This window comes from Thermobia domestica, chromosome 7 (genome assembly GCF_964235325.1).
Source record: "Thermobia domestica chromosome 7, izTheDome1.hap1.1, whole genome shotgun sequence".
Lineage (NCBI taxonomy): Eukaryota > Metazoa > Arthropoda > Insecta > Zygentoma > Lepismatidae > Thermobia > Thermobia domestica.
This window is the reverse complement of record NC_137460.1, coordinates 204884455-205028633: the sequence shown is the minus strand read 5'-3', so window position 1 is coordinate 205028633 and position 144179 is coordinate 204884455. Positions and strand designations below refer to the sequence as shown.

General features: G+C 36.7%; 1 protein-coding gene and 1 long non-coding RNA gene across 2 annotated transcripts; both read left to right on the top strand.

Annotated features, from left to right (window-relative positions):
* The first annotated feature begins 32959 nt into the window (after positions 1-32959).
* Positions 32960-38946, top strand: LOC145688993 (uncharacterized). The gene is made up of 2 exons (XR_014132051.1): positions 32960-33015; positions 38435-38946. It is a non-coding gene; the product is annotated as an uncharacterized LOC145688993 (long non-coding RNA).
* Positions 38947-64583: 25637 nt separating this feature from the next.
* On the top strand, positions 64584-133912 carry LOC145688991 (proteasome subunit beta type-5-like). Its single transcript, XM_081763142.1, has 5 exons — positions 64584-64792; positions 76518-76665; positions 83420-83673; positions 112321-112525; positions 133451-133912. Exons 1-5 carry the CDS (start codon positions 64667-64669, stop codon positions 133558-133560), a joined length of 843 nt encoding a protein of 280 aa, XP_081619268.1. The 5' UTR covers positions 64584-64666; the 3' UTR covers positions 133561-133912.
* The last annotated feature ends 10267 nt before the right edge of the window (positions 133913-144179 follow it).

Below are 144179 nucleotides of genomic sequence, written 5' to 3'. Positions count from 1 at the left end.
CGGAAATCGAACCAGGGACCCCTGGAACGACAACCGACCACTCTACCACTGACCTTATTTTCAACTGAAGTATTGTGCATTCAAAAACGATACACACGGTAGATCATCTTGCTTCTCTAGAAACGATCTAAACATTCATTGCCTTTCGGTTTGGAAAAGGGCTATAAATAAACATGAAGATCAACAAAATGCCGATGCAAGCTTACAAAAATGGAGTCATATCCTATCAAAGACAATGGACCGCTCAGTAAACAGCGCAAGGAATGCAGCAACGTCGTGGAAATCTGAAAGGGCAGGGAAGAGGATCGCTAATGACTTTTCTACCAAAAACGTTTATAAATAAACTAATCCGTATTATTGGACAGTTAATGCAGATGAAAATAGTGGAAGACGTCAAGAAAGCGGATATTTTCAACATAATAGTTGATTCTTGATTCTACGCAAGATATTTTAGTGCTCAATCAACTGGCTATAGTAATTTGCTACGATATAAACGGTCAAGTACTTGAGCGGCTGTTAGCAGTTGTCGTAAAGAGTGGCACTACAGGACAAGGTACTTATAATGAAATCAAAAGATTACTTTCTGCCAACATTGTTTTGATATCTGATATTGTGGGCTGCTCTTTTGATGGAGCTGCTAACTTGAATGGATGCTATAGATCTAAAGGAGTTAAAGCATTACTGTAGAAGGATAATCCTGAAATCATTTACACCCACTGCATGGCACATGCTTTTAATTTGGTAATGGCAAATTCGACTGAGCAGATCCCTGAAGCTGCAAACGTATTTGGTGTGGTTCAAACCAGTGCTGTATTCCTGTGTAAATCCTACAAAAGAACGGACGCTTGGAAGAAAATGATTGATGCAAGCCACGAGTCACATGACAGACTACAAAACTTCAAAAAGTTGCTGCAACACGATAGTGGAGCAAAAACAAGGCTCTGAATGCGATAATCGACACAGACGAGCTTTGCTACGAAACAGGAAGCCAAGACGAGAACAAATGTCCATCACCAATAAGATTTCTGACATTTATAGTTTCTCAATGATGATGTTCAGGACAGGCGCTTTGATGCGAAACCAAAATTTCAAGCTGAGATTTAGCTCAGAATTGAACATTGTAATGATGCACTCTGTGTATCAGGGCTTGTTTACAGAAACGGAGCCTGTTTCAAAATATTTGCAGTCTCATGGATTGGACTATCTTACGGCCTGAACACCTGTAGACAGTTTACAGCGGCAACTTCAGAAGAAAATATATATGCTTCGGCAAAAGAAGATATATATGCTTAATGCTTTACGACAATATAAAATTATTTTGTGAGGAGATAAACCAAGAGCTTGCGCAATCTGGTGTAGAGATAGAAATGGAAGAAGACCTTCCGCCCAGAAGAATCTCAAAGAAGAAGAAAATGCCAGGAGAACTTGCCGCAAATGAACTGGTAAAGATCTTAAATGTAAGTGAATATGATTTATACGGAATAAAAAACTTCAATGAAATTTTGAATACAGCTGCTACATGTGTCAGTGACAGATTTCAGCAGCCAAAAGACTTAATGTCTGAACTTCAAATGCTGGACCCCAAGCACTTTCCGGAAATCAAGAAAAATGGTGTGCCTGCAGGAGCTTTCAGAGTTCTTGCAAAAAAACTAAATATAAAACAGGAGAAAATACGCAATGAGCTCCAACAGTTCTATGTCGTGTATGACATCTGTCACAAAACGTTTCGCTTTCTGATGATCCTGAAGAGAATGATGCCCCTGAATCCATAGAAGAAGAAGATGATGATTATGCATCTGAGCCTGCTGTGAGAGATGGAATATCTTTGGACGGGATTCACGGCAAGAGTGATAATGATGCTGCAAACACGTTGTGTAAAAATTGTTTGTTATGTGCAGGGAATATTTTGTACCAATGTCAGTCTAGTTGTTTTAATAATTTATACATTGTATACAAACATCCGCGGATCCGGTATATGATCAAGGGAGGGACTAGAGCATAGTTTGCCGGTTCATCCACTGTAAAGAAAGTAGGATTGAAGCCCATTTTATCCAGTGTATACCTGAGCGTCAAGGGGGCTATAGCCCCTATAGCCCACTCTTGGATCCGCGCCTGTATACAAAATATGCGTTGTTTTTACCGTGCACAAAAGTGATATGTGAGGGGTGCTTCTCAAAGTTAAAGTGGTGAAAAAATCTCAGAGCTAGTTTGTCTCAAGAGATTTTGGACACATTTTTACTAAAGAGTATGGAAAGAGACATGTTAAATTTAGTATCCATGGACGAAGTTATTCAGGAGCTCTGCAATTCATCATCTGAACTGAAAAGAATCTAAACTTTTTAAAATTATAAGTTGTTTAGTGTTTCAACAGTGCTTTCCATTTTCAGTAAAACTGTCGTGTTCATTTAAAAAGTTATTATTAGTTGTTAAGTGTTTCAGTTTTCAGTAAGCAGCCCTTTTTTCCGCAGTAAAAAGTTATTGGTTATTACTTGTTTAGTGTTTCAGTTACTATATGGCAATACAATAATAATTATAAAATATTGTCTCTAGAGTTTATGTTTCTGGAAATCCTGTGCTTTGCTGTTTGATTAAAATTTGCTGTGACATCAAATTTTCAATGACCAATCATAAATCATAGCTTGCAAAAACTGTCAAGTAACGACGAATTTACAACTGTACGGTATAACGCGATGGCTCATCGCAGATGTTCATTGTACGCTATTTTAGAAATTGGTGTTATAGTCTGAAGGCCCTCCTTGGTAACCGCGGCTTAAGTTCTAATATACCCAGTCCGACCCCGTATTTAATTGTGGGTTCTTGCACAACCAAATAAAACGTGAAATTATTATAAATCACCAACGATTGCAGATAAGAGGATGAAACAAAAAGTGAGATAACAAAATATCAGAAAGCGAATAGAACTTAGTGCTCTGCCTATAGGGTACCGGGAGACATCCAAAAATTTTAAATTGCAAAGTATGTAATTTGATATTTCATTTAAGGGGTAATGGAAAGCAAACCACTTTTACACGATTAAGCATTTCGTGTACAGTATCGTTTATGAAATGACCACTACTTAAGGCCAGCTATACATTATGAGATAAATCCTAAGAAATGTGTTACGATTTATCTTACAACAAATGTTTTACGACATATCTCGTAGGAAATCCAAACTTATTGTGCCATACACGTAAAGATTTTTCTTGTCTGATCGAATGACGTTGCGAATGTTGATCCATAGTACATTGCGATAAAAATGATGCCACCAGTTGAACAAGCAATTGGTAATATAGGAATAGTATTAATATACTCATGATTCCCTCTTAAATATCGTGCACAGACCACTTCATATTGTGGACAAATTGGCGGTTGGCGGCGAGGAAAATAAATTTGGTTTCACTTTCTCTTACATGATGTCGCTTAAATCGAAATCTTAATGTTCTTTTAGAAATAGAGCGTGCTCTAAACAAGAGAAATCTCATAGGATCGTCCAGATCACAGGAAATAACATGCGATCTGATGCCATACACGTTGAGATTTTGACTCTAGGAAAAATCGTAAGAGATTTCCTAAAATCTATTCTATAGTGTAAAGATGGCCTAACTGTTAACTTCATCTGCTCATATGAAAGAATTCAAAATCCAATAGTAGCGACTTCATAGTGTTCCACTCGAAAAACTAATCCCCAATAACTTGTTTACTATTTATTTATTTATTTGTATCCATGATACGTGACCCTGGGGTAGAGATATTCTATGAGATGCATTGTCTTACATTTTCCTATCTCACGTTTTGTATTGACAGGATTGTAGAGGAAGACCACAATTTCTAACTTTATTTATTATAAGACATTTATATTAGATTTTTTCAGTGCATTGTAATTAAACGATCAGAAATTTACAATTTTGGAGATAATACATTTTAAAAACATGCTTTTATTAGCTGTTAAAACAGATAAATTAACTTTAGCTGTTATTGCTGACCCTCAAGTCTGTCTAGGGGTCTTTTCTTCCTGTATCGTTGACCTACTTTTTCCGTCTATTTGAGATCATTACAGAAGATGTATTTCTCCAATACGGCCATGTTTGTTTTATTAGTTAAAAATAAGGTCTTATGTATGAGAAATTGATGTATGTTTGAATTTCTTTGTTAGTAGAGGCTTGTGTAATTAAGTTGTGATTCCGGGAAACGACAGCGATTTATTATAAAATATAAACTTAAAAAAATACACCTACAATTTAGTTTAAATACAAAAATGAATAAATATTAACCAAGGCTGATTTTTAACATGTTAAAATAATATGGTATTAAGTGTAAGCTTATTTGTGTTCTCATAAGAAGTAAGAAAAAAATTGGGAACGAGATAGTTGTGTTCACAAATGTGCTCACTTTCTCAGCATTGCATTAGTACATTCTATATAAAACTGTAGTAGGAAATCATGAGTTCATAATTAGAATAGATTTTGAAGTGGTTATTTAGTAGCAACGTGAGATGGCCATAATTATATTTTAGCAAATTTCTAATGCAATAAATTTTTACTGATCTATTTTACATGACAGTGTGTTGGAAAATTGAAAGAAGAGATAAGAATGGAAATAAAAGAATAAACGGGACCAATCTAGAAAGAATCCTACAGTATGTGTAAGGCTGCAAAAGTAAAGGTAACAGAGAAAACTGAAGAACTTAAAGAAATGAGAATCAGAGTGCGTGAAAGGGGCTGAATAGGTAATACAAAAAGACAAACATTATTATAAAATGATCTTCTAAGAGGTTCTTTTAATTTGAGAATAAGTCCCATTATTTCACCCCCACCCCCACCCAAACTAAAATATCATGGGCTTAGTTACGCCAATGGTGACGAATCGGACGAATTCCAATGACGTGCTTTCTTGCTGTGAAAGAGCTGTTTCCTCTTCTTAAGCCTTTAAACTAATGAATAGCATTTAGTATCTCTCCCAACTCGTTTCATGGCTCCAGAACCGAATACTTTGTTTTTGTCTAAATTTGTGTAATTAAGGTAGAAAAAAAGAGGGTCCCTGTGTAGCTTCTAATAACCTTCGCTCACTGTCGCTCGCTCAGCTATATTTTGTGAAGTAATTAACACTGGTAGGGTTACCACCCGTCCGGGTTTGATCCGGACATTCCGGGAATTAAACAATCCGTCCGCAGTTCGGAGCAACATCTACTCCGGACGCCGAATGTCTGGGAATACGAAAATTTATAATCTACATTGCGTACCCACAAGCAGTGACTAAATTCAATTTAACCAAACAGATAAATGTGGGTGCGCTGTACTCTGAATTTGTTTCGGTTAAAAAAAAAAAAAAAAAGGTCTCGCTGATATCGTCTACAGGAAAAAAGTTAGTCCATGTGAAACGAAGTGAAATATGTTGTTTCAGAAGCGTGGAAATGAAAATCTGCCAAAATTGTCCAAGTTGGTTCAATTTGTATTATGTACTCTCCTAAGTAATGCTTTTTCAGTACCGTAGCTAGATTTTTTTCAGGGGGAGGGGACAAAGAAGGGCCCAAAAATTTTGAGGGGGGCCATCGCCAATCAATGAAATTTTATTCAAAACACACACACACACACACACACACACACACACACACATATATATATATATATATATATATATATATATATATATATATATATATATATATGGGGTAAAAATGAGGGGGACGCCGTCCCTCACCTCCAAAAAAAATTTATGGCATCCCACCAGTTAATAAAATTTTACAATAGGCAAAGATAGGCAAGGGGACGGCGTGACGCCGCCATGCCGCTACCTACCGTACCCCTACCTTTTCATACCCACTTTTACCCCTGCGGATATATATATATATATATATATATATATATATATATATATATATATATATATATATATATATATATATATATATATATATATATAAATACAGGGTGTTAATGTACAATACCGACAAACTTTAAGGGGTGATTCCTCACATCGAAATAAGAGAAAAAGTTTTTTTTATGGACTTATGGTGAAAAGTGCATAGTTTCGAAGCTAGGGCTGTATAAAATTGTGAAAAAACCAAATTTCAAGAGGCCCTATTTCGAATTCGAGAGACTGTAGATGGTGGTCCTTATCAGCGTAAAGGAAGCCACGCATACGCAATCCAGAAACGAATATTTCATTAATGTTCAATAGGCGTAGAGAGTATTCCCTGCAGGGTGAAATTCCCAGACATACCATGAACCGAATTTTGAGATATGCTCTGACTTTATGATTGGTCCAAAGTAGGCAAAAGATAAGTCTTGATGGCAATGAACACGGAATCCTTTGGCACGATGTCAGAAATGTTAAGGGTCGTCAGCAGCACGATCTCTCGCACTCGAGAAAACGAATCCTGCGATGATTTCATTCTAGCTTATACACTCTGTAAAGAAAAAATAGCGACACTTGCTCGGATATGGTTTTTACAACATACATTAACCAATATGAGTTTTTACATGAATTGCTGATAGTATTACAATGCATATTCTTAACGACCAGTTCAATCTTAATACTTGCGCCGCAGTTTCAGGTTTTTTATATGCATATAATGGATTTGTATGCAGGGTGCGAATTACCGGGGGGGATGAGGGGGATTTTCCCCCTCAATCACATTTTGTTCCCCCCCAAAGAAGTCAGCTGAAGTATCCCCACCGGGGATGCTCGCTTTCCCCCTCAAACTATGCTTAGTATAACTCCAAATTTCACTGATTTTTGTTATTTCTTGTAAATTTAATCTTCTAGCTGTATTTCGAAATGATCGATGTAAACTGTTCAGTTTTGGTCATTTCTACTTACTACCTAATTACCCACTATTTTCAACGTTGTTTAGTAGAACTATATTATTATGACTACGGTTGTTACTTGCAACTGTACCTTCGTACCCTTCAGTTCGTCATCGTTTGTGAATTTGAATGTACTAATTGCGTATAACAAAGCCACATATAGATTTATAAATGTTCTTAGCGGTTGGCCAAGAAGAAGTAAATAAATAGCTTCTTCTACCATACTTGGCGAAGTTCGGATATGTCATATTCATCCTCTATATTTGTATCGATTATCATCTTATTTTAATTTTTGTTATAACATGTTATTTCATTTTCCAGTGTACTCTTTGTTAGCACATGGTCTTCATTCCCTAGTAGGTTCTGTGTATGCAATTCAAAAGTTGCATTTAATTTGTGATAATTAGCATAGTAATCACTGCTTTTACAGTTTGCGGAAATGAACTTTTGAAACTATACTCAAAATCTGAGATATAGGTATTCTCTCGTAAATATATGTTAACGTACACGCTGGGGATACGCTCCTAGTGAGCAGACATGTTAATGAAGGTGATTTTTAGGTGAATAAGCGAATAATTCAAGATTTGTTTCAGCATTTGTTAATACGACTGGTTCTCCGTGTCATTGTCCGTGTCTGTATAAGCATTTCAACTGGAGCGGGGTTTTTTAAAGTTAACCCTTCATTTTTCCATCTTTTCGCTGTACAGTTTGCTGTCCACGCAATTAATGTTGTCTGAAAAACTTCAGTGTAATGTTTTACTTTATTTGAATAACGTAGCCCATAGTGAATCAACTCATCTTCAACCTAACAGTAAAGTAATTTTTAAGTGTTGACTTTCCGTACCTATCACGGAGTCAAGTCATGATGAGCACAGCTTTAGCGGGAAGTAGGAGCACAAGATCGAAATTTGAATTGAGAGATTTTAAATATTTGGCCTTCGATTTGACCTTGATGTGAGAAATCGGGACCAGCAACAATCCATTTCTTATTTGATAGGCTAATATCTAGATTTTCTTTAAAAAAAAAAATGTCCGGTTTAACTGATAATTTTAGTGGTTTTCACAAGACTGAAGTAGGTTTCTTTTCGCAACCTGTATGTATTAATGCAAAGTGGAAGCTTTCAATATGAGTGGAAAAATTAACATATGCTTGTGGTCATGGCTATCGCTCGAGCCAAATTATTAACTAAATAAACCTTAGAGAGCTACGGGGACAAGAGTGAGTACAACATTAAAACACGTTCAGAAAGGTTTAGTGGGGTGTGTGTATGTCAGACAACATATATGTGCATAGTTATTGTTGGTAGATTTATTAAATTAATAACTCTCTTATTTATTACAGATGTCACACACACACACACACACACATATATATATATATATATATATATATATATATACATGGTGGGTAAGGCATTTATTGTCTCATTTTGAAATTTGAACCTTCAGACTATGTCCTTTGGCCTAATTTTATCCCCCCCAATATAGATTATCTAATTCGCACACTGTTTGTATGCATATATTCGTAGCTATGTGTGTTTTCAGCAAAAACGCCTGTGGGAAGAACTATACATAAACGTATGAAAGATCAACAATAACAGCACAAAACAAAAAATGTAATTTCTTGTGAGTAAGATATATTGTGAACGAACATTGAGAGGTACAATACATAAAACTAGATTTCGTATGTGGACCATGGGCTTTAGGAAGTGCAGGGAATCGTCGACATCTTTTGGTGACAAGGCTATTGCAAAATGCAACTTTGATTTCATGGAATCACTCCCAAATTGTCTGTTCCGCGAGTTCCATACTATCCGAGATAGTTGTCTATTGCGTATTCTGCTCATATTGACCCAAACTTTACAACTGGATTCATGTGAGGGGAGTTTGGAGACCACATGAGTCTTTGAATAGTCATATTCTTGCACCCGTATTAACGATTTTCGCTCGGGAACATTAAGCATTAACGTCCTGGAAAACGAAGTAGTCCATATTTTCTTCAGGAATGTTATCTTTATCTGTTGTAAGAATTTTAGGTACCAGAATTAGAAGATGATTTTGTGCATCAAATGACTCTTTACATATATCCATTGTTTTGACAGCTTTGCCGGTGAAGCAAGCCCATACCATCACTCACTAACTGAATATTTGCATCTCTTAAACAAAATCCGTATCATGTTACTAATTCATTCGTATCCACAACTTCACACCATTATCATTTCTCACTATTCTAAACTTCATTCAACGGAGAAAACAACATGCTTCCAGTTGTCATAAGTCCAAGTAGCATATCGCCTCACAAACCTACGTGTTGAAGTCCTCTGTGTTTTTGTCAGTTTCGACTTTCTGGACAGCTTTGTCTTCGTAATATCTTCTTCGTACAGTTAAGATAATACAGTCGTACCAGTAACTGCAGTTCAAAGATCATCTCAAATTATAGAAACGATTTTTGGGGAAGTAATTCCTTAATTATGAAATGCTTTTGATTTTATTTGGCTATTTGCTCTGGGTGATGCTTTCTTTTTTTCTATCACACTGTTGACGAAGGGATGATTTCTTATACTATTTTTGCTTGTGAATTACTCTTTCTGCCGTCGAATGGTGGATTTTGAGTATTTCAGCCATCTCCCTTAGAAATGTAACTTAGCTGTGCAAAGCAAGAATTATGTCTTGTTCACGTGGCGACAAGTCACATTTCTTACCCATCATACTTGTTTACAGTCCACATGTATCGACAATTTCATACAAAAGCAGCGCTGCACAACAAAAATATTGCTACTTGACACGGTTCAAACAATGACGAAGCAGAGAACAATCATAAAATGTTAATTGCCTTGGTCTACACATCACAAATGCAATGCAGAATTCTCACTCCAATAACTTACGAAACGTTCTCAGGTGCCATCTAGTGAGAATATTACTGATACAAAAATAATTAGTCAATGTTGAAGTACATCATAGGTGTCACAGATAATGCAAATGAACTATCACACTCATAATTTCCTTCTATTTCTCTTCTAGTCGGTTGGAACTATGGTTTTCTGTGTAAGTTACCTTGAGAATTGAGGTGTCGCTATTTTTTCTTTACAGAGTGTAAGTGAAGAAAACGTGAAATATACCGTGACGAAATACATATCTTCACACGTTATTCCGAACACAAAGAAACATGGAGCTGCCGGTTCCTAACACTCCCGTCTTCCCTCCAAAGCATTGGATGTCCATTGTTGTCTAGGTTTACCTCCTGCTTATTTTGGACCTTTTTGAAATCAGGGTATATCTGAAAACTCTATTGAAAACATAGGTGAGAATTACACCCTGTAGGGAATACCCTCTACACGTATATTGACAATTGATTAAATATGCAGTTTTGGATTGTGTATGCGTTGCTTCCTTTACGCTGATAAGAACCGTTGAATTCCACAGTTTCTGGAATTCGAAATAGGGCCTATTGAAATTAAGCTTTTTCGCAAGTTTGGACAGCCCTAGCTCTGAAACTACGCACTTTTCGCCATAGGTCCATACAGTGGCGTATTTACGATTTTGTTTCGGGAGGGGCTTTGCTAATTTTCGGGGGGGCCTTTGCCTGGAAGTGTGAAACTTCTGCAAGATATTTTATTTACTTTACTATACTAAGTAAGATTTCGGGGGGGGCTTAAGCCCGGAAGCCACCCCCTAAATACGCCGCTGGGTCCATATGAATTTTTCTCTTATTTTGATGTGAGGAAACACCTCTTACAGTTTGTCGGTATAGTTCATTAACACCCTATATATATTGTTGTTGTTCATCATTTTACTTTTTGTTGTTCTTTGTTGTTCATCATTTTACTTTTTTACAGTGAATATGTAAGAATTTACTACCTCAAAGCAACTAGGGACATTAATACAATTGATTTCTATGATTTCTAATGTAAGTAAGTAGTTATTTAATAACTTCGTTTAAAATATATATGGCTGGTTGATTTAAGTAGAAGGAGAGAAATACAGTTTTACAGGTAAAGAAAATAACTTATAGGTTCATGCCCCTACCTAAAAGAGGATTTTTCTATTCTTGTGAGCAGCAGCAAACTTATCAACAACTTCAAGATTTAACGATTTAGCAATTTTCTTCAATATAAAGTAATCCTAAAATTTTCAACCTATCATCAGTCATTGAATTACGCATATGTTTTTAATCTTTTCAAATACGAGAAAGGCCTTTCACATGTAGCAGTAGAAACTGGTATAGTCACAAAGATGATACCTAGCTTGTAAGTTTCTAGGAATGCATTTTTGTAGACGCAAACATCAATGAAATTCATCAAGGAATCAACTTTAGTTTTCTCGCGTCTTCATACAAGTTAATTGTGTTTGGGAGGATTTTGAGCTCACATTTGAATATTTCCAGATCACTTCGTTGAGAGTCATATTCTCCAGACCTCATCTTTTACAGCGTTTGAACTAATGAATCTACAAGAACTAAACCTTCCGACATGTTTGCATCTACTTGAGATAAGGCGAAGCTCAAAGTTATAGCATGGCAACAGTCATTCAAATTTTACCAGCCCGAAAACATTCCCTCTCGTACAGATCACGTTAATTTGCTGGATGGAATGATGGAAGTAAATAAATATCATAAGTTCCAGATTTGGTTTAATACCACATAATAATATAAATAGTTGTTTGGTAGATAAACTGTATTATTATTATTATTATTATTATTATTATTATTATTATTATTATTAATAATAATAATAATAATAATAATAATAATAACAATAATAATAATAATAGTAATAAAGTAAAAAGTGATGTACAAGGACAAGTGTTCTTAGGGGTCAAACGTCGCACAGAAACAAGAACTGAACTATAACAGGACACAGATTTGCCGTTCCAGCCTACTTTAAATTTTAAGCCTTGCTCTTGAAGTTTAAGCTTCATTTTAAAGTAAACTGCCAATAATTATCGTGTATTCTTAATATTTCAGAAAAATGTCCCTATTTCGCGGTCTAAAAATATGGTAGCCTAATCAGTGATGAAACTAGACATTTAGTGCCCAGGTCAAATTTTGCGATTAGCATCCCCTTCATCTACATCTACACCAAGATTAGTTTGCTGGCGCTCGGGCAAATTCCCCGGTTGCAGCATCTTGTTTTGATCTGGCCGTAGTTCAATTATTTTTGGTTACTTTTACCCTTGATCTATAAAACTGAATAATGAATGTAACTTTACTTTATTAAAATGATGAAGTGAACATTCTTTGAAACAAAAAGAGGAAACGTGTTTTTCTTTCCCTAACATCAAACAGTGTTAGAACAGACATTTCAATCGGGACTCCTTACAGCAAAATAAGTATACGTGGTCTTTTTCTTTCTTTCGTTTGCTTACTTTCACTAGTGTTTAGAATTTGACGTAAATTCAAATACACAAACAGTTAACACCCTCACTGAATGGACAAAGCTCAACGGTAGAACATTAGCTTAACATTTGGAAGATTGTGTGATCGATCTCTCGTTGATAAATATTTCGACTGAGGAGATTACCAAGATTCTTCCTCGGTGTCACTAGGGAAATTTTTATAACTCTATTGACTCATTTCCTTCATTTCTATTCTCTGAGTCTCGGATGTTTCAAAGCCTTAAAATAAATTCAAATGTAGTTGAAATAATTTAACGCTACTATCCTGTAGTCGGTGCTAAATTAACATTATTAGCTTTGAAGGAGAGGCATTAATTAGTATATCTAGTTGAAAATTTCAATCACCACTGATTTACTGTTCTGCATAATTCCTAAAATGAAATTTTCTCAGAAATGCTTAATGCTTAATTTTCTCAGAAATGTATATTTTAACGAAGAACAAATATAAATCTGTGAAAAAAAAATGGGTATTCACTGACTGAATTTACTGAATGAAATATCTGTGGACCAGTCCCACAAACTCCTGATATACCTCTGGTTACTAAGCATCAGATAACGGGATGATACAATCTGGTCACGGGGGTAACTACCACTTTGACACAAAATAGCATTACTGCCGCGACCACGTTGTATCATCTCGGTATCTTACCTGATGGTTAGTAATCTGGCTCTGTGATAAACTTCGGAATATATCTAGTAGTAGCAGTTTTGGGATTAAGCTACAGTTAAAATCGTTTAAAAGAAAATTCTTCTGAATGATTTATTTAAAACAGAATGAATTATTTAATGACCAGAACAAAATGAATTATTTAATAACTATACTTTTTTTGTTACAGTTTCAAGGACCTAACATCCTCTTCATCAGACATTGAGAAAAGACAGATCACAGCAAATCTTATATCTTCCTCAGCCGTTAGTTAGCATATTCATTTATATCTATATGCTAACTAACGGCTGAGGAAGATATGTATCGTGTAAAACCAGAGTGAACCAAACACCAGAGTGTTCATCATGGAGAAAATTAAGGTTAAAGTTGCAGTTATATTGAAAAATCCTGGACATTGATATTATTAGTTTCTTTTTTGAACTTGCTTTACAAAAGAACCAAAAATGTGTACATAAAGAATTTGAATGGAAAAAAAAAGTTTTGTGACATGATAAATATATCGGAAAACAGTGCTTTGTAGTTAGTTCAGTTTGGCATTATACTTACATACGATTTTGTACATAGTGCACTCAACTACGTACGAGGGTCACTACGAAAGTTTTGGGATGTGAAATAACTTACATACTTAAAATCAATTTAACACTTACATTTTCTCAAAGTTTCACCATTATACTGTACACACTTTTTCATCCTTGAAAACCACTTTTGGAAGCAGTGTTGCCAGTCTTTTTCTTCAAGTGTTGAAAGTTCATTCTCGTAAGCCACTACAGTTTCTTCAGGGCTGCAAAATCTCTCCTCACACATGCGATCTTTGATCCTGGGGAACAGAAAAAAATCATACGGGGCCAGGTCAGGGCTATACGGCGGATGAGTCATAAGTTTGACCTCCGTAGATTTTAAAAACTGAATTGTGATGTTGGCCGTGTGTGCGGACGCGTTGTCATGATGAAGCAGGATCCCACGCAATCCAGTTCTTGGACGCCGTTCCCGAAGCTTCTGGAGCACTTTTGTTAGACAAACAGTGGTATACCACTGAGCAGTAACAGTCCTTTTAACTTCAAGTGGAACAGTTGCAACATGGCCAGATTTGGAGAAGAAAGTTGCGACCATCTTCTTCCCCACACCTCGCGGTCGCTTCACTTTCGTGGGTGGATTTTCGTCTGGAAAGATCCAAACTGTAGACTGGCGTTTATTTTCAGGGTCAAATTGATAGATCCAAGTCTCATCACCAGTAACAATGTCAGAGACCCGTCGAGAATTGCCTCCATCAAATCTTGCAAGCATTTCTTCACACCATTCCACACGCATGCGCTTCTGCTGTTCAGTCAAAGTGTGAGGCACCCAACGAGATGAAACCTTCCTGAGCCGAAAATGATCATGAAGAATTTTTGTTACTGTTGGCGATCCAATGTTCACTGTAGATTCAATGTCTTTGAAAGTTGTTCGAGGATTTTCTCGAATCATTTGTTTCAGAATGGCAATGTTTTCATCTGACACAGCTGTTGCTGGACGTCCAGCTCTCTCTTCATCTTTAAGCGATGTCCGGCCTCTTCTGAATTCACCAAACCACCAAAAATTGTAGCACGGGAAGGAGCAAGGTCCCCAAATGCCCCCTTCAAACGGTCAAGGCTTTGTGTTTCGTTCAAACCACTTTTTGAAATGGTAAAGTATGATTGCCCGAAAATGTTCCCTTTCGAGCTCCATTCTAGACAGCCGAATACTGCTCACATCAACAAACAAGTGAGGACGATACGGCCACGCCGATAAGCGAGGCAAGTTGAAACTTGCTTCGCTTCTTTGCTCTGGATACCACTACCGAACGCAATTGTTGAAATTCAAAAACTGTGCCACAACAATGTGTATCTCAAAACTTTCGTAGTGACCCTCGTATTATAACACAGGAAAATAGTTTTAGAAAATGTTTCAAACCGTAGCAATGCAACAACGGAAACTCTTTATACGATATGAAATTCATGATCATTGTCGAAACCATGATTATGGTAATATTCAAGTTCATGATCTTCAGCACGACAATCTTCTACTGATTGCAGATTCTGGTAAAATGGGTGGTGAACTGGTGGAACAAACTGTAGGAGATAAAGAAGATCTGTCTTCTTTGCTGCACTTATGGAATGTCCAGAAGGATACAAAGAGGATAAATGTACTGAACCCAGATCTTTTGGTCGTCCTTTCACATTTCTGTTAAAGTTGACGGAATCATATTCGTCCATATTGAAAGATGTCTTGTAATACGTTATTCCAGGATTATACTTTTCAACTTTTATTTCCTTTATCTTCAATCATGGAACTTTGCACTTATTCGAATTCACTTTTCTGTAGAGTGTCTGCCTGCCAAGCAGCACTAGGTGCCGTGCGTGCAAAGGAATCCTGCTACGAGAGGCCATCCTGACCGAAGTGTTCCCTGAGTTTCCTCAGTCCCGCCAGGCGAATGTTGGAATGGTACCTTCTGTAAGGCCAAAACTGCTGCCTTTCACATCCTTCCCCTTCCCTCTCTTGGCCTGAGCATTAGTTGCCTACTGGCCATAAATAACAATTGAAATCAAAATACAATGAATTCCTCTTTTACCAATAAGACAAAAATGAAGTAAAATATTGAAAACAAATTGTTAATAATATAAACTGACATAAATGTCTGTTTGGGAACCGCATTTCTGATTAAAAACACCAGAGGATCTGATCAGGGGGGACCAGAGAGAACCTCATATTTGATTCATTACAAATGTTTAATTTATTTGCTTCTACAAAAATAATAAGAAAATACTTGGTCGTTTTGTTTCGTGGTAAGAACAAGCACTTTGCGAAGCAATCGGCTGTTTAGGCAACTTGGCAACGCTGGAATCATAGCCCAGCGAAATGTGAGAACCGAAAGCAGAACGGCCCAATAGATACATTATCGTTTCATAGTGAACTATCTCCAAACTAATATAGAGAACATTATCATGTCATAGTGAACTATTTCCAAAATTAATGCATAGAGTCATTGCGTGCATGTGTTCACCAAAAGTACTTTCACTGTCATGTAGCTACTCTTCATCTCTAGCATTTGGCGAATTTTTATGCATCAAATTCTTCATTTATAGATTATTTGGACAATTTTCCTTTAGTTCACTATGGCACAATTCTGCTCTTAGCATATAGCGACTGGAAAGCAACAATGTAGTAATATTACATATTACTTTTAAGAAAGTAGTAAGTAACAGTTTTCTTTACGTTCGTCAGTGCTAGGAGCATATTCCGATCCACTAACACTAATATCACTCGTGTCTTCTTGAAATTCCATGTTATTACAGCTAGGTTTCTTGGCCCTTAGTTCACGATTGCTTCTGCTGACAGCCATGTTCTACGTCTCTTAGTCCAGTGTGGCACAAACAAATACAGGTTGTTTTCGAATGATGATATTTTCGTCGCTATCTTACACACTCTTCCGGTGGTTCTCTCTGCCTCTACAAAATTGAGCCATACCTACACTACCCAAATAATACTAAATCCGCAAATCGGCGGAAAGTGGAGTTGGTTCACACTGGCTTCACACGATACATATAAGATTTGCTGTCATCTGTCTTTTCTCATTGTCTGATGAAGAGAACGTTAGATCCTTGAAACTGTATCAAAAAAAAAAAAAAAAAAAAAACGTATAGTTATTAAATAATTCATTTTGTTCTGGTCAGAACTGTGTTATTGTGATTATCCAGAACCATGGAGTTTATTTATAATGGTTTATTTATAAAAAACACTGATTTTTTAAAGTCTCATTTCCCCAGATTTAGTTAGTAGTAAAAGTCCACTAAAAGCTGACTCCGTTTTCCTTGGAGACCGCTATAGTCCACGTTACCCGAAATTGGCATATGGTGTCAGCCAATAAGCACGCAGTGTGTTGTTATGAAAACTTCAGTGACGAATCTAATCATTCATACTTGCCCACAAATACGAACAAAATCAATTATAAATGATTAGATTCCTTTCTGAAGGTTTAGTAACAGCGCAATGCGAGCTTATTGACTGATGCCACACGCCAATTCGGGTGACGCGGACTGTTGTATCGCTTGTTAACATCGCAGCAGAAGGTTTCTACTGAGTTGCCAACGGCCAAATGCGTTAGGAAACTAGACGTACTAGAGACAAGACCAGAAGGTAATCGAGAAGAAGAACCAGTATCGGTGGCAAATAGTAAATGTTGTTATTATTCAGTATCTTAATTTTCTCGAACGATTGGGAAACGAACAACAGATGAAAACGAAACGAACAACAGATGATGACAAAACGAATGACAGAAATAATAAAAACTTTCGTTCTCTTCTTTTACTGTATATTAAACAAGGCGACTCGATATTAAGATACTCTGAAAATATTAATAATAATACCAAATTATTTAATGGATGCTACGCATTTGTTCTCTGTCGCCATAATCAATGGAAATTAATTACTTAGAGCACGAAGACTTCTATCATCCAACACAAGTGTAATGTTTCACTGCAGTGCATGCTATTTGTAAGTAAGCATCTCTTATTTTCGTATCACTTTCAAGACCGAAGCGAATGAGAATGCCGACTGATTTTGCTTTTTTTTTTTTTGGTTCTTTGTTGAAAACAAAGAAAATAACCAGATGAGGGACAGAGGTTAAAAGGAACGTTCAGATGGTGAGGTCAATGCATGCACCTTACAGATTTCGATGAATTAGATCTTGCTGTACTACAAACAAAAACGAGCCTGAAGCTTTTTACTCGGAACGCAGACTTGCAATATACGGTATTCTGCAGTTGGTAACTCTGTTGTCGAGAAATGTTTCGGTAGTAGTTTCACTTATGGCCACTATCAACTCACCGTTTGTCGACCTATAGCAGTTTCACTCTGTGCGTGTGTGTGTGTGGGGGGGGGGAGAATTTGAGCAACGGGGCCTGGCCCCCAGGCCCTCTCTTGGCTTCGCCATTGTGCTTTCTCCGAACTGTCTTTTCTATTATTTGAAATATTTGGTGTGGACTTTGTGGTGGACAAACACCGTGCTCGGTTTCCTCCCATTTTCTTCATTGCACCATTTCACTCATCTCTCATCATCACCGTCTCCTTTAGTCTAACCTTCATAATCATGGGACGTAAAACTTAAAAGATTTCATTTCATTTCATTTGAAATATTTGGTCCGATAGTCGTAATCGCCTAGATGTTAGTGTTGTGAAAGCAAAGATACAGTCTAAAGTTAATTTTTCTCAGCACTGCTCAAAATTTTATGACTATTTAATGACAAAAACCTTGCTTCTTGAAGCAGCGAAAAGTAACAGAAAGGATTCATTCATGTATAATCAAACTTAAATGGCACTTACTTTGTAAGCATTTTAGTAATGTTTCATACAATGTGTATATCTAACGTAAATGAATTCCATCCTATGTGCATGTTTAATTTCGATCAACTGGAGTCACAAAGTAAAAGAGAATACGTAAAAATGATACTTTTAAAGAGAACAAATTTGAAGTCTCATGCTGAAAGGGAATAAGTTAAAATAAATCTTCTTGTCAAGAAAGTAATAATAGTTGCTCTCTTGAAAATAAGCATTTTTTTTTTTTTTAATTTTACTTTTACCCTTTTGCAATGCAACTCCAGGATTACTGTCTTTAAAAGTGCAAATTCTCACTTATTCTGTTTTACCTTGTTACACTAATAACAAATAAAAACATGTTTTTAGTATTGAGAGTCTACATTTGCATATCTTTTAACTTGACTTCAATTCTCGATATATCCGAGAAATAGGTAACCTTAAAGACTGGAGATCTTATATCTGGAAGAGTGGAGGAGATACTAAATATCAGCCAAATTAATTGCCTAGCTGCCAAGCTAAGTTCAAACTAGAGGATTTAAACATTGTCGAACTTTGCTCAAACATTACCGATTCTTTATAACAAGTATTAAAAAATATTGGGCTAGGCATTTAATAAGTAATATATGGTACATAGATGGCAGCACTGTGTGAAATCTAATTTCATTTTAATGTTTTCATGTTATGCAGCAGTATAATGATTATCTTTAGAAAATAAAATGAAGAAAAATTGTTATATTTCTGTGTAAAATTAACTTTTATTATATTTTCCTTCAGTGAAATAAGTATTCTAATTTGCTTTCACTCATACTGGATATTGGTTTATAGGGATTCGATTTTATAAGTGAAATTCGTGGGCTCAGAAAATGAAGAGAAATAAAGAAAACATTACTTACAGTTGTTAATTTTTGGAAATGGAGTAGTTTACTCCGTATAAACTAATTGATCTTATATGAGCATATGTGTGGTAACGTAGAGAGTGGTTTTGCCTAGGCCAATCCCAATCGAGCCTGAAATGGGAAAGAATACTTTGTTAAAACTAACGTTATTCCTATGTAATTTGAGTATAATTCCTTTCAGCCATAGTTACTGTGGAACCAGCTTTCCAAGACAAATACGTCTATGAAAGAATGAAATGAGAAAATAGAGAGAACAGTGCCTATGTTCAATAGCGTAGACGGAATTATATTCATTCAAGCGGGGAAGCATCAAAGAATATGTTTCATGGACATTTTGCAGTAACGCGTGCGATGCCTGAGGACAGTGACGTCACAAACATGGACGAAAGAGAAAAGAAAATGATAAATTTTAGAGCCATTTTAAAATAAATCCTGACACATCAATCCTAGGATCATGGTCAGTATCTCCTTGTTCATAATGAAGGAATGCAGGGGCGGACTGGCAACCATAGGACCCACCCTGCTAAACTGAAATGAGGGCCCACTGTATAAAAATGTAAAAAATGAACTTGGCATTCTTCATATGTATTACATATAAAAGTCCATCTTCGAACCCATAAATAGTATCCCATATATTCATACGAAAGCAAAACATTAATTACAAAAAATCTGAAGTAGGAATATTTTAATAGTAACTCATACAGTGTGTAATTGGCATTATCATTTTTTATTGTAAACACACACAATATCGGAATTGGTGCTTTCAGTTATTTATATAGTGCTATTGTTTTTTTATGTAATGAATTTAAACCATTTATTTAAACAAATGAGGGTCATGTTTTAGAAAACCCAAAATATATACATGCGCAATAAGTAAAAACTAATCTCAAGTCAACTTTGAAACACTAAATAATTAAAGCACTGACAGAAATAATGTAAGTTTCTTTCCTCATAAATCAGTTCTAATATCAAATTGGTTGAAATTTTCTACTGAATTGCATACTGTAACCTTATATAATATAATATTAATATGAACGCCAGAAATGTATCACTTACTTAATATCTTCATTATGCCCCAGTTACACTCACAATTTCAAATATCTACCTAATTCTTTGGAGCCAGATACAAGATCGTCAATCACTTTGTCGTAATCAAACGTATATGATCTTTCTATGTATAAAAGAATAAAATCTCCCAACAAATCTTGTCCAAGCGATGAACGCAACCGATTTTTGATCACTTTCATAATCGAGAAAATTTATGTTCAGGAATGCGATGATTCATCGTTGCACAGCCCCATTTACACATGACGGAAAAAGTTTTTCAATGGAATAAGGGCATGAAGCCTATTCAGGGCCGGCGGAGAATGAACAACAGATTTTTTAAAAATATAAACTAGTTAATTTTGACATGATTTTACCCATGTCTGCTGGAAATCCCAAAATAAAGACTGGTGTTTCAGAAAATGCCATTAGATTAAAAAAAAAAAAAAAAAAAGCAGTAGAAGAGATATAGACATTTGGGAAACGTTAATTAATTTTGAGGCAATTTTTATTGTGTTTTCATGTAAAATAACATATCTGAAACTTTTTTTTTTTTTTAAGTAACCAAACCTGCAACCACCCTACTTAACGAAGATCCGTATTTTGTCATGGCTGATCTGCCCCCCCCCCTTGATGCGTAAAAAGTATCACTTACTTCAGTCGGGAGTCTGCTCGCGAATGTGCCGCAATCTCTCTCTGTACCTGTCTTTCTGACGAGAAGAAAATGTTATAACCCACATACACAAACTCGTCTAAATATTGCTGTATAATCTCGAGGAAGTACGCCCCGCTCTTAGCAGACAACTCCCCCTTCCCAAGCGTGTCAGGTGAGACAACAGACATGGTGTCAGTGTTGGAAACTTGAAAAAGCTGTAACTTTGTGGTCTCAATGCAACACAAAGAATGTGATTGGGGGTAAATTTGCGATAATTTCGAAACGCAAGATTTTCCTTGACATAAGTAAGTCATAATATCATATCTTCATGTCGCAGAAAGATTAGATACCATCTATCGTCTAGTATAGTCCGCCCATTCTTCAGCTGGCCCCAACTTCTCTTTTCATATGAATACCTACTTTGCACATCACAAATAATTTTTACATTTTACTACACTTTTATTTTAAATTAACTTTAAATAACTAAAGGGAAGTTAACATTTACACGATATACACACTGATTTGACTGACAGCATAAGTGTTCAGCATTTTAAAAGTTACACCAACGCTTACTGAGCCCAGTGCCGGCAGCTACTGCTCTCAAACGGGTCAGGTCAGGCTTCATCGGGTCAGGGCTCGAGTCAAACCTCCTTGAGTCAGGTCGGGTCAGGGCTGCTCTAGCCACGGGTCGGCTCGGATCAACCTTCTTATGCGTCGTTTCGACTAAAACCTATTCGGGTCGGGTCGACGTTCAACTCGACCCGACCCTCTCGACCCGAGAAGGATTTAGCCGAAACGGCGGATAAGAAAGTTGACCCGAGCCGACCCGTGGCTAGAGCAGCCCTAACCCTAGCATAGGTGACCTGACCCGACTCGTGTCTCAAGCAGGCTTGACTCGACCTCTGGCCCATGAAAGCCTGATCTGATCCGTTTGAAAGCACCACGCGGCAGCAAACAGATCAGTTAATTTCGTGTTCGCCTGTTAAAGTTGTGTAATTTCAAGTAAAAATAGCCATAAAAGATAAGCTACAATTGACTGAAATCATCCAAAGACGTGGTGTATACATTATAATTTATAAACACCTTAGACAGAAAAAAAAAAAAACCCTGGCAACTGTCCTGCAGTACTCGAATGAGTCACATCACGCTCATTTGTTTCTTGGGGCTTCACAGATTCAAATAGTCTACGTTGTTTTGGGTCAGATGCATCTTTTTGTAAGTCACATCTTCATTTGTGTTCTCGCTTTTTAGCACCACTTTTATACTTTTTCTTTACAGTAATCTTACAATCACTCCTACCATCCATACTGACACAACCACATCTGTCTTTCACGACAAACGACACGTCACTGGTGTTCCAATAATTGAATTGCTGCTATCGGATTTGCTCTTCGATTTAATATACAAATAAAACACGAGCCGAGGGAAGCAACTTCATAGTATATTGTTTGAGGTTTGTATAAAACAATCGTTGATGGTGGCGACTAATTTCTTTTCGCTTTACCGCACTGAAAGAAAGAAAGAAAGAAAGAAAAAAAAAACGAAGCCTGATCCGATTTCTTTCTTCGAAGCTTGGTCTGAGGACAATGCAGTTCAAAAGCGTTCCGGCTCCACCTCCACTTTCCACAATAACAATATCTACGAAACTATTGTTTCTTTAAAACATTGCCACTCGCCGGTTTGTAAAAGGACCGGAGTAGGCAATGGTATCCAAATCCAATAACAGCCTGAAATCTACTGTGTTTCTTATACTGTATTTAAAAAAAAAGTAGTAGTTAACGTGCTCGTTTTTAAGAGCTGCTGTATCACAAACCCCGCAATGTTTTAGGGCCTGATTGTCTCATAGACGGAACCTTTTCAAGTCGATAAACGTGAAGAAGAATAAGGTCTGTTCATGAAAGTTTAACTTTACGTCATTTTTATGCAAAACACAAGTTTGCGGGAGTTATCCTGCCATATTTTTGATGCTGGTAGGTTTAATTGAGCACATCTTTTTAAAATTGGTGGAGGGGGCCCACAGTGCATTTGCAGGGTAGCAGGGTGGGCCAGTCCGCCCCTGAAGGAATGTTTTCAACTGTACCACCTAAATTTCCCTATTATGAACCAGAAGCGGGAATATCCCGCCCAAAGTGGAAAAAGGAGATTTTCAGGAGATTTTTTCCTTTTCAGGAATTCCTCCCCTCAGATACATGATAGGGACATGTGAGTGGTACCGTTTAAAAAACCTAGCATCATTCCGAACAAAATGAGGTACGAACCATGATCCTAGGGTAAATAGAGATTTTTAAAAAAATCTGAATTTTTCCCCTATTACACATTTTTAGTCAATGTGTTTAGTAAAGTAGTTTCATAGTGTCATCCCTATTTGTCGTAGAATCATGGTTCGTACCTCATTTTGTTTGTAATGATGCAACGTTTCCAACGGCACTACTACTGTTTCGCTGTCATGTACCTGAGGAGATAAATTTTCGAAAAAGGATATTTTTGAAAATTTAATTTTCTGCTATTTCTGTATGCATTTTGGGCGGGAATTCCTCCCCTCAGGTACATGGTAGGGTCATGCAAGTGGCACGATTGGAAACGCTGCTTCATTATGAAAAAAAAAAAATAGGTACAAAGCATAATCCTATAATAAATAGTCTTGGTGCTAGAGCTGATTTACTAAATTTTCCTCCCCATTTTTGGGTAATAATTACTAATGTATTCTTATTGAATAAGCTCTAGAGTCAAGAGTGTTCATTGTAGATCATGGTTCCTATCTCATTTTGTTTGTAATGAAGCAAAGTTTCAAACTGTAACATTTTTCCTGAAAGAACGACTTTAGACGAGGATTACAGTAAGGTCTGTATTCGTCTGTTAAAAGAATCGCAGTTTCAATTAACCAAACTACTGCATGCCGTTTCATAGGAGAATACTATTAAAGATCAGGGAAGAATAGAATAATAGATGTAAAAGCGAACGCTGAACATCGGCAAATTATTCCGAGAAAGACACATAACCGCTGCCACACAGGCCGAGTGTCCACACAAGAAGTATAGCGATGCTCGAGTGTATCTTTGTGCGAACACAAGTCACAAAGTTCTGATGTACTGTGGCCTATTTTAGCAAGTCGTACCTTGGTAACTACTAGATTATTCACAATGCCATACCAAATGTCCGTGGCTCTCCCCATGTAAACGAATAAATATGGACCAAAAAAGGGGGTAACCCAGAAGTAATTGTAATAAAAAGTATTTTTATTGTTTCTAGTCCTATTGACTGTCTTGAATAACATATCAAAAGTCTACCAAAATCTGACTACGGGAAAGCCGCCATCTTGGATAGTTTCATAAACCGTTTTGATAAACTTTTCTTCTATCTTCGCTAGGCTTGATTGTTGTCCCATTCTTCTATCTTCGCTAGACTTGATTGTTGCCCCAAATAGAAGGTAATAAATAATACAATCACCGAAATGTACAATTTGTATAATTGTATGTAGTATTATTTAAATATAATTATTGGTAGGCTGAAAGCGTTGTTGAGTTCGTCTTATTTTGTCAATTTCATGACTAACTATGAAATCCTTAGAGATACTGGAAAACACTCCAAAATAAAATTAATAGATCTTAGTCTTACCTTTCCATCAACACCAAAACTGTTTATTTATGTCTGAAAGTAAGGGAGCTACGTGTTTTTTTTTTTTTTTTTGTTTGTTTGTTTGTTATGTAGGGTGTAGTATTTTGATCCACTCACATACTCAATTCAGGTGCTGTGGTTAGATATCAAAACAAGAAAGAAGTTGGCAGAAACAACAAATGACAGTTTGAATCGCTGGTAAAAAGTAACTATAACTCCGCTTCCATAAGGCCGATTTTCATCAAGTTCTTCATCATTTTCATTTTCATGATTTCCATCACACATAATCGCTCACAGGCCAGTGGACTCAGTTTATAAAATATAAACTAATCAGAGATGTGGTATACCATGATTCAACAACAGAAAAAAAAATATTCGATGTACTGTGGAACATTTTACGTCTTGTAAAGTCAAATGGACATTATTGGCAGGGCTTGAGTCAACTGGTTCACAAGGGTGAATATCAAACTGTTTCACCTGTGGCTTTCCTCCCTATTATCGACATGGATCCAATCAATAATCCTTGCATTCTGTCCACATTGTTATTTATATAGCAAAGCATGCAGCACGCTACAACCAAGTCCCCATAGTAACCTTGGTCATCTGTTGTACTTCAAAGCAGTTAGAATTGTAGGAAACGAATCACAAAGTTGTCCATTAAAGAAATCTATCTTCAGACTAGGAGGTCTGCCACGATTATGAGTTTCCTTGGGTGCATTAGTTTTGTCATGGCAGGATCCGATTTAGCTGAAATCTTGGAGTTTGTGTATGCAGGAAACATGGTGAAATACAGGGTGCGGCACGTAAAACCGGCCCGTCGTAATATTCTGGTATATTGTGTTTTTGGCAACACTTAAATAATCTACCTTCCTACCAAGAGATTGCGTGTCGAGGTCGGGTCGACTTACGTGACCTGCAGCAGTCACGTGCAGCCGCAGCCAGTGAAACTTGTCGAAACCAGTTGAGAAAAAGGCCTCGTTGTGTTAAGCCGGGTGAGTGTCAGTGTGTGATAATGCCGTATTCGATACCCGAGCGTGTTGCCATTGTTGAAGGGTTCATTCTCACTGGATCTTTTGTGAAAACAAAGAATTTGTTTCGGGAGAAATTTCCAGGACGTTCTGTGCCAGCAAAAAGCAACAGTCAGGAATTGATTGAAAAATGGCGGCGTACAGGATCGGTTCAAAATGCTCCCAGGAACAGACGACCATCTGTCTGCACACCTGAATTAAAGATGCAGGTGGAGGAGATAATGACAAGAAGTCCTCGAAAGTCAACCAGGAGATTGAGTCAACAGGTTCATGCGAGTGAGAGAAGTTGCAGACGTGTTTTAAGGGTACTGAAGTTAAAACCGTACCGGATAAGTGTTGTGCAAGAACTGAAGGAGCCTGACCTGCAGAAGAGGGTGCATTTCTGTTCATGGCTGTTGAGTAATGTTGCCAGTGGTTTCTTGGATCCACTAATGCTCATCATGAGTGACGAGGCGTGATTCCACCTGTCTAGGTACGTAAATTCCCAAAACAACCGGTATTGGTCGACAGAAAATCCACACGCAATCCACCAGGTACCCTTGCATGATGAGAAGATTGGTGTTTGGTGTGCCATTTCCGCCACACGCGTTATTGGGCCCATATTCTTTGAGACGACAGTGAACAGTGACGTGTATATGGGAATCCTGGAGGAGTTTTATACACACTTGACCGAAGAGGAGCGTCAGTTATGTTACTTTCAGCAGGACGGTGCAACATGCCACACATCAGCTGCATCATTGTCCCTTGTGCATGAGATGTTTACACCAGAGCGGACAATCAGCAAAGGCTTGTGGCCTCCTCGGTCTCCAGACTTGTTCACGTGTGACTTTTACTTATGGGGACTGTTAAAGGGAAGAGTATACGAAACAAATCCACACACAATTGAAGAACTCAAGACCAGAATCCAGGATGTCACCAATAGCATTACAACACAAGAACTGACAAGGGTATATATGAATCTCCTCAATCGTGCTCACATGTGTGTTGAAGTGGGCGGAGGACACTTTCAGCACCTGCTGTGAAGGCTGCTGTGAAGGTGAGTAGTCATATTCAAAACATTACATTTCATTTATGTGTTGTAGTTAATCATATTCAATACATTACATTTCATTTTATGTGTTCACTTTACGAGCCGGTTTTACGTGCCGCACCCTGTATATGCGGTCGGGCAAAGCAATTGCCAGAGATATCCGTGGCCACATACTGGTGTCATCAGTCCTTAATATTATTCTGGCTAAGGAAGCAGTAAGTAAAGAACCTGAAAGCAATGATATAACCATAACACGATTAACATCTGAACGACTTCTGAAAGAAATGTTGGCTTCGGAAACAGGCCGGTAGCCAGCCCAAAAATAGGGAGGGGGGCCGGATCCAACCATATTATAGTTCAATTGCAAGCCTACCGTGAAAATTTTAGAGGGCCAGCAAAATTTTAGGGGGGCGGTCCCCCTAGACCCCTCTGGATACGGGCCTGTTCCGAAATTCCTAATCAGCAGGCTTTACAAAAAAGTACAGAATAAAAAAATGAATTGAAAACCAACAGAACTGCCACACCATGGATGATGTACATTGAAATGGTAGATATTTTGAAATAATTTATTATAGCTGAAAAATCAGGCAATTGGGAAAGATATTTGCATACGGTAAATGAAATGCTTCCTTATTTCGCAGCATGTATGCATGTCCAGCACGAGCATGTTATACTTACAAAGCATGTTAGAACTTGAAGATGTTGCTCCAAACGTGCACACAGCTTTCGTGAGTGGACTACATGTTGTAAGGTGGAGTAATAGGTTTTGGACCGAACTTTCCACGGATTTGATAATTAAACAGGTACTAATGAGGAACATAAAAGGCATTAGCAATGGGTTAACACATGGTAAAGGGATGACAAGAGCAGCAGGTCGTATGGTAATGTCGTGACCTATTTGTGCACTCCTCGACCAGGGGATATAAGAATTTGCTGAAAATCTACAAGCGATGACTGAGCAACATATAACTCTGACAAAATCCCGCATGAAGAGAAATAACGCCGACAAAAATTATGGAATTTGTGGAATAACTCAGTGTTTTCCATCCTGACCAAAATCTAACTAACTAACTAACTAACTCTATGGCCTATGGAACCCGGAGGTTCAATGCCGCGTTCACAAAAGCTCTCCACTGACTTCTATCCTTAGCCAATTGGATCCAGTTTCTACTTTGTATTCCAATCTCTGAGAGATCCATCTTAATATTGTCCTCCCATCTGCGCCTAGGTCTTCCTAATGGTCGTCTTCCGATTGGTCTTCCAGTCAAGACTTTGAAAGCGTTTCTACTTTCTTCCATTCTAGCTACATGGCCCGCCCACCTAAGCCTTCTAGACTTGACGACCCTAACAATGTTGGGTAAACCATATAACTTATGTAGTTCCTCATTATGAAGTTTCCGCCATTCCCCATTCCCGTTCCTCTTAGGTCCGAATATTCGTCTCAGGATCTTGTTCTCAAATACTTTCAGTCTATGTTCTTCCCTCAAAGTAAGTGACCATGTTTCGCAGCCATACAGAACAACAGGCATAATTATCGTTTTGTATATTTTAAGCTTCAAATTCCTCGACAGAATTCGCGACGACAAGAGATTTTGAACCGAATAGTAACACGAATTCCCTGCTTTTAGTCGACATTTAATTTCTTCGTGGATATGATTTTCCTCTGTTAATATTGATCCTAGATATTTGAAACTATGCACTTTATCAAAAGTATTATTTAATATTTTAATGCATCCATAATTTGCTGTATTCTGGTCCCGACGCACTTCCATGTATTTAGTTTTCTCTGCATTTACTTCTAAACCCATGTCCCTGCAAGCGTTTAATAAAATCTCTGCATTTCTTTCTATTGTTCTCCTATCATCCTCTATTAAATTTACATCATCAGCATATGCCATAACCTGTTGAGTACCGTTCAACGCTAGGCCCTGGTCGTTATCTTTGATTTTCCTTATAGCGTATTCCAGAACGAAGTTAAATAATAATGGCGACAACGCATCTCCTTGTTTCAGGCCATTTTCGACGTGAAAGCTCGTGGACAAAAATTTTCCTATCCGGACTTTACTTTGGGATTCATTTAAACATATCTTAATTAATCTAATGAGCTTTCTAAGAAACGTAATTACAGGCATCACATATTCTGCAGAAACAAATTCCGACATGGTTGGTAAAGTAAGGAGCAGAATTCTTTTTCATATGAACGATAAATTGGTTACACAATTTCCATACAAGAGAAACAAAATAGTGAAACCAACGAGGACAATACAGGTTGTTAAGGCGAAGGATGAAACGTTTTATGTAGACCCTCAACTGCTTTTTCAGCGTCTTCTCATTTGCCCAAAAAGCAGTGAATTAAATTTGAAACATATTTTCCATTACGAGCTATGTCTATACCCAGCTTCGATATTTGACACAGATGGACTTATGCGAGATTCTGGACAGGCCCAGCTTACAATACTTGTGCGGCCAATACCTGGGAACTCTTACAACACCAGAAAATCTGTACTATGTCATTGATGGAGGGTCGATGCTTTACTGTTTGCCTTGGAGTAAGCAACAAACATTTGAAGCACTCTTCCTTTCATATGTACAGTATGTTAAGGCAAAGTTCAAAGAAGTAACTACTATATATGATGCCTACCAAGAATACTCATCAAGAAAGTCTGAGGCTCACTGCAAACGCAACAGAGGTCTGGAGGGACCAGAGGTGCACGTAACTCAGTCAGCGGTTCTCGCCATCACCAAGGACATGTTCTTGAGCAACAAAGAGAACAAGCAGACTTTTGTAACACTGTTGGCTGAGAAGTTTATGGAAGCTGGGTATAATATCAAACATGGCTCTGGTTACACGGATGTCCTAATTGTAAAACAACCCACACAGCAAGGAATATTTCCTCAATCAAAAGAAAATATTTTACTTGGTTTCCAAAAGGTTTTCCTTCTCTGAAGATTTCCATGCTGGTTTCCCCAATGTATTCCGAATATTTCCCGAAAATATTTTCCCAAAAATGTTTGTAAAACATTTTAGAAATTACCTGGAGTACATTTTGAGAATGCTTGCCGGAAAGTAAAACCAGGAAAATATTCACAAAATATATTAGAAATATTGTTTTGGATCTAATTTAATATGTTTTCACTGTTGAGAAGGGAAATATTTTCGAAATGATACTAAAAATGTTTTCCATATATGATACGGAAAGCAATCAAACGAAATATATTCCACATATTTAAAAAATGTTTTCTAATACGTTATTTGTAATATTTTCTATTTTTACGAGAAAACGTATTAAATATATATTTTTAAAAACATTTAGAATATTTTAAAAATAAATTATTTCGTAATATAAGAAATATTTTTCAGAAATGTTTTAAAAAGGTTTACTTAATTTTTACAAAAGTATTTTGGTAATCTTCTCCTATAACTTAAATCAAATATTTTCGTATGATATTTTAGTATTATTTCCAGAATATTTTATGGAATTTTGAATATAAAACTTTAAAACAGGTAAAAGAAAACATTTAAAATGAATAGAAAGTGTTTTCCATTGTGTTTTGGAAGATATTTTGTGTCTTTAGTGAACAACAGTTTCTGATATAGGTCTATTATAGAAACATTTTTACATGTTTTCAGAATATACTCTTCCGTTACTGGAGAAAACATATTCCTTGTTATATCTGAGAAGTATCCCAAATATATGCCGGAACTGTTTTTTAAAATGTGTTTGGAGAACATTTAATTAACTACGGGAAGCAATGGCGTTAAATAAGCTTTCCGGGCTTAAGCCTCCCCCGAAATTGTTTTACTATATTAAAGTAAATGAAATATCCTGCACAATTTTCACATTTTCAGGAATAAAGTTAGCAAAGATTCCCTCCACGAAACAAAATCGTAAATATGCCACTGAACTGGATGTTCATTTTTAGAACGTTAGTAGGAATATAATGTATGGAAAATTTCCACAAATGGTAATAGAAATATTGTGTTGAATGTAATGTAATATGTTTTCAATGTTGAGAGCAGGGGTAAAAGTGGATCTGAAAAGGTTGGGGGACGGTAGGTAGCGGATGACGTCACGCCGTTCACCCTGCCTATCTTTGCCCATTGTAATTTTTTTAAGGAACTGGGTAGACGCCGTATATGTTTTCTCGAGGTGGGGGCGGTGTCCCCCCGTACTTTTACCCCTAGTTGAGAGAGAAAATGTTTTCTAAGTAACACAAAAAATGTTTTACATACATGATAAAGGAAACAGAATAGGCCTATAAACAGAATAAAATGTTTTCCAACATGTCATTTACATTCTTTTCTATTGTTACAAGAAAACATATGAAATATAATTTTTAAAATATTTCGAATATTTTAAAAATAAATTCGTTCGTAATATAAGAAATATTGGCCTATGTTTAGCAGAAAGGGTCCAGATCTTTTCTCTAAATAAATGTTACTATTTTGGTAATTTCTGTTCACATTCGGTTAGTTTAGGGTAGGGTTGGTTAGTTTAAGTTAGGTTAGGCTAGTTTAGGTTACGTTAGGTTAGTTTAGTTTATGTTATATTAGTGTAGGAGTCCCACATAATTTTCCAAAAAATGATAGAATTTCGCTTATTTCTACTAATATTAGGTTAGTTTAGGTTAGTTCAGGTTAGCTTATGTTAATTTATATTAGGTTAGGTTAGATTTGGTTAGGTTATGTTACGTCTAAGTAGGGAAGAGGGGGGTACATTTGAACATCTGTTTTCGAATATTCGTTTTTGCTTCCAAACACCCAGTAAATTTACTTATAGAACTGTAACAAAAGCTAAATATAATATACATTATATTTGCCATAAAATAGAGTACTTTGTTTGATCTTGTCATTCTGTGCAAGGGCGCAGGGGGTGTCGTTCAAATGTACCCCCTTGGGGGGTAGATTTAAACAAGCATGGGGTAGATTTGAACATACGTGGGGCAGTTTTGAACAAACCATTATTTTACTACAATAATCGTTATTTTCAGGATGAATTCGTTTACGAACAACAAGGCTAATGTAACAAAGCAGCATTAACAGTTTAAGGCACAAGAATTAACCAATCGCGTATGGCAAGGAAATAATAATAATAGTAATAATTGCTGAAACATATATGCAGGCCCGTATTTGTATATTGTGCGCCTCTGTGCTCTAAATAATTTGCCTTCCCTTCGGAAACACATCTGAATTGAGTTGAATTCATAGTTTTTGGGGTCACTGAGATGAATAGTGACAGTTATAATCCAATTCAACTTCAAGGTTATACTCAACTCCCAAGTGAGGCGGACGAGAGTTTAAAAGTAATCGAAAACGACAGACAAGAATTAGAAAGTCCACACACAATATCAGCAGTTGGTACTGAACATTTGTCTTCATTGTCTGGGAACACAAACAAGTTGCTGGTACTTATAACTTTCAGAAAAGCATAGGTAGAACAATGTTCAAATGTGCCCCCTAATTTTTGTTCAAAGCTGCCCCAACCGGCATGATCAAGCAGAATTTGATAATACCCAGATAGTACAAGCTATTGTGAAATACAAAGGGCAACATTGGATAAGTAAATTAATGTACTTGCTACTGCAATGAATGGCAGATAATATCAAAACACAGGCTTCTGTCAAAAATCTTACAAAACTTCACAAAAATTCCAACTTTTCACCCCACAAATATAACAAAGTACTGCTGTTCATCAACATTTACATTAAAATTGCAGATAACAGTTGACCGTCATGCAACGCAGTTTTGCCAAACTAAAAATTTTGAAACCACCAGATATGCTATTATTTCTAGCCTGTTATCTTAAATGTTCAAAGGTACCCCCTGTTCAAATGTACCCCCCTCTCCCCTACTTGCATCACTCATTTCTCCTGTAATTTTTTTTACGTGCTTCTGGACCCCTTGTACTAAACATACTCCGAAATATTTTTAAAACTCCTATTAATTTTGTATGGAAATGTGTTTGTTATCTTGTCCTGTAACTTAAATGAAATATTTTCATGCAATATTTTAAGAATTATTTCCAGAATATTTTATCGAATGTTGAATAAATTCTCTCACGAGAGTATCGTAGTAGCATTATTACCAATCATTATACTAATTATAGCAGCACCAAAGAAATATATTTGTTAAAAATTTGAAATTTATGATATCCAGTGTGTGAGATTGCTAATTAGCATCGCTACATCAACCGTCATTTGTTTATCAAAGGTACCAGCATTCCTTGCGCGCTATGTTGAATTCACAAGTCAAGACAAGAAGGAATATTTAAAAAATAAATAAATAAAATAAAATAAATCTCAGTATATTCAATCATGTTGAAGAAGATATCTTTATATAGAAAAAGTAATATTGAAGACGATGATTATGTATATTGCTCGTAATATTCCTTTAACTGAAGAAGATATATGGGAACTTACGGAAATAATCAGCTGAGTGTAACTACCAAACACAACACTTATAGCCTAAAACAAGACTTTTCCGAAGTCGGTGGCACACCTCAACACTGTTAATAGTGAAGAAGAAAGAAAGATAGACAAGAAAAGTCGGTAAGTATAACGATTACATAAAATAATTTAGTTTTATTGTCTGTATAAGTGATTGAGTGTCTGTATAGTATACATGAAGCTGCATCAGTTCCCGAATAAGCAGGACGCTCATACTTTTAGGGATTATTCATTGAGTATGTACGAACTTACAAAGGGGGTAACAAAGCGACTTTTATTTACTTATCGACTGATACAAAAATAAAAAAAGAACGTACCTGTACTTTATATCTGCATGTGTAGTGCCCTTGTACTTTATCTATGACTGTGTGTGTGGAGGGGGTATTTAACGCATATCGCATGTCTTGTGCACATGGGTACTTCTTATATTGCACTACGTAGAAAATTTATGGTATTTCATGTAGAAATGGTAATAGAACACAGAAGAAACGCAGATCAGGGGGTTCTCATGTATACTATGTATTATCGAGAAATTTATGTTTACAAATTAATAAAGGTATGGGATGCTAGATTTCTATTTTTCATCTCTATACATAAAATACCGTGAAGGTTTACTTTTGGCTCACCAGTCGAAATAATTGCTGAAAAATAGATTCTTTTAATAATTTTCTTTTTATTGTCGGATTGAGTATAGCCCGCTCCCCCCAGTGATTTTTAACGAATCATAGTGATTCTAACGATTCATACTAGTTCATAATGAATCGGAATCGCATGTTATAAAGATTTAACATGTAAATCTTGCGGTAAGGAAGCTTTAGTATAAATAGTAGTAGTAGCTTTAGTAGCGGTAGTAGTCAGGGGTGCCCACAAGGGGGGGCTATGACGCAAACTGCGTCATTGAAATATTTGGGGGGGGGTTAAAAATCTATATAAATATGTTTGATGGGGGGGGTAAAATTAATCGAAAAGAAGATTTTTTCATGGAAGAACACATACGGATAGACAGTTGGGGGGGGTGCGTCATGGACATAAGGGGGGGTGGGCACCACTGTAGTAGTAATAGTAGCAATAGTAGTAGGAACGGGTTAGAAGCCCCGCAGGGGTTGGTTGGGTTCTGTTCTCGATATAAGTAGTAGTAGTACTGACTCTTCCAGTTCCGGTGACAATGAACTGGGGGGAGCGGGCTATACACAAACCTTATTGTCTCCTAAAGATTTGCGCTAGGCGATTTGAAATACGTCACATGGAATAGATAAAATTCAAAAAGAGCGTCATATGTAATTGTCGAAAAAGTATAGTTATTCTTTTATGATTTGCGTGTATATATACGTTGCCGGATGTATGACGTAAAAACTACAGTGCAAAAAATATAAATCAGCCTGTACTACGTGGCCACTAAAAAGCACCAATAGGCAGGGTTGTAGAACACAGGTTCCTCTTCCCATTTATCTGTAATAAAGACAGAATTCAACGTGCCCAGCGGGGCTCTAACCCGCCTTCACTTGCTAACGCTCGCTCGGCAATACTATGTGAATTAAATATTTGGTACAGAAAAGAAACATCTATTAACCTATATGGGGGACCTGTGTTCTAGAAGCTTCCCGCACCAATACTGTCTGAGTCAGAGCATTGCGAAGTTGGAGGTCAGCAGGAGCGAGGGGATGCTTCCAAAGGGAAAATATGCGAGCAAGTCTTTACTTTAGGCAAGGCAGTGACAATGACCAATTGATCTGAACCGGTTTCTGCAGTTACAGTTCCCAAGAAGGAAAGAGAAAACAACGTGCCCTGCGGGGCTCTAACCCGCCTTCACTCGCTAATGCTCATTCGGCAATACTATGTACTGACATAATATCACTGCCTTGCTCAAAGTAAAGAGTTTAAAAAGATTCGTACATTACCATTTTTATGACAGGTTATAATAATTCTGCGTGCAGTTTTACTTCTGGTGTGCCACTCGAAAGCAGTGTTTCTTTCAAAAGTAATGTTCCGGGGGCATTGCTCGTGCTATTCTAGTTAAGACAAGTCTGGAAGAAGCACTGCTCGAAATACTTAGTGAAATATGATTCTTTCGCTACTTTCCTTCTTGTTGTCTATTTAATGATTTTCGCCAAGCGACGTATAAATTTTTCACTTATAAATTCAAGGGGACCGTCAGAATTAATTGTCGAAAAATTACAATTCTTTTACGATTTGCGTATTTATACTGATTCCTGATGTGTGGATAAAGCACGAATGCCATCTAACCGAATCAGGGAGGGTGAAGGCGGGGGGCCGAGGGGATGCTTCCGAAGGGAGTAGGCGCGTACATTTCTATTTTGGTGACGGGATAATTGCGCTTATATTACCATTTTAATGACGTATTTACAATTTTTTTCAGGGGAGAAGAGCTTGGCTAATTTTGTTCTCCAAGATAATTCATTTACTTTAATATAGTAAGTACAATTTCAAGGGACTTAAGCCCGGAAGCCCCCCTTAAATACACCACTGGGTTATAATAATTCTTGGGTTCTCTCGAGCAGACGTTTACGCCGAGAACAAAATTTATAGATAAAATATGATGTGAAATATTTTTCGTGAAGGAATGAGAGTGCTAATGTAAGTTATTTCTATCATTGCACAGCTTATTGAAATGGATTGTGAATGCAAATAGGGTAGAAGTAAGCGGCGGGAATTTCCGGTTCATACGTCAGTTGTGAACATCTGCGATGGCCGTAATGTAAACTTTTTTTTTTTAAGAATTGTGTAATAAAGAGAGAAGGATTATAAAGTTTCTACAGAGTCATGGTATGGTGAAGCGCGTAAAATCAACTGCGCAAAGTGTGGAAAAGATTTATTAAAGAAGAAAAATTCAGAACAGAGGCAATAGCCCTACATACACTATTTTCTGTCGTAAAGGTAAGAAAGAAAGGCGGTGTAACACTCGTGTATTAGCTGTGAAAGGTATTTTTTTAAGGATCGAAATTAAGTGTTTTTGAAGATAAGAATAATTACAAATATTGTAAATGTTTTTGTACCATCCTCGTTTATGCGTACCCCCCTGCCTTGTCGCTGACGTGCCTGTTCGCTACGCTGTCGCTCGAGCCCCCTGCTGTGCTTCTGCTCTGACTCAGATAGCATGCGTGCTTTTTTACTGGCCACCTAACAGAAGTTGTTTCGCTTTTTCTTTTAGAGCTCCTCATTTAGTACATAGGGGGGCGCGGTTGCTCAGTGATAGAGCGTTCACCTTCGGTGCTTGGGGTCCCTGGTTCGATCCCAGCTCGCGCCGTGTGGACTTTCTCGTGGGTTTTCTCGGGGTTCTCCCGTTTCCTCCCACTTTCTTTATTTCTCATTATCACCGTCTCCTTTAGCCTAACCGGCATGACCGTGGGATATTAAACTTAAGGATTTCTTTTCGTTTAGTGCATGCTCTGCAAAAAGAAACCGGAAGATGCAAGAAATGGGTCAAAATTTGGTAAAACAGTCTGCTTGAGTATTACCTAATTCTGCCTGCAGGTTTACTATTGGCGTGCTGCTCGAAATAATTGTTGAAAAATTATAATTCTTTCGCTAATTTTCTTATTGTCTCTTAAATGGTTTGTGGCAAGCGACATGTAAATATTTCACCTGGCATATATAAAATTAAAGGGGGCCATCAGACTAGATTTGCCGAAAGATTACAATTATTCTTTTGCGATTTGCGTATATATATATATATATATATATATATATATATATATATATATATATATATATATATATATATATATATATATATATATGTGTGTGTGTGTGTGTGTGTGTGTATTGTATTGTGATCAGGGTTTGCCCAATTGGGCCCAGCCCGGAAAACCCACCTGGGTTTTTGAGCTTTTCGTTGGTATATTATTGGTGCAATTAAGGTGATCAAGTGATTGGAAGTGGTTCTTATTAGATTTTGGACTTTCCTTGGGCGAATTAGTTGCTTTCGCGCTAAGATATACAACATTCAACGTAAGACCTGGGGGCGCGGTGGCTCAGTAGTAGAGCGTTCACCTCCAGTGCTTGGGGTCCCTGGTTCGATCCCAGCTCGCGCCGTGTGGACTTTGTGGTGGCAAATACCGTGCTCGTGGGTTTTCTCGGGGTTCTCCCATTTCCTCCCACTTTCTTCATTCCACCATTTCACTCATTTCTCATTATCACCATCTCCTTTAGCCTAACCGCATAACCGTGGGACGTTAAACTTTAAGATTCCATTTTTTCAACGTAAGACCTTTATAAAGTTCTGAATGCACTGAATGCATTAAAAAAAGCCGTACCTTAGATTCAGAGTGGAAAGAATCATAGAAGTTGTCATATGATGAGGGATACACTATGTTTAAATTCTTGTAAAAAAAAAACTTTTTGGCGCCCTTTTTATTTTTTCTTCGCTTTAAATACATACTATTGTGCCATGAATACTTCTCAGAATCATCTTCCTGTAAACTTTATTTCCCAAAAGCATGTACTACAAGCGCTGTTATAACATTTAAAACACTTTGAAAATCCTTATTTTAGCAAAATGCGCAATTTTCCCATCTTCAAGTGACACGTTCCATTTAAGTGTCCGTGGAAGAGAGAGTTGAACACGTATAGAGTATATTTGAATCGTAAGGGGAAAATAGAAGGAATGTCACAAAATTGTATTTTTGAGAAAACGGTGTTTTAATATTGAAAACCTCGTAAAAAGGCATAGGCTTAATCAAATCTTTTGCCTGTTTTTACATAGATATTTTTACATCTACGGATGCATATATATATATACAGGCAAATAGTACCAATAGTCACCATCACATAGGACAAAGTACCCAATAAAGCACACACATGGACATTCCTTGTTTTTTCCCCTTACCTTTCATTTCATCCTTTTACTGAATTGTTCTGTCATGTTGGTAGTTTTTTTGAGCATTTCATGATTCATTCCTATATTCGCGATTTTTTGTATTCTTTGCAATGCAACGTTATCAAAATTATTCATTTGTATAAGGCAAAGTAATATGTATGGCCTGCTCCGTGGGAAAAGAAATCAAGCAAGGTAGCGGTCATCAAGGCCTTAGTAACCACCTCGGCATTCACCTGGTACGACTGAGGGAAAAAGGATGATCGGGTCCAGATTTGAGATCAGAGCATTCGGAATGAGACGCTAGTTCTTCATCAACTCAAATGCTGCCACATGTTTTCAAATTATTATTATTATTATTATTATTATTATTTTAATATTAGGTTTAATATTTATAAGATGCTATACTTTTTAAAAATAAATGTGTGACCGCTTCAACATGTTACAACGTCCGTAATTAAGCTACATTCTAAGGTATGTCACTTTCAGCTGTAGTTGTTGTCTTCCTTGCCATTTACATTTTCTTCAGGATGTTACTTTTGTAACACAATATTGTCTTCACAAGTTGCTGTAGGTCCTGCACAAACATTTTAAATATTTTTGTAAGTTTAAGATGTAATAATTGATCTTTAATCATTCCCTGCTGTTATTATGTTATTAAACGCTGCCTATTATTTTTATTTTCAGAAACTGTGTAACACAAGAGAAACGTAAACGTAACTAACGATGAGATCGCGTAGATTATTGGGATTTGGCTTCAACATGTCATACAGAGACGAACAAGAAGATCAGTTAAGAATTCAGCTGCAGTTCCACAGAACTTTAACTGACAATTCGCAGCGTCGAATTTATAGTTAGTTGTGGTAATCAAAAGTGACATTATAAAGAAGCAAATACGTTTTCTGGTTATTCAACAATGTAATATTTCTTGAAAGTTGCAAAAAGTGACATTTCGTGAAAAGATCTATTCCCCATGCGCCGTAGATTTGTAGAACATATTTTCAGCAACACATAAATATTGTTGTTGATTTTTTTTTAATTAGTGTCAGTGACATAATTTTCTAGAACAAGTGTTTACAAGTTAAAATGTGAATTTCTGATATTTGAGAAGATTGTTCTTAATGTATAGAAACAAATAATACGAGCAGCATGAAGATGCTGCTGAAGAGTATTTAAATAAATAATGCCAGAATAGTGTACATTTATATTTTTATTTAACTACTAACCGATATAAACTTATATAGATGTATATTTATTATAGTGTACAGTGTAAATTATAACTACATAATGTTAGCTTGCTCTCATAATTTTAAGCTGCTTTTATTATTATTATTATTATTATTATTAACTCAAAATCTTATTTACACACAGAATGCACCTGGGTGTTCCACTGCTACTACTGGTATGTGGCCACGCCGTCTATGTATGTTGGGGTGTCTTATGTGATGTTGCGAGGTTCAGACTGCAAATTAGAGCCTTCACAATCATCGCGTGCCAGTTTACAAAGCGGCTATATTGGATTTATTATTTTTAAGATAGGAAAAGGATTGCCAACAATTGTTTCTTGAAATGGATGTCTAAACTTCAATCCTTTTCGTATTAAAAAAAAAAAATCCAATACAGCCGCTTTCAAAACTGGCAGGCGACGATTGTGAACACACTGATGTGCAGTTTGAATGTCGTAAGTCACATAAGACACCCCAACATATATGCACAGCGTGTCCACATATCAGTAGTACCAGTGAAACACCCAGAAACATTTTGTGTGTAAATAAGATTTTGAGTTTAAAAAAATGCTTAAAATTATGAGAGCAAGTTAACATTACACTGTTTATTACATTACACTGTTTACATTGTAGTTATAATTTACACTGTTTATAATAATAATAATAATAATAATAATAATAATAATAATTATTATTATTATTATTATTATTATTATTATTATTATTATTATTATTATTATTATTATTAGTAGTAGTAGTAGTAGTAGTAGTATTTTATTTTTATTTTGTTTTTAGTTATTTATCTATTTTTTGTCTGAGTCAATGGTTCCTCGTCATGAAGACAGAGTGAGGCAAAGACGTCTAAGCAGGTAAAATTGTACAGAAGAATCTTATGTTTTCTTCCAGCTGCTATGTCACAGCCTGGCCGCCTTGTTTTCAACCCACTATTTGTTCCCAGCAAGAAGCCGTTATACCGTATATGCAGAGCGACGCAAAAGTCCGGAGCCCATAGGCCAACTCGGTTACTATTGCAGGTATGGAAACGGTAAGATATGTAAGGACTCTTTTAAATTTCAGCAACACTTTTGTTTTTGTACTAGTGTACCGCTCAATAAAGAAAATGCGTTACCATACATCATGTCGGGCTACACGAATGAAAGAATGTGTGGTTTGAATTTAGCTACACCGAGAAGAATTGAAAGGAGACACAGTGAAGGATAAACATGCAAATGCAACATCCATGCCAGAGGCGTAGCAACCACGGTGTGTGTGTGGGGGGGGGGGGGAGGAGCAGATACGAAGGACGCGAAATTGGGTCTTGCACTATATTTTTCATTGTGTCTTTCCGTTCCCTTTGGTCCAAATAATTTCAAACCACACTTTCTTTCATTCGGTGTTGTCCAACAGTGGCAGCGTTGTACTTTTCGTTACTATTGGGCGGTATACTAATATAAAAACAAAACTTGCTGCATTTTAAAAATTTCCTTCTGTATCTTACCTTGTTTTCGTATCTGCAGTAGTAACCGAATTGGCCTATGGGCTTTGGGTTCTATCATGTACAGAAAATATTCTGTAAATATTTTGTCATGTACACAAAATATTCCCTAAATATTTTGTCATGCACAGAAACTTCTTTAAATATTTTCTGTGATGTACAAAAAATCTATATATATAAAAGAGAACGTACAATTTTTTGTCCGCTCATCACGCTAATACGGCTGAACCAATTTCTTTCATTTTTGGGGGGTTATTAGGATTTGGACCCTAGATGGTTTTTATCATATCACTTTAATTTTTAATTACCAGTGTCTTGAGATAATTGACCATTCAGGTGTCCATAACGTACAAATCCTTTGTTATTAGTTCATCATAGGTAAAAATAAACGTATTTATATGCAACCCGCATGACCGTGTCACTCGGCGGGTTAACATAAATGACAGGCGATATACAGCGGAAAATAGCTTGAATCTTCTGTTTAAAATTTTTTAATTGATTTGCTTATTTTTACAGACACTTTTACAATATGCCAGCACCGGGATGACCGCAGCGAAGCGGGGCGGGTTAACATAAATGACAGGCGATATAATGTTAAGATTTACTGCAATCTTCTATGGTTTTTATCATATCACTTGAAAGCGAAAAAGTAAAAATTATCTAAGTAACAAAGTTTATTGCGTTCCGGGGTGACCGCAGCGAAGCGGGGTGAACGCTGCTAGTATTCACTAAATATATTTTGTCATGTAAAGAAAATATTTTGGCATATGTAGGAAAATATTGTCTGCGTTATTGGTAAATAATTTTAAAATATTCCATGAGAAACATTTTAAAAACCATTCCGTTAACATTGTATAAAACGTTTCAAATACTTTTTCAGTAATGTTTGGAAATCGTACAGGAAACATTTTTAGGAAAACTTTTCTAACGGCGTATAAAATATTTCTACAACGTTTTTGAGTGTATTCAGAGAATATTTTCAGTATTATGTGGAAAATGTTTTCAACAACATATGGAATATATTTCCTTAAGGGAAGTAGGATATATTTTCTAAAGGAAAATGATGGCACGTTTTAGAAACGTTTTGAAAATATTTCATTGCTGTGTGGGAAGCTATTGAAAGATCGCAGATGTTTCCGACAGCAGTTATACGTGAAGATGCTGACCTTCTATAAAAGTAAGAGAACGTCTAGTAGTGAGAACGTGCGTCTAGTAAGAGAACGTCTCTGATAGCTCGCAGTAACATTGCCACTACTCGCGTGTCAAGGTTTTTTTCGGTGCAACTGTAGTGGCAATTTAATTAATGGTATAAGACAGAGTGATCGTGGTTGGTAACACTGATATCAAAGTAGGGGCTGCAATGTCCCACCGCATGTGGTAAGAAACGTCAGAGAAAATCTCTTGTTGGCCGTGCTATAGTCTTGTTAGTCCACCATTTCGACAACAAACTCAATGATGTTTTGGTGTGTCCTGAACCAAAGAAAAGTTCCGTAAGTGTGATGATCTACGATATTAGGGCAATGAAACAAACACTGGGTGATGCAGTACTGGGAAGTGACAGTATATACAAACCGTATGGGTTAGGGAAACGGGATTCCATTCTAGCCTTGCGGAAGAACGAGTGTTTGAAAGAACAGGCTGAAATCATCAGAACTGCAGGGAGAACACAAGAACATATCAGGACATCTGATAATAAAGCTATGGCGTGTCTATAGGGGATCGAATTGGTAAAACCCTCAATGACATTCGCTATCACAAGTTTATTTCCAAAACATTTAAATAGACAGTTCAAGTGACGCCTGAAGTACTGCCGCCTACTGAAGATGAATTCTATTATGACTCTCTACGTGCATATCTTCACGTTCAGGCCCGGCTTTCCAATGACCTCGATCCGCCTCAATGAGGAAGGGAACTCCGTGATGGACATCTGAAGATAGCCCAACTCCCCGCACCTGAGTAGTTGTTGAAGCTCATAATATGTGGCTGCTCTACAACTCTGTGATCTAGTATGCAATGCAACTGAAAGAAACATGGTCTTGATTGCTCAAGTGACTGCTATGAATGCCATGGAATCACAAGTCATAATGTAACAGATTTGACAGAAGTGGACTCGGAAAGCATGATGACTAATTCTGGTGACAATGCTTCACCTGCTGCTTTGTGCAATTGTGATTGAAGAAAGATAATTACGCTTGATTGTGGTTTTTCCTTTTGGATCATGATAAATTATGAAAAGAGTGCATACTATTCTTTCTGGTGTTCACTGAGTTACTTTCGTAATTTTTGGTTCATTTGAAAGCAACCATAAAAACTGGTTTGTTCATTTGAATATATTTCTGAGTTAAATAAGAAAGCTCTTTTGCTGTTCATCTGTATTTGTTAAAACAATTGTGTATGTTAATAAAAAGATATTCTGTATATGATTATTCATATATAGTGATAATGTTGGTGGCCTTAATAAACGTACATTATCGTTGGAGTAGTCAGCTTCGTAGCGCCATATACTTTTCACAACAACAATGATAACAATGTAAAATGCGAAATGCGAAAAACATGTAAAAAGAACTGTTATAATTACGGTATATAAGTTTCCTAATGATATTTTGTACCAAATAATGTCAATGAAACATATTTAATTATACATGTGAATTGTAATTTATTGAAAGTCCATGTTTATCCCTTCATCTATAGCTTATGCCCTTTACCTCGGTACCAACTTGATGAAAATAGGCCTTATAGAAGTGGATTTACTTTTTTTTTAATGCGCGATCCAAACTTCCATTTGTTGTTTCTACCAAATTTCTTTTTGTCTTGATGTCTAAATACAGTACCTGAATTGCGTATGTGAGTGGATCAAAATACTACACCCTGCATCACATAAAACTACGTAGCTCTTTAATTTTCAGACATAAATAAACAGTTTTGGTGTCGATGGAAAGGTGAGACTAAGATCTATTAATTTTATTACGGAGTGTTTTCCAGTATCTCTAAGGATTTCATAGTTAATAGCCATGAAAGTTACATAATAAGACCAGCCCAACAACGCTTTCAGCCTAACAATAACCATATTTAAATAATTCTGCATACAATTATACCAATTGTACATTTCGGTAATTGTATTATTTATTAGCTTCAATTTGGGACAATAACCAAGTCTCTAGCTTGATTTATTGCGAAGATATTAGAAGAAACGTTTATCAAAATGGTTTATGAAAATATCCAAGATGGCGGCTTTCCCCTAGTCAGATTTTGGTAGACTTTTGATATGTTATTCAGGACACTCAATAGGACAAGAAACAATAAAAATAACTTTTATTACAATTACTTCTAGGTTGAACCGCAATTTTTACTCGTCTGATGTAGGATAGATGAATTGCTTTCCAAATAGTCGTCCAATTACCATCTGGTGTTCGTTGCTAATATAGGGGTATGACACTTTGAACAGTCGGAGTAAGTAACACAGAATACAGTATTTTTGGTGTCCAACATTCCGGAATACCCTCCAAAGGCGCTGTGGACAATGCGAGCACTAATTGTAAATTGTACGAAGGGCACATATTTGGAAAGCGAACATATGCGGGATTATTGTTAGGCAGAGGTGAGACAATCAACATTGAAGCCATTGAGCTGTCTGTAGTGTCAATAATTCATTGTCTATATGCATCTTGGCTGTGCCCATATATAATGCGAGACATTTGTGACGGACACTAAAAAGTCCGAAATCTCCTTGATTACGTTGAAGATAGAGCATCTGTCTTTTCACACAAAACACATAAGTTTCTCAAATGAACCATTCATAGATTATATCAATTTGGCGAGCATATTTTTCTGGCAGTGGAAAAATCCGGGCAGTGAACCATAACTTAGAGCTGACATACATATTTAAATAGTGAATTTTGTGAGCAAGCGGAAGAGAGCGCAGGCGGGTATCTGCCAGCTGCAGACGCAAAGTTCGAAGTAATGAGCTCCAAATGTGATCGTAGGAACGGGTTGGCTCAGCGGTGAAACGAACACCTAAAATAGTCTTATGTGTTGTATGAACAAATGCTTGTGACAGGTGGTCGGGTAATAAAGAATGAAAATTGTGTACAGAAAGGATAATTGTTTTCCGCATATTGAGGTGAGGGCCGCTTGCACGAGAGAACAAGTCCACTTGATGTAACGCACACATGAGCTGTTGAGGGGTTGAGCAAGAAATAGTCAGATCATTCATGAAGGCAATGGCTGTTAGTTGGCGAAAGGGACGAGTGTCGCCTGCATTAAGCGTCAACAATTAATGGAGTAAAGACTCGAGGGCAAGACAAAACAGAAGACCTGAATGCCAACATCCTTGACGAATACTCGGAGGATTTCAAAAGATGGAAGAAGACGACAATTTATTTGTAACTGCAAAGTCGCTCCTGTGTACAGGTGAAGCATTACCGATTTAATTTTGGCAGGAAAATTGTAGCCTTGCAAAACCCTATATACGTACATAGTCGTGTGACACAGTGTCAAAGGCGTTGTGAAAATCGCAAGCAAGCAAACCTATAGGGAGTCCTTTAAATTTGAAATATGCAAGAATATCTCGAATGGTGGCGAGAGCCGTATGTATGTTCCGTTCACTATGAAGCGCCATTTAAGCTGAACTGATGTACGGTTAGATCATCTTCTTGATACGTTGAGTAATGATAGCAGTGAACATTTTATAGTCTGTATTGAGCAGAGTGATAGATCGATAATCTGCAACATCACTTGGGTTTCCTCCTTTGGGTAGCAAAATAATAATCCCTTCATGCTGATAAATTGGACTACCTTACAATAAAAAGTTACTGATTGCATAAGATGGGACCCAGTAAAGAAAAAATGTCACATAAAGCTGGTAGATGAGCCCATCTTTTCCAGGGGTCGTGCGGAGAACTTTTTGTATTTCTTGAAGAGTTACAGGTATGACTAGTTGTTATCGTTCTTCATCGGAAAGGCTCTGTGGAATGCTGGCAACAAAGGTAGCTGATAACGAGGCATCGCGCGCTGAAGTGAGAAAAGCTGGGCGTAAAATTCATGAAAGTGGGCGTAGTGTTCATCAGCTATCGTAAAGGTTGTTCCCGTCGTGGAGGGAAGTCACCTCTGTGATACATTGTGAGTTTTGGCGTTGTAACTTATATGTAGTGGTATAAGGAGATAGGTTCCGAAACCATTCTGCCCGTGTCCCTTCATTAACGCATACACTAAAATAATGTTCTAATTTTGAGCTGTTATAAGTGATGCTTCACTCGAATGATGGCGGCTATATCTGAAGTACTACTTGGTTACTTCCAGAGATCACACAAGGTAGCATATAGAAATTCAGAAGTTTCTCTATATCTCTGATGTTTTTGTTTGCACATTCCTTGAAAGAACAAACGAATTTTGGGTTTGACTAAATAACACACCACCACGTATTTTATGTTCGAGTAAGCTGTCTGTGTCCGTGTCTACTGTTCCCATCTATCAGCAAAGAGTTGTATCATGTCGGTTAAAAGCTGACTATTTAATTTCCAAAAGATACGACCATACAACCGGACAATATTCTTGGGAAATCTTAATGTGAGCTTTAATGGTGAGTGATCCAAAAAGCTCAAAGGTAAATTTTGAATGTCAAACACACTAGGTAGATATTCTTTCAAAATAAAACACATATCCAAGCGAGACTGAAATCTCGCCGACTTATATGTGAAATGATGATTATGATTAGAATTGGCCAAATATCTGTTAGTCTTAGTTGGGTGACGAACTTTTGGAAAGCTAAACATGGATTAAAGAAACCAGTTGTGCCCTGGTGGGATATATGACTGTTTGTGTCACCAAGCAGAAGAATCAGGCAACGTCTGGTAAGTAACAGTGTAACAACCTCCTCCGCATAAAAGCGCTCGCGGGCCACACGTTATGCTGCTTCAAAAGACCCGTAGATACAGAGAATACATAAATTGTCTACGACACAGTTAATCACTCTGCAAGAGAATGATAGTTGTATGAGTGAAGTGTAACATTCCAATTTTTTAAAGAATTTATTTCAGAAGAAAGAAGGAAAAATTGAATTGTCACAAAAAAGAAAAATAAAAAAATGAAAAATTTGGAGGTGTAAAGTTGGCAACCATGTAGATGACTTGATGAAATATTAATTTGTATTACCTGACCAGCAAACGAGTGCAGGTTACAGGTTTTGGAACTAAAATACAAACAACAGTGTTTCTAACCGGATTACTTCTAATTAATCTATCACAGTTATTTTTTTCCTGTTTATAATAAACCACTCCAAGCATATGTTCAAGTTAAGAGAAACACAATTTCAAAATTTATAGAAGTTATTTCCAGAACACTTTAAGGGACTGCAAAAAAAAAAAAAAAAAGAAAAAAAAAGTGCATACACCCTCCATATTAATTTGGCAATAACTTGCGAATAAACTAGCCTCAGTGTTGTACAGAGAAACACCAAAAACTACGTAGCATTCGAGTGTAACGAATTCCTACTTCTCCTATTAACAAAACCTCGAAGTTCATCTTTGTGAATCAACTTTGACAACTGCGCTTTCATTGTTTAAAGCAAGTTCGATTGAATAGTTTTGAGATAAGACGTCTTCTAAATTGTGACCAAGTTGGACCATGTGATCTCCGATCGATTGTCTAAGCAGTGTCTTGAGTAACAATATTCTTTTGCATTGAGATCATTTTCGGATGCGCTGCAGAAGTCCGGTCAGAGAGAAACTGATAATCTTTCACCGTCACACTCGTAACCGCCTCCGAAGGAGACTTGGATCCGCCCCTGATTGAGATGGTAGATAAAGATAACTCTCTCTGATGTCTAACCTGTAATTATTTAGCATGGTTTGGTCATTTAAAAGTTCCAGTATTTCTGCCATATTTTGAAAACTTTATTTAAAAGAAATATACCCAGTATTACATTGGTGGCGATAGGGGAGCGATTAAAGTTTAAAGTGCGGTGCCTGACAATTAAAGGTTCCTTGTCCTTCCAAGGAGTTGAACTCAGTGAAATTCAGAAAAAAACGAATTACGTATGAAAGAAGAAATACAAAATATATTTACAGGGTAACTATTACAGGCATTATGTTGTTATAAAATTATTGCTACTTCTGAAACTAATTAGATTGAATAGATATGTATTTGAATAATGAAACCACTTGCATAAGTTTTTCTTCCACTGTTATCTCATTGCTCAAAGATACCGGTGATGAAACAATTGGCCGGAAATTACGATGCCGATTTTTACATCAATCCATGAAGAATAAGATGAGTGACAATGTTAGGTACAAAAGTTCAGTATTAGAGAAAAAAAACACCCAATCTCTTGTAACCATACGTAGCACATTTTAATACTTAGACTTGAAATAAAAATACAGCTGTTTAAAGATTATTGTCTTTGAATTTCATATGTGGACAACAATATAGGCTTTTCAGATGGAGGAGGGGAAAAGGCAAGTTTTGTTAAACAAGACCGTACATTTGATATGTTTGAACCATATGCAACTTGTGCTTACGAGCTCAGTCCTCTGAAGTCAATCGACACATGATTATGTATTACAGACACAAAGATAACACTAGGCTCCCAAGTTTTAAAATTATATTGTGTATGAAAACAGGTAGTACAATCAACTCTTTGTCACCTGAGACCTAGAGTGGAAGAAGTTCAAAGGGATTTCAAGGGGAATTTCCACATCCATACATAAAAGTTGTGAGTTTATTATGTGTTGAAGCAGTGATACTTACGCTTACATTACCCATACGCTGATGTTTTATCAATACTTTTATTCCACATTTACCAAAAGGATGGATTTCGATAATAATCCTAAAAGAAAAATGCACTGTAATAAGATTTTACAAGTCAATCCCGAAAGGCAAGTTATCCAATCCCATAGCCCTTTAAAAAATGAAGGAAACATTTCTTTTTCACTTCATTTTTGCCCCAAAGGGTTCACATTCATCGAAAAAATGAAATGAAATTTCTTTAGTTTAACGTCCCATGATTATGCTCTTTATGCTAGAGGAGACAGATGATTAATGAAAGTGAAAGGCGGTAAAATTAATTTTTGAGCTCTCACTGGGATTTCAACCCAGAACCATGTACAACAAAGGCACATGCGCTAACCAATAGAGCAACGGAGACGATTTCCACAGTTCTCGACTAGAAACGTATCGGAATTCTTCCTTGGCTAAAACTCGAGAAAATAATTTATTTGTCAACCGATAATAATACATTTAAAACAAACAGAACCTTAACTTGATTTAAACTTACAGTTACAAGATAATGCGCAAGTCTCTAAATCACCAACCCTTTATTTATCTTTTAGTCATTGGCATCGTTATTCCTGTCTTATAACGAAATCAAAAAGTAATTAATTTTTATACAATCTGCTTTATACATAGTAGAAACTCACTTGCGTGCTACGTTGTTCCATGCATATGTATTATGTAAGTTTCCATGAATATGTCATTATCCACAATACATCTGCATTACTGCACGAATAACCATTCCTGCATTCAATAACAACTATATAATTTATGGCGCTCTTTATTAAGCGAAACAGATTAGGTTACTTATAGCATGTAAACTGCAACTTTTAGAAATCGTTGCATACACTGCAGAGTGACGCTCTCCGCTCCCCTGTCCCACAGTGCTTACCTAGAAACTGATATAAACACAACACCAGCGCCCTCCTCGAAACACCGCACTAATATCCTGATCAGGTAATACCTCTGGAAGAGAGACATCATATGTTGTTCATACATGATGGTGCTCCACCACATTTTCAAAGGCAAGTTTGTGCATATGTACAGGCTACATTTATTAACTGATGGATGAGAAGAGATAGTCGACATGTCTACTCTGCTCACTTACCCGATATAAATCGATTGGACTTTTACTTGTGGGGCCATTTAAATATCTAGTTTACGCGAGGGAAGTTCATGAGTTGCAAAAGTTACAACAATATATGTAAGATTGCTTCAAGGCAATTCGTAATATACCCGACATATTGAAGAATGCACATCTATCTTTAGTGCATCGCGCCCATGCGTGTGATTTTGCTGGTGGAGGACATAATAAGGACGTATATCGAGTACGCAGAAACGAGTAAAGATAACATTTAAAACATGGAACATCAATTGACTAATGCTTAATGCATCATGTTTATGGTAAGTAAAATGACCATACGGTAAATCCCATTTCTATTTATTTAGTTCCTTTTATCTTTTACTTTGTACACAGCAGTTTTTAATATTTTACATACTCTGTGGTGTGCAATCATTTTGTTTTTTACATCAAGGATTTGTTAGAGCTCTTCACTGTGATTTGTACATAAATCCAGTCACACGAAGATCTCATACCGACAGATGTTCAGAATAGAAGTACTTAAAGTACTATTTGGTTATCCGTTTCGTGAATTGGTCCCATGTGGCATATCATTGGTCAGCAGAGGGAGCGGTTTACATATTATTGGCAGCAGTAGTAGTACGTATAAAGATGATGAACTACTATGTCTTTACGTACAATACATATGCCTTCCCATGCATTGTCACATACTGCTTATAACACACTCTCTTGCCGTGTGTGTTCTGTCACATAATCGAGTATGTCATTCAGCAAATCACCATAATTCCTCACAACCCACGTAATAATACTATGTATGATACAACAGACAAGGTTAACTAGTAAGGCTGCCGCTTCAGATTAGCAGAAATGGTCCAGACTCACTTCATCTTCACATCCTCACTGCGTTTTCGAGCGTTTTCTAATTCAAGTCGAAGAAATGCCAAGATGGTACTACATGGAAGACACTGCCCGCTAATTATCGCATTACATTTTCATTTAAGATAAACGTATACATTTTCCCTCGAAGTTCAAGATAATATGACTGTCATAAATGTAAGTCAATACTACTACTACTACTACTACTACTACTGGTTATAATAATAATAATAATAATAATAATAATAATAATAATAATAATAATAATAATAATAATAATAATAATAATAATAATAATAATAAATAGTCAGTACTAATTTTCCCCGTTCATCTGGTTTCGTCCGCATGGCATTTCTGAAAACTTTTCGTCAAAAAAGACCCTTTGGCGGAATGAGATATTATTTTCATTTGGAGGAGCAAACATTTGATTTCCACAGACATTTTCGTTTGTTGGGAAGGGAGACAGACTCTTGAATTTTGGTTAAAATAGCCGGTAAATTAAGTTTCATCGAAGGTTGGAGATACTGCCCCTTGTGCATTAGTTGTGCCACTGGTCGTTATATTGTATTTTGTTATTGTACACGAGTATTATTGTACATTGTATATGTCTACATAATGCAAAGGACCGAGTAATAAGACTAGTTTTTTTTCACTGGTAACTATTAGATTACTCATGATGTGTCTTGGGTTTCGTAGTTGTTGAAAATATGCAACCACACACAACACGACCCCATATCCTAAATATCGCTGAATGTAATTTGAAATATCGAGTTGGTTCAAACGAATGAGTGTTCGCTGTTGTACTGTTATGAGCTTCCTCAATACAAGCTCATTTGGACCTACCCTTTGGGTATCCCTTTACTCCACATTGCTTAATTTTAATGCATATTTTGGAAACAGCAAGTATGATTCCAATTGACCACCAGCAGTGCGCTTGATGATATTCGAAATAAACGGCTCTAAGGTTCATTTTCCGACATTTTCAGCATCTTGTAGCTCCGAAACTCGCCGACACGAGAAAATTTGTAGATTGGTTTTGACTTCAGGTAGAAATACCTACATAACGATGTTTGCTGGCCAACTTCTTCCAGATCGCCAAACCGATTTTGGTAACTTTTTGATACCTGATTGGTACATGGCCTAACTTAGGTTTTTAATACATTAGTTTTCCAGTGAGGATTGCCGAGCGGGAGGAATGAAAAACCTCATAGCAACGGCATTTGGTTCAGTTTGTTCATTAAAACTATACAGTAACCACTTTTAGTTTTCTTTTAAACACACTAAACCTTATTTCCAAGATTTTAATATCATAATTTTCATTAACCTTTAAATACGTAACTAGAAGGCCGAGCCAAGGTCGGAAACAGTGTAGTAGGTGGCAACACTGCGTCGTTGTTGTATAAACAGAATAAACTATTTCTCATGTATTTGGATAATTTTCTGCATCTCTTTCGGTGAGCGTTTTCTAAACCACAATGGTAGGTTTCGCAAAACGAAACTGAAATCTAGACCACTGACATGCATAAAACAAACAATATACTCGTTTTGGGATCGCGAAGAATTTTTGACGCTTGACAAATTGTAATACGTGACAGGGCTCCAATGCATACCTCGTTTTAAGTAATAACGGCAAGTAGAAAAGAGAGTGAGGTCATTCCAGGTAGTATATGTGTTCTATCGCACAGATTGCAGTGCGAACAATTGTGACGGACAAAACTACAGGAGAGAATTAGTTTTGGCACCCCGTTTACATTTTTAACATCTGGATTGCAGCAATCTTACGAAACAAATCAATGTTACATTTTCTCTTCTACCGTTCAGAAATTCAATACTAATTGTAGAGTCTTAAACAAACATTTTATTAATTTATTCTGCAAAAGTAACTCGTAAAGTTTAGTGTGATAAATTCATTACCCGTGTTCTTTGAGACGTCCACCTCTTTCCTTCTCGCTTCTTTTCGAATAATAACAAAATTATCGAAATTTTTGTCGATTACTACAATGTCATTTAACATAGATATGAAAATTATTGAATACAATATTAGTAATGTACTATTTAAATTATTGTAGCATAAAATGAAATGTACTCACCAACAGTAATTAACTCAGTAGTCAGCCAGTTTTGCGATTTTCCGGGATAACTTCACTGTTTTGGGGGATAACGTCTCTTTTCTGATTTCCTTTGTACGGAAAAATAATCGACACTTCATGTAATGCACAATTAGTTTTGATACATTGTTCAGTATGTGTTCCTTACAACACCCAATTTCAGGATCCACATTCAATTCAATCACTGTCAGAGCTTTACTCACTTTATAACTTTTCCCCAATAACTTTTTTTCCATTTAAGATGCACTCTATGCACAGCTTTAGATGGATAGGATAGATAACTTTGTCTTTGATGGAATCGTAGTCTTTAATTGACGTTAACTTTGAAATTAGCGAGTAATTTGAGGAAGTCTCACGAAGTAATGAGGAAGATGATTCACAATTTATCTTCTCAGTATTACGCACGATATATCCACCCAAGTGATATGTCAAACACTCTTTGGCGACGTCTTTCTCACTTATATCGGGCACATTCTTTTCCCAATCTGGTAGGAATCATTCAGCAATGACAATTGTGTCCCTAATTTTATTTTGCACGCTTTCTTTTAAGATTTCTGTTGTGTGTCGCAGATGTCTTTGTTAATGAGCACATTTGATTGACGAGTGATGTTAATGGAGAGACTGATTTGTATTTACAATTTCCTCCGGACGACAAGGCAATTTTGGAGGGCACATATATTGATTGTAACATGTGTAAATGAAGAAAGTCTGTTGTACATGGGTGATCATCGCAACTCAAAGAGCGTAGGATACCAAAATGTCTTTCTAAAAGGTCTTGATTGAATTTTACTGGCAATATGTACTTGAGACCAATACTCCATACATATTCTGCCACTTCCATAGTACTCTGCACAGTAACTCTTAAAGACTTCAAAGTTCTTTCAGATGCAAAAGTGTTGTTATAATTGTTGAGGGTGATCTTTCACTTCTTCAGTGTCTCATGTCTGTCCTAATCTTTGTATAGTGAAATTAAAGGTGTCGATGAATTTAAAGCATCTATAAGGGAATTTAAGTCTCTGGTAAAATTTCCGGTTCTCAAACTGTCTTCAAACCCTTCGAAATGTAGGTCCCTGAAGAATTTAATTCCCTCAGCACTGAGTTACTGAAGAGTTGAAAGGTGAGCTTTACGTCCATTTTCTGGAAACAATTTGGGTTTATATGGGCCTGGGTAGGATTGGGACAAACTCTCATACCATGAAATCCAGAGGCGTCGACTTCATATAATCGTCGATAAAATTGGTAGCTGACTATACTATCCTTATAAGAAACTTCATTCTTGGCGTGAAAATTATTTGTTATACATTTTACTACATGCACGGCGCGGCGTCTGAAAATGCCTACAGACGCCTACCTGGGTCCGCTGGGTGAAGTACCGAGTTTCGGATATTTTTTCGTACTCCGCTTATTCCCAGGCACTTCCACACTTTTTTGTTGGATTGGCTGCCATCCAATGTAAATGTAATGACCGTGCCGCCCTTTTGCTCTAATTGAATTATAACTTGTATAAAAATTTCAGTTAAAAATTTCCCCAGATGTCGACTTGCGACTTGCATAAATAGCGACAAATTATACCCAATTTTACAATAAAGGAACATAAATAAACACCAAAGTATGATTTGCCAATTGAAATTTACACTGATCAGGTGTGAAATTCCCCATGTCTACAAAAGCATCAACTTTTAACGAATTTGAGTTAAATTGAACTTCTTCTCAATTTTACCTTATCAAATATTAGAATACCAGTACGTTCGACGTGATTTGTTTGTGCTAAAAATTGGGAAGTGGCATTTACAGTATCGTTATTAACACCATAAGGACATTTGAGACTTTCAGTTAGTTTTCTTAAGTGCGCCTCTGATGAAAGTGGTGGAAGAGCGTGATTTTTACAATGTCTACGTATATCCTTGGGAGATTCAAAGTGTAAGAGTACGCTCTTTAAAGAAAGTCCTCATTGTATCTCAGTCCTTTTTTGATTGTAGCTGACATTTTTAAAGAATTGTGTCAATGACCATTTTGTGCTTTTTACTGAGGAAACCAAGCTGTCAGATATTTTTGTGCTAGATTTCATTTCAGTAAGTTTTCTCTCGAGACCAGTAACTCTTGCGTTAGATGCACGTAATTTATTGCTATCTAAGTACGTATGTTGCGTTGCTGATGCTTTATCTTTTTCTTTAAAAACGAGATTGTTTTAGAGGCATTCTCGTAATTGTTGTGTTCATTATTGACAATATTTACGTCAATAACAGGACCTTGAATATGACGTAATTTCGAAGAGTCTGCATGAGAATCTGAGCTTTGAATTTTAGATTTAGTATTGCTTTTAGTCCGTTTGGTTGGATATTTACGGAAGCGATTTGATTTTGTGAAATATTTTGGAAGATTAGGAAATAAATGAGGAATTGCACCTGTATTTAGTTTCCATCTCTGCCTAGGAACCTTTTCACCATTTACCACGAGTATCAACTTTTACTATAAGATTCTCTGAAAAATATGTGTCACACACAAAACTATTGTGTGATAAGGCCCTATCTTTTCTAGGTATAACTTTCTCCCATTTAGAAAAGAACAATCCGTCTTATGCAGAGTCGTTTTGACGCATGATTAGCGTCATGCTAAAAACCTGACTACTGCAGGAAACATATGTTAGTCGATCTCTTTAGTATGACTAATGTAAAATTTCCGGAAATTTTGAGCCCGTTGGTAAAAATCATTTTTTTCCGGTTTCTTTCCGTAAAAATTGGAAAAATTTCGAAAATAACACAAATCTTTGTATTAGGTTAACTTTACTACTAATGGAACCCTTTTTTTCGAACGCATGGAAAATGTAAGTTAAGAAATTTCAATATTGCTAGTATTTATTTAAAGAAAGAAGCATTAGAAAATAAAACTGCTGTAATTATTCTTAAAACTAAGAGTCTGCACTCATTTTCTTTATGTGCTTTTAGTCATTTATTCGTGGTTGTGCATTAATTACAGAACTTTTACAGTTGCATACACATCTATCATCATGAAGCATTTCTGTTGCAAAAATAGTTCTCTTGAATGAAACTGAGTTCTTAATGTGCTTTTTGATCTGATCAAATTTTGTTAATTTTAACCAAATTGCTTCTTAAAAGACACAGCAGTAGACAAATTTCAGTAACATTCATGCACTAAAACATACAATTACTATTATTTAATATTCTAATATAGACTTTTATATAAACTTTATGTACAAAATTTTGTATGTAAACAAATGCCTGTTTTGTAGTGCGACAATTTATCTATGAAAATAAAAGTTACTGTATTTGTAACTTAACAACTCTTGAACCATCAGACCGATCTCGATAAAATTTTCAACATAAATGAGGCTCGGGCCTCGGATTTTTTTATCATTTCACTTTGAAGGTGCAAAAAGGAGGAAGGAAGGAGGGATATATGTTGAAAAGGACCGATATTAGGGTTGAATTCATAGTTTTCGGGATCGCTGAGATGAACAGTGACATTTCCGATACCGCTTAAATAAAAATTCTGGCCTGCAAGTAAGGGGAGACGGAAGGGGATATATATAGGGTATATGTATGAATAATTTCAAACATTTTCTCATGTATCTCAGAAAGTATAATTGGTATTCAGATACAAAATTGTGAACAAAAGCTTTGAACCTTACTATAACTTAGCAATTTTTCTTAAGATGGTATCTGTGATACATCATTTTGAAATTTGGGTACTCAATTTCCCCGCCGAAATTTCAGAAAACGTAAATGCGAGGGTCAATTTGAATAACGAGTGGGGTAATATGAATAACCAACAAAATAAGCAAGTCTTAAATAAGGAATATATATATATATATATATATATATATATATATATATATATATATATATATATATATATATATATATATATATATATATACCTAGAAACAATGTATAAACTATTTAATAGTTAGATTGCAAATTCTACGGTAGTTGGAATATGTTAATTAAAAAAAAAAGAAGTACATAAATTGTAAATATGCGTCACCTGTAGTTATCTTTTTGAAAGCACATTAAAAATATTGTTAGGAACACTGTCTAAGACAAAGAGCTGTAATAGGTTAATTCATTTTCCATCGTTCATATTTAGCGGCAACGACCACAAATAAACTGTTTTCGACCTTCTGCACCTACACAGACCTCGTGGAACCATGTCTTACAACGCTGGCAACGAATCCAGCCTCCCTTTCTAGCAGAACGTTCTGAATAGTAATTGAGAAGGCAAAAACCGCAATTCCATGTTTGGTCTTCATTGCCTGCAGCCATCTTTACACTTAGGTCTACTTCTTCGTCACTGGAAGAGGTAGAGGATATCAGTTTCTTTCGAGTTTTCATTTGTTTTTTCTTGACAAGTTCCGTATTAGCACTCTTCTTTCTTGTAGTGTTCTGGGACTTTGTTGCATTCGATGCTTGAGTCTTTCCTCGGAGTTGTTTTACTCTCATTGCCTGAATATTTTCAGGAGAAGTCGAGTGGCATGGTTTTCCTGTGACACGACGTCTCTTATGCACACAAACTTTTTCTGGGCTGGGAAGCACTTGTTGTATGGGTTCAGCTCCAGGCTTCGTTGGGACGTTTTGAAAGCAATGACCGGAGGAAGAAGGCGCGTTGTTAAGATCATCTTCCCGTGAAGACTGCTCCTCAGGATTTATAACAAGGCCATACGTTTCCGAAGGGGCAAATCGAAACTCTTCAATAGCTTGTGGTCTAAAGGGGTATATACCGGTACATGAAAACCCATTAACTGCTAGTCCAACAGAAGCTGTCCGCTTCCAGGCTTCAGTGAACAAAATACAAAACTGAGATTTACTAATCCCTGAGTTCGGGTTTTGGTAAATCCAGATACTTGCCTCTCGGTGATAATTGGCTAGCGATCGAGTGGTTGTAATACGTGTGTTGTGTGTGGAGGTAGGCAAAGCATTTCGATGTCATGACTTTGGCAAAACTCTAAGGACGAAAGTTGTGAGTGAGATTTATGCCCGTCCAAAATCAACAGAACCCGACCCGGAACTCTATGTTCGTTAAAGTGCTTGATAAACTTTTTTAAAAAATGTCTTCATTAATGTATCCACTATCACTCATGCAGCCAAGTGATCCATGCGGGAGATGGGTTTTAAAGTTCGGATTTTGGCGTACACCTTTGAATATTACTACAGGAGGTATAAAAGACCCTCCGGCATTGCAGCATACTATCACCGTTACATTTTCCCCGCGCTCTACAGATGTTAAACTGATCACATCTTTTTTACCCTTTTCTGCAAGAATTTTAGGCGGTCTGTTATTTATAGGAAGTCCACTTTCGTCCATATTGTAAATACGTCTAGGATGGTTATGGAGATCATACTCGTTCATTAATTCACCCAGTAAGTCAAAATAAGAATTCACAGTTTCCTTGTTAACACCAGAAGCTCTCGCTTTTGACAAACCTTCAGGTTTTCTCAAACTAAGATTATTTCGCTTACAAAACGTTTGACATCAGTCCTCCCTGCCATTTTAGTTTTATTTCAGGATTGAGGAATGTCAAGTTCACATTTAGACGCATATAAATACGCTGCTACACGCACTTCTTTCGGAGTAACCCCAAACCCCCTGGATTCTAAATGTTTTACTCTATCCGCTAGTTTTTTCTCTAGATCACTGGAAAACACGCTTGGCCTCCCAATATCACCGAACGATATTTTAGACGTATTGCCTACAGCAGGATCATCAATTAATTCCCTCTCTTGATACCTAACTCGTCTGTATAAGCTTATGAAAGGGACATTAAATAGCTCTGATGCTCCCAGTATCGACAGGTCACCATTAAGAACTGATTTGACTGTTTGTTCCATAGACTCTTTATTCCATTTTAATCGCTTATCTTTCTTCTTATGATTTCTGACCATCTGAAACGATAAAACATTACGAATGCTTGATCAGAACCGTGGCATAAACATATATAAAATAGTAGGACTAAAGTTTTAATTGCACTGGTATTCAAATTGCCCCGTTATGAATTATCCAAATTGCCCCACAGTCGACGAATATTCCATTCAGAACCTGGTATGAAAACTGCTCACTAGTTGGCGCAAGCGTACAGTATATCAACACACCACACGATACTGATACAATTATAATCCAAAGCGATTTCATTTTATCCAGTTAATAATAAGGAAAGCTTAAGGAAACAACAGTGAAAATTATAACGACCTAAAAATAAGTATACTCGTACTTACCTTGCAGCAAGCAAAAAATCGTGTAGGCCTTCAGAACCGTAGGAATGGTTTGTATGTCTGAGAGCGACTTCTGCAAACAACCACCTACAAATCCACCGCAGGTTCATTAACATGGCGAGCCGTGCTTCCACTCCAGCTAGCAAAATGCTTAACATTATTCAAATTCCCCTCCTATTCGAATTACCCCGCTGTACCCTATATATATATATATATATATATATATATATATATATATATATATATATATATATATATATAAATGATTGAAAATAGCCGATATTTGTATCGAATCCTTAGTTTTCGGGAACGCTGAGATCAACAGTGACACTTTCGATGCCGTTTAAATCCAAATTTATCCCCGCAAATTGGGGAGGGGGAGATATATAAAATGGTCGAAAATAACTTATATTATTGTGTTTTTCAGATGTAAAGCATCACGGGCAGTAGCCAATGCTGTGCGATATTCCGCGCGGTGTTGCCGGACTTCGGACTCCCCTTTCCCTTCTCGCTCTTCCTCTAGTTGAGATTATTACACATACATTGGCAACATTATTCACAATGTAAATATACTATTCTAGCAAAGTCAAAGATTTTGACTGTGTATCCTAGAAGTATATATAGCAACTGAATAACATACCTATTAACTTATTCCAGTGGAACTGCTAAACGTTCGTCTTCAACACTACTTTCACTATTGTCTATGTCAATTAATATTTCGCCATTGTCTGAATCTGACTCTTGTAAATTTTTTATTATGAATTCCAAAAATTGTAAACACAAAAAATAATTCTTCGAGCTTCACTTCGTAGCACTTTTTTTTTTTTTTTTTTTAAAGAAAATTCCGCACTTGTACTCGGTTTCCTTAAAGACATTGTCAACTATAATTTTGGAGAACAAATGAACTACCACGAAAGAAAGCAACCTAGACACTGATGATTTCTGTTTATGCTAGAAGAAAAGTTGCGTTCCTACACACACAATCAGCTCCTTTGCTTCCATGTCTGTTGCTATAATAACATACTCTTATACTTGATGTAGGTCTCACAACAACAATCCATCTGATTCGTAAGCAACACGATATGGTCGAGTTTGTTTTGGGTTACAATAATTTATGACACCACTCAGACGCCTGGTACTTTTGCATCCCTGCTAGAGGAGTAAAGAAGGAGCACGTAATTGACCACACATACGTAAGGTATTGAAACGAAGAAAAAAAAATCACACTGCGTTTCTTCTGTCGAATAAGGAAGAATCTGCATGAAGGCAATTTCAAAACAATATTACGAATGTCCCATACCTTCTGTTCTTCCACATGAGCTCCCGCCGGGAATCGAATATATATATATATATATATATATATATATATATATATATATATATATATATATAAATCAAATTGCAGAGGCTTGTTATTTAATTCGATCGCTTACTATTCTCAAGGGTGTAGAAACGGGGGAAACGAGGGCCTTGACTTTCCAAACTATTTCCAGCCCCGAAATGAGGTTCATCTAGTATATGTTTAGTAAACTTATTTAATAGTTAATGCAAATTAGGAACGTTTATAATAAAATACGATTTTTAAAAAAAGAAAAAAGAAAACATCATCAATACAGTTTCTGTACCTAATTACAAGGACGCTGATTTCTCTGTAAATTGGCGGGGGGTGCATTCAGATGCAGAAAGCATATTTGATGATTTTAAGACAAATTGCATTCAAATTATGCCTAATATTGCAAATTTACAAATAATATGAGGGGGCCCTGGCCCCCTCCGTCCCCCAGGATCTACGCCCTTGCCTAATTAAAATAACTAACATTAATTATATGCTTTATATTCTTATTTCCCTAACTGGACGCTCACCGTGTGAACTCACTACTATATTATTGCATAATAATATCTGAGTTGATATTTTTTCGGTTTTTTTTCCCTTTAGTATTTTAATCTACATTAACACAAAGTCAGATAAACAGACTGCTAGAAACAGCATTTGTTTTCTTATGAATAGCTTATTGATTTATCTCTTACAATCCGCTTTTCTACTTCAGTACTGTCAAGATCCGTCTTTAGTTAAGGTAGCATCGAGAAAACAATATGTGTATAGTATACATGGTGAGTTAAAATGCTTTCATATTCTGAAAGAGGTCATTTGTTCTGTTTTTAATGTGTGAAAAGCTTTCCTCCCCCTGAAAGTAATGTTCCCCTAGAACAACCTGTTGGTTACACCCCTGATTATCCTTTAATAAAAGTTGAGTTCCATTTCCAAATCGAAGAAAAATCCACTGGAAATTAGACGGGACTCAACGCTCGTTTTACTAATTGTTTTATATGGAAACCTTTCAAAGCGTGTATCATGACAACCAGTTGTCATAAAAAGATGTAGTTTTCACGTATGTGTTCGTAATTCTTTTCTCTACTTCGTAAAGTGAGCAGTTAATGTGCTAATACAATATTTCTAATAAGCGCCTCTGCTATTGTCAAGATTTGCAGTAGCGCGAGAAGTCAGCGTGCAGAACTGCTTGTCGCGAATTGTCAACACCGCTCAAAGCCAATTGGACGCCGCGTAAAGCCAACTCAAGGCCATGCCGCTTCTCATCTGAAATCTGCTGTAGTGTCGAATCAATAATTTTTTGAGGTCGCTGAGATGAATAGTGACACTTCCGATGAAGTTTAAATCCAAAATCAGCTCCGCAACTTGGGGGAGATAGGGAAGGGTAGATATACAAAAATGATCGAAAATGACCGATATTAGTGTCGAATCCATAGTTATCGGGGTCGCGAAAATGAACAGTGACACTTCCGTTGCCGCTCAAATACAAATTCAGCCGCCATTAGTACTCCTAATGGAGGCGAGTGACATGTAAAAGTAATTGAAAATGACCGATATTAGTGTCGAATTCATAGTTTTGGGGGTCCCTAAATTGGTGACAGTTTTGGTGCCCTTTATGTTCAAAATGAAACGTATTATCCCCGTGCGAAGAATGGGTATTCTAGTAGTCTTTAATAACAATGAACGGAAGTTTCATATGCTAAATTCTTTAATACATTTCTCGCTGCTGAAATTTACGCACTTGTGTGATGTGTGTCTGTTTGTGTGTGTGTAAATAAGATCATCTCTCTTTTTGAGTTGTTGAAAAAATATACACATAATAAACAGGAATTTTTACCAGAAATCAGAAAGCTAAAAAGTAAAATTAAAACCTGTTGCTTTAAGTATTTTCTTGTTAGCGAAATCATTGTATATGTGCTGCAAACACGTTACAGCAAGTAAGTTTAACATTAGTCGAAGAAATAGTTCTTAAATTATATTTCACGTTTTTTTTTTTTTCAATATTTCCGAACAAAAGATTTTTTCAATAGGTTCAAAATTTCCGGAAATTTTACACAGCACAAGGAAGGTACGTATCGCCATAAAATATATATTTGATTTTAACTTGACTACCTATATTAACTAAAATTATTCTGGCCACGTTATTTTAATACTTCCCTGCCATAAAGCGGGAACTTCATCAGACTGCTTAAGATAATTTAAATATGTCTGTATTAATTAATCTAACTAGGATTATATTTTAGTATCTTTTGTACCCGTAACTTCATTCTATCACCGTTCTAACTTTAAAGTGTTTGGATGAGTTGTGCACATATACCGGTATTTGTTGCCACAAATTTTCACGATTGTAATACAAGAAACATATCTACTCAATTATATTAACTGTAAACTAGTAAATATAAAATAACAGTGAACAGCAGTGTACAATGTCAGTGAGTTTCTATTCCCGCGTGTTTTAATGTTTGACGGAAGATTTTTTTTTTTTTTTACATATCTTAACCTTTTAACCATTTTTAAGCTTCCTTCATGTTTGTTTTTTTTTTTAATCCTTTTTGAAGTGTACCACAGGCTGAAAAAGGAAGTTGCATCTTCTGAAAGCGCTACCTATTGCATGTAGAAGAAAATTCTGCTACATATTTTTTGCGGTGAGTAATAGCCTTTCTGCTTTTCCTCATTGAATATAATCACCGCTCGCAAAATTGTGATAAATATAAAATAGTTTTAATTATTAATGCATAATGTAGTAAAATATTTGAAAATTTAAATTTTTCTCAAATTTTCCGTTTTTTCCAAGCTTGGGTAAAAAACGGTAAAAAAACCTGTTTTTTTTTAACCCAAAATTTCCGCTTTTTTTCAGGCCTTCACAACACTAAGTATGACACTAATCACGCTTCAGAACAACTCTGCATACGGCCCAATGGGTCTTTTGGTGGTCTAAAAAAGTGCTTACCTGCAGACTTGTCGCAGCCAGATCTGCACTCGGGAACGAAACATGTAGGTATTTTAATTTTTACGGCCGAGCCAACATTATACACAACACACTCTAATTACGTTAAAACGCTTCACTATAAACAAACACGACAAAACACCTCTCCGGCGAACTTCCAACACGTACAAGAAACCGCTCAAACTACAACGCTGCCCTCTGCAGCAGGGCGCGCAAACTAACATTACCAATCTTATGGGAAATAGACGAAGAGCTGGCACTTTCTCTTCTACTCGCTATGGTAATAATAAAAACAATAAATATAAGGTATGTGGTAATTCCACCCGAAATACGGTAATTTTTAAGCTTCGATATGGTTTTGCTGGTGTTAATAATTCCGTTTTGATTGCCTAGTTCAAAATCATTAAACTAGGGGCATCGTTTCAAATAAGTCTCCTCAAAATCCACGGATTACATCGCAATCACTGCGTAAACAATGCACCAAGCAATCACTGTGATAAATATATCAAGTTAAAACCCAAATTTTGTGTTAGGTTCACGTAGTCACGGTATATTCGTAAATATGCATATACGACACACACAGAGACGGGATCATTAATGTTTTTATTCAAACTAACCATGTCCATCATAATATCGAACAGTTTCAGAATAATTTATTATAATTTTCCGTCTTAAATTTGAGCGGTGCTATTCTATTTTACGGAAGCAAGAATTTTAAAATTTACAGAAGAAATATCCAATATTATTTCAAGTGAAGGATCTATAATTAATCAAAATATATGGGGATCTTCTCTGACATCGATAATAATATAAGCAAACCTAAGTCATACTGTAGGCTTGCAACCACATAATAGTCTATAAGGACGCCATTATAAACTCAATTTCTGTCTAAATTCAGTTAGGTTAAGTCACTGTCTCTAACGATAGAAGTTTTCTAAAGGTGTAGGACACATAAAATATAGCAACACAGTGTTTTTTCCTATCGTAGTTCACGTGCATAGACACCATCGCTGAGGCTTCTGCTCTGTCCTTGGGAAGACTCGGTTAGATGCTTTTTAGGTAGTGAAAACTCGTAGATTTTCGCTGTGATACATTCCTATAGCACTTCTAATGGTCTCACAGTAGTAATGCTAAACATAAATGCAGATTGGTACACTTGCAGAAATACTTCGCCAGTTGAAAAAAATACTTATGATAATATAGTTATCTTTCATAGGCACCACTTTACTTCTAACAATTTTACACTAACAGCCACATTTACAAACATAAAATAAAGCTGTATAAGTTAGTATTTAATTCTGCCATCTCCAGAAATTTGTTCCTTATAAACATGTATTTCCATGCAGTGTTCAATTTTACCTGTAACTTTTATCTATAAATTGTTCCTGTTATTGTTTGTTTAAACTTGACTAGCACCGTTTTGGTGACTGTTCATTTTATGGCACACGTCTATACGTCGTATTTATATCCATAACAATTTAATACCTGACAAAGTGAATCTGCACCCAGGAATGCAATTTCACACATAATAAATATTTGAGGTACTAGGAGTGCATTCCTGATTACGAGAAGTACGTACATGTCTGTTTCTGTTAAGTAAAATAGCGTGATTTAATCTATAAACTTTAAATTAAATGTAAATATTGGAACAAGGGTTAGTCAGAAATATATACATTTAGGGCATAAGAGACGCTTGTTGCTTACATGGCCAAGGAGTGGTTTTAATGAAGATACTAGCTCTACAAGTGGAATGAGATAGAAGAGATCCCTTTGTTATACTGTGCAATAATCGTTCGAAAACTGCGTAGTCAGCTGTAGCTTTATGCCTATCGAATCTAGCATTTTCTCACAACTTTAAAACTGAAATGGCGTTGGAATCTTTCATTAATTTTGAAGCAGAAGATTTAATTGACAAAGCTGCGAAAGAGGATGAAGGGTTTATCTGGCCTTTACCTCAGAACCGAAAGGTCCCTGTCAACATGGTTTCACGTGTAAGTAGTTATCAATATTTAGGTTTAAACTCTTGTTAACATTCTACATGAAAACATATATCGCCTTTTTTTATGGGACCATACTGGAATTCATAATTTATGCACTCCTTTCATCACGAAATCGACTCCTAATACGTTGTAAATTGGTTGTTAAGAGAGAGGTGCAGATTCACTTTAGGAGGGCCTAACCGCTATGCTTAAATACAGCGTGTGGACATATGCCTTAAGAACTACAGGACTTTGTGCAGCAGAGTAGCTCCAAGATATTAAAGCTCAACGTAGGTTAGGTTTTCTCGGGTAGTCCCATTTCCTACCACATTCCCATTCATGTCACAGGGCTAAAACTTTTGTAAGTGTGCGATGTACTATGATTTTCGGAGTTTTGCAGTCTTCTGCTGTCAGTCTAACACTCAGGAAACGATCGGAATTAATCTTGCCTCTCATTTTTTGCAGATTTTCGTCGCACTGTGTCGTTAACGAGCGTCCAAGGAATTCCGTGTCAGGAACTTCCTCTCTCCCCTCTCAGAACATCGTGTGCCAGCGGAAAACCATTTGTTCGGACATTACTTCATCCCCGTAAGCATCGTTAATCATAGTAATGATCTCCGAACAGGATTTTCTGAGCCTAGCACCAAATTCGATCGCGTATCGTTGCTCCTTTGAACGTGGCATCACAAAGTCGTGACGTGAAGTCGAACAGAGATTCAGTCTAGGAGCCGGGTTGCCAAATTTTGTTAAGAAAAAATCGGGACGGGTCAATCGGAGTTTGAGCCCCCCGTGGAGACGACTACAGGTACGGCGAGTCGTTGTATACAATGTAAATAATCAGCTGAATAACATGAATCTTAATGAATCTGGCATCTTATTTTTTTTTATTTCCCACCCACTGCTCATCACTATGTATAAGCAATATATGGAACGAATTCAAACCAAAACAACTGCAATTTATTTCATATAAACAAAGTTTAGAGAGAAAACTATATAGATTCTTTTTATAACAAATAAGTGGATAACATAGTTAAGAAATTACTGACAAAAAGTATTGCTAAAATCACGTCTTATTCTTTCGCTACCATCATACAACAAATTCAAACTAAATCAATTGTAATTTATTTAACATAAACAACGTTTAAAAAGAAAACTATATAGAATGTTTGGTTTTTATCACAAACAAATGAGTTATAGTTAGTGTGGCGGCCAGCCGCTGAAGTGAGCGCTAGTGTTACTGTCACTGTGATAGCAGTCGCTTTTATGTAGAGATTGCAAAAACAATATTTTTAGCGCTGCATGGAATATACTATCGTCATAATCGGCTGGTTTATCAACTCATAACAATTAGGGAATAACCATAAATTAAAGACGAGCTGCTAACTATTTTTTCATGAGTCATTCCTTTGTAAAAATGGCCCAGTAAAATATTAATTAACTTTGAAAATCGATAAATTGGGACAATATGAGTCCCGATGAGTATCCGTTTGGGACGTGGGACAAATGTCAAAAATCGGTACAGTCCCAACAGAATCGGGACGGTTGGCAACCCTATCTAGGAGTAATCTGCACACTGTAAACATTCGCAGGCAACTGACCTAGTTCGCGTTGCTTTCCCAAGACTCACTATCATATTTCGTGCTACAAATCGCCGCACTCCAGTCGTCCGCGTCTGTTGGAACACATCATTCTACTTATTTCTGGGACACACCTTGAATGTATAAAATTGTATGTATGTGCATATGTTCCAGTATAACTCTGGAACGCCTGAAGCAGTTTTAACCAAACTTGGTACACATATTACATACAGTCTGGATAACATTACTGTGGGAGTAAGACCTAGAGACCTGCACGGGCCAGGCTTGGGCGGGCCGACTTTGTTATTTCATTGGGTCGGGCCGGGCTTGGGCGGGCCGACACTGATTTCTCTTCCGGTCGGGCCGGGCTGGGGTCGATTAATTGCAATTCTATTGACTTTCGTTAAACAATAATTAGCACATAGGCAAACGTTGAAGAAGTGTGTCCGTGAAAAATGTTACGAAATGAAACTTAAAATTTATCGGGCCCAGGCCGGGCTTGGGCCAAGAATTTTAAAAAACTTATTGGGCCGGGCCGGGCTCGGGCCGAAAATTTCCAAAACTTTTCGGGCCCGGGCTGGGCCGGGCCTAAGTACATTCGGACTGCATTGGGCTCGGGCCGAAAAACTCGGCCCGTGCAGGTCTCTAGTAAGACCTCCTGCCGGAAGGGACTGATATATACAAATGATGGGAGACGACAGATAGTGTCGAATCCATAATTTTTCGGAATCCCTGAGATGAATAGTGACACTCCCTTGCCGTTGAAATCTAAGTTCAGCCCCATATGCATTCCTGGAGGGAATAGTAACATGTAAAAATAATCGAAAACAACCAATATTAGTATCGAATCAGTGACGACGCTAGAGAGAGCAACGGGGTGGGACCCCCAAGAAATTAAAGTTGGTGTCGTCACCTAGAATTCGTAGAGGGAGTGGAAGTGACTAAAAATGATCAGAAACAACCGATATTAGTGACAAATCCGACGGCGCAGAAATGAATAGTGACACTCCCAGTTAAAGTCCAAGTTCAGACCCTATAAGCCTTCTGGGAGAGGAGAAACACTAACATGTAAAGCTAATCAAAAACAACCGATATTCTTGTCGAATCCATAGTTTTCGGGGTCCTAACTTGATTGGTGATAGTTTTAATGCTCTTTAAGTCCAACTTCAGCTCCCAGTGACTGTAAAACCTCTAGAATACTTGGGGAAGTGGGAGGAGCTACATATTATTGAGATCACAAACTTTCGGTATTAGTTTCGAATAAAGTTTTCGGGGTTTCTGAAATGAATAGCGACACTTCCGATTCTGTTTAAGTGCAAATTCAGCCCCCGTTAGCAACCATGGAGGGGGGGGGGCGAAAGGTGTCGTATACTACTGGTTGTGCATTAATTACAGAACTTTTACAATTGCATACACATCTACCATCATGAAGCGTTTCTGTTGCAACAAATAGGGCTGTTGAATGAAACTGAGTTCTTAATATGCTGTTTGATCTGCTGAAATTTTGTTAATTTTAACTAAACTACTTCTTAAAACAAAGAACAGTAAGCAAATTTCACTAATATTCATGCACTAAGACATATAATTATTATTTAATATTCAAATACAGACATTAATATAAACTTTATGTACAAAAATTTGTATGTAAATAAATACCTGTTTTCTAATGCGACAAATTATCTACATATATAAAATGAAAGTGACTATATTTGCAACTTAACAACTCTTGAACCACCAAACTGATCTCGATAAAAAATTTCAACATATATGAAGTTCGGGCCTGGGATGGATTCGAGACCTTTGAAAGTGCAACTTGGAGGAAGAAAGTGCGGATATATATTGAAAATTACTGATCTTAGTGTCGAACTCATCGTTTTCGGAGTTGCTGAGATGAACAGTGATATTTCCGATGAAGCTTAAATTTTAATTCAGCACTGCAACTTGGGGAAAGAGGAGGGAGATACATAAAATGATAAAAAATGACCGATATTAGTGTCAAATCCATAGGTTTCGTGGTTCCTGAGATGAACAGTAATATTTTCGATGCTGTTTAAATAACAATTCAGGCCCGCAACTTAGGGAAGATGGAAGGGGAGATATATTGAAATGATTGAAAATAGTCGATATCAGTGTCGAATCCATAGTTTTCGGGGTGGCTGAGATGAACAGTGACACTTCCGATGCCGTTTCAATCCAAATCAAGCCCCCATTAGTTACTCATAAAGGGGGAAAATGACATGTAAAAGTAACTGAAAATGACTGATACTAGTATCGAATTCATAGTTTTGGGAATTCTTAAGTTGATTGGTGACAGTTTTGGTGCTCTTTGTACCCAAAATGAAACGCATTGTCTCCGTGCGAAGAGCGAGTAGTTTGTTAGTCTTTAATAATAACGAACAGAAATTTCACATGTTAAATTCTTTAATGTATTTGTCGCTGCTCAAATTTACGCACTTGTGTGGTGTATGTGTATATATATGTAAATAAGATCCTCTCTCTTTTTGAGTTGTTCGAAAAATATAAATACAAATAAAAAAGAGGGATTTTTATCAGAAATCAGAAAACTAAAACGTAAAATTAAAAACTGTTACTTTAAATATTTCCTGCTAGCGAAATACGTTGTATACATATATGCTACAGACACGTTACAGAAAATAAGATTAGTATCAGGCGAAGAAATAGTTTTTAAATTATATTTTACTGGTTTTGCCAATATTTCAGAACAAAAGATTTTTTCTAATGGGTTCAAAATTTCCGGAAATTTTACACAACACAAGTACAATACGTATCTCCATAAAAATATACAGGGTGTTTCAAAACAACACCGACAACGTTTGGGAGGTGATCCCTGACACCAAGATAAGAAAAAAAGTATAGACAATCCTGGGTGCAAAAATGCTTCCTTTCGGAGTTATAGAATGCCGAAAACATGAAAAAAAAAAAAAGAACTTTAAAGGTCCATAACTCCAAAAATATGGGACCTACCGTAGTCGAGTCAAGACTTCACTTAGAAACTAGTATGTGCCCTTTCCAAATATCCATGTTTCAGAATGCTGCGGTACTCCCGCAAGAAGTTGGAGAGTACTTCAAATTATATGCCCGTAGCCAAACTCCCTCTATAAAAATTGCTTCGTGAGTACCTTAGGATTCTGAAACATGGTTTTTTGGATAGGGCACATATTAGTTTCTAAGTGAAGTCTTGACCCGACTACGGTAGGTTCCACAGTTTTCGAGCTATGGACCTTAAAAGTTCATCTTTTCATATTTTCGGCGGCCTATAACTCCGAAAGGAAGCATTTGTGCATCCAGGATGGTCTATACTTTCTGTCTTATCTTGGTGTCAGCAATCCCCTCCCAAGCGTTGTCGGTGTTCCGTGTTCTTTTGAAACACCCTGTATATTTGATTTTAACATACTGGTATTAACTAGAATGATTCTGGCCCTGTTATTTAACACTTCCCTGCCACAAAACGGTAACTTTATAAGATTACTAAAGATAATTTAAATACGTCTATATTAATTATTCCAACTAGGATTATATTTTAGAATCTTTTGTTGCCATGACTCCATTCTATCACGGTGCAAAGCAGGGGCGGATCCAGGGGGGCGATCGGGGCGATAGCCCCCCCCCAGAAGAGGAAATTTTCTTACTTTCTATATATAAATAAAATCTATCCCAGAGTTTGGAGCCCTTAAAAGTTGCATTATGACAACCCACCGCCCCCCTAGAAGTCGGTCCTGGATCCGCCCCTGGTGCAAAGGAATGGTACAAATACATTTGTTGCCACAAAATTTCCCTATTCTAATACAAGAAACATAACTACTCAATGATCTTAACTGTAAACTAGTAAATATAAAATAGTTTTCATTTTAAAAGCATAATGTAGTAAAATATTCGAAAATTGCAATTTTTCCCAATTTTTCTGTTTTGTACCAAGCTCGGGAAAAAACGGTAAAAAACTGTTTACCCAAAATTTCCGTTTTTCTTTCAGGCCTTTACAACACTAGCCTTGGTAGATGTATGTTTTACAATCTAGATAAAAAATACAGTAAGAAACCCCGAGCAGTGGGAGTTGGAAGGAATGACATGTAAAAATAATCCGAAACGACCGGTATTAGTAATCAGCAGGGCCCGGATCTTGTTGACAAGTCAACTTTCTTCTGTTACGCATAGGAGAAGGCAAATTCAAGTAAAAACGTTATCCATCAACTCTAGGTTCTAAAAATATAGTTTTTTAGGATCAACTTTTGGTCTCTTTTTGCTGTTTTGAAATTTCAGGTCATTTTTTAATATTTTAAGGTAACTTTTAGGTCACTTATGGTCTTTTTATTCTTTTTTTCTACATAAGGAAATCTTTAAATGAACACGGTTTACGGATGTGGAAAAGACGAAGTTGGATAATCTCTTTTCTTACTTCCTGACTATTGGAGTGGAAAAACTGCATTCTTAACAAGCTAATGAAAACTAAACTGTAGCTGGTTAACGAAAGGCGGGGGTTGGTAGGTGGCCAAACAGACAGTTTTGGGTTATTGACCACAAAGAATGTTATCACGTGAATAACTAAAAATGCATTTAGAAGGCGTACAAGGGCTTTGAACTTGTTTTTATCTATTATTTTCATGTAGTCTAAACTTGCTAAGTTTTATTGTTTAAGAGTGCTTCCTAGTTTCAACTCGGGAGTGAACTTACGCTTTCAATACTTACAATGCCATACAATGGACTGATCAACGGACATAAGTGATAAATGGACTGCAACTAACTGAAACAAAACTTTTTGAATATGAGTGAGAAATGTTAATTAAAAATCCAATGGATATTAAAAAATGTCAATGTTTAATGAAATAAAAGTTTGAGAAAACGTTAAGTTTTAAGGTCATTTTTTGTGATTTTTAGGGTCATTTTACAGGAATTTTAGTGTCATTTTATAGGTCACTTTTTAAAAATTTTTAGGTCAACAAGATCCGGGCCCTGGTAATCAGTGTGCAATCCATAGCTTTCGGAGTCACTGAAATGAAGCACCCAATGTTGTTTAAATCCCAGAGCAGCCCCATCTTCAGAGAGGGGAAGAGACGAAGTGAAAAAATATGTCAAAAATAACTGGGAAGAGTGTCTAATTCATAGTTTCCGGGGTCTGGAAAACGGCTGACCCATTTGAAATAACATTTGGAACATAGTTAACACTTACCTCAAGCTGGGTATTTTAATCATATCACTTTGATATTCTGTGAAGATCGGAGTTACAAAATTTATGCCAAAAGTAGAGTATTTGCTGTATTTTTATCATTACATTTTCATTGAAAAACCTGTTTTGAGGGGAAGAGGATTCAAATATTTTCCACAAACCTATTCTACCCATGCGAAGAACGGACATTCCAGCTGGGAAACAACAGGAAATTTTATCTTTTTCATTGGAGTGGTCCTGGTAGAAGTCTTTTTGAATGAGTTTGGTTGCGTATTTTTAAAATTAATGTTTCTGATGAAATCCTGAAGCGGTAAAAGATTGATGCTGAGTACCGTTCAGTAATTGGAGTGGTGAAATCCACAAAAGTTTCCTTAAGCCATATCTATGTCTTGACTAAACACCGAATATATTGTTTGGAGAAAATGTTTGCATGATTAAATATCAGTTATAAGATCAGTGCCTTCATTTGGTTAGGTAAATTAATTCCAAGTTAAAGATTTTATTTTAGGGCAAAATATTTTGATTGATTCGTTTTTAGGTGAACTGTATACGCTTGTTGAGACTGAGGCGCCAATCATCTAAAGTGATACCGAGACATTTCATATTGACGATAGGAGACACCCTTTTTATTGAATAAGTATGTGTTTCTGAAAATTAGTTCGTATCTGTCTGGCTCATTTAAGTGGATAAAATAAAATCAGTAGTTTTTTATTCAGGTTTACATCAAGTTTCCACCTTTGGAATCATTTTTGAAAAGTAGATATTTGTTATCCTAGGCAAGGAAAAATATGACTGGTGCTTCCGCCCACGGTCCAATAGGCGGTATCATCCGCATAGAGTCCGAGTTTCATGGAAGATTAGTTTAATAGAGGCATATTGTTCACATACATAAGATAAATGAGATGAGCGATAATCAAACCTTGTGGGACTCCTTTGTACATGAAGTGTCGTCAGAAATTTGGCTGTCCAATTTATTTTGGTGGTCCTGTAGAGTCGTCTTATAGTAATGGTTGGAAGTTGCAGCCGATAAATTTGGAGCAAGATATCATTGTACCAAACGGAGTTAAAGGCCTGTGTGAGGTCCATAAAGCCTGCTTCCCAATTGGATGCTTTAGGAAAAGCTTTCTAGATATGATTGATAATGCAAAGAAGTTGATCTTGAATGGGATGGTTAGAGCGAAATCCAACTTGATGGGGAGAGTTTTTGCTGATTAGGAAGTATTCATGAAACCTATTTACTAAGATTTTCCCCATGATTTTCGATAAAATATTGGTGAAAGTGATGGGACAGAGAATGGCGAAAGAACTGGAAGATTTGCCTTCTTTCATTTGGATAGTATTACTCATCTCTCATGATTGTAGAATATAATCAGTAAAAAGACTGGCAGTGGAAACATCAGTAAATTTATGAAATAGCACTAGAAGAGAAACCTTAAGATGTTGTGCAGTTATTTTATTGGAGCCTGCAGCTCGAGTTCGTAAGATGCTTCATTATTTCTTCAACTTGGGAAGACCGGATGGGGTCCAAGAGTAACTAAGAAGGACCTGGATGATTATACTGCTTGTCCGTTTGAGATCTATCCAATACATTCCCAGTAATGTATTTCATTATGTTAGCCTGGTACTGAATCTCGGCGTATATGACGGCAGTGGAAGGAAGTGTCTGATATTTTTTGGCTACAAGTTGAATGAAATGCTGAATTTTGTCCTTGATGTTTGCGAAAAGTGTCCCATCAATTTTGTCAAGTATGCGTGCTATATTTAACTTAGGAATGACGTTCCACCATTAGAAGTACGGTAATTCTTAAACTTCCAAGAAACAACATGGTCTGTTTGAAGTTTTCCTCTCTTTCTGAAATTAAATAACTTACATTAACTTTCATTGATTCTTACAATGGACTATACAATTTATATTTTATACAATTTATGTATAACTTAAGAATAGAAAATAACAATAATAATAAAATAGCTGTTGGCATTGGAATTAACTGTGCTCGTAACTGCATTTTCGCAACTATTACATTGTCGCAGTTCCGTTTGGTGGTGGCGAATTTCAGAGTTAAAGCAAGTGAATGGGAGAATATACAGATCAGAAGTCCTAAAAATCAACCAAATGCTTTAGTCCTAAATGGAACAAGACCTGATCTGCACAAGATCTAAAGAATCAAATCCTCAGTGCTGAAAACAGCACAATTGCTGGAGAAGACCTAATCTTTAGGATTTGTTCTAATATTTTTAGGAGTTGTGAACGTTATTACATCAAATACAATATTTGTATGTGTTGATTTTTCTATTGCCAAATATCTGATTTCTTGACATTATGAGAATTGATACATGTGCATATAAAATAAAAAAAATAATTGATTTATGCAAGTGAGAGTATTTAAGTGTAATGAAGACAATACTACTCGTTTCTTGCAAGCGCTGAATCTCTAAGTTTAATCTTGAATCTGTGCAGTTAATCAATATGTGCATAATTTTGAGTTTTTCATATCTGCTTTCCTGGTCACCGTATCCCAGTGCTCTTACATTTAGTGAGTATATTTCTCACCAACAACACAAAAAGAAACCTTTATTCTAGAAAAAATATTTCGTAATTTGTAAATGGTGATATATCTGCACTTATGACAATAGTTTACGCTTGCTTATAAAAGAAGCATAGTGGACCGATTTTTACTGCAGTTAGATGTTGGCAACTCTGAAGAGTAATGCAGAAAGTCATCTTTGTCTCCCCTCCCAACAACACATACAGCACCACATAAACATAATAGTATCGACTCCTAGGATGCCAACTTACTGGTAGTTTAAGGCTGGCCAGTATTTTGTCAGTCTAAACTTATGTTTTAAGGTTTAAAATACAGTTCTTCTTAATTTGCTTTGAGGATTAAGAGTGGGTGCCAAATATTTTATTTTTCAAAGTTGTCAACCCTGGCGATTCTATAAAACAAATGCAATAACTTGTCAGATAGGAACACTTTGCGAAATCTTTTAAAATTGAATCTGCGACAATAATATTAAGAACTAGATTTCTTTTATACTACTGGTAGGTGAACCATCTTAACAACTCTTGAGAAATAGTGGACCAGAGACAATTGTTTATCATATTTAATTTTGAAAAGCTACCCGCTCTACCAGCCATTGACATGGACAGAATGAGAAAGTTATTTTTAAAAACTAGAGCTTTCTTCCACACTGACACAAATAACAACATAACAATGGCTATATTAGGTGCATTGTCAAATTGTGACAGCTTACCAAATGTATTTTTTTTCGTTTAATTTCAAAATCTACATACCCTAAAATAGCTACATTAAGAATTCAGCAATATGGCACTTGTCATTTTAAGTGAAAATCAAGAAATAATTTAGTTTTAGGGGTAAGTATTTTGAAGTTTTTCACAAACAATTATTATAATTTGGGTAATATTTTATATATAAATGTTTTATAGTAATAATTGAAGCATAACTTTTAGTTTAATAAATAGAAGAGAGGAAGTTTACTGCGGTCGTCCGTACCTTTTATTTTATTTCGAATCTTTATTTAAATATTTTTAAATAGTAAAAAATGTTACTATTTAATATAGAATAATCACTAAATTAGAATAATCACTAAATTAACAAGAGTTGTATTAAGAGCCACTACATTTACTGTAAGCAGGTTAAAGAGAAAACAGTTTAAGAGGCCTAATCACTGCGAAATTAAAATACCGCTAATTTTACAGTAATTATGTGATATCTTCAAATAGATAAAAAGAAAACGAAATCTGGAACGAGAGCGCCCTAGACAATATTATTCTGCATGAGGTACCGCTATCACAAGCCACCTAATAGCGTTCTGTTTGCAGGCATTTAGAAACGCGAAAATAAATGTTGGTTTTCTAAACGGCTTGAAATCGGAAGTAGATAAGTGAGTCGTTGTAACGGCATCTCATGTAAAAATAATAGCGAGTTCTTGTTTCACTTTTCGATTATCTTTTATCTATTTGAAGGTATCACATAATTACTGTAAAATTAGGGGTATTATAATTTCGTAGTGATGAGGCCTCAGAAACTATGGCAAGAGAGAGAGGATAAAAAGATTTATAAAGAAAATTAATAGTTCCAAGTAACCTATTAAAATGATGAACTACTTATAACATACTTTTAAAAAATAGAACTTCGTTATAGGAAGCCCCTCAGGCATCAAATAGAAGTGAAGTTCTCTCTATTTATATATATATATAATCTTTTTGAAATATCAATTATTATTATGAGTAGATAACAAGAGTGAAGAGACATAATGAAAATTATAGTTATCATTGATCATAGATTTGAGTTATTATTTTGGTAAATGTGTTAAAATTTTTTCAGGATCTGTGCTGCCTGAAAAAATTATACTTCTCCCCAAAACTTCAGCGGATAGTTGCGGCCTGATTATCCATTAGGTCGAATCCCTCGGTTAGGAAACTGACAGATATATAATAAACTGGGTGCAATAAAATTCACTTTAAGGTAGTCTTTCCAATCTTAATAGCGTAATGTGTACTTTCATATGATAATTCTGCTTTGACTTTTTTTTTTTTTTAATCTAATTCTATCAACAAATTCGGAATTTAAATCGAGCTTTTTCAGGTAGCTTCTTTGAATAGTTATCCCATTATTGATTGCTTTCTATGACTTCATTAAAAACAAAACAAACAAAATACAAAAAGGAGACTTCTAAGGAAGTCATTCTGTACACAAAGATGTTAATTCGGTGCCTTCAAATAAAACATCGTATTGTGATTACAAATAATTTTTAAACATTAATTCTATTTCTTAGTATTTATAATTAATTAAAGGTATAATTATTGATTTGAAGTGTTAAAAATTAAAAAAAAAAAAAAAAATACTTGAGTCGAGGACAGCAGTACACGAATCTGCCGCTTATTCCACTTGGGCTCCGAACCGTCCATGACAGTAAAATTCATAGTAATATAATGTATATTATTTGCTTACAGAGTCTAGGATTGCCAGCTATGATGAGAGCGTCCCATAATTTTAATTCTTTGGTAGAAGTTCTTCATGGAACAACAACTCTGGGATTCAAGTTTAAAGGTGGAATAGTAATTGCGGCAGACACGAGGGCAACAGCTGGGCTTCATGTCGGTAAGTTTAATAGGACGACAACTAGGAGCTTTCGCACGTAGGTTAAACTCTGATTTCGAGAGAGGCTCGGTGGTTCAGTACTTACTTCTGCTGTGAGGCAACATTCAGTTCGAGGGTTTCCTCCTGGTTCTCCCGTTTACTCCCACATTACCATTCCATCAATTTTTCATAATTAGTAATTTTGATGAATTATCCGCCTCCTTTTCCTTACAGAGTAAAATTACAAATAACAAGAACTAACAAGGGAAGTACTTGAAGTGGTACGCATTCTGCATGTCTTATATCGTTGGAAAGGTCACACCGAGTACACGTCCCATGTGAAATACCTCGCTAGAATGGGACCTGTAGGGGGCATGGTGACCATTTGGAGGTCAGAACAAGTCATGCTGCGAAACACTAGAATATGTGGACTAAATAGGAAGCTATAATTGTTTTGAATACGAATCTGACATCAAATATTTACAAATCAAAATAACGGATCAGAGGCGGCCTTAGTAGTATGCGGGGCCCCGGGCGGGGAGGTTCGGTAGGCGAAGCCCCCCACCCCCGAAACCAGGAAACATAGGTGAAATTTTTGAGGGGGTAAGGGGTTCTTATGGCATGGGGGTCGATATAACTTACGACATTAATGATTCGGAAACATTTTACATGCATGCAAGATCAACAAACTAGAACACATAATAAAACTATCACTGACTTACAAAGCAGCTGCTTTGACGGTCACAGACGGAAGTCCACTTTTCTGGCTTCTCGCTGTGGAAAATCGTTGATAAGGTCCTCGTAGTCCATTGTTGAGGCAACTTCCTTTTCGATGGACAAAATAGCTAAACCGCACAATCTGCTTTGCGACATTGTTGATCGTAGATAGTTTTTGATAAGTTTCAACTTCGAAAAGCTTCTTTCCGCGCTGGAAACTGTCACAGGAATTGTCAACATAATTCTGTATGCAATAAAAATGTTGGGAAATGAATCTCGAATGGGCCAAACGTACTGAAGACACTCTTGGGCGGCATTGATGTTATCAGGAAGCATTTCTCGAAAAATCTTCAATTCTGCGCACAAGTCAATTCCGTCCAAATCGCATGAATCTTCTGCGCGTAACATGTTGTCCAAATCCATGCAGCACTTTAACAAATAATCGTCGTTCAATGACCGCAAACCCTTCAAGTTGTATAGAAATCCAAAGATTGAAGCATACTCTTCCAGTTGTTCGAATCTTTTTTCCATTGAGGTAAGTGCTTGATCCACTATCCATAAGAAATATCCTGTTCTGAAAGACTCCTCCGGCGAAGATGTTTCTTCGTCGTTACCCTCATAATCGAATTGTTTTTTTTGCATCTGACTCTTCGTTCCTTGAATTTCTGAGCTACGTTCATTTCGGACGCAATTTCCTTTGCTGCGATCATAGCATCGGAGAATCCGATTTCCCGGTACTTTCTCAAGAAAGTAACAAGGCCTTTGATTTGCTGTATTGCCACATCGAGCTGCATGTCAGCTGATTGCAAAGTTTTGCTGACAGCATTCACAGCAAATAAAATGCCATACCATATGATTAAGCTCAGAATAAATTCGAAGCTTTCGAGCTCATAATTTGCAAGACATTCGGCTTCACTTTTTACTAGCGGATCATTGGCTGTATCTGCGACAGTCAACAGTGCTTTCCTGACTTCTTTCGTCTGATAACGCAGCGCTTTCACACTTTCCAGGCGGCACTCCCACCGCGTTTCTGAAAGTGATTTTGTAGTCATGAAAGGCACGGTTTCTTCCAAAATTTTCCACCTCGCTCCATACCCATTCAAGCGAGATATTTCATATGGGACGTGTACTCGGTGTGACTTTTTCAACGATACCTAACACATGTAGATACTTGTTACTTCCACTTCAAGTACTTCCCTAGTAGGATTATGTAACTCCTTTCGTGTCAGAGTTTCTCTTCCTTATATATTTAATATCAACCTAATATTATTAACATTACATATAAATGCCCCTTGGACATCCAAATAAGGACATTCTTGGGATATCAAGATGTACTAATCTCGCTTGTGAACGTCCGATGGACAGGCATGTACGCAGGAACTTTTTTCGGGAGGAGTCTAAAAATTTGGGAGGTTTAGAATTAATATAAGAAGAAATTATATTAAAATTTGTAACATCGTCCTTAAAATTACACAAAATTTAAAGAAAAAGCGGGATTTCGGGAAATTCGGTGCCCCGGGATCCATCTCTGCGTATGTCACTGCCCATGAACATCCTTTTGAACTCCAAACAAACAAAAAAAAAATATGGTATTAAAACAATTTTGTTTACCACTCTTAGCATGTTATTTGAACACTTAAGTTTTTGTTGTGCTAGTCCACGCTTCCCTTGCGAAAGTTACGCCTTCTTTTTGTAAAGAAGTGTGAGCAGGACGAAGATTTGAGGTTCGTGGTTGATCTAACAAGGAAAGTACTTGGACTCGAACAGGTGAATACGCATATAAAGGAAAACATGTGTAATGTTAGCACCCCGAAAACAAACAGTGATGTCCGTTTTTCCTCAAGATGGTGTAAATGTCCGCAAGAGCAGGGCAAAGTAAAGCATGTGCCATAACTACAGAGCGTCTATGAAGTCTGAGCCCGGGCCATTTTTAGGAAAGACGGTTGAGTGGATGGAAAAATCGTCGTACATGTATCCCATTACTTTTAGGGGCACACTTTTGAATGAAAAAGTTGTTTCCCAGGGTCCCCGGAAGGTCCCAGACAGAGTTCAACCAAAATTTTCAAATTGTAAGGGGTTCAAGTAGTATAATGTTGGAAAAGTATTATGAAAATAAACAAGATGAAACAAGTCCCCTTACCTTCAAGCAAGGAAAACTACAGAACGCACAGGCAACAAAAGAAAAATTGTCGCATGTTAACACCGCATACTCTGTAATGTCCGTATGGAAAGCCACGTCGATGACACTTTTGAAAGCTTGCACAGGTTCACCATTGTCATAATCTGCTTTCTACCATGCGTAATGAACCATTAGCTGATAGATATCCGCGGAGAACTCATTGTGGATGACCGAATGCAATTTCAGGAGAAAGAACCGATCATATAAATTCGGCTAGTGCACACGGGAACGTAACCGGAGGTAGTCAGTAATTCGCTTTTGAGTCAAACCGAATCCAAAGGTTTTGTAGTTTTTGATGGGACTAGTTTTATATCGACACGTTTTCCTACACAGGCATCCCGGAGGATATGTGCATTCTTGTGTCCCGACTAAGAGTCACACAGTACGAGCGATATATCGTTGTCAGATAAATGTGGATTTAATACCGGCACAGAAAAAAACTTAGTAAGATGTGCTTTCGTCATCTTCTCGTTCACACTTGCGTCCACTACTACGTTAGAAGGGTACCTTTCTTCTACGTCCCGTTCAAGACGAAGACCGAATTTACCACTGGGGCCTTGAAAGCATATATACAATTTGTCAGCTACACGTCCATCTAACGAGATTGCAACGTCAAATTGTCGCTGTGTGTTGCACTATGCATCAATTGCAACGTCGAGGTAGTATCTTTCTCTTCCTTTTCGACAATGTACTGTCTGACGATAGTTCGTACTTGGACTGGCTTTGATTAAAGTTCCACACAAATTCCATTGAAAATGTTTTTCGTCCTGATATGCTCAATTTACTTCCGTCACAAATGCATCCGCAATGTTCGTTAATTCTCCTGACTCATCATGTTCTTTCCGTGATTGTAACATAGTGATTCGACGGGATGTTATTCCATACTACCGCTTCAAATTTGTAATAAATCATACTGAAGATGTGCAATTCGACAGTCCAATATTTCTGGCAATTTCCATCGCCCAAAATTGTAAGTGCCAATAATGGACGCTAGCTCCCATATCTCGCGCTTTATCAAGCTTTGCTATGGTACTCTGTTTGATTGTCTTTAATTCTAGTGTTCTGACTTTCTCGAAATGCAGCCGTATTTCTCCGCCCGTTTCTTTGCTACATATTAACATTGCTTTTGTCTTCAGTTTCGGGTATCGTTACAGAAGTATTTTTTATATAAGTTGAATCTTCAATCCACGCACATGATAATCCTCTAATATGTTCTCTATAGTCCGCGTCACCCGAGTTGATGTGTGGCATCAGCTAATAAGCTCGCCGTGCGTTGTTACTAAACCTTCAGGAAGGAACTTAATTATTCATAATTGTCCACAAATATAAACAAAATCAATTATGAAGACTAGATTCCTCCCTGAAGGTTTAGTAACAGCGAACTGCGAGTTTATTGGCTTATGTCACGGTAATTCGGATGACCCGGACTATAGTGTGGCATCAGTAAACTGAGGTCACACTGCTGACATTACACCTTTTCGGCGAAAGCTCGTATTCATTTTTGCTACCTTCATTGTCTCTCGAAGGACTTAAAGTGTCATCACTCGTTCTCCTTTCGTCCTCTTTATTCTCTTCACAATCTTCACCACTGCGCTCTAACGTTCGGAGACTTTCGGTTTCTAACTGATTCCATATTTTTACATAATTAATTCTTTTAGAAAACATGCAAGTGTCTCATCTTCCAGACCAATTCCTTCCTCATTACGCACCTTGCGTTGAACTTTCACTCCAATCGCACTACATTAATTGAATTGATTACCACTATCCGCGCCATTTCATGTCTCACTACATGTTCAACCTCCCTCGTCCGAAGAACAAGCGTTTGCAGCTTCATTGTTGGGGAAGCGTTTCCAGCTTAATATAGAAGGAAAAAATATGATAGGATTTTCTTATGATAAAAACATTAGTACACTAATTAAAACTTATATTATATTAAAGATTATGAAACGAACACAAAACAACTTTTTTCTAAATAAAACATTTTGATTTCACTATATTTTTTAATATTTAAATTTATATCTACACTGTTCAGTATAAATAAAAAACAAATCATTTTTTCTTCTTTATGAAGAGAAGTATACTTCGTCGATACCCTCCGAAGGTTGAGTATCGGTTTTCCTCCATCATGGCTGTGTTTGCACACTATCAAATAAATCAGCCATAATTGAATCCATGAGTTTTTGTTTGCAAAATACTTTCATTTCCAATTTTAATTTTTCACCATTAATGTTCACATCACTGTTCTTATCAAGAGATACACTTGGAAATCTGATGTTAATTCCATTAATAATACTCTGTTCATTCACACATGTATGAATTCCGGCAAGTCCTCTGCATGTAAAATACTGCGATTGTACATGATTGTGAATAGTATCTGTACAAAAGTCAAAGTATTCACGTAGCACAATACAACAAACTTTCCTGTTTTCACAGCATGTTCAATACACGGTAATATATATAAGAAATAAAGCCAATCACTTGAAGTTAAGTACACAGTGTTTCGAGGAGCATGAAGTGTTCCTTTCTTTAACATCACTAATTTTTCACCCATTAGTTGTCGCACCACCAGCTCATTTTTTTTTCGTCCAAGAGATTTTATAAATGTAATTTCAATTTGAGAATTTAAATAGTCCAAAACAAACGGGGTCAAATGTACAAGTTTCTCCCACTCTGCCAAATTTAACTTCACTCCAAACACAAGTTTTTTACTAATACGAATCACTGGCTCAAATGTATCTCATCCAGTCGAATACAAATTAATTTGGTTTTCATTAAAATAAGTCCATATTCAACATTTAACAAGTACTCTTTCTTAGTAGGCATAGTTGATGCACAATCACTCAAAGACATGCTACTCCAGAAGTTGATCAACACAGAATAATGGCACTATGCATACAGATGACTGTGCATGCATAAAGGGAAGGACGAAGAGGAAAATTCATGTTCATCTTGCTTATACATGTCACTATACACTTACGATGAAGATACCAATCCAGTAAATTCAAGATCTTACATGTTACGTCCAGATAAATTGATCTTCATTCCTTTGTATGTTAAACATTAATTTCCACTTTGTAAATACGTTAATAATGTACCATTATCTACTTCCAATTTTTCAGTACAGTGTCCTAGTAAAATCACTTTTTCGCCTCCTTCAAATGTTACACATATCTTCCTACCATATATCGTTGTAATTATCTCACAATTTACAATACGAAATGGTACGCCAATCTCCAAATCTCGCATTTTAGCAAAGGGTTCCAATGATGGCATACTAAGCTTATCTAATAAATTCATTGACGATGCCATCTTTAATTTGACGTTTCTTCCTCCGCAACAGCTGATAATAGAATGATCTACACAATCACATACGTGTACGTTCTACGTTTCGTTTCCGACGTCACCATCCTTTTATTCGCTACTTTTCATCACGTGATCCTCAGCTATTCACTCAAGTCCTGGGACATGAGCATTGCACATAACAACGACCAATAAGTCATGTTTCATCTCGTTTATACAGGCGACTCAAGTGGAAAGGACCAAGGCTAAATTTCGATGTTGCTGCTGATGTTGTAACAACTTTCACGTGGAACCCAAGGCCAGGCACTTGCATATACGAATTCTCGTCCTACGGTTTCAAAAAAAAAAAAAAAAAAAAAAAAAAAAAAAAAAAAAAAAAACACGATATTTACCTTTTTCCCTGGACTCTATTTGCAAGATCTGGGAGAGTGTCTCACATCATACAGCACCTTAGAGTGACAGCTATAGATATGTGGATACAGATGATGATAATAGAAATATATCAATGGATTAATGGGTTGTTTCAAATTAAGCATTAGCTGAGCTTTAATTGCATTACACATTTTCGTTTGATTGCAGCTACTCAGGAGGTGAAGAAAGTGATGGAGGTGAGTCCGTATCTTCTTGGCACAATGGCAGGAAGTGCCGCTGATTGTCGTTTTTGGTATCGCTGCTTGGCTACTCGCTGCCGCTTGTATGAAGCACAATATAAGCAGAAAATGAAGGTATCCATAGCTTCTCGTGCAATGGCCAAAATATTTTTATGTTTAACCAGATGCGGATTGTCGTTGGGGATTGGTTGGATCATGGCTGGATGGGATGGTGAAAACACTGTGAGTAAATTCGTAGTTTAATTTTTGCTATTGTATAAGATGGACGAATATGTTCATTCCTTCGTATTGTGAATTTAAACGTAAAACCATTAGATCAGTAATCTTACACTTCTATTGTATACACACACAAGAAGGCAGTTTACCTACAATACAAGTACAAATCCAGTAAAGTTAAGATTTCATCTTTGTCAACTGATTGAATCAATTATCCGCGAAGTTAGTGTAGAGCTTTAAGTTTGTAATTAGCCAATAGTTGGTTGATGGTTCGAAATTAGACAATAAAAAATGGCTGTGTTAATTTAACACAATTGCTCTGACTAGGGATGATTCCATACCGGGACCAAGTACTTGGGAAAACCTGTATATAGTCTCAAAGCTCTTGTCATAAGTACGGAACCGTTTTCAAATCACGGAATAACCTACGACCTGATCTTATAAGCGGCCCGTTTGTTGGTATATGTATGGCATATTCCACATAAGTAAAAGTGAATGTTACAATGCATCATGTTCCTTTCTGGCTCATTGCTAGAACGTGACCCGGGCAAGGGTTTGATAGTATCACTTTGCACCGAGACGTACCCATTTGGTCAGTGTCGCCAACGAATTGTAAATAGAATGTGGCAGATGGTTTCTATACCACTGGATGTACATCCATGAAACGTGGCATGAACATCAGAAAGTCACTTTTCAGAAAATATACTGTGGACTAGTGATGGGTAATTCCGGAACGATTTGTTCCAAAGGAACGAATCCTTTAGTGGAATGAAAGGATTGAATCTCTGAAAGGAACCGGATTGATTTTGGCGGAATCAAAAGATGGATTCGCTCATCGAAAGGAAGAGACGGATTTAAACAGTGGATTCGGTTAGTGGAACCAAAGAACGGAGCCAAACAACACAAGTGTGGACCCAGTTGTTGAATTGACGTAGATGGAATTGGACAAAAGAAATATTGCAAAAGAGTAGGACAATGTATAACAAAGAGGGAGAAAAAAAGGCCGTACTGCGCATCAGGCTCTACCGAAGGGGTCTAGAGGAGGCAGGCCCCTTCCTAAATTTTTACGATAGACATGCAGATGAACTATAATATGGTGATGAACTATAATATGATTGGGTCGGTCTCCCCCTAACTTCTACCGCCCCCTACATTTCTGGGCTGGCTACTTGCCTGCTGCGAATGTCTAGAAACAATCAAGCGTTCTTTGTGTGACTTATGTCTCCCTTCTCAGAATATTCTGATCATCAAACTGCTTTTGGAGTTGGGAGCAACCAATGGAGGGATTAGGGAGGGTGGCTTATAGTCTTATCAAAATGTTTGTTAACTGTTTTCTTTTCCACAGGTGTTCAGGGTTACCAGGTCTACTGATTTTTTTTATTGCAACAAAAAATGGGCTTTTTGATATAACCCATGTTGATCCATCGTCACATATCCTAATGTAAAATTCGCATCGATTGTTTGATTAGGTTTTAATATTACAGTTCAACAGAAAAAGTTTATGAAATGAGCCCTATTGCATAAGGTGAGATTCTAAATATTATTCTGACTTTTCACAATGGTAAGCGCCTTCATTGGGATCGAACCCGCAACCACACGAATATTAACCACTTTGCCTTTTTTTTTTTTTTTTTTGCTCATTACTAATAAAACAATATATTCATGGGCGTCTCTTGCATGTTAAAATGGGAAGGGGGGGTACGAGAATGACTTGAATAGACCCCAACTAAAGTTACTTCAAAATTATGAGTAAATTGGAATCTACTTTACTAACGGGATCCCCTCTTCTCACCTTTAACAACAAAATACATCATAATTATCTTTCATCACTGGTAGGCTACTTCCAAAATTTTAAAATGATTCTTAGATAATTTCTTCGCCTTGACATAGGAATTATACTTTCAATACTATTTATTAAGATATATCTCCCTTCTTCGGTTTCCTTCCATCATATCTTCTACACGTCATTCGGAATATAATTTATTCTCTAACACCGTTTTAATATTTTTTAAATTGCTTCCAATTATATTTTTACACCCATTTTTCCAATACCTCTCATTAATTCTTTGTTCTGAGCTTAACGTTCATCTCAAAGTCCAAAATAGAGAACTCGTTTTTTTTTTTCTTGTAATGCCACGTTTCTTCTGCTTGTTCCCGTATTATTGGAATATTTTTCATCTGAGTCCTATACCTCTTCATTCAGCAACTCACATGATATTCTTCTCATCAGAATAATCTTTTACTATTTTTTCTGTTGCTTCTATTTAAAGTTCAAAGTTCATATCTTCGTTAATAATACTACCTAGATACTGAAAATAAACACCTATTCTACTTCTTTGCCCAAACATATATTATAGCCTTAATAATCTAACCACCATTGATTTAATCTTTTTCATATTTACTATTGTCTCACATTATTTTCAGTGCCTTTCCTTATGTTCTTTAACATCATGTTAATTTTAGATTCTGCCTTAATAACCATTCCATCTGAAAGTAATTTTATTAGTCCTTTAATCTCCTACAATCAACGTGTTCCCAGTACTATTAAAGCGAGTGCTGTACGTTCTTTAATACCTTTTAACATGTCCCATGGATGCTACGTCGGCAACACTACTATGTACAATCACTTTCTTCTTGGGCCAAACCCATGAATTCCTACTTAATGTTCGTAAACGCATTTTCAGCAGTGTAGTCTTATAGTGTTCGTATATTTCGATTTTTTAGCTAACAAAATCTTAACTCTCTGAAAGAAATCTTTGGATGATATTCTTGATTTGATTGCGAATTTCGAATATTTGTTTCTTATTCTTCTTCTGTATTTTAATAAACTCAGAAGATGTATATCTGGCTTTTTGTTCATTTCGCTATACGTTTTTGAACTTGTTCGATCATCCATCCTCGGTTACTTCGTTTTCCGTTATAATGTCTAAATGTACAGTTTATTCTTGCTGTCATCCGTCTCCTCAATGTGTTCTTTTCATCTTCCACAAACTGCAATTCGCTCAGACTCATTTCCATCTTTACTTTCTATACCGTCATAGTAGTTCACCGTATTTCTCCCTTGCTATTCTTGGGGCCGTGGTGGCTCAGTGGTAGAGCATTCACTTCCGGTGCTTGGGGTCGCGGGTTCGATCCCAGCCTCCGCCAAGTGAACTTTGTGGTGGACAAACACCGTGTGCGTGGGTTTTGTCGGGGTTCTCCCGTTTTCTCATACTTTCTTCATTCCACCATTTCATTCATTACTCATTATCACCGTCTCGTTTAGCATAACCGTGGGACGTAAAAGTCACAGATTTCATCTGTTTTTTTCCTTGCTATTCTTGTACAAATTCCTTTGAAATTTAATCTCATATATAATATTCAAATTTCTCTATTTTTTTTAAAAAAATTCTTGTTATCTTTGTTTCTATAATATATTTCCGTTCTTAAATCTCAGAGCAACTTTCTATACATTCTTCCCTTCCCTTCTGTACTCTTTCTACTTCATGGAATCCAATTATAGGTTGTTAAGCATTGATAAAAGTGTATGTTTGCAGCCGAGACTACTTCGACTAACCAAAAAGTGTAGCTTAAAAAAAAAATCTTTATTTGAAAGTGGCACATGCCAGGCGAATATTTTAATTATCCCAACCTCATGCTTAACAAGAGACAACATACATTTCTCGTGCCTATGTCTTTACTTCTTCCATATAGATCTAAATACTTTCAGCATTGATCCATTTTATCTCGTATTAAAAACATTGGAGGGACGCGTCCCCCTGTCCCCCCGCCAGAGACTCCCGTGAATATATTGCTTACAGCATGATAATATTTTACCCAATTAACACAGAAATAGAGAGTCCTATCCCAAATTTTCCTATCAAAATGAGATAATGAATAAATTGAGACCGTAGGAAAATGGGATGGAAGAGAGAAAACATTTCAACATTAAGTGAATTAGTGGTGTACACAACGGGGTTCTCGCAGTTTTAACCTCTCTTGACTAAGATAATAATGGAAGTAAACCTTTACCATGTTGATATATATATATATATATATATATATATATATATATATATATATATATATATATACAAACACCTGAAATTATACAAACTTGAAAGCCCCTTCGCGAAACTCTGCCTACATCACTAGGTGAAATAAGCCTAGTATATTTTCCAAAATTCTGATCCCTCTACGCTAGGTTTCTAAGGCAAGGTTGCCATACTTTAGCAAACATCTTCAGTTAAATATCCTTTTCTTAAGGTCCTAACGAAAGTAAATGATTATGAAAGGAATTATCGGAATTTGATTGTTGGAAAATGTGGGAGGAAACAGAAAAAAACAAGGAAAACCTGCTAACACAATGTTGTCCATCACGAACTTTCGTGGTATGGGTTCGCACCAGGAGTGACATTCTACGACTGAGACACTGATTCCCCACCAATAATTAGTACAGCCGAAAAAGACTTCACAGTTGTACTTCATCGGGCAACCGCAAACGACAAGTGGCGGAAAAAAATAACAAGTAATCCTTCAGCTTTCAGGTGCTCACAATAAACGCACCAGGGCCGTAACTGGTGGGGGTAGGAGGGCAACTGCCGCCTCCCAGAGAAGCTCTTCGAAGTTCGTGGGGAGAGCCACTTTGAGACAAAATTTTCTTACTCTATATAATATACGAACATGAATTTATAAATGAAACATCAAACAGGTTCACTACATTACATAAACAAAACAGCACACAAAAGGTAAATAAAACAAAAATGAGTCGTGGGCCCATTTCAATAAACAATGTCTACTATTAAAGGCCCTCGAAATAATATTTATTCGTATGGCTTTGAGATTTATCAATATTGTCTCTTTAATTAATTTGTCATGTATGGAATGGGCCCAGGGAAGTAACTAACGGCCACGCAGACCTTGCCGTGCGGGAGGGCCCACAGGCTCTGGGAACCCACAAAGAGTAAGAGAAAGATGGAAAGAAGGGGCCTATTTTCGAATTTTGCGGGGGATCCAAACAACTTTTTCTAGGGGCCTAAATATTAATACTTGCCCATCCTCTCCAAAAAATATTTAAGTTACGGCGCTGAAACGGACCACGTGCTTTTCATTGTTTGTCGCTCAAAGTTGCATGGCAAAGGTACTCCATGAAGGGTGCTCATCAGTCCCCTTCCATTTTTCACATTTCTCAAAATACTTCGGAACTCAAATAACATTCTTTTTATTATTATTATTATTATTATTATTATTATTATTATTATTATTATTATTATTATTATTATTATTATTTAATTTGATGTTCCACGATTCTTCACCGAGGCTAAGGGGGGCTATGATGAGATAGATGATAATAGTGGAACGACAAAAGTGGAAGGAAACGGAGTAACCCTGAAGATAAACCCACGCACACAGATGAGAGATGAGATCGAACCAAGGCTCCCTGCGCCCGTGGTGAGCGTTCTATTACAGCCATCACGGCCTAACATTAATTTGTTTCTGTAAATTTCTTTATTACTTAGAAAATAGTACTTAGTAACGCATTCTATGTTCTCGAAAAGGGTGTTTAAATTTGCCTTGCAACCAGCATTAGCGTTACAACATTACCAGACCAAAGAAATGCAAAAATCTTAATCAAAATAAGAATGAATTGTTTTCTTGTCCGTACGACCGAGCAATAAAATTTCTTGCGTAAATAATGTAGCATACATAACACTTTATTGCTTCTATCCAGACATCTCTAGTGCGTGGGGTCCATGGTTCATTTCAGCTCGCGTCAAGTAAAATGTTGTGGTGCACAAACATCATGTGCCTGGTTTTCTCGAGGTTCTCCTGTTTCTTCCGTCTTTCTTCAACTCAAAATTTCTTTCATTACCATCATCGCCATCTTCCTTAGCCTCGGAGCATAAAGGTGTGAAGTTAAAGTAAAACAACACACTGTATCCTGATATATTTGTTTTGCTTTGAAATTGTGCACAATAAAAGAAAATTAAAAGAACATTACTACAAATCATGCTTGTCGTAAAAGAATAAAACATACTGTATGAACAGCCCTTGATAAAATTCTACATATGTCACTGGCTCGAACTATACAGACGATAACTCATGGGGTTTAACTCCGAAATGGTATGAAACTCGTCTGCGGATCCACTGATGCAACTACGAGTAGGGGTAAAAGTGGATCTGAAAAGGTAGGGGGACGCCACAGATATTTTCTGGAAGTGGGAGGACGGCGTAGCCCGCGTTTCCCTTCACTTTCACCCCTGCCTACGAGGAGAGTTGGGGCTTCCTCGCCCCCAAAACCTGTGTAAGGAAAATTGTCTGGGATTAACTTACTTCCGAAATTTTAGAGTTAGTCAATGGAAGGCCGGGAAATTTCGTTGTGCTTCGTCAAGTTCCCTAACAGCACAAGATATGCTAGGCATATGCCATTTATGTGTCCCAGCTACTTTTTAGATACCCGACACTTGGAACATATTATATTCATGTGCTAAGTATGTACTTCAGCTACCTACAGTTTTAGGTACTTCTTACACCTAATTGATATTTGCAAATATGTACCACAAATATAACATTTATATACGGGGCTCAGTTTCGCACTCTAACAGTCATTTCGCCCGCCAAGTTAACTTTGTGGTGGACAAATACCGTGTGCGTGCGTTTTTCCGGGGTTCTTCCGTTTCCTCCCACTTTCTTCATTGCACCATTTCATTCATTACTCGCCATCACAGTCTCCTTTAGCACAACCGGCCTAAGCGTTGGACGTAAAACTCAAAGATTTCATTTAATTTCTAACAGTCATTTGTTTTTATGTCGTCACCTGGGACATATATCTGTCATGTTCTAGGTCCCTAACAGTACAGATTGAACTAGTCATATGCCATTTAGGTGTCCCAGCTACTTTTTAGGTACCCAACACTTGGCACATATGGTATTCATGTGCTAAGTATGTACTTCAGCTACCTACAGTTTTAGGTACTTGTTACACCTAATTGATATTTGCAACTATGTATCACAAATATAACATTTACATAACTAGCTCAGTTTCGCACTCTTACAGTCATTTGTCTTTATGTCGTCACTTGGGACATATATGTGTCATGTTCTAGGTACGTCCTTTAGGTACATACTGTTTCAGATACTCTAACAGCACAAGATGTGCAAGGCATGCTACATTTAGGTGTTCTAAATTCGTCTCCCACATCTTATGCATTTATTGCTACTTTTTCTAAGCGATTGTATACTAGAAGCAACAAACGCGTCAACGTTATTAGATGGCAACTGTCGCCGATCATTTGAAAGTGAATATGGAAGAACCATGAAATAAAGTAAATAGACACTCTTCAATTTGTTATCAAATTACACGGCGAGCAGAATTTATCTGATTCCAAACAGTTATAGTCAAATATATGCGGTTGAAGGAACACTGTTTAGCCGAATGCAAAAGACCTCAATAATTTATTCCACTACAAGCGACGTTCTCGTCATCGCCTCTGTGACCAAGTCGGAAGAGCAAGTGGCTAGTAATCCAAAGGTTAGTGGTTGGCTCCCACCCTAGAGTAAAACTCCCACCTCAATGTAAATACATTATGCATATAGGCATTTTAACATATTTTGGGGGAGTAATTTTGTGGTTCATTGACGCTTGCGGATGGAGAACATACCTGGAACATACTAGGCACGTTCCCCAGGTGCATGTCAGGCATGTGCCTAGGGGCGGATATAGACTGTGACTACCACTTGCCATCCATGTGATTTCTTTCTTAGAAGAATATAAGGCACATACTGGACATATTCCCATATACCTGAGGGAACATGATAGGCATATGCCTGCTATGTAATTGTGCTGTTAGGGGTACGTCTTTTAGGTATCGTGGTGGACATAAGTCGTTGACCAGTTAATGGAGACTGCTTTGAAACAAATGCAGAGTATGAGAATTAAATCTGTCATATCTGTAGTTTCGTGTGGAGAAGAAACTGACTTGTGAACCAAAGGTTTAAGAAAAACTCTAGTTATTAATATAAACTTTGTTGAAGATTATTAACTTATATCATCATAAAAGAAATACAAAAGACTTTTTGAAACGAAGAAAAATAACATACAACTTTGCAAGCGGAGGCAAAGAAACCTAAGATTACCAGACTAAAGACGAACCATTTACAGCGCAGTGATCGTGGTTCAGTGGTCAAGGCACTTGACCAGTAATCTCAAGGTATATGGATCGAATCCTCGTCGGGCATTTTTTTACTTTAGGAATTTTGATGGCCATTGATCGTCGATTACACACGTTTTATTATATTCAGATATTTGAATACTCTGATGTTCAATACTTGAACTATAAAATCTTCTGGAATAATAATGATAATAATCTCGTAGAAGATTAAAAATTAGAAAGTTATTAACGCTCAGGTCATACCATTACAAGCAGAAACGTGGCATTTGGCAAAAAAATATTTCTGTTTTGTTTAATGTTGTCCATGAAAAGAATTTCTCATCCCGACTCTAAAACAAAACAAACAAAATCGGGATGAGAATTAACATTTTACATTCGAGACGGGACTAGTGTTGTAAAATTTCCGGAAATTTTGAACCTTTTGGTAAAAAAAAAAAACGTTTTTATCCGGTTGCTTTTCGGAAAATTTGAAAAAATTGGGAAATAACAAACACCTTTGTTATAGGTTAATTTTACCAATAACGGGACTGTTTTTCTTCGAACGCATGAAAAATGCAAGTTGAGAAATTTCATTATTGTGAATATTTAAAAAGAAGCATTCGAAAATAAAACTGTTGCATTGAAAATTAAGAGTCTGCACTCATTTCCTATCTAAGCTTTTTACTCGTTTATTTGTGGTTGTGCATTAATTACAGAACTTTTACAGTTGCATACATATCTACCATCATGAAGCTTTTCTGTTGCAATAAATAAGGGCTCTTGAATGAAACTGAGTTCTTAATGTGCTCTTTAATGTGGTGAAATTTTGTAACTAAATTACTTCTTAAAAGAGAGAGCAGTAGGCAAATTTCACTAATATTAATGCACTAAAACATAATAATTGTTATTTAATATTCTAATATAGACTTTTATACACAAAATTTTGTATGTAAACAAATACCTGTTTTCTAGTGCGAAAATTTATCTATGAAAATAAAAGTTACCATATTTGTAACTTAACAACTCTTGAACCATCAGACCGATCTCAACAAAATTTCCAACATAGATGAAGTTCGGACCTGAAATTTTTTTTATCATTTCACTTTGAAGGTGCCAGTTGGAGGAAGGAAGGGGGATATATATTGAAAATAACCTATATTAGTGTCGAATCCATAGTTTTCAGGGTTGCTGAGATGAACAGTAACATTTCCGATGCCGCTTATATAAAAGTTCAGCACTGCTACTTAGGGAAAGGGGAAAGGAAATATATAAAATGATCGAAAAAGACCGATATTAGTGTCTAATCCATAGTTTTCGAGGTCGCTGAAATGAACAGTGACACATCCGATGCCGTTTAAATAAAAATTCAGGTCCGCAACTTCAGGGAGGGGGAAGGGGTGATATATAAAAATATATAAAAATAATTGAAGTGACCCACTTGCGTCGAAACCATAGTTTTCGGGGTCAGTGAGATGAACAGTGAGTCACTGAACAGAGAGAAACAGAGTGTTGGCGTGGATCAATGAAAATTTGAACCGCGACCCACTGACCCACCACCCACCATGAATCACTCTGACCCATGACCCACCACCCACCGTGACCCACTCTGACCCACCACCCACCATGAATCACTCTCATCCACTGTGACCTACTCTGACTCACCAAAATCTAGTCATCAACTCTTACACATGATCCACGGCCTCTTCTAATGAGTAAAGAGTTTACAAATGTAATAAAATAAGACTGTGAAATTGTCATTAATCAGAGTTAGAATTTCTAGTCAATAGCTTAAGCACCATTCTGTTACAATAAAGGTGGATCTGACCTTTACCATATAAATGGTAAAGTGTTTGTCACTGAGGAAATTGAAGCACTTCAAGGTGGGGGGAAATTAGTGTGTGCCTAAAATATACTTGTACTAAGAGAGTATCCTTGCGAGTGTTAATTTCTCAACGCATTCCAAAAGAAATTTCTATTTGCAGGAAAATACTTCTGTACAATATGGAAAAGGTTATGATTTCTCAGTTCACAGTATTTTTCTCCAAAAGACTTGACAAATCAGTTTTCCATAAGGTCTGAAGTTGGAGCAGTATAGGAATTACTGTTTCTTACTTCATGAGCAAAAGTGTTTGCATCCTGGATTTCACACCTCCAACTCAGGGCCTCCAACCATAACTTAAAACAGGGGAGGGAGAGATAATTTTGGGCGGCTAACTCGAAATGAAATCTTTCAGTATTACTTCACGTCGCACGATTTTGCCCTGTAAGCTAAAGGAAACGGTGACGTTGAGAATGAATGAAATGCTGGGATGAAGTAGGTGGGAGGAAACTAGAGAACCACGAGAAAGTCCACATACACGGTGTTTCTGTTCCACAAAGCCCAGTTGGCACCAGCTGGGATCGAATCAGAGTCCTCACACACCAAGGGGGAAAGCTGTGCCACTGAGTCACAGCGGACCCGGGGCTAGGTCGAGTCCACTTGACGTTCATAGTTTCGTTCTACATAAATGTTACAATTATGAAGCCTTCGAAATGCATTAAACAATCAGCTCGATTTGATTGTGGACTTATATTAATAGTTTCTGTAAATTTAAAACTGATTGCAAAATGAGTCCGTAATTTTATTAGGTGAATATAAAATATACTCCGAGCACAAAACAAAACTATCTGGAATTGTCATGAGAAAAAAGCAATAGCGTTGTAACCAGAAGAGTAAAGTGAGAAGTATATTTATCTCTCAGTGAACTGCTTGGATGCCAAGTAGTCTAACTCAAATTTTAAATTTTCCAAGAGTGAAAGTTGAAGTTCAATATCTCATGGACAATTCATATTTATTTTATGTTGGGAACCAAAACCGTAGCTACTGTATGTAGTTTACTGTTTTATGATTTAGTGTGTGCAAAAATCCTTTTAAAAAATACCTATCTATAGAAGTGAAATGTACCTATCTCCACTAGTTCTTGGCATCCAAGCAGTCCACTTATTGTAATATACTATATAAAATAGTCTCGTATCATAATATATGATGTACAATAAATGTTACATTATATATTATCCGTAACACGTGATTGGGTAAGCGAATAATCCGGAAGCAAGGCCGGATCCAGGATTGTCTGAGGGGGGTGCACCAATAACTAATAAAATAACCAATCACACTGAAACTCTTCAAAGTGACATGTGACAATATTCTTTACCCCTGACAACACTGATGCGTAGAATGGAGGAAAGTATTTTAAAGAGGGTCGTAAGTGATATTCACGAAAAAATTCTTTTTCCTCCTGATTTCTGTTTTCTTCCCTACTTGACTAATGCTATATTGTTTTGCTTGGCGAATCCTTTTCCTTCAACCTTTTGGAAACCCTTTTCCTTAAACGTTTGGAAAGCTCTCTTTTCTTTTAAGCCCCAAACGGAAACATGATGGCAGAAAGTTTCGGAAAGTGCTGGCATTTTCACTGCTAGCTTCTCATTTTATATAGTGTATATTTACAACAAAGGGGTAGGGGGTGCATGTGCACCTTTGCACCCCCCTAAATCCGGTCCTGTCCAGAAGTTATGTAGCCCTATTGCGGTCATGGAAATAAAAACATAATCGTTATTACTATGCTAAATTACCATAGACTGAAAATTGCTCACTCAGAGAATGTTTTGCATAAATAGTTTTCTGTATAAAATAAGATTAACGAATGAAATATTTAAGGAAAGGGACAAATTCTGTAATGAAAGGGTTAGGAAGAATGACTTTACCTGTTTTGCCTTCATTTTAGAGACGTAGCAGAATATGTATAGTGTTACAATATTATATGTTATTCATGGGAGGTAAGAGATAACGTTGAAAGATGGGAGGTAACTCCAAGAATAGTACTTTATTTCTTTTATATGATGTTTGAGGTGATTATAGGTAGTTCTATCATAGACTAAAATCGTATCATTGCTGTTTGGGTGTATTTGTGTACGAAACTGAGCTCACTCATAAATGACATGTGTATATAACTTTTTTCTCCATCGTTTGTATGCTTGCTTGTTCTTATTGATGTATGATTGTGAATATACGTATTAGGTGGTGACATGCATGTATGCAAATGTAATCATACCATTTTCTGTATGTGACGTGCGTTGCAGGATGTTACCCTGCCGTTTATATTGAAAGGTTATATTCTCTGTGTATGGAAGTGTTTCTTAACCATGTCCTATTTATATTTTAATTTAATTACTTATGTTACCAATGTACTGTGTCTTAATGTTTATTTACATCTTTAAGAAAGTATGATGTATTTATGTGAGGATATGTTATCAATGTATGTCTTTAGTGATTGTAAATAATTTAATGTATGTATCATTATATTTTACATTATCAAACACATATCATATTTTTAAAATAAAAATATTGAACTTATGATAAAAAAATAAATTAATTCTTACCATACACTTATAAAGGATTCATCTTGTATAAGCCATTACGACATCAGTGATTGATCTTAGAGTAGAGTTTTCTGATTTCAGTTTACTTTCGATTTATTGTACGAACCGATTAATACATTGGTATGTGCATCAAACAAATACTATAAATATGTATAAAGGCATTTATATGAAGCATATATGTATTATTCCTTTTCTTATACAGAATACAGATACTTAAAGCAAAACATATTAGTGTGGGTAAATAACCTTATCAATATTATCTCTAAATACTTGATATGAACTATATGTATTTCTCCTTAATCTTATATACAATATACATACTTATGAAAATCATACCAAATAATTGTTTGCGTATAGGTATACGAATAAAACACATTATTGGAAATTGTTATTTCTATTGAGTTGTTCGTTGATTAAATATACATAATAATACAGTATCCAGAATAATTAAGTTTCATATTATTTGTAATAATGGTGTTATAATATTTACATATATACAACATTCTTAAATAAGATATTTGCAATATACATTATTCTTTAAATAAGATACTTACATATATGCCTTATGTACATACATAAAAAGATACACATAAACAAAGATACACGTACATACATAAAGGCAATCCCATTCATTTGACACAACTAATACTTTGATAGAACCATTTGATAATATCCTACAATCCGTTTCACTGTCATGATTTAGTCGGCGTCTTTTATTTACAACTTTCTGATGTGTTTTACTCCCAGTCCTGAACACAATGCCAAACCCTGGTTTCCGTACAATACTACCTGGGTTGTTTAACTGCTTTTTATATTTTTCGTGTACTAAATTATAGAAAGGAACAAAATTGATTATTTCGCGTGTTCTATAATCCAAAGTTATCGCTCTAATTTTAAATACGTAATCTACTTTTCCCGTTCCAATCTCTTAGCCTATATGCATAACTTTTTGGGCCGAACCCTATAAATGCATTAATTTCCCACCCATCAGGAATTTCGTTAGTTAGTTCACCAGGTAGGAACCCAAAGAAAGCGGACGTTTCTCATCACGTCGTTGTATATACATAACACTATCGGTTTCATAGTAGAACGCACGATCAGGCCGTACAGCTCCAATAACTCGTAAAGTATATGACGTGACCAAGAGGCGAACGCGGCAAGGACAACATTCGAGAACTTCCCTGCTTATTTTTATTGTTAATGTTTTTATACGTTACAAGATGTCGCTCTCCAATGGGTAATGTAGTTTGTACCTCATATTGTAGTGTCCATAGGTTACTTAAAAATTTTCTGGAGTATCAACAATTACAGATTGTGTCAAGTCCGTTCTTTGTCCCCATTTCCGATAAAGTGAATTGAGGAATATTTTAGAAATATATCTCAGGCCGGAGTTCGATTCAATGTTATCTTCCGCTAATTGTATACCTTCGTGGTCATAATAATCTGCTATGTGTTTTTGTTTGTTTTCTTTAATCTTACACTAACTGAGAAATCCTGAAGATTACTGTTTGCTTTAAAGGAAGAAATTCACATAGTCTCTGAACAGACTATTTAAACGATCCTTCTTAAATCAAACCACTTCGAATTCCATACCTCAATAATCAAAATTTTTATACGGCCTTTAACGCTTTATGTAGTTGTGATGTACAATACGTGTAGTTAAGGCACGCTCGGCGTCGCAATGCATACAATTTTCAATACTTTCTTCCGTAGACGTACGGAAAAACCCCAACATAAACCGCCGATTACACTTATATGGTAGCATCAGCAAATGTAAGTCTTTTGGCGGTGAGAAAATACATTTCACTAACCCTTCAACACTTTCAACCTCGAGGGAAGTCAGGCCTCTTCTATTTTTTCAGTTCACCTACAGACAACGGTTTACGTGCCATCAACCATGGGTATACCGATATTGCATCATAATATGACACGGTTTCTTCGTTAGTACATTCCTACAAGACATTGAAACATGCAGTACGTGTACCATGAAAACTATTGAAACATTCACCATGAAAACTATTGAAACATTCACCATGAAAACTATCTTTAGGTACTAGGCGATCAACAAGGTCGTTACACCGTGTTTGAATAAACTCGTGTAATTTTTTGTTGTTTTCCGCTCGGTGGTCCCATTCGCATTCCCACATCTCAACGACATTAAGATTTAGTTTCTTAAGAAATGGTATTTTCGTGGTGGTTCTTTCATACCTGTCTTATAGTGATGTACCTTTCTTAGAGGTGGAATCTAAACTCCCGTGTCGAAGCGGAGGATAATAGACGACACCCGTGGAAATAACACCCATGAAACTCGAAAACTGTATTCGTTTTACTTTCCAATCCGTCGACTTTATACCTTCCAAATCGTTTCTCCGTATCATTCCCGGAATGGCGGATTCCATAACCCCTTGTACGTTGCAAGTATCATAACCAGTACAAAGCCTTCAAGCTTTGACGATCACAATGGTCGAACCCATAGGGGGGAGTAACTGGAATAATCTGTTTGGTAAATATAATGAACCGTAAGTCGCTATTGTCAAACTAGCAATACTAGCGGAGGAGGTAAAAAATTGAATACCATTTGTTTTTCCTCAATTAAATTTGAAAACTTAATGACATCCTCTGCTAAAAGTTTGACATCATTTGGCAATATACCATCATTTCCTTTTGCAGATTGTACCGCTCAGAACTTGCAGCATTTGTTGGTTCCACGTGATAAGTTGCTGTCACTCTTCTGTGCTTTGTAAGTCAAGGTCAAAGTACTCTAAAGACGGAATTTTGCATACATAACTTTGGCTTTCATATGAATTAAACAAATAAGGGAAATCTCCCTTCTTTAAATTTCCACTAAGACCTGAAGTCTTAGAGAGTTTTGACAGCTTACGGAACCCATTTTATCTCCACACACAAAGCAGGGATCATCCAACCTTGCGCCCTTACAATTGTAACAGGTATGAATACAGTTCACGAAATACACGAGATGATGTTCTCCCCGTACATTTTAGGTAGCAACATCGTAAGGAAAGAACAAAAAATTAACAACGAACTTCTACAGTTTCATGTCATGAAACGTGCAAATAAAATAATCAAACTCACTGTTAAGACAAATAAGTTCAGTTTTCTTTTAGATGAACAATTTGAGACGAATCGAAACTGCATTAGTTACAGTTATCGGGAAGTATTGGTTAATTTACCGATAAACTTTTATCCATATCTTCGGTAAAGTTTAAAGTTGCAGGACTAATTTAGAAAGTACAAGAGGATCGGGAAACTTCGACAATCTTCGGAAAACTTTGGGTAATATTTGATAAAATTGTTGGAACTCCTCCCGTTCTCTGTGTCTATATTAGAGCAATAAAATTGATGACAGTTTGGTTCACCAATAAAATGGTAAAGTTCCTGCTTCTGGTCATATAGAAGTTATTTGTATCTGCAAAATACTTATAGCTATTACTGTAGTAGCATTAAGACTGGTTAAACGATAAAAGACTTGTCAATATAGGTATCGGAAAAGTACACGTTTATCTCTAAATAAAACTACATCTTCAGTAAATTCAAAAGTTACGAGACTATAATTTTGCTAAGTACAAAGGAATCATTAATAATTTTCAACTGCATCTTCACTGAATAACAGTTAATTAAATGAAGTGCAAAGTTGAGTAAAATATACAGCAAGTTTTAGAAAACATTAATTGAAACTGCAATTATGTATTTGGTGGAACCATTAAAACAATGGAAGGTCATGCTGTAATTTGTACTATATTGTCAGCCCAAAAATCCCGTGGATACGAGAACCCTAACGAAGTCTTCATTACGTGAGAAGTGCTGACGCAATGTCATGCTACTGGTGTGAGGGTAAGCAATGAACCCTATGCAAAGTTGTTGCAGGCGTTATTCTTGCGTTTTGGCTGTAATCCTCATATTGTTTTGAAGACGTGTCAGTTTGCGAAAGTTATGATTGATTTATATCATGGAGGCTTCTCTCATCAAGACAATATGCGGAATTTAGCCCGTGAAAAGTTTATGGAACTTGTGTCTGCAGGAAAAACTAGCGGTTGAACTGCAAATGAGTCCGATAAGTTATAAGTAACTTTGCGGGGTCTAGTACGAGTTCAGCATCTGTACCTGTAATGTATTGTGGTGGAACGGAAAATTTCGTAATGTCAATAGTACAACTAAGCATTATAGTTATTTTTAACTCACAGGAAAGGATGTTACAATTGATCGTATGCATACAAATGGAATTGATGACTCAGAAAAATATATTCAATCAATATTTAAATTTGTAAAGAGGCATACGTTAAATGACGTCGGCGATCACATGTATATTGGTATAACAATAGAAAGTTCTGCGTCAAAATTAAGCAAACCGGTATACATGACCTGGCGTCAAGTGACAATTGAGCTCCGATATTCTGTTTCGTACTATTGAAAATGTTTAAATAGTAACGAAAATTATTTATTTGGTGACAAAGTAACCTTCAAAATTCATATTGTTAATTCACGTAAGGGTAGGAGTCGAACACGGGGCTCAGCGAAATATAATGATCTTTTAATACATATGAAACACTGTACAATACCAATAGCAAAAACTGCCTTCCCAAGAGTATTGTGCTTGGGATTGGTAGAACTGTTCAGTGTCTTAACTACGTATATGAATTAAAAAGAATCCTAAACGTTTGTTGGAACAAGAAAAGGATTTCTGTGCCAATGCTAAAGTTGACATTGAAATCCGGAATGGGTGTACTATTGATGATGTGAAAATGTTTCAAAATAAATTAACTCCTCATTACCAAATTGTAATCTACGAAAAGAACCGTGTAATTCGGAACTACAATGTAATTTATCCTGAAATATATGCATAAAAGAAAATTTTAATTTTGTGCAATGAAGGGCACAACAAATTAATCACAAACATCCGAACTGCATTAAATAAACAATGGTATTGTGAGTATAGTTTGGAAGGGCATAACCATACAGAAAAGCATAAGTGTAACTTCAAATGCATGATGTATGAGAAGTATCGCGATTGTTCTATACATGATTATATTAAACGCGAGTGTAATAATTGTGATAGACAGTTTTCTGCTGATAAATGCTTTGTCAATCATAAAATGGTAATTGCACGCGCTAAGAGTTTATGCGAAACAAAGAGAATCTGTGTTCAATGTGCTGCAATGGTTGACATGCGAAATAGGAACTCTCAACATGAATGTGGTGAACGTTTTTGTAAAACGTGTTATAAGCATCGACAATCACGTTTGTTTTATTCAGGGTACTACGGTGCAGCATATGAATACCTTTTAGTACATCACCCTTCATATAGAAACGATGTTGCTTCCTAAAATGAACGGGGAGAAGAACCCCGTGAATTTCGTGATTTGCATTCATGCCTGCTACAATTGTAAGTACGCAGAGTTGGATAATCACTACTTTGTGTGCGGAGATAAAAGAGGGTTCCGTTCGTTTCATTTGTAGGACATTGACGGATTGGTTAATCATTTACAACTAAGTCGGTCTATGTTTAAAAGAATCATTGTACGGTCTCATAATGGGAGTAAGTACGATATGCACTTGTGTGCTAAAACTTTCATTATGGAACATCATTATTTACCTAGAATGATAATGTCAGGGCAAAAAATTATTGAAACGAGTTTAGGACAAAGATTTATTTCCGTCGTACGTATTTGTATATGTAAGTTAAGCTGTCAACACTCCCGAAGGATTTAGGTCTTAGTGGAAATTTAAAGAAAGGAGAAGGGGTATTTATTTAATACATATGAAAGCCAAAGTTGTGTATCCAAAACTCCGTCTTTAGAGTACTTTGACCCTGACTTACAAAGCACGGAAGAGCGACAGCAACTTATCGCCTGGCACAAACAACGTGCTGCAAATTGTGAGCAGAATAATCTGCAAAGGAAATGATGGAATACTGTCAAAATTTTAGCAGAAGCTGTAATTAAGTTTCCAAATTTAATTGAGATAAAAACGAATGATATTCAATGTATTATCTCCTCCGCTACTATTGCTAGTTTGGAAATACTGACTGACCGTTTATTATATATACCCAAAGGGATTATTCCAATTATTCCACTTTTGCGTTCGATCATCGTGATCGTCAATAGCTTGAAGGCCTTGTACTGGTTATGATACTTACAACGTACCAGGGATAATGAAATCTGTCATTCCGGGAAAAAGTTGGAAAATCGATTTGGAAGGTATAAAGTCGTCAGATCTGGAAGTAAAACGAATACAGCTTTCGAATTTCATGGATGTTATTTCCACGGGTGTCAGATCTGTTATCCTGTGCTTGGACACCCCAGTTTACATTCCACATCTAAGCAAGGTACACTCATGTCTAAAATTATTCTCGGAAGTCTTTAAATATATTGTTATAGGAATATAATTTGATCACGAATTCGTCCGTTATTTCTTATAAAGTTTGTATCTGTAAAATCGGCAAAGACATGTATGTGGCAATTTTCATCTCAAAAGAGCAGTACATAAGAACAATAAAACAAAAATAAAGTTTATTTTCTACTTACCAACATTTTATGTTACTCATTTTAATTTTCGTATTTATAATTCTTTTCCAATGAAAATTACCACAAATATACATTTCCCGATTATACATACAGTATCAGTATTAGCAGTAAACTGCTAAATTATATTCTTACAAGACAGTTATACATATGCGACCATCATTTTCGACATGAGTGTACATCACTACAAGACCGGTATGAAAGAGCCACCACGAAAATAACATTTCTTAAGAAACTAAATCTTAATGTTGAGATGTGGGAATGCGAATGGGACCACCTGGCGAAGAACGACAAAAAAATTGCAAGAGTTTATTCAAACACAGTGTAACGATCTTGATGATCGCCTAGTACCTAAAGATAGTTTTCATGGTGAACGTATTGCATGTTTCAATGCCTTGTAGAAATATACTAACGAAGAAACCGTGTCATATTATGATGTAATATCGTTATACTCATGGTTAATGGCACGTAAAGCGTTGTTTGTAGGTAAATTAAAAATATACAAGAGGCCTGATTTCCCTCGAGGTTGAAAGTGTTGAAGGGTTAGTGAAATGTATTTTCTTACCGCCAAAAGACTTACATTTGCCGATGCTACCATATAAGTGCTATCGGCGGTTAAGTTTGGGTTGTGACGTACATCTATGGAAGAAAGTATTGACAATTACACGCATTGCGACGCCGAGCGTGCCTTAACAGACACATATTCTACCCTAGAACTACGTAAAGCGTTAAAGGCCGGATATAAAATTCTGCAAATTACTGAAGTTTGGGAATTCGAAGTGGTTTGATTTAAGAAGGATCATTTAGATAGTCTGTTCAGAGACTATGTGAATTCCTTCCTTTAAAGAAACACGAATCTTCAAGATTTCTCAGTTGGTGTAAGATTAAAAAACAAACAAAAATACATAGCATATTATTATGACCACGAAGGTATACAATTAGCGGAAGATAACATTGAATCGAACCCCGGCCTGAGATATATCTCTAAAATATTCCTCAATTCACTTTATCGAAAATGTTGACAAAGAACGGATTTGACACGATCTGTAATTTTTGATTCTCCAGAAAAATTTTAAGTTTCCTATGGACACCACAACATGAGGTACAAACTGTATTATCCATTTTAAAGCGACATCTCCTTGTAACGTATAAGAACATTGGGAACAAAAACAAACCAGGGAGGTTCTCGAATGTTGTCCTTGCCGCGTTCACCTCTTGGCCACGTCATATACTTTACGAGTTATTGGAGCTGTACGGCCTGATCGTGTGTTGTACACTGACATCGATAGTATTGTGCATGCACAAGGACGTGATGAGAAACGTCCACTTTTGTTGGGTTCCTAAATGGTGAACTAACTAACGAAGTTCCTGATGGGTGGGAAATTAATGCATTTATAGGATTCGGGCCAAAAAATATGTGTATAGGCTAAAAGGGGTTGGAACGGGGAAATTAGAGCGATAACTTTGGATTATAGAACACGCGAAGTAATTAATTTTGATCATTTGTATAATTTAGTACGGGATAAATTTGAGAAAAAACAGTTAAACAACCCAGATAGGGTTGTACGGAAACCAGGGTTTGTCATTGTGTCCAGGCCTGGGAGTAAAACATATCAGAAAGTTGTAAATAAAAGACGCCGACTAAATCATGACAGTGAAACGGATTATAGGACATTATCAAATGGTTCTATCAAAGTATTAGATTTGTCAAATGAGTGGGATTGCCTGTATGTATATATGTGTATCTTTGTACATATATGTATCCTTTTATGCATGTATATATATATATATATATATATATATATATGTGTGTGTGTGTGTGTGTGTGTGTTTCTGTATGTACGTGTATCTTTGTACTTATGTAAATAATTATGTATATAGTAAAATGTGTTAATGTTAAATGAAGCATCATGTCAATTATACCTCGTAGTCGTAACATAGTGACATAGTCATAATATTCTGGCAGAAGTTACGTTCATAAATCCCATCGTTCAACACTTTTTCTACGTCTACATAATGTAAATATGTAAATATCGTATTTAAAGAATAATGTATATTGTAAATATCTTATTAAAGAATGTTGCATATATATAAAAAATATTGTGAAGTATCTGTGTAGTTATAGTGACATGGCTGTGAGATAACTTTGTTAACCTTTAACTTACTTCGCCAAATTCGATTATTTTATTAAATTGCATTTATCAAGGACGTAACTATGAACTGTTTAAAATCCATCGGAACAAAACTTTTATTAAGATTATACATTTACAGAGAGCTTCTGTACTAACATATTTGTTAATAAACACGACTAGTTTCCTTATTGCCTTTCCGCATACCTTTCCGCACATTCTAATAATTCCCCATTCATTGAACTCCAAGGTCATAATTTTACAGCCAGACAAAGCACGGAGGACACATCGACAAAGGGGTATTCGGCATACGGTTAAGATAGATGCAAGATCGACGAGAGAAGCGGATCATACCATTGGAGAACAACCATAACACAAGAATTCCATTCTGTTGGTTCATCACCGCAGATACATCGAGCTTAAGTTGAGACTAGTGGAATGAAGGTGTACGAGAGCATCATCGTAAAGACGCACTGTCAAGAGAGAACTCGACGCTCCTTGCAAATCAACAGGATAGAGATCCAGATGTTGACTGTCTCCAGTTTATCCAGGCTCCTCCAGAGAAAGATATTCATCGTTCCAGATGACAAGGACGACGCCACTCTCGTTGGATCCATCAGGCTAGTGCTCATTCCTTTTCCTTAGTTAAAAACCTTTGTCTTTCTCTTACCTTTCCTACAACTAGTCGTTTTCAAAATAAAAACATTTGAATTTCATTTAAATTCAACCATAATTTTACAATTAAGTACGTGTTGTGCATCAGTTACATCCCCATTTTGTTGCGTTCATTTAATAAGTATTCTGTGCTACAATTGATGGCACAACACCGGCACAAGATATATATATACCGTTCTTGCAAATAATATATAACTTAATTATGTCTGGATAATTTATTATATATATTTAAACACCAAAACTCAATAGAAATAACAATTTTCAATAATGTGTTTTATTCCTATACCTATAAGCAAAGAGTTATTTGTTATGATATTTATAAGTATGTATATTCTATATAAGATTATGGAAGAATACATATGTTTCATATCAAGTATTTAGAGATAATATTGATAAGGTTATTTACCTACATTAATAATATTTTGTTGCTATAAGTATGTGTATTCGGTATAAGATATAGTAAGAATACATATATGCTTCATATAAATGTCTTTATACGTATTTATAATATTTATGTGGTGCACATACAAATCTATTAATCGGTTCGTACTATAAATCAAACTGAAATGAGAAAACTCTACTCTAAGATCAATCACTGATGTCATAATGTCTTATACAAGATGAATCCTTTATAAGTGTATGGTAAGTATTAATTTACTTTTTATCATAAGTTCAATATTTTTATTTTTAAAATATAAGATATGTGTTTGATAATGTAAAATATAATGGTACATACAATTAAATTAATTGCAATCACTAAAGACATGCATTGGTAACATATCCTCACATAAATACATCATACTTTCTTAAAGATATAAATAAACATTAAGACACAGTACATTGGTAACATACGTAATTAAATTAAAATATAAATAGGACATGGTTAAGAAACACTTCCATACACAGAGAATATAACCTTTCAATATAAACGGCAGGGTAACATCCTGCAACGCACGTCACATACAGAAAATGTTATGCTTACATTTTCATACATGCATGTCACCACCTAATACGTATATTCACAATTATACATCAATAAGAACAGCAAGCATACAAACCATGGAGAAAAAAGTTATATACACATGTCATTTATGAGTGAGCTCAGTTTCGTACACAAATACACCCAAACAGCAATGATACGATTTTAGTCTATGATAGAACTACCTATAATCACCTCAAACATCATATAAAAGAAATAAAATACTATTCTTGGAGTTACCTCCCATCTTTCAACATTATCCTACATATATAATGAATAACATATAATATTGTAACACTATACATATCCTGCTACGTCTCTAAAATGAAGGCAAAACAGGTAAAGTCATTCTTTCTAACCCTTTCATTACACAATTTAACCCTTTCCTTAAATTCGTTAATCTTATTTTATGAATAAAAGTATTTATGGAAAACATATTGAAAAAGATAGTCATATACATATGTAATATTATCAGTAAATTGAGTTTCGTACACGATTACACCCTAACATCAACGATTACTTCTTAGTATATGCTAAGGATCCATTCAAACTTCATCTAGTATGAATAAGGTACTTTTTTGGAGTTGTATGCCTTTTCTCCCACATTTCAATATTATCCAATACATGTATATATGTATTGAACACCATATACTATTCTAACACTGTACATATCACGATATACCTCTAAAATATGCGCTAAATACGAAAAACCGTTCTTTCTAACCCTTTTGATACACATTTTATCCCTTTTCATGAATATTTAATTTCTTAATCTATTTTTTAAATTTATTAAAGAAATATTGTTAGCCGACTACCTAAGAAAGGAAGACCCAACCGCAGGTAAAGACATTATTGCCCTAGCAAAAAACCATAACCTCAGGTAAAGGGATGGGTTGCTACCTGACGCTTACTATTACTGTCAGGTAAAGAGCCATAAAACAAGTTGAGTGACAGCGGTAAACCCACCACAAAGGCTTCTATTGTAAACAATAGGATTTATCTTTCCTACTTTTCGGGACATATTCCAAAGAATCTACTCCCTTCCCCACTGCTGCTCCTTTCGTTCACTGCCCTCCTGGCCTTAGGACTGTAACATTCTTTCATCCAAATTCTATCTCCTTCCTCCCCACCATTTCCAACTAGTTTCTTTAATACAAAGAAAACCAACCCTGTCCAAGGTTAAACAATTTTTAAATGTAGTAACCATAAATCTCTCTCCATGCGCCTTAAGTTCATTGAGCTATTCTTAACAAGAGATACCAGTTCATGGATAAGAGTTTCGTATAACAAAACAATCATGGAAAGAGCAAGTCCCTTTAGAGGTATAGGAACAACGGTATGTAAACTTTATATTTGGAACCTGTCATGTGTTTTAAGAGAATCATACCCTTCATCTTGCGTCATCCTCTTAGGTATCAAAGTATAATAGCTAAAACGTTTCACAACAATTTCATTTAGCTGGCAACACTGAAAATCGCTATAAGAAAAAAATCACTATAAAATACTCAAAAAGAGTATGAAATAATATAAATTAGTATAAAATAATACAAATTCACTATAAATTGTAAAAAAAGGGATGACTTGTAAAATTGATAAAACAGTATAAACACATATTTAATTATAGGAGTTGGTAACACGATGTTGGTAATAATATCCTACCCTTCTACTGACTTTCTATAATAACAGGTTCTTCCAGATACTAAATTCCATCCACGGGTACAAGCAATGCATTCGTGTGAGAGTGGAAATATATAATTTCAAACATAATAGAGAATTTACTAGTAGAGAAAGATTAAGCGCTGCTTTTGTCTGATTAAAGTCTGAAGAAATAATCATAACTCTAAAAGACAAACTTAGAGATTCATAGGACTAGCACAGACATGAAGGTATAATCTCCAGGTATTTCTACAACAAACGATGTTCTTGCCTGTTTTTGATGTCACATTTGATAAAGCGATCATAGAAAAGAAATGAAATGACTTACGCGCCAGGAAAGCGATGGGAGCTTAGTGTGACTACTGATCTGACTGATCTGTGCCAGTATATGAACACATACAACAAATCACAGCTCATCCAATATTGACTAGAAAATTAAGTATCGAAGGGGGTAGTTGTATGATGGTTCGTTGTTTGACTTTACGGTGAGCCTGTCAGTAACCGCATCAAGTCGTTGAATAGTTCATGTCTGAACTGAATCAAGTCAGACATTTGAAGAGAATGCTGTGAACCAACATTCAGATATTGATTGCAGAAGTTCAGGTCGAAAAATTTGAATCTTTGTGACGAATCATGAAGTAAGAACCTCAGGCCAGTCATAGAGGAGAACAGGAATCAAACGTGTGGTGAATTTTTCAAATGTTTCCAGGTTTCTGAGGGAACACTTCACCTGCACTGCATAGGGTAGGTATATAAGTTGAGTAGTATGTACCATACACATTGTCGGCAACCAACAAGTAAAATGAGTGTCAGTCTGATTGTTGTTGCTGTCTCGGTACTGAAACACACTCATATTTGGTCAAGTGTTCGCGAGTGAACAAACGTATGTCAAGTATGAGATTATCAAGCGTATCAGACATTGGTTGTCACCAAGCGACGCTGTGTTTCACACCACAAGACCAACTTTGCACCCGCGCAAGACCATGTTCTATCTCTGGTGGACTAATCACCAGGTGGTAAATTATGAACTTGTAACAGTAGGCCGTACCATCAATGCAGACCTGTACTCCCATCAGTTGAAACGGAGCAACATGCATTGCAGTAGAAGAGGTCAAGAGTTTGTTAATCAGAAGGGCGATATGTATCTCCACGACAATGCAAAACCATAAGTGGCAAGGACGATTAGAAATACTACTCAGCCACTTGGCTAAGAAACACTATCATCCACCATGCTTGTCGAAGCTGGCGCCATCAGATTACCGCCTGTTCCAGTCCCTATACAGCCAACTCCATGGGAAATTCTTCGAGAATAAGGCAGACCAGCGGCACACGCTGACGGAATTCTTTGATTCTAAAAAACCCAAATTTGTCGCCAGAGCATTGCGCAGTTAAAGGAACGTTGGTAAAAGGTGATGGATACAGATGGAAATTAGTTTGAGAACTAACGTTAAGTACTATAGCTGCATATCTATCAGTTCTGATGCTCACGAATAGCAAGACTGTTATGGTTACCTTAATTGCCATTTATAATATTCGAAAATTAATTTCAAACATAAAAATCTGTTGACAAAATTATCTACAGATAAAGTCATTGCATCACTGTATCAGTACTTTTAGATTGGAGATTAAGTTATTAAAAGTTAATCGTAAAATTACAGTTTATGTTTGCTATTATTTATATCACGATCACTACTGTTGTGTGCCTTTATAAATACATAAACTTGGGAGTATCTACTTATTTGTGAACTGGTTCGGCAGCAAATGGAAAAGTTCTCTCTATAGTGTATGCTATATCGGAGTCGTTTGCGAAATATGAAAATTTATTTGAACAGAAGATTTGAAATCATTAAATCACGTAAAGGATTGATTGCTACCAATGTACCAGAGTGCCATGTGTTGTGATGAAGTGTTATGACACAAAATTATCATAATTAGAGGTCTGCGTAGATATAAAATGTCACATCCGTACCGCATCCTCAGTGCCTATTCAAATCCAGACCCCCCTTCGCAATTCCCTATCCATATCCGCAGATAACGAGATAACAATGATACAATTAGTGTGTTCTATGAGAAATAAGATTTCAAAATAGATTCTAACTCAGGAGCGGATCCAGGATGGACATCTGGGGGGCGTCAAAAAATTATGTTTCTCTTCCATCAGATTTCTGCAGCACTGACGGCTGTGCCACAAGGGGTCGAAAATGACTCTTCGCACCCCTGGATCCGACAATGTTCTAACTTTAAAATGTTATTCTTTTTACAATTTTGTAAATCCTATAATATTATGTCAATAAAATTCAAGCTGAACATGAATTATAATATCTTCCTATCCCTAACAGCACAAATACATAGCAGGCATATGCCTATCATGTTCCCTCAGGTACATGGGAATGTGCTCAGTATGTACCTTATGTACCTATGAGAGAGAAATTACATGGATGGCAAGTGATAGTCTCAGTCTATGTCCGCCCCTAGGCACATGCCTGATATGTATGTGGGGAACTTACCTAGTATGCTCCAGGTATGTTCTTCTCCATACCGTAAGCAAAAATTAATCCCCCAAAATATGTTAAATCGCCTTAATGCGCAATTTGTTTACATTAAGGTGAGTCTAAAAAACACGTTAAAAATTAAAAAAATTACCCGGGGTGGGCGCGAACCACCACCCTTTGGATTACTAACCGCCTGCTCTTCCGACTTGGCCACGGAAGCGATCAAGAAAACTTCGCTTGTAGAGGTATAAATCCTTGAGGTCTTTTTAATTTGGCTAAGCAGAGTGCTCTTGTAACCCTGTATATTCGACGATAACCGTTTGGGATAAGATAAAATCAGCTCTCCATGTAATTTTATAACAAAATGGCGCGCGTCTCTTTACTTTATTTCACGGTTCTTCCATATTCACTTTCAAATGATCGGTGACTGTTGGCATCTAAAAAAAATACAATTCTTTATCCCTAGCTACGTAAATAATTAACTGTTCGCATATGCGTGAAAGATTCGGAAGATATACCTCGATCATGAAAGATATATGACCCAAGTGACGACATAAAAACAAATGACTGTCACAGTACGAAACTGAGCCAAGTATATAAATGCTACATTTGTGGTACATAGTCGCAAATATCAATTAGGTGTAACAAGCACCTAAAACTTTAGGTAGCTGACATACATACTTAGCACATGAATACCATATGTACCAAGTGTCGAGTACCTGAAAAGTAACTGGGACACCTAAATGGCACATGCCTAGCACATCTTGTGCTGTTAGGGATTGTAAGTCAGGAATGTAAAATAAAATGAGTAAAATTCACTCAGACACAAAGTATGAAATTAGTGGAAAACATAACGCCTATTTAAGGTTCTCTTAAATGACACGTTCAATGCACAAGAGAAGAAAATGAACTTTTGGTCATCTTGGCCATATTTAATCTTTGAAAATGTCCATTTGAGGCTTCTTTCAGAGTTTAAAAGATTTGTAAATGACTCTTATAATGTAAAAATTTAGTGTTATACTTGTTATGTATATTTAAGCATACCATACAAACTTGATGTCTCTTTATCTCATTACTTTGGTAAATGGAATTGATTCTTTTGTGCTTTGAATGCCTCAAATGCTGACCTGACTAAAAATTAGGTTGATAATCCCATATCTGTCAAATAATATCACAGCCAATCGCTGTTTTTCCTTTCTTAAATCTCAATACTCACAAGGCATAGGCCTTCTTATGAGGAACAAAGGGGAATAAATATAAAATTTCCTTAAGAAAGTAGGATAAGCCACTTCGAAGTTGCTTTAAATTATATTAATACTTCATGAGGTTTCTAGCTAATGCAGTGAAACACATCTTTCTTTGGTTGTTATTCGTTCCGAAAGAGAAATAACACATTACAAGACGTCAGTAATTCATAATATTTAGAGCAATGATCACTAATTTTTTCTCTTTTTATGAATACCCGCCATCTTCATAGAAACTCAAAACATGCCGGAAGAAGGCCTATATATTGATGTAACAGATATCTGTTCAGATTTAAAATCATGTTAATATAAACTATTATGACGTATTAGAGGTATATAAAGACTTATCATGGTATTAGTTTTAATTACAGTTTCGTTCAATCTGTTTCAGGAGCCTTCACTATATTATGTTGATGGTGATGGACATAGAATTAAAAGCAATGTTTTTAGCGTGGGTTCTGGAATGTTATATTCTTATGGAGTCTATGATTCTGACTTTAAACAAGACATGAGCGTACCTGAAGCTGTAGAATTGGGCCGAAGGGCCATTTATCATGCAACTTTCCGTGATTCCATGAGCGGAGGTAAAGTGTTGGGTAAGTAAATCTTAGGTAACTAAATTATCTCGTAATTTTCATTCCGACTCGATTCATCTGGATATAGCATACGTTAGGACTACAGTCTCGGTCGTGGTCGACGGCAGAAATCGTCGTGACTAGAATACTCTATTATTCAGGAAATAAAAAGAGAAACTTCTTAGGATTCAAGAGCCTTTTTTATGTTTAGTAGTGTTTATTTTAAAACACACTAGCATTCTGAGACATTCTTTCTCTTCCTTCGTCTTTCTATAGTCGACACAGCCTTTTAAACTGCCATTGGTGAGAGTCTGAAGTAGCCACTGATAAACATTCCCTACGAGACAACAGTAAGGCTATCTCGTCTTGAAAACGTGCTCTGAAAATAATATCTAATCTCCGGTAGTACATCCTAATTCTATTGGAAAAACATTCTTTCTCTTCCTTCCTACGTATATAATCGAGATAGTGTTTTAACTTTACTATATCTTGTTAAACTCAATATCTGATGGGCTAAAACAGGTCATAAAAGATCTTTTATAGTAAGTTATTCGTAACTCCTTGTTCACAGCTTTTGAGAATCTGTCCTAGTTCTTTGTGTGTTATTTTTTGTAAATGAGTGAGATAGTTTTATTGATTGTATTGTGAGTGCATATGTAAAGTGGTATTGTATGAAGTGTCTTGTTCGCTACACCCAAAACTGTGTTTCCTTAGATACTTGTGTTTTTCAGTGAACATTGTAATGTGTGTCAGTGAACAGTTCTTGCAGCTATGCCTCGAAAGTGTGTGAATCATCCATGTAACTTTTGTTATATTTGCGTTGAAGTACATTTTCGTCTCAAAGACGCAAAATAACTGGGCATATAGGAAAAGCTTATGAACTATATTTTGGTTGCAACATAGATGATCAAGACAAACCGTGGGTACCACATGTCTGCTGTTCTTCATGTATGTTCGTGTTGACTGGATGGTTGAAAGGAAACTGGCATATGAAATACGAAGTGTCCATGGTGTGGAGAGTTCCACGTGACCATTCTACGGACTGTTACTTCTGTATGACTAAAATTGCAGGAATAACAATTAATACGAGAAATATTGTCGTCTATCTCAACATTCTATTGGAAATACGCTCAGCGACCACACTGAAAGACTTCCCCATTCCAGCGGTATCTAATAAATGAAATTTAGAGGAAGAAGACGAAGAAGTGAATGTGGATGTATATAACATGTTGAAAGATGATAAAGAAAGAAATATCCAAGTTTTCAAGAAACCAACAAACCTCAACTTATCAACAAATTGGAATTAAATGACCTGGTACATGAGCTTGATTTAGCCAAAAAGCAGGTTGAGCTATTGACATCAAGACTGAAAGCTTGGAATCTTTTGAGTAGAAACACCAGAATATGTACTTTCTCTGGCAAACGCAAATGGAATTTGAAAATATTTTCTCCCAATCGGATAATCTGATTTTCTGTAATGATGTGAAGTCATTGTTGCATTCCCATGGGACATGAACACAATCCTGACGAATGACTATTCTTCATAGATTGTTTTAAAACTAGTATGAAAGCACATCTTCTTCATATTGAAAATTTGTATCCATCAATTTTCATAGCCTATGCTGGGTGCGCGGTGGCTCAGTGGTAGAGCGTTCACCTCTGGTGTTTGGGGTCCCGGGTTCGATCCCAGCCCCCGCCAAGTGAACTTTGTGGTGGACAAACACCGTGCTCGTGGGTTTTCTCGGGGTTCTCCCGTTTCCTCCCACTTCATTCATTTCACTCATCATCACCGTCTCCTTTAGCCTAACCGGCATAACCGTGGGACGTAAAACTCAAAGATTTCATTTCATTTTTTTTTCATAGCCTATGCTGAACATAAGTGAAAAGATGAAACTAATATTGAGCAGTATACAGTATGATAGGTAAAGATGTCATGCTTGTGGAGATTTTAAAGTTATTGCACTACTGTTAGGACTCTGGTTTGACGAAGTTCTGCTGTTTCTTGTGTCTCTGGGATAGTAGGAACTCTAAGGAAAAGCGAGAAACATTGTAGTTCAGTCAAATTACATCCAAAACAGGTTAAACCTAGATATTTAGAATAAAAAGATGAGACCTACTGGAATTTATTCGTGATCTCTTCCTCATTAACCTCCAGAAAATCCCACAAAATCCAGTTGCGGGTTTTCCGCCAATAGTCTGCCATCTTGGATTTCTCACATGAACTTAGTTTATGCCACAGAAGTTCTAAACTAATTAACGTAGAAGAATCATTCTTTCTTTATTATACTTCTAATATTATAAGCAATGTAACAAGTTATTATCACTCTTCTCCGAGTTACCATTTTTGCATAACTTTAGGATAAAGTGAAAAATTGGGATCCGTATTAGGACACATATTCTATTCACTGCCTCATACAACTTTACAGAGTAGAAATATGAAAAAAGTGCTCGAATAAAAGTTGTTGGAAATTTCATAAGGTTTAAAATTATGTATATATTGTCACTATATACAATGTCAGAGATGCTCAGTGAAGCTTCAAATGTCATCGGAATGCGCACAATTTCTGTAGAGACATATGAATGAATCATCTTACATGAAGAAAAAGATATTTAGTGATTTAAGACGGCTTTTCATTGCAATTTTCCGGTAAGTATCAACAGGTTGGAAAGTACGGCCAGTTTAATAAATTGTTCGTAAACAGTGGCGTCATCAGGGGGTGCACAAGATACCTGAAAGACTTTCGCACTAGCTTTCTGTTCGTTGGCCTATGTGTCCATTGAAGTTAGTGTTTGAGAAAAATGTTTTAAAAAGAACATAAAATGTATTATTCCGCCTTTTTGAATAAATAGTTCTGGTACAGTGCAAATACCAGAAAAATAGATCAAACCTAAAGATCTTTTCTTTTCTTTTCTTTCTTTTTTTTCTTCTTAAAAATAAACCTGTTAGAATACGTTATACTGTATGTATTGATACTATACTAAAACAGTCCCAAAACACCAGTTGTTGGTTTTTCATAATTTTTTTCGGCCAATTATATGAGCAATATGCGAAGTTTATCACAAAACAGTATGGTTAATAATGTATCGTGTTTGATGGTTATGATGATGGACTTAGCGTAAAAGACATAAAACACTGGACATGAGCAAATGAACGATGAATACATGTAATCGTTGAGGATAACATCCACGTTGTTCGTTTATCTCAACAGGACTTTCTTTCTAACACAAAGAACAAATCCGAATTGATATCACTTCTGATGAAATGTCTCTAAAAATCTGGTTGTACTCTACATCAGTCACCTGGAGATGTAGACACATTAATTGTCTTAGTTGCAACAAATTTTTCAAAGTCTGGCTCGTCTGTAATAGTGCGAGAAGATTAAGATATTTTGGATCTGATGGTAGCACTCGCAACAATTGAGACCCGGATCTCGGATCTGGGTCCCGATCTCGGATCTGGGTCCGGATCTCGGATTTCGGATCTGGATTCGGATCTCGGATCTGGGTTCGAAATTCGGATCTGGATCCGAAATCCGGATCTCAGATCTTGATTCTTATCCAAACCCACTCCACCCAAATTGTGATAAACTTGAATATCAAAAATTCGCCGAAAGTAATTTCACGAAGTCCTGACAGTGAAAAAGAAAACAGAAAATTAAGACGAATATTGACAAGTCTATTTGTCTCCTTCATTCTACACTAAAGATCAAATGCTTGCCTTACTAAAAAATAATCTGATTTGATCCGGATGAGAGTTCGAATGTCGAATCTAGGTCCAGCCGGTTGCAGGACCGAGATGAAATACACACATATTTATATTTGAAACCGTAATACAAAACTCGAATATTTAAAATTCCTCAATATACCTATGTCATTGACAGTTAAGAAAACATAAACAGTTAAGACAAGTATTGACTAGTTTTTACGTGTATTTATCTTGCTCAATCTGCTCAAAATATCAAATGTATACCTTACAATTAGATTTAATAATTGTTTAGTAAATCACAATATGAACACCGAGAATAAACTATGAATTTTAGTTCCCCTTATGTAGATTTGAAATTTCGGATTCAAATATAGAATCAGGCTGAAAGATAAATATTTGAGATCTGGAAAGCGAAACAAGTGCTAGTACCAAGATCGTAGCCGTTTGTACCTAGGTAATGCGAGCGGAAGGCACTTGCACTAATTCCGCATGTACTTTGGGGAACACGAGAAACTAAAAACAGATAAATATTCTTTTTCAGGGGCAAGTCGCGCTTTAACATGACTTTTCATGAGTGTTATGTTCAAATACGAAAACTGTAATGGCGACTTGTTTGAAATAAATGCCTTTTCTTTTTTAGCAATAAAGTTAAGTACTTTCATATTGAATAAAACTTAGCAAAACACATTTCACTGATGGTTCTTATGGAAGCTTTCACACTGAACCGAAGATTTCCTCGTGTGGGTATCAGCTTGCTGAAAGACGTGGTTTATCAGGAGGTCGGCCAAGATTCTTTTGGACTTAGCCTGTAGACTGCACCTGGTCTTAATTATTCCCATATAACAAGATTAACTATATATAATGTTGGTTCGAAATGATTTAAAATATCACTAATTGACCTTAAGGGGATAATCCCGATTTAAATATTCGTAAATCAGAAGAGATGTAAAAGTTAAGCGTTAAAATAAACCCGATAATTCCTAATGCAAGCTAATGATAGCAATAAAACTCCTTATGTAACATTTTCAAAGCTAAGATTAACAGTTACGTTCTTGAAGAGGGTTTATGGCAACATAGAATATTTTAAATCCAATTATCATAAGTAGTACCTCTGACAGCCCCGCATTTCACATCACCATCGCCCTTCATCCTGACAAGTGGGCAATTCACTTATCCACAATGAGTTTTCAGGCGTTCCATTGACATCAATATCTCAGTTTGGCTTTGGGTGAACCTTGCTTCGGTGAACCTTGACTATCACCATCAGCAGCTATTAGAGAATCAGAACTTATTTCTGTATTAGGTAATGTCTATAGAAGACGGAGAGCGTGCCTTCGGTGCCCGTGGTCATGGGCTCAATTTCCGGAGAGGCACTCAACAATTTCGATGTTGACCCAGCATCGTGAGGACAATTGGGGAGTTATCTTAAGTAAGAGGTAACGGACTCCAGTCTAGAAAGCCGGCATTAGGGACTTCGGGTGTCGATGCGTTCACTACACATCCCCACTTTGAACGTAAGCCCGCTGGTAGGAACCGATGGACTGTCGTGCCAAGAATTTAGTTTCTTTTAATTATCATAAATGCCTTCTTTATTATTAAATTTTATCCAATATTTTCTTTTCAACTAGTTTGCGAAACTCAGAGCTAGCTACTTGTTTTCTTTTTAAATAATGTTCATAGTTAGCACAACTAATCACTAAGGAAAAACAATCTTTTGAATAAAATTCGCCTCGCGTCTTTCGTAGCTCTAAGTTTAGTTATTTTTAGTTAGTTTTTTTTTTAAGTTGAAGGGCGGTTTATCATTTTCCCCTAGCTTTCTCTATTTTTTTCTAGTTTTACCTATGTTTCTTTGCACGGACATTGCGCCTATACGCACGTGCTTAGTGTGTTCGTTTACAAAAGCGGGCCATTTTCCTGCCACTATAGAAAGTAAGAGTGCACTGTATCAGAGAAATATTAATTGACGTATGTAAGTGAATATATCTGTGACGGTCATAATTACTGTTTTTGCATCGTACATAGTTTTCTCATCCTCATTAATCTCTTCACCCCCGCTTCCTGAATTCCAGTTCTAGTATTCTTTCTTGATGGGGGACTGATGTCTCATGTAGGCTTATTAACTATAACATCAGCAATAAAGAAAGTAAGGTTAATTTACACTAATTTTAAAACATTACGTTAATTAAATAATAATAATAATACGGAGCGAGCTCAGGCTACTTGTTAGGATTCTTGCTTCGCAATTGGATAACACCGGGTTCGAATTCGGAGACCAGCCATCCTGACTCAGGATTTTCCAGGGTTGTTCCTCAGTTATACTGGGCAAATGCTAAGTTAGTACCTTGATCTAAGGCTCTGGAGACCTTCCTTCCATTCCTTTTCCAATGTTTTTATCTGTTGATTACTATAATGTAAAGTGGCCTCTGAGGATTATCTACTAGATTATAGTAAATAAACAATAACGACGTGATATATATTCACGAAACGTGTGGGTTAATTTAACTACAGCCCTACAGTCCCAATAGATAACTAAAGTTTTAATATCAATTTCCTGACTTTTAAATACTATTTTCATATTATATCAGCTTTCAGTTTTCTCATGTATGTTCCCACCGAGAATTGAACCTGAGATCACATGAACAAATGTGAATATGTTAAATATTTTTGAACATTTTAATATACAAAACACAAAACGCTTCAATGATACGATGCATGGGTATGTTTTGGTTACGTCCTACAATGTATGATTAACCCTTTCCGGATCCTGGCTTTTTGGGCTATTTTTTAGACTTTCAGTGAAGCAGCTACTGTATCGTCACTATTTATCCTAGGATCATGGTTCATACCTCATTCTCTTCACAATAGAGCTGGCTTTCAAATTGTACCACTTGCATGCTCATACCATATACCAGAAGCGGGAAAAAATATCAAAGTGAAAATTTCGGAGGGAAAAATTTTTTCTCGAAATTTGCCCCCCCCTGGATCCCCCCTGTGATCGTAGCCATCTAAAAAAATCTGATAAATAGTACTTGGTATATTGAATGTGTGTGCCAAATTTCAAGTTTCTATCTTGTATAGTAAGGGCGGGAGAATTTTTATCAAAAATTCTCACAATGCCCCAAATTACCATAAAACACTATGATCTCAGGGAAAAAAATCCTGAGACATCCCTAATTACCCTAGGACTATCATCCGCCAATCATTCTCTTCAGAATAGAACTGTCTTTCAGGCGGTACCATTCACATGTCTCCATCACGTATCTAAGGCGGGAAATTCCTGACAAAAGGGATTTTTTGGGCAAAATTTCCCTTTTTTCAATTTTTGCCCCTCTGAACCCCCCTGTTTTTACGCAGAAATCGGAAAAAACTTCTGGTAAATACTACTCGGTGGACTGAATGTTTGTGCAAAATTTCAATCTTCTACGTAAAAAAATAGGCCCGCCAGAAAAAATTTCCCTACCATGCCCCACTTTTACCCTATACAGAAGTATATTTGGATAAAAAATTCACTGAGACGGCTCTAATTACCCTAGAATAATAATTCGACCGTCGTTCTCTTCAGAATAGAACTGCCTTTCAGACGGTATGACTCACGTGGTCCTATCATGTATGTGAGGCGGGAAATGACGAAAAACGGGATTTTTGGGGTAAAAAATCCCTTTTTTTTACCCTTTGCCCCTCTGGCTCCCCCTGTTTTAACACTGACATCGGAACAAAAAATCTGGTAAATACTACTCGGTGGACTGAATGTTTGTGCAAAATTTCAATCTTCTACGTTCAAAAATAAGCCCGCCAAAAATATATATATACCGACAATGCCCCATTTTTCCCTATATAGATGTATATTTTTTTAAAATTCCCTGAGACATCCCTAATTACCCTAGGATAATAATTCGACCGTCGTTCCCTTCAGAATGGAACTGCCTTTCAGACGGTATGACTCGCGTGGTCCTATCATGTATGTAAGGCGGGAAAATGATGAAAAACGGGATTTTGGGGTTTAAAAATCCCTTTTTTTTACCCCTTTGCCCCCCTGGTTCCCCCCCTGTTTTAGCACTGACATCGGAACAAAAAATCTGGTAAATACTACTCGGTGGACTGAATGTTTGTGCAAAATTTCAATCTTCCGCGTAGAAAAATAAGCCCGCCAAAAAATATTGAACATAGGCTTAGAAAATGAGAAAAGAAATTTTTGACTTATGACGTCATCACTTCCTATGTCTGGACGCAGGACGGTCTGAAACCATACGTAATGTCTTCTACAAGGCCTCTGGACTTGGAAAACAAAAAAACCCGGACGAAAAAGCTCAAATAGAAGAGAAATAACGCAATGTACCATGAAAAACGCGTATGGTACAAAATTGTACCATGGGATCCCCAAAGGGTTAAAGAAACCTGGAGGGTAAAGAAAAAATAACAGAAATCTCTTTCATATTTACTCCTTCAACAAACTCCCGACCTCAGAAGGGCAAGCCATAAGTTAGGTAATAAAGTGATGCAACGAACACAACCATATCGCTCTCCTGAAATTCTCGTGTGTATGTTTAAAAAACTACTGTTGTTCCACGTTAACCAGTCTATATTTTTTGTTGTATATACAGGGTTTTCATAAAGTCTGGACGGATTTAATTCGCTTATAATTTACATAAAAATGCTCATATTGAGATCAAATAAATTGCAAACGGTAGCGGAAGGATTAAATTTTTACCTGTAATCTGCACCAGCTCAGTTCATTCACCGCCACACCTCCAATTCCGAGTTCCATGGACCGTCTAGGAATCGACTTCTGGGGCTGTTGATGATGCTTTCCCTTACCCTGCTCACTGTTGCAGGCGATGTTGGCGGCCTCCCACTTCGAGGACGGTCCAGGACGCTTCCTGTCTCCAAGAACTTAGCATGCCATTTTCGGATTGCACTCTCAGTCGGTGCCGGCTTTTTGAACTCTTTGGTGAACTTTCGACACACCAGAATTGGTGATTTTAGCTCTGCGTACCACAGAACACATTGCGCTTTCTCTTTCACCGACGCCATCTTTGATACGGTAAAAAAAATAGTCTTCTCAGAGGAGTTTTTCATTTATTCAGGCACGTAGCCAAGGGGGGGGGGTCCGGGGGGTCCGGACCCCCCCTTCGAGACCAGAAATGAAAAAAAATTAGAAAGGATAAAACAAAATGAAATGACAAAAAGAAGGATCAGCGTTAAAAATTAAAAAGAAAACTACAGGAAGCTTTTGCTTACTCTTTCTTATGAGGAGATTTGTATTACTTGCAATATCATGGCGAGGTAAGCGAGGCAATCTGGAAGAGTCAGGGAATTTGAAATTTCAAGAAAAGTTATGGAATTTTCAGAATTCCTGCTACTAGTCAGGGAGATTTCAAGCTTTCGAAAGCATAAGTGCCGTTGTGTAACAGCGTGGACGTTTTTAATCATAACTTTTCATCATCGCATCCTTGCAGTATCAAACATGTTATTTCAAAAACAATTTTCTGTTGCTCCTTTAACCTGTCATTTGGAACCGACAGTAGTTGACGGAATAATAAAACAAAAAAGAATATGTTGAAAGAAAGTTCGGTTAGCATTTGATTCAACAGAGAAAGGAACGTATATATTGTAAAACTAGTTGAATATACACATGCTTCGCACATGGGCTGTATTTGAAAGTCAACGCGTGTGGGAGTATCACCATTGATCTCAGCGACCGCGAAAACTATGGATTTGATACTAATATCGGTCATTTTGGGCTATTTTTTACATGTCTCGGTATCCACCCCCGCTAACTCCCGGTCCGCATTCTTGCAAGTCATCGCTAATGGAAGTGTCACCATTGATTTCAGCGACCGCGAAATTATGGATTTGACACTAATATCGGTCATTTTGGATTACTTTTATATGTCTTGGTATCTCACCCCCCTCCTCCTGTGACTCCCGGCCCGGAGCCGAATAGCGTGAATTTGGAAGTTAATGCGATTAGAGTTTCACAATTGATTTCAGCGACCGCGAAAATATGAATTCGACACTAATAGCTCAAGTGATAGAGCGTTGGCTTCGCATTCAGGAGGTCGTGGCTTCGAATCCCGCTGCCTACCATCCTGACTGCGGGTTTCCAGGGTTTCCCTCAATCCTACCAGGCAAATGCCTGGATGGTACCTACTAAACAGGCCCTGGCCGATGCCTTCCCAAATTCTTTCCATTGTTAATGTTTAGGGATGCGCACGAAACGAGTCGAGACAGGATTTTCCTGGCAAAATTCGAGTCGAGACACGGCTCTTCCAATAGAGAAATATACATTTTTCGAGTCGAGACATCACTTTTACAGCACATTTTCGAGACGAGACAGAAACAAATCTTGTCTCGTGCGTATCCCTAATAATGTTGTTGGATATCCAATGTAAAATGGCCTCTGAGCCGTATTTGGTGATGGTTAAATAAATAAATAAATATCGGTCATTTTCTACTACTTTTACATGTCCCGGTAAATGCTTCCCTGAGACCCCCCTGGTTCGGATTTCGACAAAAACGTTTAACTCTGGTCTGGAGCCTGGACCAAGGTATTCGTGACTAAAATTTGGTAACTCTCGGTCAATTTGTCTGGTTCCCAAGCCGGCTCCAGTAAACACCCCCCTGAGACCCCACTCTTTCGATTAAAAAAAAAAAAAACGCTTCGTCTTGATCTGGGGCCTGAGCCAAGGTACCCCTGACCAAAATTTGGTAACTCTCGGTTCACTCATCTGGTCTCCAGGCCGCATACAGACAGACAGACGGACAAACACACAAACAAACTCTTTATTTTATTTATATTAGAAGATAGCTTCCAAGACAGTATTCAGTATGTACTTTTTAGAATAATTGAGGTCATAACGAAAGGAAAATTGTTATATTTGAATAAACAGGGGAAGGACGTAAATATTGCAAAATCTTTTTCAATACTTTTTCTATTATTTTGCTCGAAATTTCTTCATAGTTTGTTATTAAAATACTTGCCAACATATAGTCATTTTATTGTCCTAACAAAGCAATATATGTTGATAGTAAAATAGATTGATCGAGGTACTGGGTCTTCAGAATTTCATGTCACTCCCCCTCCCCGTTACGAAATCCTGGCTAAACGAACCAATATATGTTCCAGTAAAATAGTTTAGTGTGATCGAGACCCTTTTGTGATGACCACAGAAGTTCATGTCACGGACCCCCCCCCCCTTCACGAAATCCTGGCTACGTGCCTGATTTATTTATTTCTTTAAAAGACACACACACCAATACAGCTTACAACTTACTTTTAACAGTCAACATTGAAACAACAATGGATGGAATTTGGTAAGAAACTGACCGTTGCCCTCCCTCTCCCTCTCTCAACGTGTTCAGAGTTGCCGCTTATCTAACAGTGTTGCCAACTAAAAATTTAACCCTTCCGCTACCGTTTGCACTTTATTTGATTTCATTATGAGCATTTTTATGAAAATTATAAGCAAATTAAATCCGTACAGACTTTATGAAAACCCTGTACCTTCGAAGTGAAATATATTCATTATTACATTTGTTGATGGTTGGACTCTAGTGAGTCAGAAACTACTATTAATAAAGAGTTTGTTTTGTCTAGTATTCCTGCGATTAGAAGGGCATTATATAAAATATATTTTCTAAGAATAAAATAAATATTTTCAATGTGAAGCTATCATTAAGTTTCGAAGAGGAGCTAAACAGAAGAATTTGTTACCATTTACATCAGTTTTCAGACAGTTCACTATACTCTGAAATGGGAAGAAATCAAACTGGGAAACATTTTACTAAAGAGACTTCGACAGAAAGAGCAACATGTAATTATTGCAAGGTTAAAATAAAGTAAAGAACAAAGGTAGCACAAACGTGTTATTAAAACATTTAAATGCACAGCAACCTACTATATCAGTGAATACGAAAAAAGTTTTAACAAATTTTAGATATTCAATTTTATCATCACAATTTCAGATGTAGGTTTGGATACAAATCAAGATCTGAGATTCGAATTTCGAATCCAGATCCGAGATCCGAAGTTCGGATCCAGATCCGAGATCCGGACCCAGATCCGAGATCCGGATCTGAGATTCGGATCTAGGTCCGGATCCGACAAGATCCGTATCCGGATCTCACTGGATCCGGGATATCCGGATCCGAAAATTTTTGGCCATCTCTAGTATACAGTAGTACTAAACTTCAGGGAACACTGGGAAATATGGTGAACTGCATTTTATTTCTGGATGCCTTCACTGGTTGTAATACAACTTCTGCTCCACACAGTAAAGGGAAGAGAGTTGCGTACAAAATACTGGGAAAAAATGAAGAACTGCGTCGAGAAATGGATCTTTTCAACAAACCATCATCATCTGCTAACGATAGGGCAGATACTTTAGAAAAAAAAATTCTTAGGTTTTATATATATATATATGCAAAGAAAGAAAATCTAGTTTATACAAGATTCTGCATGTACAAAAAGATAAGATTGTATCCAAACAAAGCATTAGTGACACTTTCAACTCAGCAGTACTATCTCCAACAACAACTGCTGCAAATCAGCATAGTCTCTATGTATTCTATCAAATTCAGCAGTGGAAAAATCAAGAGATGACTCCAGCTGAATGGGTTGGAGAATTTGTGGGAATTGCCTTCTTCCTGTAACAACATTTGAACAACGTGCTCCAGAAGATTTGTTAAAGTTTATGGCATGCAACTGCCAGGCGAACTGCGGAAACAATTGTGGATGTAAAAGAAGAGAGCTAGATTGTACACCATTTTATGGGGAGAGTAGTGGACACGGATGAGGTAATAGCACTACTTTAATTGAAGATGCGGATGAAGGAAGTGATTATGAAGCTGTCACCAAAACTAACTTCTTTGAGAAGGAAGTTAACCAAAACTGTGGACATTCAACTGCAAAACGTCATCGAGAAAAATAAGCCTCAAACTACACTGATATATTTATACCTTTTGTTTAAGTTCATTTACCATCGCAAGGCTTTTTACGGTGTCATATACACTGATCAGCAGTTGAATTAGAGACAGTAGAACAGTTGTAGAAACTGCCCTGCAGATGCTCCACCAGTGCATGTGAATGAAATGCATCGTAAGGATACTGCTGCTGTGTACTTTCTCTCTCGGTATCCGTGTCATGGCAGTGTGTGATGGGCAAGACGAAGGACCTGAATGCATTTGACCGTGGTGGTCAGACGACTGGGTGGCTCGATTTCGGAAGTGGCTGCGGCACTTGGATATTGAAAGGCAACTGTGTCAAGCGTGTATTGTGAGTACCTGGCTTCCAGTCAAACCGCACCCACACGGAGAAACTGCCGCCATCAGCGGCGTGTCAACGACAGGGGTAGACGCCGAGTGGTCCGCATCGTAATAGTCGATGGCCGGGCCACAGTGCGTCAAATCGCGGAGAGGTTCAACGCAAGACAGCAACGCCGGGTCAGCAGCCACACAATTCGCAACCATTTGCTCGCCATGTAGTACAGAAGCCATTGACCCACACGAGTATCCCTTCTAATAGCACAACACAGGAAACGTCTAGAATGGGCAAAAGAGCACTGCTTCTGGACCGTCGAAATGTGGGAAAAGGTTTCCTGGAAAGTTTCTCATTGGCACATGCCGATGAACCGGTAAGAGTGCGTCTCCAACCGCAAGAGGACATGGATCCATCGTAACAGGAGGGAACTGTGCAGGACTATGGTGGTGTTAGTCCCATCTGGAGCATGTTTACATGGATTGAAGATGGTCCCTCACAGGTAAACGCTACCGCGATATTCTGGACGATCATGTCATGCCATTTGCTCGGCTGCTACATCCAGGTAGTGGCCTTATCTTACAGCAAGACAATGTGCCGGCTCACCGCTCTAGGATAGCCACAAACTGATTTGATGAGCACTCCTCTGATCAGGCAACACTTCCCTGGCAACACGGTCATTGGACCTCAATCCGATCTAACATATCTAGGACGCCATGGTTGTGGACCCTCTTCTAACTACCCTGCAAGCTCTGTGGGAGACTTTGCAACAGATATGGATTAACATTCCACACCAACACTTCAGGCGCCTCGTGGAGCCCATGCCGCGGCAGGTAGCAGCCGTTATCAAAGCGAAAGGTGGTGTTACACGCTATTAGGTAGGTGTCTATAATTCAACTGGTGATCAGTGTCTATTGGTTCCTTTTTATAACTACAATACTTCTAAGTTTAGCAGTTTAATACATGCGCAGAAGAATCTAAGCACAATTATAAAAGCTACTACGTATAATGAAATAATGAAAATCATGAAACAGGATATGATGGTATTTGCTGTAAATCGGATACAAAATTCATCTCAAATAATTCCAGTAAGCATATTTTCCTTCATTTTAAATATTAATCCCTTGAATCACTATTTTTTTCCTAAATTTATTTTTCAAGCACTAATAGATAAAACTTTAAGGTACACTGAACTTTTGGTAACGCACAGGCACGTTGCCAAGGGGGAGGTCCGGGAATCCGGACCCCCTTTGAAACCAGAAATGCCACATAGGCCAACACACAGAAAGCTGGTGCGAAAGTCTTCTCTCGTGGTTCTTGCGCACCCCGTGGCGACGCCACTGTTTACGAACAATTTATTAAACTGGGCCTATTTCCAAACTTGTTTATATTTATCGGAAATTGCAATGAAAAGCATTTCAAATCACTAAATATCTTTTTCTTCATGTAAGATGATTCATTCATATGTTTCTACAGAAATTGTGCGCAATCCGATAACGTTTGAAGCTTCATTGAGCATCTCTGACATTGTATATAGTGACAATACACATAATTTTATACATATACATAATTTTACATAATTTATACATAATTTTAAACCTTATGAAATTTCCAACAACTTTTATTCGAGCACTTTTTTCATATTTCTACTCTGTAAAGTTGTATGAGGCAATGAATAGAATATGTCTCCTAATACAGATCCCAATTTTCACTTCATCCTAAAGTTATGCAAAAATGTAACTCGGAGAAGAGTGATAATAACTTGTTATATTGCTTATAATATTAGAAGTATAATAAAGAAAGAAGGATTCTTCTACGTTAATTATTTTAGAAGTTCTGTGGTATAAACTAACAAGGGAACCTTCCGAAAATGATAGTTGCAGTGAAAGATGTGACCTATGCCAATTGAAAGAGCTGTAACAGAGATTTTCATTCCCAAAAAATTAGCTGCCCATAGCAATACGTTCAAGAAATATAAGGGGTGGAAGTTCGGGAAACAGCAAAGTTGAACAAGGGGGAAAAAGTGCAAATTCAGCAAAAAAGGGGGGGCACGGCAAAATACAATGCTGACAAGTGATGTATAGAAAGAGACTTGCCACAATAGGGAACAAATGAAGGCCACCAGCGGGGTTAACAGTGTTGCCAACTGCAATGAAAAGTACATGTTTTGCAAAGAGCACTATATGAAGTGAGTGCAATATTCAGTGTCAGTCTGACATGTAGAACATAAGATATGACGTGTATAATCAGTGGTACAATCTAACAAAGAAAATAGAAAAAAACATAAGTACGAAAAATACGGAAAATACGGAGTTGGCCATAATGCGCCACATTTCATCACAAGCTGTGCATATTAGAATGAACAAAATAAGAAAGCACCAACTATGCAGGAAACCGACATACCTAGAGTCGAAAAGAAAAACGAGTTCCAAAGTTGGCAGCACTGGCCATGAAAATCCAGACAATTCTAATATAGTTAGGCCACTCGCTTCACAAAAAGAAAATTTCGGCAACAGGCATTAGCCTTCGCATCATTTGTACATGCTCGTCCACATTGTACGTGCATTTGTTCGATGAGACAATCGTCTAAACAGAAGATACATTTGCAGTAAGCACAGCGGAATACTACCAATCCGTCACACATGGCACAATGATCGCCTGTGAATGTCTCGAAACAGTACTCTAGAGGTGTCGGAACCTTTGGTGGTCTTTCTATCACATATTCACACCTGTAGAAAGCAAACATAATCAAAGGCTTGATCTGCTGTGTGTTGCTGTCTGCAGTACTATCACCGCCTATATGATATATCCAGAGTATTCCACTTAACTCTGCGACTGAAATAGTTTCAAACCGAAAAAAATGTGACACATCCAGTTGTGCAAGAATGTAGCCATGTCAGCGGGCGACAAACTTCTGTGACACGCAAGTGCCCTCAAGTCCCCCATCAGAGGGTCCCACGGGCCAACTTCAAAATTTCAAATAGCACCATCGGTCGAGTTATATTTCTTTCGATAAATCTTGGAATATGCAACAACGCATATCAGAAACATTTACTATATGGGATTTCAAAATGGCCGCTAAATATATCTGCACGATGACAAGAACAACGTGCACTTTCGGCTGCCATTTTGAAACCCATGCTTCATATAGCAAATGTTTCTTATAGGCGGTGTTGTATATATGCAGAGAAATATCATCCGCCCCTTGTTCCCATGTGAAATGTTGCGGTTGACCCCTCGAGCCTTATGATGGGGGCCCTGGGGGACTTGCTTCTTACAAAGTTTTCTTGGCCCTCGACATGAGTACATTCGTGTGCAATTGGATTTGCAACATCTCTTTTCGCTTCGCAGCAATTTGAGATCACAATGTTCGATGCCATGTTAAGACACAACATATATTTGTGGCGGCCATTTTGAAAAACATGCTTCATATAGCAAATGTTTCCTATAGATGTTGTTGCATATTCCGTGATCTATCGAGAGAGGTACCGCTCGGTCCCTGATGTCATTTGAAAGTTTGAAGTTGGCTCCTAGGGCTCTATGATGGGAATCCTGGGGGCACTTGCTTCTCACAGGCTTTTATCACCCCCTGACATTGGTACATTCCTGCACAACTGGATCCGTCACATTTTTGTTCGTTTCGCAAATCTTTCAGGTCACAAAGTTTAGTGGGACACCCTGTGTATTCCCACATACGACGCAACCATGACATAATGTTCAATGTTCACTACTTCTATTATCGGTTGTTGGCTCAACCCAACCATTTCATGTTCCCCGACTTGACATTGCCTCAATCACTCTAGTATTGATGCATTCCGAGTGATGCCTGTTGCCGGAATTTTCCTTTTGTGAAGCGAGTGGCCTAACTATATTAGACTTGTCTGGATGTTCATGTCCAGTGTTGCCAACTTTGGAACTCGTTTTTCTTTTCGACTCTAAATACGTCGGTTTTCTGCATAGTCGGTGCTTCTTGTTTTGTTCATTCTAATATGCACAGCTCGTGATGAAATGTGGCGCATTATGGCCCACTCTGTCTTTTTCGTATTTTTCGTACTTCTGTTTTTTTTATATTTACTTTTGTTAGATTGTACCACTGATTATACACGCCAGATCTTATGTTCTGCATGATAGGTTGACACTGAATATTGCACTCACTTCATATAGTGCTCTTTGCAAAACATGTACTTTTCGTTGCAGTTGGCAACACTGTTAACCCCCACTGGTGGCCTTCATTTGTTCCCTTATTGTGGCAAGCCTCTTTCTATACATCATTTGTCAGCATTGTATTTTGCCGTGCCCCCCTTTTTTGCGGAATTTGCACTTTTCCCCCCTTGATCAACCTTGCTGTTTCCCGAACTTCCACCCCTTATATTTCTTGAACCTATTGCTATGGGCAGCTAATTTTTTGAGAATGAACATCTCTGTTACAGCTCTTTCAATTGGCATAGGTCACATCTTTCACTGCAACTATCATTTTCGGAAGGTTCCCTTGTAAGTTCATATGAGAAATCCAAGATGGCAGACTATTTATTCAAAATGGCGGAAAACCCGCAACTGGATTTTGTGGGATTTTCTGGAGGTTAATGAGGAAGAGATCAGGAACAAATTAAAGAAGGTCCCATCTTTTTATTCTAAATGTCTACCTGAAACCTTATTTTGACTGCACTATTCGCAGTTGGCGAGAAGAACGTCGCACATAAACCACTAGTTCCTTCAGATAAAGTGTTTTTGCCTTCATTATACATTACGCTCGGACTCATGAAAACGTTTGTTAAAGCCATGGTTCATAATGAGGAAGGCTTCTAGTACTTACAGAAAAAGTTTCCTAAAATTAATGACGCAATTGCTTTTTGCCAGGACTTTTCTTCAGGATGGGTGTAATGAATTGGAGAGGGGGTGTAAATTGTAAGGATATGTTTTATGTAAAAAAAAATTAAAAAGCAGTTCTTAAGTGTATCTTTTCTTAATACTATGTATACATTACAAATTTAGCATAACTTCGGCAAAGGATTCCATTATTTGCTTTAGTTACCAATACCAGAAAAGAAAAATACTTTCCTTTCACTTTTATTTGCTATTGTATGAACTACGATTTGTTATTTCCACCCTTCGCGCACACAGATGTATACTTTGCCCTCTAGGGATGCGCACGAGTCGAGACATACTTTGTAAAATTCTAGACGAGTCGAGACAAATGTATTTCTCTACACGAATTTTCGAGTCCAGACATGATTCGAGTCAAGACTGCTAGTAAAAATCTCGACTCGACTCGAATGTCTCGAAAATCTTTCTATAATTTTTAATATTATTTTGAAGAAAGTATTCACTCAGAAGCAACCTTGAAACCAATTCCAGCATTTATTACTTTAGAAAGGTACAGAACGCATTAAATTAATAGTTAGTCTCTCGAGATCAAGATTTAATTTTCAGCTGAATTCAGGTTATTAAAACTAATAATTAATGTCGTGATATTTGATTGCACTTCAAATATAATAATAATAATAATAATAATAATAATAATAATAATAATCATTATCATTATCATCATCATCATAATTGATTATCTAGTTTGTATAAAATTATTATCCGTAGTCTATATCTAGTTTGTATAAAACTATTGCGATAAAGTGAACTGCATAAATTCTCTGAATGAGCCATTGGCATTCTAAGTAATTTAGCATAGTTATAATTATATAAGTATTAAAGAATTTTATAAGTATTATTAAGTATAAGCAATTTTATAAGTATTAAAGAATAGTGGTCAGAGATTTTATAATGGATCTTTTATTTATGACATACGCGTATTTTGAATAAAATAAAGAATAGGTTGGCGAAACCACAAAAGACTCGTAAAATAAACTTTCTCATAAATACATACGTACCTTACTCACTTTTTATAATTGTTATGCTTACTTTCTCCATAAAAACAGAAATTCTAGTTCAGTAATACTTTACACAAGATCATGCACTGGATTCCAATTTAATTAAACGCAAAATACAATACAATAAATTATTGTACGTCGTCGCCGTTGTTATCCGTGCCAAAGGTGGACATACTAACTATTAGATTGGTAGTTATAATGTTCTGGCTGATGTGTGCGTATATTTTAACTCGTATATTTTGTCTCGACTCGAATTTCGAGACGTCTCGTCTCGAATGCGCGTCGAGTCGAGACAGAAACATATTTTCTCATGAAACATATTCATTCATTCTTCACGTATTTGTATACATAGTAGTCATCTACAAATTTCAGTGAGGTTGCTTTAACCAGATGTCGTAAGCTTTATATATCAGTTCATTTAGCCTTTGTTCTTCTTCAGAACCGCAGCGAATATCAGGAATACATATTTTTATTATATTTGTTTACATGTTCACAACTAAGTCGACGTCGTTCTAAACACATTGTTCATTGTGGAAAATGAACGCTCTACTTCTGTTGTGCCCAGAGGAAGTAACAGGACACTTGCTACTTCGAACAGAGTTGGAAAATAATTCTTCTTTCTTCTGCACAGGCAAGATCCAAGAGTTTTTTAGTGGATCTGATATTAGGACGTGCAGGAACTCTTTTGTAAATTTTATACTCTAGTCCGAATTCAGATTTTTACTAACATTACAAATGCTGGCCACTTCACTTATGTCAGGTGAGTGGAAGGGTGTTTCTGAGCACGTATGAGAGTGCCACCAATACTCTATAGTGATCAATGTGCGAGGAAATATTTTTTCGAATGAAAATGTGCTTTTATAGTTCGAATTTAAGTATTTTTCTTTCTTTGCTTTAAGAATATTCTAGTGTACACTCTATGCCTGAGTTGGAACACTCCTGGAGCTAACAACATTGGTTTGAGCTACTAAACTGCTACAAAACATCGTAAACTATAGATTGCACTTGATTTTATGAGCGAAACAGCCAATTTCCCTCATTCATTTGAATTTCCTTATTATTATTATTATTATTATTATTATTATTATTATTATTATTATTAATAATAATAATAATAATAATAATAATAATAATAATAATAATAATAATAATAATAATAATAATAATAATAATAATAATAATAATAATAATAATAATAAACTTTAAGTGCTATGAACAGCTCATAGGCAAAAATACAGAACTATGTTCAAACTATTCTATAATAATTTTAAACAGACCAGAAAATTTATAATATAGAATGAATATTAGAGCAGGATAAGGCCCTTGTCAGAAGGTTAATATATTCAAATCATAAGTTTCAAACTGATTTACAAAACATGATTAAAATTTTAAAAATAGTCAATTTCATAATATACTAGTAATAGGACTATGCAAATTAAAGATTCATTCAACTACCTTTTAAAAGAATGAGTCAACTTTGATTAAAATTGCATATCCGGCATGCAAAAATCTTTGTAACTTACTGTCATATTCCAACATAAAAGATTGGTTCCTCGAATAAAAGATTATAACGTAAAGATAATAATAATAATAATACCGCATTGTAGAGAATTTATTTGATCTTGAGCAAACTTGTCATGGAGGTGCACCTTTGACTTCCTCAGTGTGCAACTGAAATATTTTCCTTTACAGACCCCAGGTTTCCGATTATTGTCCATCAAATTTGGGGTTTGGGCTTGGTCAAATTTTTAGTTCAAAAACACCACTAATAGCTATTTAGGAGAAGAAAAGGAGGGAACCAGGGGTAAAAGTAGATCTGAAAAGGTAGGGGATGGATGACGTCACGCCGTCCCCCGTGTCTGTCTTTGCCATTGTAATATTTTTGAAGTGAAGGGACGCCATTGATTTTTTGGAAGTGGGGGAACGGTATCTTCCCGCGATCCCCTCAATTTTATCTCTGCATGGCTTTGAAGCGTTTATTTGAAGTTAAACTTTAAATTAATCTGGTGTGTACTTATAAAAGACGATTCTTAAAATCTGTGAAGGATGATTTAAAAAAAAAAACTAGTTAACATTGTAAAGTTGTATTGTTTTCGTTGCAGTGTATCACATGGACAACAATAGCGTCTGGAAACAAATGTCTGATGACGATGTTCTGCTGCTGCACCAAAATTACAAGCCGTATGAGAAATCTGTGGAAACGTTTGAGTAATAGTATTAGTAGTATTGGAAAGGAAACGAATATTTCTATTAAAGAAGAAAATTAATTGGTATGCCTGATAGTACTGCGTATTTTGTCAGATTAATATGGTGTCGGCAGGAGTGAGTGGAAACAATTTGGTCAAGTTATACTGACAATTAAGATTAGCCAAAGCATTCAAACAGTTTAGGATGATTTTTTTAAAGAAATGAATTTTAAATATTTTATAGTAATATTTTGATGCATTATAAATACATTAATCTAATAGTTAACACTAAACGTAACTAGTTATTTCTAAACCAATACCTTTTATTTATTATCTTTACTATGGATGAAGACATATAGCATTTTATAAATATCTACACAATAAATAAAACTATTCCATATTTATTGTTTTGGCTTTTATTTGATAGTAACAATAATAGTATACTGTAAATAACTAAGGTCAAATTTATTGACCGATTACCATCAATTCTGGCTGACTACTGATTAATCTAAAATTTTACGGTATTACTGTAAAATTTATGGTTACAGGCCATAAGAAGGCCGTATTTATGCCCTATTACCATAACTTTAACACTAATACCGTAAATTTTAGGATAATCGGTTGGCAGCCAGAATTGACGGTAATCAGCCAGTAAATGTAACCGTAATCTTTTACAGTAGACTGTGGCCCAGTAACCGAGCGTTCATCTCTGGTGTGAGGATACTTGGTTCGATCATTCGTAATGTGAATTTTTAGTGAAAAACATCGTATTCATGTTTTCTATAAGGGAGCCCTTATAATGCGTAAGCAAGTAACCAAAATGGTAGGCTTAACGTTGTTTTATGGTTGATATTTATAAGGGGTGCATATCCAAAATTTAAGAGGGGTGCATGAATGTACCCCTATTTTATGACAGGAAATGTACTCCTATACTCATTCATATAACTGTATAAATAAAGGTGCCGTAAAAGTGATGTCTCGACTCAAAAAATATATATTTCTCTATTGGAAGAGCCGTGTCTCGACTAGAATTTTGTCAGGAAAATCCTGTCTCGACTCGTTTCGTGCACATCCCTACATATAAAGTAATGAGGCCTAGTAAAAAAGGATAAAATAGGTGGAAAAACTCCGAAACTTACATTTTTGATAATTGTTTTATCTATAAAAAGAAACAAAATGGACCCCCAAAACTTACAGAGATACATACCTTGATCCTATACTACCACATCGAATTTTTAATTTAGACAATTTACAAAATTTAATGAGGGTGGTCCTAGATACCTCTTCCAAAATTTAGAGGATGGACTAAGATATTCCTGCCAAAATGTACAGGGGTAATACTATGCACCCCAACTATGGCTTCTGGGCAGGGAGCATGACCTCTGAGCCAGGGACACAGGGGCACAAAATTGCGATGAAGTGCCGCCCGGATCTTTCTCAGTGTAAAATAGTGTTCTAGTAAGGCATTTAAAATACTCATTTTTGTCAAATACTTTGAAAACGAAAGTTATGACATGTTTTGCAACACATCTGCGACATACACTGTAAAAAAATACAGAAACTACTTTTAGACACAGTAGGACACTTTAAACATTACCGACACTCTTTGAACATATTCACCCCTCGTAGATACTATGTTGTCCAAGTATGTCCCAGATGTATGTACAAAATGTGCAAAATGTACGTTATCACTTTGTTTTCGAACTCCTTGCCGATAAGAAGTGTTTTATATAGGTCATACTAGGTACTATTTTTAGTGAAGTAACACTTTTGGACACACTAAGCACACTTTATAAACATTATTTCACCAATTTTCTCCTCAACATCTGTACTAAAAGTGTTTCAATGGTGTATTACTTTTTTACAGTGTAGTTGGAGAACACAATGTGAAAGCTATATTTTGGCCTGTACAGTATGTTTGGAAGTTCAGTGATCACATTTTGGGAGCCAATTCCTTATATCAAGTGAAATAAAAAAAATCTAATAAACATAGGTCAAGAAAAGCCTTCGTTTTTGTAGTTATAAATACGAAATGCGAAGATTTAATAAAACGCCCTATGAGGTTTGAAACCTATCGCAAGCGGTTCAAGGAATTACACGGTTAGTTTAGCTTAGATTTATTTACATGGCCATGTTTTTATTTACTTGGCAACATTGTTGGAGATCTGGCAACATCGCATTCCAATATATTACTTCAGCATTGGTGGCGAAATATACCCACAACACAGACCCATAACCAGAAGGGTCAAGAGGGGCTAATTATTCTAAATTATTGATGGTCCTACCTAAAACTGCTCTTATATGGTTAAAAATCTGAGTAATCTGGTTGGATCGGGCTTCACAAATATTCAAATTTAGGGTCTTCAAACACTTGTAATTTTCATAAATAAGGTTTTGTGCTTCTCCTTCCCAAAAGAAATGTCTGGCTAAATCCCTTATTAAACGATTTAGTATGCATTGAGTGCCTTAGGGAATATTTTATTTATGCTCTCTGTGCAGCAAGTTGGCAATATTGTTGGTTGTTTGGCAATGTAGCATGCTTCACTCACTTAAGACATGCCACGTGTTCAAGGAAGTATTTTGCTTTAGTCTGCACGCAGTTGTTTTCTTTCTTTTTGTACCAGTTTATAGAATCGTGTGTGTATGTACCAAGTTAGGCGTGCGTGTGTGTGCGTGTGTGTGCGTGCGTATGTGTGTGTGTGTGTGTGTGTGTGTGTGTGTGTGTGTGTGTGTGTGTGTGTGTGTGTGTGTGTGTGTGTGTACGAAGTATTTTGTGCTGTGTAGGGAAGTAGTTTGATTTGTAAAGGTACTAATCATGTCTCATACGTGTGTGAACAGACCAGACAATTTTAACAATGTGGGAGTATTATGTTTAAGTTGAGAAAACTTGCCTTAACACCTGAAACAAGGAAAGCCTACTTCTTGTACTTCGGATACAAAGTGGGAGACCAGGACCGAACCTGGGCCCCTCACGTTTGTTGTACTAAGTGCTCTTCTACTCCTAATGCATGGGCGCATGGAAAACTTCGCCGTAGGAAATTTGGAGTGCCCATGGTGTGGCGAGAACCTGCTGATCATACCACTGACTGCTATTTCTGTTTGGTCCCATCTATTCGGAAAGGCTATACCAAAAAGAAAAAAAAGGAGACTTTGGTGTACTCGGATCTACGTTCAGCCAGACGTCTTGTTTCACACGGTCCCAATCAACCAGAAACTTTCAACATGGATATAGATGATGAAGATGATATGCAGTACAGCCCTTATCATCTCAAAATCCAGACTTTTCCATAACTTTCCGTGCCCGGGAGCCGGATAAGGTAATACAGGCCGAAATATATGAACTAATCAGAGTCTTAGAACTTCCCAAAAACAAAGCCGAATTGTTGGCTACAAGAATGGAATCACCTCGCGGATGATGGGAAGGTAACAACATAATTTGTTTCATTTGCTACAGACATAATTTGTTTCATTTGTGCCATGACATTGAAGGACTCTTTGCAGCAATGAATATACCATAGAAGACCACGGAATAGAGACTTTTCATTGATTCCTCCAAATTTCCTCTTTACTGCAGTTTTACTGCACAATGTTAACGTTCTTTCTTCAATTGCTGTTGTGTATGCAGTTGAAGTTGGCCGGCCAAAATTAGCTGGTGGGGCCCAGGCGCCATTGGTGCAGTATTATGTAACGCTCACTGAAATATTCACTGGTTGCTATAATCCTCCTCCCATAATGTTAGTAAGCAAAAAACTTTTTCGGAGGCCATTAGTTCCGGTATACTTTCGTGCACCATATTGGTCCGACAGTACGAATAAGTAGTTTTAGTTGTGAGCCAACGGCTGGGAATAGAGTCATAAACTCAATATTACAATGTTGATCCCATCGGACCAACCCGGCGCAGTAGGAAAGTTCACTGTTGGGCCCATCGGCCCAACACGGCAGCCAACTTTTTTAAAAGAAACTTATAAAAATATGAAAGAAATTCTTAGGTACCTGGAATGTGATAGATTTTGTTGGCAAATTTGCGGTAATTTCAAGGTTATTGCTATTCTGCTGAGCTTACAAAAGGGTTACACAAATTTTTGCTGTTTATATGTGAATGGGACAGTCGTGCTAGAGATTTACATTATAAGAAAAAAGACTGGCTGTGGTTCACCTGATATGATACGATACGATACACCTGATGCGAAAAGTGTTACTTCACAACCTCTTGTAGATCCTACGAAGATATTGCTTCCGCTACTCCACATTAAATTGGGACTGATAAAGAACTTTGTGGAGACATTGCACAAAGATGGACCGGCATTTGAGTACTTGTATCGGAAATTTCCACGCCTCAGTTTGAAAAAAATAAGGAAAGGGATATTCATTGGGCCACAGGTGCGTCTTCTGCTGCGTGATTCTCAATTTGAACAGACACTTACGCCTTTTTCATACTACATGCCGTGCCGTGAACGGCGCCGCGCCGTGTGTACAAAGGTCGTGCCGTGATATAACGGCTTTTGTCGTGAACATCACGGCAGCTTTTTTGCCCGGAAAAATGATTTGTCGTTTTTACGAGAGAGACAATATGGATGATCGAGATAGGTTATTATATTTGTACAGGTTCTACTTAAAGTCTAAAAGAGGAAGGCACAGAGGAAGAAAATGGGTCCATTTCTTGAATATTCAATAGCTTTTGCATTTGTGCTATTATTTAGTGACTTAAGAAGAGATGAAATGAAGTTTTAAAAATATTTTCGTATGTCGATAGTAGCCTTTCATAAGTTGTTAGAGAAAATAAAAGGAAAAAATTAAGCAAAATACCCATTTAAGACATGCCATTTCACCGACAGAAAGAGTTGCCGTAGCTCTGAGACAAGTAGTTGGAAATTCTACGTTTCGAAAATGTTTGATCTTCATATTTACACATTTGTATCCAACTGTAACTTGGTTTTGAAAATATATATCCCAAGTAATACAATATCAAATTTAATTTTAAAAAGCAGGGTCTAAATCACATTCTCCAAAGTATTAATAATACAGGATTAAACTGAATGTTATAATATACTTTTCTTAATTTTTGCTTAATTTATGCAAATAATAATAAATACAACACAAAACACGCATTGCCCTTCACCAAAAGAAAATTATTTGTTTTTCTCACTGTCGCTCAAATTCTCAAAATTGGAATTAAATCTGGGGCAAACCTCCCTCCAAGCAGCTGTTGTTTCGTTCTTGGACTTGTACGAATCCAAAGATTTGTCCCACAGTATGGACCTTTCCTCCACCAAACTAATTAATATCTCAATATCTATCTCTTCCATGGAATCCATTTCTTAAGATAGCCAAAAGCAACTCCTTCTAGCACCTTTCAATACAGAATTTTGTCAGATGCGCGAAGTCTAGTCTGAAGAGAACCATAAGCGACAATAGTAATCAACACGCCGTATACGGCGCGGCGCCGCGCCGCGTCTTAAAGGGCGCCGTGATGTTTACGGCAGCAGCACGTCGCAAAATGCCGTGGCCAGATAATCTGAAAAGTCTCCTATATATTAATGGCAGTCAAATAATCACGGCGCCGTGCCAGATGCCGCATAATCTGAAAGAGGCATTAGTGTTGAGGAGCAAGCAGCATGAAATGCATTTCGACAAGAGTGTCATAGTTTTCTGGGCAATATGAGAGCAGAAAACTACGAAGAACTTGTGAAGAATCTTCTGTCATCTTACGAGAGAATATCTCTAAAATTGCATATTCTCCATTCTCATGTGAATTTCTTTACTAACAAATGTGGTGACGTAAACGACGAGCATGGTGAACAGTTTCATCAGCAAATTGCAACAATTGAAGGAAGATACAAATGGAAGTGGAGTACAGCGATATTGGCTGATTTCTGTTGGAGTATTAGGATTGAAGGAACAGAAATTAGTTACAAACGGCGAATCAATATTTGTAGTGTTTGTGCTTTTAACGTTTAAGGGCTCTATTTCACTAAGAAAGAAGCTAATTTCTCCTGAACAACAAACCAAGTATGGAGTAAGAAACTATATTATATTTATGCCAGCCGTAACGTATAAAGGAGAGAGTAGATTACAAAGGAACGGACCCATCCAAATTACTAAGATTTTCCTCAAATAACAGCAATTTTAGGTAGGGCCATGCATAATTTAAGAGACCAGGTCTCTCTTGACCCTTCTGATTATGGGCCTATGTTCTTGTTCTAGTAGGAACCCGTAAGGGTTTATGTAAAGTACGGAGCGGCCGTAATAGCCATGACTTCTATTACACTAAAAATTGTTAAACACTGTGAAAATTGTACTAAATAGAAAATGGTTGACATTAAAAACGTGGCCCATGCAATAGCAAGACCAAGATGGCGCGGGTCGAAAACCCGAAATCGCCTCATGTTAGGCAAAATTGTAATAAAGTAAAAAAAAATGTGTTGCCAGGGATGTCCATACACTAGAAAATTGTATTAAACGAAAAAAATGCACAAAACAACACTTATAGAAGACAAACACATAGCACAAAATTGGAGCCAGAGACGAACCGTCCTTCCCGACGAAAGGTAGGCCGATCTCCAGGCCTTGCGGCTGTATTTCGCCACCAGTGCTGACCTAATATATTGGAATCTTGGATATCGAAACGAGAGCCAATTGAACTTTTTTAACGTCATTTTCGGATTCAGCACCTCCAAATATGTTAACAGTGGGTATTTTCATTTATGTAACAAAATGAGTAGAACAATGTTATTATTACTTTTCTTCACACGTAATTACCGGTACCAGCTACTACACGACATATACAAGTATTGTAATGGGAAACAGTGTTGCCAATCTTACCGACAAGTCCCTAAATCTAGCAGATATTGAGAGGTAGGTAGCGACAAAATTTTTAGAAAAGCAACTAACGATTTTTTAGCGACTTTTAAAATGTGTTGACGACAAAAGTGGCGAATTCGTCCAGTGCTTTGCTTTTTTAAAAATACCGGAATTATTTACTGAGCGATTGTTAAAAATTGATGATGTCACCACCATAACTCACCATCTGAAACATATTCGGGACTTTTTTTATGGTTTGTCACAACTGACAACATAACTTCTTGGCAGAAACGGATCTCGAAGGTAAAAACTGGGAGAGGGGGGCAACCAATACCCAGACTATGATAGGTATATCATGAGTTTACTATAAACTTTCAAAAATGTATAAATAATAGCTTCAATTATTTTGTCCCCCCAAAATATGGGGGGCTAGGCCCCCCACCACCGGGCGTCATGTCAGTTGATACTAGACAGTTCGTGACTAGGCGAGGAGAAAACTGATTGCGGGTGAGTTTTGTGCGTTTGTTTTCCGAACTCAAGAAGAGAGTGATGGTTAAACTTTCTTATACGATGGTCAAAGGAAAAAAAAAAACAGGAAAAAATCTTAAGCAGGCCAATATATTAAAAAAATAAGAATGGCATTTTTGACAGTTCTTATAATAGTAAGTCCTATTACCAAGTAGAGTTTTTTTTTTTTTTTGTAATTATCTTGTTTGTACTTTGGTGTAGTGATTCTCTAAGTGAAGTAAAATATGCATGTATTGGTCTGTTTCTAACACAACTCTTTCAAAGAACCCACATTTTTATTTCATTCATTAGATTAAGCATCATATCATGGAGGGAAGAGAGCCGAATATGTCGCCCGCAAGCCATAGTTTGCCTATCACTGCATTAGAGCGTTTCGAATATGTCTAATTGCACTGTGTACCGGGTAGTGCATAGTCTTGTGTAATTAATAAATTCAAGTGAGTACAGTGAGCCGTTTGTGTGTTATGTCATATTTCTAAATTAACATGCGTAAACTGCAGAGATGTCAGGTATGAAGCAGACAATGGCGTACTATCGTAACGGTTTGCGTCAAATGAATGTAAGTTTGAGGTTTAGTTTGCGATAATTGTCATGGCATATTTTACATTTTTCATTGCGTTGTTGCACGCAAAATTTTCCGAAGGCTGACACGAAAAGAGCTCGTATTTCTTTACGAATAGGTAAGTTATTTTACATGGTTTCTGTAATTAAAATATTTACGTATACCCAGTGCCGGATTTACGTATAAGCTAAACAAGCTATAGCTTAGGGCCCCATTCTCCTGGGAGCTCATGTGGCTCGGATTTCACGTTACTCAGTAGGTCCACGTCTCATATAGCCTCGCTGATGAACGGGACGTTAAACTCAATATCATAATCATCAATCATAAGGTTGTGTGGGAGGGGGCGGCCAATTATGTAGAGCACAGGGGCGCACAATTAATAAATACGGGCCTGCAAACATTTTCTTTTCGTTTGTTACTGATTGTTTTTAATAATAAATCGTTTGTTTCGAAACATATAGATATATACAAAATTAAGTTTTGTTGATTATCGATTCTTTTGAAGAAAAAAATGTTTTGTTTCAAAAACCTTCAAGAGATATTTATAAAATAAAGTTGGGTGCAACTTCACACTGTCCCCCCACTTTCAAATTTTGTTTTAAAACCGATCTCAATCGTTTGTCTTTCGTTTCTTATTGATTCATTTGAAGAAAAATTAGTTACCTTCAAAAATTATGAAGAGATTTTAACTCTTTCACTCTAATTAGGGATGCGCACGAGTCGAGTCGAGTCGAGTCGACATTTAAGCCTGTCTGGACTCGTCTCCAGAAAATGTTGTCTCGACTCGAAAATATGTTTCTGTCTCAACTCGTGTCTCGACTCGATTCGAATTCGAGTCGAGACAAAATATACGCACACATCAGCCAGAACATTATGACTACCTACTAATTGTCAGTATGTGCATTATCTTGTCGAAAAATGCCACTACCGTTGGGAAACTTGGTAGTCATGAAGGGATGTGCGTATTCTACAAGCAATGTGCGATACGCCTCGGCCGTCATGGTGCCTTGCTCGAGCTCCACTAGACACATGGATGCTCACGTGAATGTTCCCCAGATAATAATTAAGCCGCCGCCAACTTGTCTCCGTCCCGCAGTACAGATGTCAAGGACCTGTTCCCTTGGCATACGACGGATTCGCACCCTCGTATCGTCATGATGAAGAAGTTATCGGGATTCATCAGACAACGCAACGCTCTGCCACCATACCAAGGTCCAGTGGCGATGATCACGTATTCATTTCAGTCGTAGTTGCGAATATCGTGGTGTTAACATTCGCATATGAACGGGTCGGAGGGCCATTGTTAGGAGTGTTCGGTGCATTATGTGCAGATTTGGCGTGGGTGAATGAAAACTTAACCCACGACCCACTGACCCACCACCCACCGTGACCCACCACCCACTGACCCACCACAAACTATGACCCACTCTGACCCACGACCACCATGACCCACCACCCACCGTGACCCACTCTGACCCACCAACCACCATGACCCACTGTGACCCTCCGTGAACCACCACCCACTCTGACCCATCACCCACCGTGACTCACTCTGACCCACCGTGACACCACCCACCATGAACCACTCTCATCCACTGTGACCTACTCTGACTCACCAAAATCCATCGTCATCATCTCGGAACACGATCCACAGCCTCTTCTGTACTGACTAAAGAATTTACACTTGTAATAAAACAAGACTGTGAAATTGTCAATAATCGGAGTTTGATTTCTAGTCAATCGCTCAAGCACCACTCTGTTACAATAACGGTGGATCTGACGTTTACAATATCAAATGGTAAAGTGTTTTTCAGTGAGGAAATTGAAGCATTTCGAGGTGGGGGAAAATTAGTGTGTGCCTAAAATATACTTGAACTAAGAGAGTATTCTTGCAAGTGTTAATTTCTAAACGCATTCCAAAAGAAACTTCTATTCGCTGGAAAATACTTTTGTACAATATGGAAAAAGTTATGATTTCTCAGTTCACAGTATTTTTCTCACAAAAAAACTTTAAAAAATCAGTTTTTTACAGTAATAAAGGTGCTCGGGTACCCTCTGTGAGAGCATCTCCATAAAGTATGCTCATAATTGTAATTTGGGTAATCACTAAAACACTACTTAAATTTAAGTTATAAATATGCATAATTGCAATCATTATAAATATTTATTCAAAGTAATTTACCTAAAGCAAAGAAGAGACTTATTAAAAATTAGGTACAAAGTTGAATAACACAAATACGACGGTCACTACGAAAGTTTTGAGATACGCATTGTTGTGGCACAGTATTTGAATTCCAACAATTGCGTTCGGTAGTGGTATAAAATGTGAAGAAGCGAAGCAAGTTTCAACTCGCCTCGCTTATCGGCGTGGCCGTATCGCCTTCACTTGTTTGTTGATGTGAGCAGTATTCGGCTGTCTAGAATGGAGCTCGAAAGGGAACATTTTCGGGCAATGATCCTTTACGATTTCAAAAGTGGTTTAAAGAGACACAAAGCCTTGATCGTTTGCAGGGGGCATTTGAGGACCTTGCTCCTTCCCGTGCTACAATTTTTCGGTGGTTTGGTGAATTCAGAAGAGGCCGGACATCGCTTAAAGATGAAGAGAGAGCTGGACGTCCGACAACAGCTGTTAGATGAAAACATTGCCGCTATGAAACAAATGATTCGAGAAAATCCTCGAACAACTTTCAAGGACATTGAATCTATAGTGAACATTGGATCGCCAGTAGTAACAAAAATTCTTCATGATTATCT

What these genes read in the sequence shown, in the direction of transcription:
- LOC145688991 (XM_081763142.1), top strand. Translation starts at nt 64,667, where the DNA reads ATGGCGTTGGAATCTTTCATTAATTTTGAAGCAGAAGATTTAATTGAC. An exon ending in AACAGCTGGGCTTCATGTCG is followed by an intron (nt 76,666 to 83,419) that starts GTAAGTTTAATA and finishes GTTTGATTGCAG; the next exon opens with CTACTCAGGAGGTGAAGAAA. An exon ending in GATGGGATGGTGAAAACACT is followed by an intron (nt 83,674 to 112,320) that starts GTGAGTAAATTC and finishes AATCTGTTTCAG; the next exon opens with GAGCCTTCACTATATTATGT.